This window comes from Quercus robur, chromosome 11 (assembly GCF_932294415.1).
Source record: "Quercus robur chromosome 11, dhQueRobu3.1, whole genome shotgun sequence".
Taxonomy (NCBI): Eukaryota; Viridiplantae; Streptophyta; class Magnoliopsida; order Fagales; family Fagaceae; genus Quercus; species Quercus robur.
The window spans coordinates 46,690,029-46,790,968 of NC_065544.1; the positions used below are offsets into that span (position 1 = coordinate 46,690,029).

At 34.4% G+C, this 100,940-nt stretch overlaps 8 protein-coding genes, 1 long non-coding RNA gene, 1 other non-coding gene and 1 pseudogene across 10 annotated transcripts; 4 read left to right on the top strand and 7 right to left on the bottom strand.

Annotated features, from left to right (window-relative positions):
* Positions 1 to 5,753: 5,753 nt before the first annotated feature.
* Positions 5,754 to 5,825, bottom strand: TRNAP-CGG (transfer RNA proline (anticodon CGG)). Its single transcript has one exon. It is a non-coding gene; the product is annotated as a tRNA-Pro (tRNA).
* Positions 5,826 to 5,904: 79 nt separating this feature from the next.
* Positions 5,905 to 8,945, top strand: LOC126706110 (uncharacterized). The gene is made up of 3 exons (XM_050405383.1): positions 5,905 to 6,607; positions 8,082 to 8,288; positions 8,421 to 8,945. Exons 1-3 carry the CDS (start codon positions 5,942 to 5,944, stop codon positions 8,493 to 8,495), a joined length of 948 nt encoding a protein of 315 aa, XP_050261340.1. The 5' UTR covers positions 5,905 to 5,941; the 3' UTR covers positions 8,496 to 8,945.
* A 738-nt stretch (positions 8,946 to 9,683) lies between these two features.
* LOC126706092 (protein DETOXIFICATION 46, chloroplastic) lies at positions 9,684 to 16,600 on the bottom strand. Its single transcript, XM_050405360.1, has 14 exons — positions 15,928 to 16,600; positions 15,047 to 15,141; positions 14,735 to 14,843; positions 14,181 to 14,236; positions 13,592 to 13,647; positions 13,088 to 13,226; positions 12,807 to 12,944; positions 12,654 to 12,722; positions 12,443 to 12,553; positions 12,094 to 12,222; positions 11,508 to 11,585; positions 10,314 to 10,385; positions 10,169 to 10,231; positions 9,684 to 10,091 (listed from the first exon to the last, which is right to left on the bottom strand). Exons 1-14 carry the CDS (start codon positions 16,382 to 16,384, stop codon positions 9,990 to 9,992), a joined length of 1,674 nt encoding a protein of 557 aa, XP_050261317.1. The 5' UTR covers positions 16,385 to 16,600; the 3' UTR covers positions 9,684 to 9,989.
* A 6,544-nt stretch (positions 16,601 to 23,144) lies between these two features.
* Positions 23,145 to 29,727, bottom strand: LOC126706093 (protein DETOXIFICATION 46, chloroplastic-like). Its single transcript, XM_050405361.1, has 14 exons — positions 29,201 to 29,727; positions 28,212 to 28,306; positions 27,915 to 28,023; positions 27,605 to 27,660; positions 26,999 to 27,054; positions 26,464 to 26,602; positions 26,183 to 26,320; positions 26,026 to 26,094; positions 25,808 to 25,918; positions 25,432 to 25,560; positions 24,894 to 24,971; positions 23,722 to 23,793; positions 23,565 to 23,627; positions 23,145 to 23,482 (listed from the first exon to the last, which is right to left on the bottom strand). Exons 1-14 carry the CDS (start codon positions 29,634 to 29,636, stop codon positions 23,381 to 23,383), a joined length of 1,653 nt encoding a protein of 550 aa, XP_050261318.1. The 5' UTR covers positions 29,637 to 29,727; the 3' UTR covers positions 23,145 to 23,380.
* A 7,980-nt stretch (positions 29,728 to 37,707) lies between these two features.
* Positions 37,708 to 40,637, bottom strand: LOC126705117 (tyrosine--tRNA ligase 1, cytoplasmic-like; annotated as a pseudogene).
* A 1,406-nt stretch (positions 40,638 to 42,043) lies between these two features.
* LOC126706095 (uncharacterized) lies at positions 42,044 to 45,022 on the bottom strand. Its single transcript, XR_007648512.1, has 3 exons — positions 44,491 to 45,022; positions 42,471 to 42,582; positions 42,044 to 42,347 (listed from the first exon to the last, which is right to left on the bottom strand). It is a non-coding gene; the product is annotated as an uncharacterized LOC126706095 (long non-coding RNA).
* A 449-nt stretch (positions 45,023 to 45,471) lies between these two features.
* LOC126706094 (F-box/kelch-repeat protein At3g23880-like) lies at positions 45,472 to 47,733 on the top strand. The gene is made up of 2 exons (XM_050405362.1): positions 45,472 to 46,754; positions 47,040 to 47,733. The coding sequence occupies exons 1-2, from the start codon at positions 45,605 to 45,607 to the stop codon at positions 47,081 to 47,083; spliced, it is 1,194 nt and encodes a 397-aa protein (XP_050261319.1). The 5' UTR covers positions 45,472 to 45,604; the 3' UTR covers positions 47,084 to 47,733.
* A 2,421-nt stretch (positions 47,734 to 50,154) lies between these two features.
* On the bottom strand, positions 50,155 to 56,653 carry LOC126706090 (protein DETOXIFICATION 46, chloroplastic-like). Its single transcript, XM_050405359.1, has 14 exons — positions 56,126 to 56,653; positions 55,204 to 55,298; positions 54,375 to 54,483; positions 54,167 to 54,222; positions 53,694 to 53,749; positions 52,901 to 53,039; positions 52,620 to 52,757; positions 52,468 to 52,536; positions 52,267 to 52,377; positions 51,906 to 52,034; positions 51,269 to 51,346; positions 50,815 to 50,886; positions 50,653 to 50,709; positions 50,155 to 50,575 (listed from the first exon to the last, which is right to left on the bottom strand). The coding sequence occupies exons 1-14, from the start codon at positions 56,589 to 56,591 to the stop codon at positions 50,474 to 50,476; spliced, it is 1,677 nt and encodes a 558-aa protein (XP_050261316.1). The 5' UTR covers positions 56,592 to 56,653; the 3' UTR covers positions 50,155 to 50,473.
* Positions 56,654 to 73,842: 17,189 nt separating this feature from the next.
* LOC126706625 (squalene synthase-like) lies at positions 73,843 to 82,194 on the top strand. The gene is made up of 14 exons (XM_050406160.1): positions 73,843 to 74,274; positions 75,610 to 75,652; positions 76,391 to 76,480; positions 77,159 to 77,234; positions 78,052 to 78,121; positions 78,220 to 78,363; positions 78,458 to 78,562; positions 78,805 to 78,951; positions 79,253 to 79,328; positions 80,773 to 80,861; positions 81,339 to 81,430; positions 81,517 to 81,562; positions 81,683 to 81,762; positions 81,858 to 82,194. The coding sequence occupies exons 1-13, from the start codon at positions 74,080 to 74,082 to the stop codon at positions 81,746 to 81,748; spliced, it is 1,239 nt and encodes a 412-aa protein (XP_050262117.1). The 5' UTR covers positions 73,843 to 74,079; the 3' UTR covers positions 81,749 to 81,762; positions 81,858 to 82,194.
* Positions 82,195 to 83,532: 1,338 nt separating this feature from the next.
* Positions 83,533 to 89,200, bottom strand: LOC126706626 (SH3 domain-containing protein 2). The gene is made up of 10 exons (XM_050406161.1): positions 88,984 to 89,200; positions 87,033 to 87,155; positions 86,839 to 86,908; positions 86,590 to 86,741; positions 85,624 to 85,725; positions 85,291 to 85,491; positions 85,112 to 85,174; positions 84,829 to 84,981; positions 84,658 to 84,732; positions 83,533 to 83,922 (listed from the first exon to the last, which is right to left on the bottom strand). Exons 1-10 carry the CDS (start codon positions 89,041 to 89,043, stop codon positions 83,806 to 83,808), a joined length of 1,116 nt encoding a protein of 371 aa, XP_050262118.1. The 5' UTR covers positions 89,044 to 89,200; the 3' UTR covers positions 83,533 to 83,805.
* Positions 89,201 to 90,482: 1,282 nt separating this feature from the next.
* Positions 90,483 to 92,951, top strand: LOC126705118 (uncharacterized). The gene is made up of 2 exons (XM_050404064.1): positions 90,483 to 92,437; positions 92,555 to 92,951. Exons 1-2 carry the CDS (start codon positions 90,483 to 90,485, stop codon positions 92,949 to 92,951), a joined length of 2,352 nt encoding a protein of 783 aa, XP_050260021.1.
* The last annotated feature ends 7,989 nt before the right edge of the window (positions 92,952 to 100,940 follow it).

Sequence of the window (100,940 nt, forward strand, 5' to 3'; positions counted from 1 at the left end):
TTTTTCTTCTTGACTGTTGTGTCGATCACTTGTTCTTTTTCTCTATTCTGTCTTTTGGTTCTGTGCTCTCACTGTAAAATGTGTCTGTTTACTACTGTTTATTCCAGTTCTGGCAAACAGTCAGTCTCTAGGTTGATAATCCCACCGTTTGTTGTGATCGTTTTGGCGGATCAGAGATTGGGATAAATCTTAACCCTTCAAAAAGTTAAGGACAATCAGCTCTGTGGCTGAAAAAACTTGTCACAAATTAAGGAGAAAAATATGCATAAGATTGCTGTATTTATAAATTCAGCAAAAAAAAAAAAAAAAAAAAAACTGTTGCATTTATAAATTATAAGCACCTTAAAGCTACTTGCTCTCCTCTTCATTTTGTTCTTCATTTATTGCTCTCCTCATTATTCTGTTTTCATTAATGATCTTACTTTTATATTGGAGCGTAGTTGTGCTTTAAATTGTTAGCATATAATGCTTATTGGTAGGTTCTCTCTAATTAATATTGGTCTCTTCTCTCTAATCACTTAAACCTGAGACTGATCCTACTTACCACATGGCTACTGAATTGGAAAGAGCGGGAGTATATTTTTCGTAAAATCACTGGATCTCTACGTGTTTTGCTTAGGTTATTTTCTGAATTGTTGTCGGTTTTGTATTATTACATTTACAATCAATGAACTTGTACAGATGAGTTAGGGTCGCATGGTATAGCTAATTTATTGAGTCTAGCAGGCAGACTTGGCTGAAAATGGGGTAATTATTGTCGCCTAAAAAGTTTCCCTAGGTGAAGTAGCAAATTAGCTTGGATGACCGACACTGGATAACTCGTTCTCTGAATGGTGGATAGAATTCATTAGGGTAATTAGCAGAAAAGGCTGTTAAATTGTTCACTAAAAGGAGAAAATTAATAAGCACATATAACCTGCTTAAGAAAATTATATACCGAAAAGTTAAACCTTTTAAAGGAACATTACTTATTGTATTGATTGCTTTATAAAAATGTATAAATTTATAAAATTATTCTTAAATAAATTTATTAACTTTTTTTAAAAGAATTATTCTTAATGAAATAACTAAAAAAGTGTTTTAATTAGATTGATTTTTTAAATATTTGTTAGTTTTCTTTTCCAATAGCAAGTTGTTCTAATTAGATTTATTTTTTAAATATTTGTTAGTTTTCTTTTCCAATAACTTTGAAAATAAGGCAGAGGTATAATAAAAATATTAATAAATTAATGATTTTAATTTTTAAAAATAAGATAATATTTTAGGATATCTCAAAATAAAATAAAAGATAAATAAATTATACTGAAGAAGTATATATATATATATATATATATATTTATATTCAGGAACTGTATAAGATATTTTCTCCCACCTAAAAAGTTGAGCCTGCTTTTACTTTCTTTATCAATGATCTTTTACTTTAGGGGCTAAGCAGTACTATTTTTAGGTCCTCTTCTTTTGCTCTCTCTTCTTCCAAGTATTTTCTTAGTGTGTGTTTGGATATGAATTATGTTGAGTTGGTATATGCATTTGTTTTTTTTTTTTTTTTTTTTTTTTTTTTTTCACGCATTTCCAGTTTTTAGAGACAATTTTCCAGCTTTTAGAGACAATTATCAGTTTATGCATTGTTCATGAGACCTACCGTCACTTTATTCAAAAAATATATATTAAAAATGAGTCTCACGGTATTATTTACACATTTAAAAATTATTTTGTTACAGTGTTTTCAGTTTTTAGTTTCAGTAAAAATAAGTCATATCCAAATGGACCCTTAGACTTGGCTCGGAAGTACTCTGATTATATAAACAATATAGAAGGGAAAAATATTAAGTGAGCATTTGGATCTGCGTTTGTGTTTCCACGTTCATGTTTTCAGCCCTTTTTTTTTTTAGCGCGTGAACAGTAACATCACATGAATTTACTATACAAAGACAAAGTGCATTGTTTACGTACTGTTCATGTATTTCACGACACTATTTACATATTTAAAAATTATTTTGTTACAATATTTTCAGTTTCAACAAAAATAAGTTGTATCCAAACAGACCTTAAGTGTGGTTCTTTACTTTAGTCAAGCAATGTTATATTTATTTGTTTTTCTTTTTTCTTTGCTAGTTTTTCTTGATCAGCTTGTCATCTTCATATGACTTTACTTTAGTTGATAAACTAGCCTTTTCTCTTGCATTATTAGAAAAGGTTGGAGGATGAATGTCATGTGTAGATATATTAGCAGCTTTATGCATGTGAAAATATTTGTAATTAAAGATCTTAAAAAAAAATCCCTTCTCACATTGAGAACTGTTTGGGTTAAGTTTTGTGAATTATGCAGTTTACATTATATGCAGTTTACATCAATGCTTGTAGGCTGAAATATTTGTGGAAACTTGCTAGGGTTACTATTAGGCTTTTGTTCTTTGAAGTGCATTGGATTTTGTTTCATTTCCTATCTTTTCCAGCAAGATCGTGTTAAATTAGTACTTGTTATATAAAGTTCTAAACATTATTGGATGCTTAATTTCATGTGACTATGTGAGATAGAGGTGGTGTTGATGTACATGCATGTTGGAACATATCTAGATTGACCTAAAGATCCTTATTAGTTGATAAAATAAAATAAAATAAAATTATTCAATCAATATTACAATACTTCTCACGCATTGTTTCACTTGTTTACAAACTTTTTGTCACCAAAGCTTAATCAACTAGTTGTTTAAAAAAAGGAAATTTAAAGATTAATCAGAATAGGGGAAAAAAAGTAACACCTCTCTATCTTATTGCTTTACAACTCTTGGGTTTTTTAACACCCTTTTTTCTTCTTTGGTGAAATTAATAATTGAATTTTATACTGTAGTCTTTCCTAGTTCCAGAAAACATTAGATTTTATACTGTAGTTTTTTTTTTTCCTGAAACTTTTGGTGGTTATTGGTCACACATTAATTAAACCTGACTGCAAGGCTATGGGAAGGGTTTTTGAGTTCTGAAAAGTTTTATCATTTGTCATCACAACCGATGCTAATTAACTCAGCTCTTTGTCATTTTCAATAATTGGAACTTTGCGGGATTGGTTTAGTTTTTGATTCAATTAAGCATTTTGAGTGATACGCTTACTTTTCCACCATGACCCATGGTTAGTAATGTTACATCATAACGGAAAATTATTAGATACTCCTAAAGTATTATATATAATTATTATTCCTTCTTATATGAATAGTAGGTTTCATCACAAATTTAATTAGTAAGATCCACCATTTATGTGAGAGGAGGAAGTACGTATTTATAGTACTCCAAGAATACACAATAATTTTTCACCATAACATGTAGGTGGCTTACTTGTTATTGATCGCATAGGTGATAGGTTCATCATTTACACTTTTTTTCTAATGAATTTTACTAACGGATATATTTAGGGACATACTTAGGGTATCAATAATAAACAATTTTAATAAACTTTTATGGAAAAATAAAAAGTAACTAATTTTTTAAAATAATTTTTTTCAATTTTCTATAAAAAGTTTATTAAAATTGATGATTAATGGATAGTGAAATATTACCATAAAAACTTTTATGTGAAATATTTTCTGTTTCTAAAATTACTGTTGTAATTATAAACGTTGGAGAAACTATATGTTAATTTTGTTGAGATTAGGGTTAGAATAAAGTTGAGTACTAAAAGTTCAAAATTGTTCATTTAATAACATAACTATAAATACGAGAAAGGCTTGAGTTTATTGTTACCAATCTATATTATATATTCAAACTTAGTTTATTTTCTTGTCATGTGTTTTCTAGAACAAGTTGATTGAATTATTATCTTCCCATATTTAGTAAACACCACAACCAAAATCTTTACCTTTTCATAAGTCTAAGTTACTAATTAATAACGAAATTATAATTGAAACTAAAGTATTTAAATTATTAGATAGAATGATTTTCGTGAACTTATAAAAATTAAATTCAACAAACTTGTATTATTAAAAATAAAATATACTTTTTATTACGAAATGGATTATTTATATTATCAACAAATTAAAAATAATAATTTAATATCTTATGAACTTATAATCAAACTTGCACAATCCAATATCAAATCTTTATAAGTGTATTTTTAATAGATGTATAATATAAATATATACGATATTATATACTTAAATTGAGTCTCATACTCTTTACACACACACACACATACAAGCCATTACATTTGTGCTTGACTTGTTTTAAAGTTGAGTAAGCTTGAGCTTGACTCATTTGTTAAATAAATAAATATAAAAAAGTTTTTTTTTGAGTCGGACTCAAGTTATTCATAAACAACTCGATTTACGAACCTAGTTAGATCTTAACTGGTTTCTCAAAAATAAAAAGATCTTAACTGATATTCAAAATTCTCAAATTAATAGTTTTTTTTAGTAGATATTTATATATATTTTTAGTAATTAATATTTAAACATTTAATTAATTCTATAATTTAAACATGTTTTTTAAAACCTTTGGAAGGCTTGATCAAACTTAACACATATGGCTCCATGTTTAAAAATTCAGGCCTTGTCAGGGGTGGAGCACTTCTAGAAACAGTGAATGAAACTGGATAAAAGGGTTTGCTATATCAACTGCGTGAACGACAAGTGCGGTTGCTAAGCTTTGGGCTCCAAAAGATGGACTTCTACTACCGATATAGCTTAGGACAACCTTTATCCATAGTGAACTAGATGCAAATATTGTTGTTCATCTTATGAAGAATAACATTTTCAATAATCAAATTGATGGAACCCTACTAATTGAAGGAGCTTCTTGACTCTTAAGGACCTTTCCTGACAAAATTAGAGAACATGTTTATCGTGAAGCAACCAATGCATTAATATTCTAGTTAAAACAAGGAGCCATTTAATATCACTTTTTTACACCAATCACAACTTCTTCTTCTTCTTCCTTTTTTTTTTTTTTTTTTTTGGGGATATGAATGCTGAAATTTTATTAATGATACGAAAAAGATATTGCACCATGTAAAAGTGTTTGCTCCAAGAAGCAAGGGTTCTTTTCAATCTACGCAGTGAAATGAACAATGCCTAAAGCATATTTAGCTAGTAAATGGGCTAGTCTCTTACCCTGTTTACGTACATGAGAGAATTCACCCCGGTGGAAGTCCCTGCAGTAAGTATGCATACCTAAAATAATTGGTTCCACAGACGGGGGGGGTGGGAAGTTTCACAAAGAGCTCGATGTACAATAATAGAATCGCCCTCCAGGATGAACTATCGAATACCGATGTCCTTTTCAAATAAGACTGGTTTCAAAAGCTTTTGCTTCTGCCTCCACAACACCCAACGGGGCATAGATCTTCTTGCTCAGAGCTGCCTCCACCCTACCTTCATCATCCCGGATAATAACACCAATGCCCACAGCTCTTGGTGCTGAACACTTCAGAAAAATATTGTGAAACTTATTATATCATCAGACTTATTGAATTAATGAGCCTATCTTCATTCTAGTTAGCCCCGATGCCTAGCAGGAATGGAACTTTGGCCATTTGTTGATTATTTTTCTTGCTTAGGCTGACCATGTTCTGGCTGAAAATGTATCGGTGTATCCACATCTAGTGGATAGCACGTAGCACTTGCATGAAAAACGAATAAAAATAATTAGTCGTTTAGTTTTAGCCTATAAAAGTATAGAACGACGATAAAGCCTTCCTGGTTCATGTCGTATAGCAAAGAAGAGGAAGAAAATTAGCAAAAATAGTGCTGTAGTTCAAAATAAAAGGGGTGTTGCGAGAATCGAACTCGCGACCTCTCGCACCCGAAGCGAGAATCATACCACTAGACCAAACACCCATCTTTGTTATTTTGTTTTCAATATCAGGTTAAAACGATAGATTATTCGAAGTTAACAAATAATAATTATCTTTATAGTTTCTTGTAGCGAGCAACCAAAAACAAAGAGAGAAAACATGGCAGTTTCATCATCGCTCTCATCCCAATTCTTCCACCACCTCCTCCGCCCACCTCAACCTCAGCCGCCACTACCACCCCCACCACCTTCCTCTTCTTTCTTTTCTTTGTTTCTCAAACCCCTTCTTATCCCAACTACCACAACAACAACAACATTAGCAAAAACAAAAACAACAAAAGCGATAACAACTCTATCCAAATTAAGCCCACTCCCTACAACCCACTTCTCCAAATCCCTCCCTCCTCTCTTCTGTCACTCTCTCTCCTCTTTCTCCTCTCTCTCTCACCCTTCTCCTACACAAGAACAACATGTAGAAGAAGAAGAAGAAGAAGAAGATGATGAAGAAGAAGAAGAAGAAGAAGAAGAAGAAAATGATGGTGAAGAAGATGTGAGTGGAATTGAAGATTTGGAAGTGGGAATGACAGAAGGGGAGGATTCTGAAAAGGGTGTGGTGGAAAAAGCTTCTTCCTTGAATGTGAAGACAAATGGGGATTTGGAATTGAAGCTGCTACCGAGTCTGACTGTGAAGGAGAAGAAGGATTTAGCTTCGTACGCGCATAGCTTGGGAAAAAAGCTCAAGTCCCAGTTGGTGGGGAAGTCTGGTGTTACTGCTAATGTTGCTACCTCTTTCATTGAGACCCTCGAGTCTAATGAGCTTCTAAAGGTAGTAATTTCAATGAATTGAACTTTTTATCTTTTAGTTTAGTTTAGTTTAGTTTTTTGTTTTTTTGTAGTGGATTGGCTTGCAGTTTGGTGATTTGGATAAAACATCAGTTGGGGTTTAAGGTTTATTCTTTTTTAACTGTTTTGTCTCCTTGTTAAGTAGATGTTAATAGCCTTGCAAATTGCAATTGTCAATGTGAGTGTAATTTACTCCTTTTGGTGAAAAACAAGATAGAGTTCTTTTGATTTCATTAAGTGTGTCTCTGTCTGTGCTTAATGTAATATATTTTGTTCACAGCTGGTCACAAAACCGGAAAAAGGGAGGTGTTATGACAGGTTAGGTTTACGGTCTGAGTAAAATTTAGTCACTTTATTATGAATAAATCTACTGCCGATAAACGTTGGGCCCATATAGGTTGAGGCATCCCTTGATTTCTATTGAGAATCCATATGTGACCCTAGTGTTTTTTGGATTATAAAAGTTTGGTTGTCGTTGCTGTAGTTCTTTTGCTTTAATTTTTTGAGTCAGATTAATACAAAAGTTTTTGGATCTTTGTGGAAGAAACTAGGACTTTTCATTAGCAATCAAATGGAGTCATCTTTTCTGTTTGGAATGCTAATTTTTCAATAGAATTTGTTGTTTAGCTTTTAAGCTTAATATGGAATTAATGTGCTGTTGGTTGATGAGAGTCCGTGGTTGATTTCTTGTGGCACTTTCTTTGCTTTGACAGCTTAACAACTGTTTCTATTTGAAGAGCATCTATTTCTCATTGTTTCTGTTGAGGGAGAGTTGGATTGATGAGACTTAATAGTTGTAGGATGGGTTTGCTCTCTAAAGGAATCATGAACATTTGAAATGATAATCATAGGCTAGGCATACAGCTTGAAACTGTACTTATTGAAATTTGGGTATATAACTCTTGAGTCTCAAATTGAATCCTTGAAGTCATCACTTTAAAATCGGTCTGTGAATCACTAACTTTTGTGTCACTATTAGTTCTAATCGTTTGAGCTATTCTTGTTGGTAAAACTGGAGGTATTACTTTAGGATCATAGTTACTCTGATTGCCAAGATATTTCTGAGTTTGCAAAACTTGCAAATGCCCAAAGCATATGCCTTGGTTGTGAGCCCTTATTAAGCTGTTGTGATGCTGATTACTAGTCCATTTTCCTTACCAAATTTAGCATGTGGTGCTGGTTGGAACATCATAAAAATTGAGCTCGCTGTTTTTTAAGTTGGATGGTATGGCATGCTAGCTTATATGGACAGACTGATATGCAAAACTCCCTAGCAGCCATCTTGTTTAAAAATTTGATGTTATAGCTTATTTGTGCTATTTGCTACATATTAAACTATGTTCTGCTTCCTTTTGCATTTTCTTTATAGAATCTTGTAGTGTGGGACTGAGGCTTGGATGTTGTATTATTTGGTCAACTGATGGAAATCATATTTTCAATTTAAACATTGTAAACAGATTAAAATACACAATACCTGTCCGGGGGAGCTAGATGATGTGGTGAAGCAATTAGAGGAAGCAACTGGTTCAGTGGTTGTTGGTCAGATTGGTAGAACTGTGATTATTTACAGACCTAGCATCACCAAGATGAAGGCAGAGGAGAAAAAGAGGCAGGCTCGGAAAGTTTTTGTGAGAAAAGATTCAAAACCGAAACATACATTGCTGGTAAGCAAAATAGTGTTTTTATTTTTATTTATTTTTTTATTTATATAAAAAATATATATATTATTTTGTAATGCATAAGACCACCATGGCCTGTTTGCTGATCTCTATAGCTGTCTCTCCCAAAAAATGCAGAACAAAGCACAACAGCGCCTATCTGGGCGTGGTCGTCGGGGAAGCAGTAGGTTTAAGCTCGAAAGTGACATTTGAGGCAATGCATGTGTGGATACTTAATGTTGGATTTTGGTGCCAATTTCAACTTCAATTCTAATTAACTGGGAATCCTGTCGACTTTGTAGCTAATAGGAGGGGCATGCAGTTAGAATGCCAGTCAAACTTTGTAGCCAAAGAGAGATCATTTCTGTGTTTCGTGATACTTAGGATGCCAGTTAAAGAAGAGCGAGTTACCTTTGGGAGTACTTGCACTTCAATGGCACTCCATTGAGTGGTAACTGTAGAACTAGAATGGGATTGTTTTGGCAGATCAAGAGTGCAGAGTTATTTCTTCTGTCAAAGACATGAATTTGAGCTGAGTCAAACGCACATCATTGGGCTAGTTCAAAGATGTATTCCTAGTTGCAATCAGAAGTAACATTTGCATGTTATGTGATATTTACCATGATAATGCTAACTGGGCAAGAAAATATTTATTGCACAAAATGATGCTAGATAATATTAAGAAGCGTGGACATATGTAATGTCACTGGGAAAAACTTTTTATTTTAGTAGACAGGGATGCAAGCAATCTCTAGCATAAAGGTTTTCTTTTCTGGGGTTTAGTTTACCTCCGGTATTTTTTTAACTGGAATCTATTTTTGTTTTAATGAAAAATTGTCACATTACTCACTAATTAAATAAAATGTAGAGATTAAAACTCCCTTCCACTTGTCATTGTATATTTAAAACAAAAGGAGATTTCCAGTTAAAAAAGTACTGGACGTAAACCAAACCCTTCTTTTCCAGCCCTTTTCTCTAGAAGTAGCTTCTTTGGTCCTCATCTTGCATCATTGGAATTTGGGGTTCTTATGGATTTCTTGTAATGTTCTAAACTGAATGCCAGGGAGAACAATTTTGGCAATTTTTTCGCCACTGGTACTACACAAATTTGGTTGCATTAATATTATTTTTATATAAATCCATTACTGACATCATTTTTATTAATACCAATCAACTTCATCAATTATGAAAAACATTATGAAAATTATTATTCTTGTATTTACTGCAATAGAAGATGTTGGCCGCCTCAATTGTGAGCCTGTAAAGGTTAAACACTGTCAAAGGACACTTGATTTTTAACCAATTTACTACTGCAATAGCTGCAACTTTTCAAGGCGAAGCTTCCAGAAAGCAAATTTTTGGTACAAAAGCTATAAATAAGGATTTTATGCTGAAAGAACGTATGCAGATAACGTAGTGATTCATTAGGTTGGCTACGAACTTCAAATCACTCTCTAGTGGGATATATAACAATACTACAACTGACAAACAATTAACCACTAGCTTTGGTGAAACACATCACTGCTTGAGGCTGTACACTGCCGTTGCTTTTAGCCTCACTGAGTACAGAACGGCAATTTAATCTTTAGCAAGAAGGGGAATCATGAAATGTTAATATTTTTGATAATTTGTAAGTTCTGTAGGCTTGAACCATGAATTTGATTCCTTCCCAATTGATTTACCAGTATATTCATGTGGATTCCTAAACTAGACAGCCCTCAGCTTTTCCGTTTGACACTGACCTAAATCTTCAGAGTAAAGTATGCCATTGGGAGAAAGAAGGCGCCGAAGAGAGAGGAAGAAGCGAGCCTGAAGAAGAAAAACTTTCTGCAGTCAGCGAAGTTCAAATAGATAGTATGACACATGCAAGTAGTGGTTAATCATACCCATTGAAAGCCTACAAGTCCAAACCAGCAGCCTGGCAGACCATATCCCCTACTGGTTACAAGCTGGGAAAAGGAAGATGGGAGGGCCTTGTTAGTGCACAGTAAACAAAGAATATGTAACACCAGAAGAGAGATAATTCTGTACCAATAGTAGAAGTGCACCCGCAGCAAAGCATCCACTCATTGACAAACTAAGAAATTTAAGATCTCGTCCTGCCTGCAGAAACAGAACAGATTATTTTTTCTATTTGTTTACATTTTGATAAGTGACTTTTGGCTGCAAGGAGAGGGGGAAGGCAAGATATAGACACTTTTTTCTTGGCCGAACACAAACACTTCCATGTTAGAACGCTAATTGGGTGCAGCCTCCAGCCCAGCTGAAGCCATTTTAATAAGCAGGTCTAGGCTCACATTTCAGGCCTGGCATTGAGTTGAGCAAATTATGCATCATATAGCCATGACAATGAGAGCTTGAGCTTTCTTGTTATAAGGAATTACAGTAAGATCCCCTAAATTCAGCTATATTAAGTAATTCATTGAGCAGGAAATGCAACCAAAGTAATGGTGGTCAGAAAAATTCCAGCGGTATAGATATTCCCAAAAACAAAAGGAGAGCATGATATACGGGTGACTACATTCGTATTGTATTTCTTGTGAAGAACATATTTATTTGTGATAGAAACACATTATGAGGACAAAATAGGGGGGAACATAATTGCATTGGCCCACCTAGTCACACATATATGCAACCTTTTGATAGTTACAAAGATTGCAAAGAGGAAATAGAGTTAAAGTAGCCATCGCTGAACGCCAAGAAGCCAAATCTTGCCAAATTACAAAGAAAACTGTGCTTGGTTGAGGGTTGGGGGGACTCTTTGATCCTATAGAGCAGGGACTTATTTTATTTGGCTTAAAAATAGGTGGGGAGAAAGGGTTTAAACCCAAGTTTTCCTCAATGGGAGAACCAAGCAATGCCATTGTATGACAAAACGTTTTTCCTTATAGTGCAAGATTTATAAAGATGACATGAATAAACCCAAGGACATACATCAGACCTTTTTGTGACCTCATATTCAGGTGGCTACTGAAATTAAGAGAAACAGATGGGGAAAAATATCCAAGTCTATCAAAAGAGCCTTCCATTCCATCCCCATATTTGAACAAACTCTACAATATTCAGCAAGGCACCACTATAAGATAAAACAGATTGGATACTTCCACTGGTGCCCTAAATAGACATGACTCCTACATCAAGTTTCAGCAAGCTATGTTCCAAATATATGCATATGACTTGTAGGAAAAACAGGACAAAGTTCACGTTAAATTAAAACAAGCATACCAGCAATGTTCCCTCAAGGCTGATAGTTGGGGGAGTGACAGCTAATGCCATGAAGAATGGAATCAGAACTTTGTGCATCTGCAAGGAAACAAGAAAAAACATTAACAAGAATCAGATGAGATATAATTTTCCATCTGCATACGATTATGAAAGGGTATACGTTGTCCAGAGAATATCTGCACCTTATATTAATTTCCTCTACCTCTAACTCAGAACTCAAATAGGATTTATAATGTTAGTCAGACTTGAGATAAATGACATGAGAAAGCAAGGAACAACACAGATATGAAAATCTGTCCAAGTGTAATAGGTACTAATAAAGCAATTGTAATTTTAACTCTCATATTTATCAGTTATAATACTTTTTGAAATGATAGAAAGAAGCTCCTTAGTTGGCCTCTGAATCTATTCATGGGGGTCATTGGAAGCTAAAGAAAGAAATATCACTAAAAATATGAACATTCAGTATAAAAGCAGTTGTCACAAGACTCACAACCCATTTAATCAACATAATTAGGCAGAAGAAAAAAAGTTCCAAAGATTATAAAAGGATGGATAGTACACATAACAAACGGCAGGAACTAACCTCCTGTATGACATTCTGATCATGTGTAAAGATTTTGGGGAACAACCAAGGAACAGATGTTCCTACAATTCCTAATAGCAATCCAAGTATGACTCCAATTATGACAAGTGATTTTAGCAACATTCGAGCCTGTATGATTTAAATAACCACTCAGAATACTTTCAACAAGCAAAAATAACTATACTATGAGAGAGAGAGTTGGATCAATACTATCAAAAGAGAGAGAATCAGGGATGGGGACTTCAAATGAATCATTCATCGACACGATGTAAGTTAAAACATGATTGTACAGAAACTGATACGACCAAGTTCGAAGACTGTAGCATCATTAGAAAAAACCATCACTAACCTTTTCCAAGCTTCGTTTGGCTCCATATATTAACTCAGGCATAAATGACTGAGCGGTTTGAGATAAAGGTTCACCCCAAACTGTACACATGACAAATGTTTGAATCATGACCTAGAGTAAGGAGAAAGTTGTCAATGCAAATGACCATCAGGTTTCTACATAAAGGAAGCCAAAGCAGGGAAGATAGTATACAAGTGTGAGCAAAACTAACCTGATGAGCGGCCATGGTGTATGTGCCCATAGATGTAGCAAAATATATAAGGAGGGAGTAGAAAGCCACCTAAAAAATCAAAATATCTCAGACACAGAGAGATGAATGAGACCAGATACAGCTGCAGAATTGAGTAATACTATATAATGTAACCTTGGACATCATTGTTAAAAACACTGGAGCAGCAAGCCCAAGTACTGTCAGAAGTTCATCAGGTGATGGAACAGATATGGAATATGCATTGTATCCTTTCTTGTTCAGAGCTTCAATCATCATAAATCCTGCAATAACCTAGAATAAATGCTGGTGAGTAGCAATGAAAAACAAAAGCAAGTGCATATCTTCTTGGCTTTGCTGAGAAGGCATCAATAAGAGCAAAAGATGAAGAATATTTAACCCAAACAAAATAATATATAAATTTTCATCCAGCACACCTGGGAAACCATGGCAGCCCATGCTGCACCAGCAATACCATAGCCCAAGAAACTGCACAGGACAATAACACCAACGACATTTACAGCACTAGCCACCGCCAAAGCCTTCAAAGGTCCCCAGGAATCTTTCATGCCAAGACTGGAAAACAGAAAGAGAATATCAGACACAAACTTAATGAGGAAACAAACATTCCAATTTCATTTAACAGGCCAATATCTGATGTAAGATGAGCAAATCAAATTGTATCATCATTAAACACTTACTTGCCCAACATCGTACAAAAATAAATGAAATATATTCATCATTCAGAAGAATTTGTGGGGAAAGAGGATGCATATAGCACCAAAGAAGGAATTTCAGATCTAATAAAGTTCGCCTAGTAATTCTATCATGGTAACAAGTATGTGTATCACCCAGTCAAGAACAAGTATAAAAAACCAGACTAAGGCACTATGCCCTCATTCAGTAGATAATGTATGGGAAGAGATACAGTACATCATCACCTTGCACTCTGAGCAACCCATCCAACAAGAAGTGCAGGCCATGCTAAGCCTCGAATCTACCATCACAAAAGATCATATAAACAAATCAAGTGGAATAGAGCGTTAAATTTTGCGGCAATGCAGCCAGAATATTCTCCAACAGATTTGTTCTCACGAAAAAAATATTCAAGTGCAAAATTCAGTGGCAGATAATATGAACTGCCAAAAGCAGTCAGCAAAGACAAAAGATACCGCATGCCAATCCATAGGTGTTGATTTCTTATATTTCCTTCATATAATAAATATGAATAACAAAAAAAATATTATATTATCTACTTCAGTTTACACCATCTTGACAAGTATACTCGAGGTTTACTGTAGATAATCATTCTCAAGTAAATCTGCCATCTGACTTCCAAAGGAGATGGTATCAGGAAAACATGAGGATTTTTTATGTTATATAATTTTAACTTATATAGTTCTCCTTTCCCTACTATAACTTGGTTTTATGGTTTAGCAGGTACTAAAGCAAGAAAAATTCACAAAAGGAATAGCTGAAACTTCTAAAATTATTTATAGAACACATGCAGGATTTAAAAAGAAATTGAACCTGAACATATTTGTTTGCGGCAGGAATGAGATGTGCATTCTTTGGCCCAGTAAAAGCTGAAAAAGCAAAAATAGGCAAATCATCAGTCATTGGATTTTGTCTGCCATTTATTTGTGATAAATTACCATTTGTTCCAAAAACTTAAGCTAATAGGAAATTATGAATTTAAACACATGTAGGCTCAGACTCTCCCTTAATAAATAGGGCCCAACATGTGGACAGGTAGAGCAAAGACGGGCGTTCGAAATCAAGACCACCTACTCAGATGCCATAAAAAATTTTAGATTGTTTAAAAAACTTAAGCTAATAGGAAATAGTTAATTTAATCACAAAACCATTATTCCAACATGTGTGTATATATATATATATATATATATATACTCGTTGTTATTTATTAAGTGGTGAACGCTGAACAGTATCAATCAACTGAACAGTGAACACCCAGAGACAATGAAGCACTTAACTTATCAATAGTAACATAAGTAAAAACCAAAAGCTGCTCCAAACTTAAATAATAATTAAAAAAAGGTCAATAAATGCTCCATCTTTATTACCAGTCAATACCCATGAACCAAAGAATTTTGTAAACAAAAGCATCAAGCAGCCACAAGTCAACCCAACGAAGAGCAAGATAGATATGTGATGCTGCACTTCATTTTTATCCTGCACCAATGGCATTTTGTCAAAAAATGTAATTTGGGAAATTCAAAATTAAAGAGAAACTGATTGTTACAAATTATCTAACACCACAAAGTCCATAATTAAAAGTTAAATAAAAAAAATTAAAAACAACAACAACGACAACACACATGTGAGTTCTCCTACCATAAATGTGACAAGGCCCTTCAACTGTTAAAGAAACTAACCTGTCTGGCAAGAGCAGTAGCAACCATATTCGAAGTAGCAATCGAGAGGAACATGAATGTATAACTCATATAATCACATACAACTGTTCCTGGCCCTGCCATTCCAAATTCAAAATTAAATTACACCATCACTCAACTCGGAAATATCACCCTTCATAAGATAGGCCCAATAAATGCATGTAACAGGACGCACACAAACACACGCACGCACGCACAAAATTTAACCAACTTAGTTATATCATGAATGCTAGAGCTGAAGTTCCTTTTTAATTTTTCAAATGATCTTTTTAAATATATATATATATAGGTCAAACTGTACTTTTGGACTCAAGTAAAAATGTAACTATTCGCTCAAACTGTATTTTTGGTCTCTCAAATATAGGGTACATTCCAATGTAACCCTAAACTTCAAGAAGCTTCAAATTGTCTGTAAACTTTTTAGTTTGAACCAATTTATTCCTTTATTTCATCAATTTAGACAGAAAAATACAGTGCTCCATATTTTTCAAAACAAAATTAGAACTTTTTAAAATCATAATCATCCATTTTTAAACAATCATTTATATTATGATATGTCATTAATATCTTTAATAAAAAAAACTAAAATTTAGCTTATTTGCTTAGTTTAACCAACTTTTGGCAAAAAGCTTCATCCATAGGCACTTTCAAATATTAAAAAAAAAAAAAAAAAAAATACATGATGTAACAAAATCTAAAGCACTCACTTAAAATCGAAATGGCTATGGATTTGAACTCTAGAGAAGGATTACATTTGCATTAATCTCACAATATTTTCAAAACAACAAGCTCAAATTGAAATTTTTGGAAATCCTATATAGTAATTATTTGGAAGAGAATAATGGAATTGGAATTTACAATACCTAAAGCAGCGAGCTCAATGGAGCTACCCTGACCGATAACCGCGGTGTCAATGAGACTCATCAACGGTCCACAAATCCAGAGCGCAGTGGCGGGCCCAGTAAACATCACAATCTCCTTCATTTGCTTCCATATATTTTCGCTTCCCAATTCCGAAACCTTTTCTTCTTCTTCTTCTTCTTCTTCTTCTCCCGAGACCGAAACGATATCAATTTCGGGGCCGCTGTTATCATTGCCGATGAGGAGTTCTTTGTTATTGCTGCTAATGCAAGAAGCAGTTACTATCCGATTCCGAAAGCGCTTTTTCGGCGTCGAAATGAGCGATAAATTAGAAGAGAAAAAAGAGATTGGAAAGTGAGATGGTGGTGGCTGTGGTGGTTTTGATAGTTTGTTGAAGAAGAAGAAGGTTGGGTTTTGGAAGAGAGGAGTGTTGTGAGATGTTAGGGTTTTGAATTGCATTTTTTAATTGGAAATAGGAATAAGCGGAGAAAACTCAGACTCTCAATTATGAAGACAAGACTGAACACTGAACAACGAACAAGACAAGAGGGGAAGAAAGAAAGATTTAACACTTTAAACAGCACTGGTGACTGGTGAGGAGAGAGTGAGGAGGAGAGTGACTCAGAAAGCGAGTTCGTTGTTTTTTTTAACTCAGTAACTTCAAAACCAAACACGTGGGGCCGGAAAATGTCATGGACATATCTTTTTTTTTTTTCCTTAAATAGACAGTTTCTCCTTCTTCTTCTTTTTTTTTTTTTTTTGTTTTTTTTTTAATTATTATTTTTTATTTATAATGTGGGAGAGAGGGACCCAAAACATAAAGCCCGTGAGCTCAGTTGAGCAAAGGTCCATCCATGCATTAATTCAGATCTGAAAGTCCGAGGAGGGAAGACATAGGCTGTGTTTGTTTTGGCTTCAAATCACTTTCGTAAATGCTTTTCCGTAAATACGGGTGTTTGGTTGCGCATGGAAAATAAAATTTTCGGAAATTATTTTCAGTTGACCGGGTGTTTTGAAGGCTTTGACCCGAAAATGGTTTGAAGTGAAAATTTTCACTTCAAACCATTTCCGGACGAGAGAGAGAGAGAGAGAGAGAGAGAGAGAGAGAGAGAGAGAGAGAGAGAGAGAGAGAGAGAGAGAGAGAGAGAGAGAGCCTTCGACTTCGAGTTCGCCGACTTCACCGATCACAGCCTTCGACTTCGACTTCGCCGGCGACCCAGAGCCTTCGCGCCATGAACTGATCTTCGAACCAGAGCCTTTGACCCAAAGCCACGAACCCACAAACCGATCTCTCTCTCTGTGTGATTTTGATTTTCTGTGTGATTTTCTATTTGATTTTGATCGACCCACGAACCCACGAGCCTTTGATCTCTGATTTTTTTGTTGTTGTTGTGGTGGTGTGGATGGTGGTGTTTTGGTGGTTTTCCTGTTGTGTGGTGGTGGAAAATAGCATTTTCAGAATGTTACCAAACACATGAAAATATTTTCTAGAACAATTTTCATAATGCAACCAAATGCTTGAAAATATGTTCCTTTCCCGAAAATTGCATTTCCGGAAAATATTTTACATGAACCAAACACAGCCATAAAGACCACACTGATTTAGACTAAACATATGAACAGAGGTTCAAGGAGGGGAAATTGACAACCCATTGTTCGAAGAGCGAATGCACCTCGAGGATGCCTCAGTTGGCCACTTGTACAAAAAAATAGGACACCATGGAAGATTTCAGAGACGTGCAAGTAAAGAAGAGAAGAAATATTTAGGGAATGAAGTCATCATTTCCACATTTAATACACTACACCAACTGAGCTGGCCTCATTTATGAGGGAAATACACCTGAACAGTAATTTCACAGCTCACAACACTCTCTACTACCTCCAAAAGGGGAGTCCAAATCTTTTATCTCATTTTTTCTACTCCACTCTATACTCCACCAATAAAAACTAGCAACATGTTAACCTAATTAATTAAATATTGCCATTATGACTTATTATTTTTATTTTAACTACTAAATAAAATAAGATAAACAAAACCCAAACACCTCCGCTGCCACTACTACCAAACAGGCTGGCACCATCAGCCGCCGCCCTCGGCTTCTCCGATCACGGAAAAAACCATCACCCGATCTACACCATGCCGGACATCTCACTGCCCCACACCAACCAACATCACTCCACCAAAAACACCAACAGATCTAGAATCACCATCATTCAAAGCAAGACTTTGTTTTTCTCAAATCCAAATCTTTTAGATCTCTTTAACTTTCTTGTTAAATTTTCAAATAATATGGAAATGTTGGTACTGAATGTGTTGGATTGTTCATGGATTCCAGATCTGTTGGGTTTATCTAGTGGTGGAGTGATGGTGGTTGAAGGGCGGTGGTTGGATATAACCCACGTATCAATTTCTTCAGCCAGAAACAAAACTTGAACAAAGGCCATAACTTTATTGTGTAACTAGGAAAAGGGGAAAACTAAGCTCAAGGGGAAAAAGTATTTAAAAAGAAAGCTATTGTACATCCGTAGCTTTATTGAGGAGAAAAGGGAATTTTATGGGTGATGCGCAAATTGGAGTCTTCACTTCTTCTTCTTGTTTCTGTTTTGTGGGTTTGGTTTTCTTTGATTTGGACAGTTTTTTTATTGCACTTGCACTTTTGTTGTGTTCTTGGATTTATTTTTGGCTGGTAGCATGACATTGGTTTGGATTTGAAAATAGAGAGACGGTGGTTCAGACTAGGCAACAGTAGTTAGCCATGACCAGTGATGTTGATGGGGTCGACGCCGGTGGTTGTAGTGGTGGCCTGGTGGGGATGGGCGGGGGTTTTTATTTATTATTTCTTTTTAAGTAATTGAAATTAGGAAAGGTTTAATGGTATGAGACAATTAAATACGTTGTCATGTGGCATATTTTTATTAGTGGAGTAGGAAAAATGAGACAAAAGATTTGGACTCCCTAAAGGTCCAGATGGGACAAACATCCCAATTACTACTCTGAGACATACTGGTGTGATAGGCCAAAAACGTATTGACCCCTTGTGATAAATTAATTGATTAATTAGCCAAGTTTATTAATTAATCAAATTAACATGCAAACGCGTGGTAACACAAACAAATCACCAATTAAACTAAGTATGCAGCAGAAAATAAATTTGACACGAATGATTTGTTTACGAATGGGGAAAACCAACACGGCAAAAATCCGACCGAGTGATTTTAAGGTCACCACTCCCGAAATTTCACTATTATCACAACAAACGGTTACAAGTAAAGGAATCTCAGTACCTTATACCAACCTACAATTGAACCCTTACCCCAATACACAATTGGACTTGTTCTGTAATGACAATTTCTCATTGTAATGCACGGCTCCCAGTACGTGACTAACCAATCTGATGTGCGGATCCCAGTGCGCGGCTTATTCATTTGCACGAATTCAAGTACGTGACTAACTCCATAGCAACCCTTTGATTGTTGTAGTTGATTTGCAGCAATTTCACATAAAAACACCAATAAGATCTTCAATGTTGGTGCAAGAGACTTTGCTTGATTACAGAACCCAAAGGCGTACAAGAAGCGCAGCAAGAACTCTTTCTTCTGTAGGAGGAGGCTAGGATTTCAAAAAGAAAACCTTATGAAGCTCTCTAGGGTTAGGTTTTTCTTTTTTCACCTCCTTTAAATAGGAGCTTAATGAGCTCTCCTATTCCAAATAGGTTTACACAAACCTTGGGCTTTCTTAGTCCAATAAGAATTATACAAACCTACAAACCTTGGGTTTTCCTAGTCCTATAAGGATTATACAAAACCCATACCTTTTAGAATAAAAACGTTGTTGGCTATAATCTAAATCTCGTAAGCTCGATAGATCAAGACATCTGTTGAGCTTTAATGAATCTTGACAGATCGAGCTTCTGTCAAGAAGGTATCGAGACCTTCAGATTGCACTTTGTGAGAGTGTTTTTTTTTTTAAGCACACAGGCCCAAGGATCTTGGGCCAAATGATTATAGTTTGGTGGGCTGGGCTTTGGTTCACCGCAGCTAAAGGGCTGTTTAAGAACCAAGTGGTGCACAGGGCATGCTTCCTACAATACACATAAACTAGCAAATGAGGATATTTGTATTGAACAACAATCAAAATAGCAAAAGGAATACAAAGCAATAAGAAAATACACAAAGCAATGGTTAGGGATCCTCAAATTAATAAGAAATACTTCATTAAATTTTCTTTATTATGATTACAGTGAGCTCACTAAAACATGATACAAGGTTCAAGTAAGCTAAAAAATTACAGACTTAGATGGCTATTCAAGCTTCTAAGACTTGTAAAGTTTGAATCTTTTTGAATCCAAGTATGTGCTATAGGGGCTGTTTCTGGGATACCGGGAGATAGTTTACTAATTTCTTTGAGTTTCTCTCGACAGAACTTTTTCAATGATTCTGTGATAATTTTCTATTGCCTTCTTCACGATCATTCCCCCCTTTTTATAGTGTTATTTTAGGGTTTCGGGGAACTATTGATTCCCCTGTTTTGCCCCCTGGGTACCAGAGCTCGTTTTGTGCCCATCGCCCAGAAGGTTGAGTTTTCCCTGTCTCTCATTTTTTCTTCCTTTTGGTGCTGTTTTCTCGAAAGCCCATGGCTGACTATCTATTTCAAAGTGCATTTGTTTTTGATGTCACGTTCCTTATGGTTTAGCTTTTAGTCGTCCTTCCTCTTTATCTTTGTTCTCAAATGGGCGGAATCCCACTCTGCTGGTTCGAAAGTTCTTTACTGCTACTCCCCCTTTTTATAGCCCTTTATTTTGGTTCCTCGAGGTACCGTCCACTTGCGCTGTGAGAGGTCACTCCATGCTTTCTTCTTTTTCTTGCTGGATCTCTGGTACCTGAGAATGACATATTTACCTTCTGTTTCTTGTGTTCTTTTGGCTTTTCCTTTGAGCTGTCTTAATCCTCTCTTGGTTGTGCTATACGCCTCAGGGATCCCGACTCAGCTTTCTTTTTACGCTGGTTCTTCTCCAATCTTCTGATCTGGGCTTCTTTTCTTTTTCTTCTTTCTCTTCTCATAGGCTTTCGGGCTTGTCTTTTTTTATGGTCTTTTGGGCTTCAAGCCTTTTGGGCTTACCACCTCTTTTCATTTTCTATGGCCCCTTGTGTTTATTTCTTTGGACCTGGGTGTTGTGATTTTTTGGACCTCAACACACTTTTCTTGAGCAATTGTTGAGTAATCTTCATGTCTTCAATTTAACCACTTGTAATGATCAACTTGAACCTAGTTAGATTTACCCAAATACAAGTAAAGTGCGTTTTGTCAAAAAATTAGCCAATTACATAAAATAGTGACATATGTTCCTAACAAGTGAATTACATATGTCCTAATAAGGTGGAAGGCTGAGATTCATTAAGGGAGACTATATAAAGAAAATGAACCCCTCTAGAAAAGGGGTTAAAAAGATAGAAACAAAAAGAACAGAATAAGGAGAATCAATTTGTATGAAGTTTGTAACAAGTAATATACACAAATTGTGTTTCATTTCATCATACTAAGAATCACATCTTCATTGATTTCACGCTTGGACCATACAGAGCATCACAGTTGACTTAGAAAGCCCACTCTCTTAAAAATTAATTGTGTTGGGCCGAAAATATTGAGTACCACTATTCTAAGTGGGCTTGGACCATTTTTTTGAGCTCTTACATACAATTTGGGTAGCATCTAGTTACAACTTACAATGTGAGGGGAGAATTATTAGGTATTTTGGGAATATGATAATGTAATGTGTTATTCTCTAGTGTACTAATTAAATTTGTGATGAAATTTAATCATGGATATGAGAAGAAGAAACATCATATTAATGTATTTTAGAAGTATCTAATAATTGTCAAAAGATGTTGAAATCAAGAAGTATTTTAAAATTATCTAATAATTGTCAAAAGAAGTTGAAATCAAACTTCTTGCTTTATAACATTAAGATTCACAAGGTACTAATTTTTATTTATTTTTTAGTTAACGTAGTAGTTGAACTATAAAGTGAGAAGATAACTCAAATCATCATATAGTTGAATTGATCAACCTCATGTGTTTAATAGTGACTTCCAAAATATAATATAGAAAAACGCAGAAACACCTCTAATTTTGGGAACAAAATAGAATGAATTATGAGATTTTCTAATTTGAATTTAGAAATCCATAAATTTTGAAAAATATCTAGATCGATCATTCTCTTAATATTTTGTTTTCATTAAAAATTAAAATAAAATATAAATTATTTCTTCTTCTTTTCTTATGCTCTTTTCGCATAAGAGGAAGACAAATTTAGACAAAATGATCAATTTTAGTATTTTATTTTTTATTTTCATTGCTTCTATTTCAAATTAGAAGATCAAGAGATTACTTTGATTATTTTCATTTTTTATTTTATTTTGCTAATTAGAGGTTTGTTTGATTTTGATCCAAAGTTCAGTGAGTGCTTTTATATTTTACTATTTTACCATTGTGTTTATATTTAAAATTAACTACATTATCATTTAAAGAAAATATGATGTGATAAAATTATAATTGAAAGTGTGTATATAGAAAATTTAATAAGAAATCCTTACAAAATTTAAACTCGAATAAAATGTATATTAAAATAATGATATGCATAAATATGGCCTTCCAAAAGCTTAGTATCAACATTGAAAGAAATCAATTTAAAGTCAAAACTTTAAATTATATGTACATAACTTAATAAGATATCTAAAAAATACATGTGACTACAACCCACCCGTGTAACTGTGATGATACCTCCCCAAGCACTAAGTGGATAGGTGTTTATTGGGGGAGGGGTCGAGTTGTAAGGTCAACAACATATTAACGTATGTATTTTTTAGAAGCACATACATTGGTACGGATATAACATGTGATACAAGCAATTTCTGAAAAAATTATAGCACGATACAATGAGTATGACACCGGTACGACACGGATACGACACTCCAAATGAAGTATCCGTGCTTCCTAGTGTATTTCTAACAACCTCAGGAGAGGGGGAAAAAAGATGACTGGTTATTTCCGTCAGTGCTGTTAGGGCACTAACGGAAATGATTAAAATGAATGACGTTTTTCTAAATAGGGACTAAAAATAGTGAAAATAAAAGGTAGGGACCAAAGTGGAAATCGCCTGAAAATGTAGGAACGAAAATATGGTTTTCGCCCAAAAATATATACAGAACAATACAACAATTGACAAACAATTAACTGCTTGCTTTGGTTGAAAAAAATACAACTGTCACAGTTTGAGGCCGTACATTTCTTCTGATTTTAGCCTCATTGAGCACAGAATCACAATTTATCTTTGCCTAGAAAAGATATAATGTAATGTCAATGTTTTTTTTATAATTTGTAAATTCTGTAGGCTTGAACCATGAATTTGATTCCTGCCAAATTTATTTACCATTTTGTTCATGTGGATTCCTAAACTAAGCAGCCCTCAGCTTCTCCAATTTGCCCTGATCCAAATCTTCAGAGTAAAGCATGCCATTGGGAGACAGAAGGCGCTGAAGTGAGAGGAAAAACCGAGCCTGGAAAACAAAAATTGTATGTAGTCAAAGAAGTTCAATTAGATAGTATAACACATATGCAAGCAGGGGATGTAACTCTTACCCATTGAAATCCAATAAGAACGAACCAATAGCCTGTCAGACCATATCCCCTACTGGTCACAAGCTGGGGAAAAGAAATATAGGAGGGACTTGTTAATGCATTGTGAGCTAAAGAACATGTAAAAAGGACACCAGAAGAGCAAGAAACAGATCTGTACCAATAGTACAAGTGAAGCTACAGAAAAGCATCCGCTCATTGACAAACTAAGAAATTTAAGATCCCGTCCAGCCTGCAGAAAGAGCACACTTTATTTATAATTTGACAAGTGACTTTTAGCCCCAAGGCGAGGAGAGGGGGAAGGAATACAGACACTTCAATGTTAGAGTTTGTGCATATCTTATGCAAGTAACTTCACCATAGTAAAATGCATTTGATCATGAATTGAATGGGGCCTCCATCTCAGCAGAGCCATTTTCATTAGCAGGTCTAGGTTCACATTTCAGGCCTGGCATGGTGTTGGGGAAATTATGCATCACAAAACCATCATAATGTGGGCTAGGGCTTTCTTGCTATAATCGGGAATTACAACAGGATTCCCTAAATTCAGCTATATTATGTAATTCATTGAGCAGGAAACGCAACCAAATTAATGGTGGTTAAACATATTCCGGTGGTATAGATGTTTCCAAAAACAAAAGGAGACCATGATATAAGGGTAACGACATTCATGACTTATTTCTTGTGAAGAACTAATTTATTTGTGATAGAAACACTTTATAAGATAGGGGAAAAGCATAATTGTGTATGCCCACCTTGTCCCACATATGCAACCATTTAATAGTTGGAAAGAGGAAATATAGTAAATAAGTAGCCAACAGTGAACACCAAGTGGCTAAATCATGGGCAAACTGCAAAGAACCCTGTGCTTTGTTTGGGGCTGTGGGGAATTCCTTGATCCTATAGTGCAGGCCCTTTTTTTTGGCTTAAAAACAAGTGAGGGAAAGGGATTGAACCCAAGTTCTCCTCTATGGGAGGACCAGGCAATACCATTGATCCACAAAGCTTTAAGATGTCATGAATATACACAAGGGGGGGTATACATTAGACCTTTTTGTGACTGTATAATTCAGGCAACTACTGTAATTATGAGAAAGCAGGAGAAAAAACCAAGTCTTTAAAGAGAGCCTTCTATTTCATCCCCATGTTCTGAACAAACTCCACAAAACTCGGAATAGCACCACTAAAAGATAAACAGAGTGGATACCTCAACTGGCACCTTAAATAGACATGACTCTTATTTCTAGTTTCAGCAAGCTATGGTCCAAAAATAAGCAAATGACTCATAAGAAAAACACAACGAAGTTCACATTAAAGTAAAACCAAGCATACCAGCAATGTTCCCTCAAGGCTGAGAGTTGGGGGTGTGACAGCTAATGCCATGAAGAATGGAATAAGAACTTGGTGCATCTGCAAGGATACAAGATTAAACGTTAACAAGAATCAGATGAAACATACTTGACCATCTGCAAAAAATTTTGAAAGAGTATATGTTGTCCTCAGAATATCTGCACCTTAAATTAATTTCCTCTACCTTTAACTCAGAACTTAAATAAGATTATATATAATGTTAGTCAAAATTAAGGTAAAATACATGAAATACCAAGGAAACAACACAGACCTGATAACTGTCCAGGTGTGAGAGCAATGGTAATTTTAGCTTTCTCAGAATTATTTCTGTTATAATACTTTTTGAAATGATAGAAATCCATGTATGAAATATCACTAAAAAATATGAATAGTCAGCATAAAAGCACTTGTCACAACCCATTTAGTACAACAGAATTAGGCCAAAAGCAAAAAAGTTCAAAAGACCCATAAAAATATTGATACAACTCATAACAGACAAACTCAAAAGGCAAGAACTAACCTCATGTATGACATTCTGATCCTGTGTAAATATTCTGGGGAACAACCAAGGAACAGATGTTCCTACAACCCCTAATAGCAATCCAAGTATTGCTCCAATGATGACTAGTGATTTTAGCAACATTCGAGCCTGTTTGATTTAACTAACCACTCAGAATACTTTCAACAAACAAAAATAACTATAAATTATTATGTATATATATATATATATATAGAGAGAGAGAGAGAGAGAGAGAGAGAGAGAGAATCAAGAGATGGGGACCTTAAATGAATCATTCATCAACAAGATGTGAGATAAAACATGATTGTGCAGTAACACTACAACCAAGAACTTAGAACTGTAGCATCATTAAAAACAGAAAAAAAAAATTGCTAACCTTTTCCAAACTTCGATGAACTCCATATATTAACTCAGGCATAAATGACTGAGCGGTTTGAGCTAAAGGTTCACCCCATACTGTACATGTGAGGAATGTTTGAAACATGACCTAGAGTAAAGGGTTATTTGTGAATGCAAATGACCATCAGTTTTCTACATAAAGGAAGTCAAAGAAGGGAAGATAGTATTTAGAACTCAAGTGTGGGCAAAACTAACTTGATGAGCAGCCATGGAGTAGGTGCCCAGAGACGCGGCAAAATATGTGAGGAGGGAGAAGAAAGCCACCTAAAAAATTAAAATATCTCAGATACAAAGAGATGATCACATGAGACCAGATACAGCTACAGAATTGAGTAATACAATAAAATGTAACCTTAGACATCATTGTTAAAAACACCGGAGCAGCAAGCCCAAGTACTGTCAGAAGTTCATCAGGTGATGGAACAGAGATGGAAAATGCATTGTACCCTTTCTTGTTCAGAGCTTCAATCATCATATATCCTGCAATAACCTAGAATAAATGCAGGTGAGTAGCAATATAAAAAGAAAGCAAGTGCATATCTGCTTGGCTGCAATGAGAATTCATCAATAACAGCATAGGATAAATAATATTTAACCCAAACAAAATAATATATAATTTTTCATTCAGCACACCTGGGAGGCCATTGTAGCCCATGCTGCACCAGCAATACCATATCCCAAGAAACTGCACAGGACTATATCACCAATGCCATTTACAACACTAGCCACTGCCAAAGCCTTCAAAGGTCCCCAGGAATCTTTCATGCCAAGACTGGGAAACGAAAAGAGAATATCAGACACAAACTTAATGAGGCAGCAAACATTCCCAATTTCATCAAGCAGGCTAATATCTGATTTGAGATGAGCAAATTGAACTGTATCACCATCAAACACCAAGTTTCCCAACATCTTACAAACACAAATGAAACATAATTAATCATTGTTAAAAGACTTTGTTGGAAAAAGGATGCCTATAGCACTGAATAAGGCGTTCAAAAGGATGCAAATAGAACCAAATAAGGCATTTCAGAACTAAAAAAACTTGTATAGTAGTTCTAATATAGTTAACAAATAAATGTACCACCAGGTCAAGAACAAGTATAAAAAACCAGGTAAGGCATATGACCTCATTCGGTAGAAAACAAAAAGAGATAAAGCACATTATCACCTTGCACTCTGAGCAACCCATCCAACAAGAAGTGCAGGCCATGCTAAGCCTCGAATCTACTATCACAAAAGATCATATAAACAAATTAAGGGGAGTAGAACATTAAATTTTGCAGAAATGCAGCTAGAATCTTCCAACACGTATTTGTTCTCGTGGAAAAAAAAAAATAAATAAATAAATTCACACGCAAAATTCAGCAGCAGATCATATGAACAGCCGAGGGCAGTCAGCAAAGACAAAAAAATACTACGTACCAATGCATAGATATTGATCCATCATATTCATTCACATGATAAATATGAATAACAACAAAAGATAATTATATTACATACTTCAGATAACACCATCTTGACAACTGACAGGTATACTAAAGGTTTACAATACAAGATCATTCTCAAGTATATCTACTTTCAAAGGAGATGGTTTTCGGAGCGAAAAAAAAGGGTTTTATATGTTATTTATATTTACCTATCATTGCTCTTTTTTCTTATATAACTCTGTTTTATGGTTTAGCAGTACTGAAGCGAGAAAATCTGCACAAAAGGAGTAGCTGAAAATCCTGAAATTATTTTAAGAACGCATGAAGGACTTAAAAAGAAATTGAACCTGAACATATGTGTTTGCTGCAGGTATGAGATGTGCATTCTTTGACCCAGTAAAAGCTGAAAAGGCAAAAATAGGCAATTCATCAGTCATTGGATTTTGTCCATTTAGATGGTATATATGTTGGTGAAAAGTATCAATCAACTGAACACCCAAAGACAATAGAACAATGAACTTTTCAATAATATAAATAATAACCAAAAGATGCCCCAATATTATTCTTCTGGTTTTTTTTTTTTTTTTTTTGTTTTTTTAATTTATTCAATTTATTTTCCCTTTTTTATAAGTCAAAAGTTGCTCCAATTTTTATTACCAGTTAATACCCATGAACCGAAGAATCTTGTAAACAAAAGCATCAAGCAGCCACAAGTCAATCCAACAAAGAGCAAGATAGATATGTGATGCTGCACTTCTTTTTTATCCTACACCAATGACATCTTGTCAAAAAATGCAATGTGCAAAATTGAAAATCCAAGAGAAACTGATTAATACAAAATAATATCCAACACCATAAAATTCACAGTAAAAAAAAAGAAAAAAGAAAAGTAACACGCCTATAATTCTCCCACCATAAATGCAAAAAACCCTTTCACCTGTTTAAGAAACTAACCTGTCTGGCAAGTGCAGTAGCAACCATATTCGAAGTAGCAATTGAGAGGAACATGAATGAATAACTCAAATAATCACATACAACTGTTGCCGGCCCTGTCATTCCAAATTCACAATCAAATAAAACCATCATTCAACTCAGAAATTTCACACCCCCCCCCCCCCCCTCTCCCATAAAAGCATAAAAAAATGTGAGCGTGAAGCTGCAAGCACTCACACACACGGAAAATTAGACCAACCTAATTACAGTATGCATGCTAGAGTTGAATTTCTTTTTTTCAAGTGAAATTTTTTTATAATTTGAACTTCATAACTTCTAAAAAGCTCAAAAAAAATTAATAAATATTTCCTTTAAATATAAATGACATGACACAATCTAAACCACGCTCACAAGCGAGTTTGCTTATATGTTGAAAGTGGGTAGAACTTAAAAGCACAGTTGTAGTATAAAAAGTGAGACTTTAAAAACAAAAGTAAAGCCAAATGAAATAGAAACAGGATCCACTCAATTTCAAATATTGTCCATTTGGCCTATTTTATTGTTCATGTTAGATTTTACCAATCTAAAAGTGTGTAGTCCGTCACTTTATTTAAAATTTTAAATGACGTGACAAAATACTGTTAGATTCAGACAAATAAAATCTAAACCATGAAATTGACGAAATTGACAGTTTCGGAAATGAAGAGGATCCTTAACTTACAGGAAGTTTATATGTACCCATTTTACTGAAAGCTTCATTTGGTCAAAGCATGTAGTTTTAAATGAAGCTCTACAAATAAACTAAAAAAACCAAAAGCAAAAGCTGTTACCAAACACTTAGGCCCGGTTTGGTTACGGTGTTGTTTAAACACTACTACACATATTTTCACACACTTTTTCATAGCGTTTTTTCACAAAAACAATATTACTAAAAATCTTTTACCAAACGGGTCCTTATTATTTGCTTATTTGTTAAGTGAAACTTAGAAAATTAAGAGAGAGAATAATACCTAAAGCAGCGAGCTCAATGGAGCTACCCTGACCAATAACAGCGGTGTCAATGAGACTCATCAACGGTCCGCAAATCCAAAGCGCAGTGGCGGGCCCAGTAAACGTCGCAATCTCCTTCATTTGCTGCCATATACTCTGACTCCCCATTTCCGATACCTTAATCTCCGAAACAGAGGCAATATCAGTGCCGTTTTCAATTTCGCGGGGGCCCCCATTGTTATCATTGTCGATTGGTTCTCTGTTATTGCTAATGCAAGAAACAGTTACAATCCGATTCCGAAAGCTTTTTTTCTGCGTCGAAATGAGTGACAAATTAGAAGGGAAAAGAGGGATGGGGAAGCGAGGTGGTGGTGGTGGTGGTAGTTTGTTGAAGAAGAAGGTTGGGTTTTGGAAGAGAGGACTAGTGCTGTGAGATGTTAGGGTTTTGAATTGCATTTTTTGGAGGCAGAGAAAACAGAGGAAACTCTGAGTCAGGTGAAGAGAATTATAAAAATAAGGAAGAGTGAACAAAGTACAACGACCGAGACAAGAGAATAACAGGTGATGAGAGAGGGAGTGGTTGTTTTTTTACTGTTGGTCAGTTTCCAAAAGGAACTACGTGGACGAGTAACAGACGTTGGCGGCTTTTTTTTTTTTTTTTTTAAATGGTCACATAACAGAACTTTTTTTTTTTTTTTTTTTTGAGAAAATGGTAAGAAAATTTCATTAATTTAAATCAAATTAGAATACAATATCCAAATCACTAGATAGTTCTTCTACCCATACATCAACATCTATAGATAAAACTACTTTTCTAGCTAGTGCGCGAGCTAACTTATTTTCCTCCCTTCGAACATGCTGGAACTGACAAGACTGTAAACCTAACTTATTTAGTTTAGGTAGTTCTTTTACCCATACATCAGTATCTACAGATAAAATTGTTTTTTTAACTAGTGCGTGAGCTAACTTATTCCCTTCTCTTCGAACATGCTAGAACTGACAAGACTGTAAACCTAACTTATTTAGTTACTCCATTTTTTATATTTAATAAAAAAATGGCTTATTTAAATATATGTCTTTTTTTTTGGTCTAAGGGAAGTTACCTAAGTAATTTCAAATAATATTCAATTAGTATTAGCAAACTATGAACAAACAAAATACACAAAATAATTGTTTTTTAATAGATTGTAATATATTTATTGTTGCTTAGATTAATTATAGTTGCTAGGTAAAAAATAATACAAGGAAAAAAAAATCAGCTTTTAAAAAAAATTTATAATATAACCTAGAACTTTATTATTTCCTTAATCAAACAAAAGAGAACAATAATACAATCAGCTTTACAAGTATTGAGGATAACTTTTAGAGGTTCATGCTTATTAAAACATAAATGGCTTTTGAACTTAACAATAAGTTTGGCAGCAATGTAAGTTGCAGAATTAAGACTTCTCCTAACCCAATTAAGCTTACACTTGAAAAAAAGATTTGTTAATTTAAGGGAATTACAAATAATATTTACTAATAGACCAATCGACTAGATCACCCTTTGCATCGAGGCCGTCAACACAAATTTGGCTAAACCAATGTAAATGATCTAAGATGGCTGTTGGGCCTTATAAAAAAATGGCTGTTGGGCTTACCTTAGTGAGACAATTATCAATGGGCTTAGTGACATGCACATTTAGGAATACGTAAACTGCTCCAATTTTGTATGCCGTAGAAATTTAAGTAAAATTTCGACTAAATATATGATTTTATCTGTGTTCTAGAAGAAGAAACAAAATAGTTAAACAAGAGGAGTCTTTGCTCATTACTCAATCAATCAATATTCCATTAATCAAGTATAAATTTATATGGCAAATGTTAACAAGCACAGCATAGGTGCTTGTTAAGGTTGTATTAAAATGGGTCTTATTTTTTTAAAAAAAATTAAATAAATAAAAGAAAAAGGACATAAAAGTTAAAATTAGTTCTTTTGGTTATTTTGATTTTTTTTTCTCTCTACAAAGTTGGTTCCACACTGAAAAAAATGACATAAAGTTGAAGAAAAAACAAAAAGCTATACCAAGAAAAAGTCAAAAGTTGCTACTGTTAACGGGCACCTTACAGTGTTTGTTAACACAACCCTTTATTTATTTATTAGTAAGTTATACAAATAATAAGAGCCATTTCACTTTTTGACTTTTGTCTCCAAAAGAAGTCCTCTCTTCTCTGCAGTAATTTTTTGATGGAAAATACTTGACTTTAATAACCAATAGAAAGATGACATGTGTCCTGTCATGTACAATATACATGACTCACTTGTTTGGTTGGTTAAGTAATTCATGTACATTACATATAATAAAGACAAGTCATATTCTCTTTGGAGTACTTTGTCTTTGTCTTGGTATTGGAATCATCTTTCTTGTATTTCATCAATTAGTTTCCTAACCTTAAAGCCTTTTTTGGATTGATCCAATTTGTGTCGTAATCATCAAAAATTGATTTTCTAAGTTCACCTCCTCTATTTCCTTAATAATTAGACTAGATGATATGGTGTAAGTTTGGTACCACAACTATTTTCACAATTTTGTCACAACTTATCCACGTGACAATTTATGAGTTGTGAAATTATGGGCTCATCAATTTTTTTTCCACCACTTAATGTTTGAAAACTTTGAAAACGTTTGTTGAAAATGTTTGTCACAACTTAATGTTCATTTTTTTTTTCTTCTTCTCAAAAAAAAAAAAAAATGAAAATGTTTATGGTAATAGGCTTATTCATATGTCATAATTTCAGGTTATGCTTGGGCTTAGGCCCAAGAGGTCCACTTGTTGTTTTGCCGTTGAACGTCAAACTACCCTGCCCTGGGTTGGACACGTTGCTGGCTTCCACAGTGATCGTTGAAATCTCTTTCTCTTCTGTATTTTTAGCCGTTGAGATAGAGGTATTGTGCATATCAGATTTCTTCAACCATTCAAAATAGTTAGTTAGGCACGTTTTCAAACAATTTAGAAAACTAACATCTCGAGTTTTTGAAACTCGAGATTCAACTTAAAAACCGAGTCTCATAAAATCACTTTCCATTAGTTCTGCACTGCTGAGGTGGCAAAAATTGCCACGCGGATCTCGAGTCTTTAAGACTCGAGTTTCGCTTGGCACAAACCGAGTCTATAAGACTCGAGATTTAATTATAGGAATAATAATAATTTCAACGGATCTCGAGTCTTATAGACTCGAGTTTTTCCTGGCGCAAATCGAGTCTATAAGACTCGAGATTTACTTATCCAAACGATGTACTTAACTTTGAACAGAACTCGAGTCTATAAGACTCGAGTTCTGGTGGAACTATTTTACTACTCCATTCCGTCCACAGTCAAAAACAGATAGCAGTAGTTTTCAGAACGTGTTCCTGGGAATAGATTATTCAGTCCACACTCAGTATCTTCAAACTCTCACCCAAAAACAGAGCATCCTCAACTCTCACCCATACACTCAGCCTCACTAACTCTCACACCTCTCACTCTCACTCACCACATTGCCTCTCTCACTGCTCTTCCCTCTCAAGAATTTCATATTTCAGGTATGGGTTTTTTGATTTGATTGTTATTGTAGTTGGGTATTAGTTGTGTATGGGTTTTGCCACTAAGAGAACTTCCCAATGACTTTATGGGTTTTCCAATGACTCCATGTTTTTTCCTAATATAAGATGTTCTTCTTGTAGTATCTTTTTGTTGTTGATTTCAATTCCATGTTTTTATTGGCTTGCATGTCATTTGAGCTATATATTATTTGTTATATTTTCTTTGATTTATTACTAATTCATGTGATTAATCTTAACCATCTTGATAAAAATATGTTTTTGCATTAGCCATTTTGGTGAAATAAAAAAAATTATGTTCTCATTGACTTTATTCTTTTTGAGGTGTTTCCCTGCATTAATTCTTCTTGATCAAATCTGCCAACTAGAATAGAAGTAAACTGTGATTGTTTAATACCATCTATAACCTGATGCACGTACTCTGTCTTGTTGTATTTCACCCAACAATAACGTTTAGTACAATTCATACCACCAAATGATCACTTGTTGTCACCACATCCACCATTACAACCATTACCACTAGAAGCTATTACAACCTCCAATGCTAGAAACTAAAGCAAAAGACTATGGTTGTCTCAATAGAACCTTGGCCTAAGCATGAGCACAATAATGAGAATTAACATTGGCAGCTGAAGTGAGGATTTCACTAGAAAGAATCTGCTCTTTAAAACCATGTAGATCAGAATCTAAGCCAGACAGTAATGTAGTAATCATATATTCCTCTCAATATCGCTTATGTTGCTTCAAATCATAGCGTGTGTCCAAACTAAATAATTTAAACCATTTAATTTATTTAAGGTAATTGATTTAGGCATGTCATCATCATTAAGCAAGGATTTTCTTTCATCAAACATCAATAGACTCCTTTTAAACCATATCAAATACAACTAAAGAAGAAGGCATCCCGACAAACCAAAAACATAATAAACCAGCCAGACTCAACCCCAAGCAAGAGAAAAGGTTCGTGCACTTTTTGTTTCAATTATGTGCTTCATTAAGTAATAAAACTTCAATTAATAAAAAAAATAACTTGTATACGCATACATAATGCTACCAATCAAAAGTATATTTACTATACATTTGATTATTCATCATTGAGAGGGCATGTATTATTATTTGTAGTTGACTGCTATACCTACAAAGATAGTATTGGAAACGAGCCTAGTAGGTGGGTTAAATTGGTTTTGTTTGAAGAACGTTATTGAACAATTTCTTTTTTTATAAGGAACGTAAGAATATTATTAATAATAGAAAAAGTGCCAAACCGAGTACATTAGGGATGTACTATGGGGGCACAAATCAGGAAACAAAAGTACAACGATCAAGAAAAATAGGAAAAGAAGAACAAGAAAAATGAGTTATTGAACAATTTCTTATTGAGAGCTCAACTAGCTTGAACTTTGAAGACATAAAACATCTAGGCAAGTAGAAATTTTTTCAGGATTGGATTGTTTAGCTTTTGAGCCAAAGCAACAGGTTATTTGAATGGTTCCTTTTTCCAAGCCAATGTCAAGTAGCTTGATTTACCTTTTGAGCCAAGCAGTAGATGTGTATAGGTTAGTACAGGTTAATATAAGTTAGATGTGTATAGATGTGTATAGGTTAGTATAGATTAGTACAGGTTAGTATAGATTAGTACAGGTTAATATAGATGTGTATGTGTGAACAAAATATTATGGAGCAGAGGTTCTCTTATTCATTTTTGAAGGGGCTTTTGTTGAGAACAGTGACAATGTTGAAGCAGATTTAATTTGTAATGAGTGTGTATCGTGTGTAACTTCAGACTAAAAGGTCCACTCTGATGTGGTTATTAAAGGTAGTCTTGGAATCTAATAAAATAGTTGATTGGGATTTCAGTTGATACTAATGTCTTAAGCATGAAATATGTTGCAAATACTGAAAAGGTCTTGATTCTTTTTTGTTTTTGGGGGGGGGGGGGGGGTTTGTATGTGTTACCAAAAAATGTGGCTGTGTTTGTGTTACAAAATTATATGATATATCTTTTGCAATTATTTAGTCCCCCATTATCTTTTGCAATTTTGTATGTGTTAAAAAAAATTGCGTTTGCAATTATCTTTTACTTTACATGTGTTTACCTCTCATACCATGTTGCTGTAATTAGCCTCTTGTATATAGGAAGGATAGATGGATTTGTATATGTTCAATTGTTAAATATAGTTGTACTACACTAAGAAATGGCACGAAAAAATGTTCAGTTTGTATGTATGATGAAAAGCAACTTATAAAAGTTTCTCGGCCGCATCTTTTTATTAGAAAGTTAAAGATCTACTAAAAAGTTTCTTTTAGATCAGGGAACTTGAAAATGTTTGTTAACTAACATAGTAACTTGACTGTAACAGGTTCACAATGCCTGAAATTGATATAATCATATACCACGGTGGTCCGTTGAAGAATGCCAATGCGAACAAGGGATTGCCATTTGAAGGGCCGGGTATAAAGACCTATTATACCCAAATTGATCGTAGGTTGAAGACCCTTGATGCATTGAAGATGATGGTTATGGAAGAGTTGTGTGAGAACCCTGTTGTGCACAACATACACATTACTTATCGCATGCCAAATGAAATCCTGAAGCACCGGATTAATTACAAGTACATGGCGATAGAAGCAGACAAACATGTGAAGATCATGTTTGACAAGTTGGAGAGAATACCTGAAGTAACTAACATTGAGTTGTACATACAGTTGGAGCCACGTGCAGAAGTTGGTATTGAGGAAATCCAACAAACACAAACAAGTTTACAAGTTACAGTTCCAGATGCTCAATACCAGTATTTTACACATGTAGAGCATGCTGATGTTCATGCCGATGAAGATGTTTATGCCGATGAAGATTTTCATGCCGATGATGATGATGATGAGGATGAGGATGAGAATGATGATGATTATGATGATGAAGACGAGGATGAGGATGATGATGATGACTATGTTGATGAAAATATTGCCATTAATGGTGAAGATTTTGGCGATAGAGATGAGATTGAAGACATGATTGAACAAGGGGACTTTAGGGACTTTGAGAGGGATATTGATGACGATGAGACATTGGACGGTAGTCAACCTGATGCATACAATGTTCTTAGTGTCCAAAACATTACAGACACAATCCCTGTGTACTCACCACCTGCCTTGTCATTTTCTGAAAATACTTGGGAAAATTTGGTTGATCCTTCACATATTGAGACACCATTTGTGTCTAGTTGGAGAGAGGGGATGAATTTGTGCAAAGGCTTGACTTTTGCCAATAAAATGGAGGTGCAACGCGTATTAACAAAGTGTGCCCTCAAGGAAAACAAACATTTTATGATCAGTAGGTCAAGCACGACAAAACTTTGTGCGAAATGCGTTGATGAGTCATGCATGTGGTATGTCTGCGTAGTCATAAAGCCCAAGTTCCACAATCTATGGATGGTCACCGTGTACAAAGGTCCTCACACGTGTATACGAACTGGAGTGCGAAATGATGGTAGAATGATGAGTTGTAAATTTATTGCAGATGACATCCTTAAGAAGTTATGTGAGGATCACACTACCCCAATTAAGCATCTCAGATCTATGATAGAGTCGAAATATGAGGGACAAAAGCCTTCTTACTACAAGGTGTGGGATGCGAAACAAAAGGCGATTGGGAAGAGTCTTATCAAAGGTTGCAAAAGTTGCTAATGGCATATATTGATCAGGATCCAACTACCCAGGTGTTCTATCGTACCACATCCACCGGTGAAGATGACACAGTATTTTTGAATTATGTGTTTTGGTCTTTCGGTCCAAGCATTGATGGATTCAAATATTGCAAGCCGGTTATCAGTATTGATGGGACCCATCTGTATGGTAAATATCAGGGAAAGTTGTTGGTTGCAATGGCAACCGACACTAACAACAAGGTATTCCCTCTTGCCTTTGCTATTGTGGATTCTGAGTCAGGGTCTAGTTGGAGGTGGTTTTTACAATGTCTCAGAGATGCGATTGGCCGCGTGATACCTAACGAAGGCATTTGCATAATTTCTGACCGACATCTCGGTATCAAAAACGCCATTGCAAACTGGCCTAGAAGGGATGATGGAAGAGCACTGGTATTTCATAGATATTGCCTTCGACATGTTGCTAGCAACTTTAACACACATTTTCAGAACTCGACTCTGAAGTCAGCGGCGTTGAAAGCCAGATATGCTAGTCAGGCAGTGAAATTTACCTCCATAATGGAGACCATTAAGCAGGCGGAAATTGAGGCCATTAGAAATAAGAAGAAGTTGACGGGGAAGGATGGCAAGGAAAAGAATCAAGATTATCTTCCATACACATACCTAATGGGCGAGTCTGTGGTATTTCATAGATTAAGCGACATGTCGAATGTTGATATTGAGAATGTTGGGCACGTTTAGAATGTTGATATTGAGAATGCCTTCTCTTGCGATGTAACTGCATTTTGCATTGTAAAACCATGTTTATACAGAGAGCGTAGAAGTTTCAGTAGTTTTGTTTGATGTAATGTACGTGTATTTACATTCTCAGCTTCTTTGCCTCTAAATGAGTGCTTATGGATTATATTCGTAATTTGTTTATCTCTGCTTCTCACCAGGTGCATGCACACGTTTCAGTTTCTGGCTTGTCTGCATATAGATGCATTGCATTGAATAAACTATTCCACTCCATAACACCAAATGAGTGCTTTTATAGTGAAATGATCTTAACTCCAAATAATATGAGACACAAGGTTTTGATCCAAAAAATGTGTCAACTACATAGTTCTCTCTATACAAAACATAAAATTCCTGCCAATGAAGGCTTAAATATCCACATCTCAATACATTGTTCTCTCTATACAAAATTTGCAATCACACTAAGAAATGGCACGGAAAAGAAAGTTATCCACCCTTTTAAGACGGTAACCAAACCAAGATAAGGTGGCAATGACAATGTTGGTCTCAAATCCCCCCATTCAACTTCCAACTGTCAGGCATTGGAGATGGCTTTACTCGGTCCTTTGAAATCGTCATGATGGTACCTAATACAAATCACAAACAGAATTTTATCACATTTCCCATATAATGCAAAAACAAAAATCTATCATTCATATATTTATCAATTTAATTAATTGTATATTTTTTGCAAACTATTTACTTTCTTTACAAAGAAAACGAGGCCAAGAATACCAGCTAAGTAATAGAAAAAAGAAATAAATATTTGCAAAAGGCTCTTTGAAATAATACCATCATTCAGTATCTCGGGTAAAAGAAGCATGAAAGGTGGGAACTTATCTTCCCATATCAAAGCTAGAAGCACGAAACCAAGCTACAAAAAGGTTGCGTTAACGAATTATAAGAAAGTTGAAACCAAAAAGCAAGAATTAAACCTTTAGCCAGACCAGCTAGTGAAAATGAACTAAACAAAAAGTACTTAAATGCAAAATACTCCTAGCTTACCAATGTCCTTATGGTTATGGAGACAGCATATATCTGTATATTCATGCAAGCTAATTAGTTTTACCATTAAACAAAAAATATATAGAAACAAAACTATGGAAAAAACACATGACAACTTATGTGTAACAATCATGTTTGGTACTACAAAAGTTTCTGATATATTTTGCATGCTTATTGCTTAGACATAAAAATGACAAGTAACAACTTCAAGTCTAGGAATCAACCTTCCAGGGTGATATTGAGAAGCAAGTTCTTGTTTGAGATTATGAAATGGGAAAAACACTTGCTTTTCAGCGAAGGATCCTGAATTTTAAGGAGGTTCACACTTTAGATGGATATCAAATGTAAATCCAACTTACATTATTTATGTCTTTATCAATTTTTCCCTGGTCGATGCATCTTCTGGCGCTCATGCATACGGTGCTGAAGCAAATGCATCTTCTGCATCGAATGTTGACGAGCTTCATCAAGAAATCTCAGTTCGTTCAGCAGTAGTCATAATTCCATTGATTATTGTGTGGACACACACACATATTCCTTGGAGTATTTTCTAGAAAATCCATAGAGGAGGTACAAGAGAAGAAGATGTTGCTGGAAAAGCTACAAGTTAGAATGAATAAAGCAGAAGCAAAGGCCAACAAGCTTAAAGTGTCATTGGAGAATCTATGTGGTATACTAACAAGGTTTTTACGAATCATATTTTGTTTTTATTATAAATAATTCCAATCATTGAAGACATTTTTCTTCCATAAGGGTATGTTAGAGCTCAATCAGACGATGAGAAATATCTATCGTAGGAAAAAGTAGAACATGATCTGATAAAGCTTGAACAAGCCCTGCATGATGAAGAAGCGGTCTGCCTTCTTTTCCTGGACTCTTCACCTTCCAATGCTGACATCGATTTGATATAACAGTGATATCTGTGCCTACAAATAAAGCAATAATTCTAATCAAAACCCAATGCAATTGAAATTTTGAATATGTATGTCATAATAGTTTTTTTTTTCAAAACATTGAATGTAATACTTGCCTACAACGAGTATGTTTCTCAATGAAGGAATACAACTGGCTGCAACGTCGTAGTACTAAGTGCACAAAACTTAGTTATATTTGCGGGGTTTTTCAGTGGTTAAGGTTGAACCCACAACTACTTTTGGTGAAAGGCACTTGTCATTGCAACAAGGCTTGACCACTAGTGCAACTGCTAATTCAGACCACTAGAGCAAGGCTTGATTGAAGGCACGATTTATATGTGCAACTGCTAATTCTCACTCTTAACATTTTCAAAACGCATTATTAAAAGAAATTAATTTTAAAAGCCAATCAACCATACCTTAACCCTTTTCAAAAGATCTTTTGCATTATTGTCATGCTTGAAGTGTTCTCTTACACGCTACAAATAGACAGAACAAAGATGGTAGAGCACAGAGTTAAGGAATTTGATGATTTATAGGGTCCCTTGAGCATACTTTGCAATAGCTTTATAGTGTCCAAAAATTCACCCTATGTTTGGATGGGGCAGTTCCAAACATACCCTCAAGGATGTGGGCCAATCAAATTAAGGTCCTACCAACTTACCTAAGAGGCATTAATTAGTGCTAAATGGCATCCAGGAAACAACATACCTCTAGTATTTTATTGAAAGCCTTTGCCAAGGCTGGTTTAATATCAGCTCGATGTAGCTTTCCACTTTCATAGTAAGCAACCAATTCTTCAAAGCTTTCGAAGCTCTTGGATTGTAGAGAAAACTTACATTGCAAGAAAACAATCTGAGTTACTATTCCCAATGGAAAATGATTTTGAAAAAATAGCGCAAGCAACTATAGGTCTATTCTTAAGGAGCACGGACTTTGAACAAGATGCAAGGGTTGACATGCATGTGAAAAGGCAGATGTCGTACCATTAACTAAATAAAATAAGTAAAGCTTTCATAATAAAATCCTTATGACTTACTTGTCACCACCATTCTTTGCACTGCGCTCTAGTACAAACTTTTTAAACCAAGGTAAAATGAGGTACTTCACATACTCCAAGCATGGATTCCCTTCCACAATATGGACTGAACAATATGCTCTCTTTATCTTCAAATTTACTTTCGCCTACAACATGGAGACAGACTAAATCTAAGGTTAACCTAGTTTATAATTCAGTATCATTATGCTATGCGCAACTAATAAACAAAACACTATGTAGCCCCCTATATGGCAATTTGATACCCCTATACATGCACCCTACCTTGTCATCTTCCATAAAAGTTGAAGATAGTGGATCACTTTTCGACATCTTCTCCTGACCTTGTTGTAAACTGGGTAACATGTTTGTAAATTACCAGTAAGCAAAACAAATAAAGACCACACATAAGCACATTGCATGCGTGGGTAGAAAATTTGTGCTGCAGTGAACTCGTCCTCATCACTTCGACCCATAATGTGACCACACCTGTAGCAAAATAAAATAGAAGTAAAAATAACGACTACATCACCAGCATATTAAAGTAATAATAATAATCATCATACCATAATTCACGTTTTTATCCTTGAAACCGTATTCCTTTGTGCTATATCCATCACAAGAGGCTAGTACTCACATAGAAAGATTCGGTTTATCTCGTTCGACGACCGCAGAAACTCGACCTTCCCTCCATCAGTATCCATCCCAACGGCCTTCCAAATCTGAATGAGGTAGCGCCCAACAACATCAATTTTCCTCAACTGACCTCCCATCTTATTGGTTAGCTGGGCAAACCAATCTACAATCCATATTTTCACTCTACACCCAGCAGATGTCAACTTGTTCACATTTATTTATAATAAAAACAAAATATAGTTCGTAAAAACCTTGTTAGTATACCACATAGATTCTCCAATGACACTTTAAGCTTGTTGGCCTTTGCTTCTGCTTCATTCATTCTGACTTGTAGCTTTTCCAGCAACATCTTCTTCTCTTGTACCTCCTCTATGGATTTTCTAGAAAATACTCCAAGGAATATGTGTGTGTGTCCACACAATAATCAATGGAATTATGACTACTGCTGAACGAACTGAGATTTCTTGATGAAGCTCGTCAACATTCGATGCAGAAGATGCATTTGCTTCAGCACCGTATGCATGAGCGCCAGAAGATGCATCGACCAGGGAAAAATTGATAAAGACATAAATAATGTAAGTTGGATTTACATTTGATATCCATCTAAAGTGTGAACCTCCTTAAAATTCAGGATCCTTCGCTGAAAAGCAAGTGCTTTTCCCATTTCATAATCTCAAACAAGAACTTGCTTCTCAATATCACCCTGGAAGGTTGATTCCTAGACTTGAAGTTGTTACTTGTCATTTTTATGTCTAAGCAATAAGCATGCAAAATATATCAGAAACTTTTGTAGTACCAAACATGATTGTTACACATAAGTTGTCATGTGTTTTTTCCATAGTTTTGTTTCTATATATTTTTTGTTTAATGGTAAAACTAATTAGCTTGCATGAATATACAGATATATGTTGTCTCCATAACCATAAGGACATTGGTAAGCTAGGAGTATTTTGCATTTAAGTACTTTTTGTTTAGTTCATTTTCACTAGCTGGTCTGGCTAAAGGTTTAATTCTTGCTTTTTGGTTTCAACTTTCTTATAATTCGTTAACGCAACCTTTTTGCAGCTTGGTTTCGTGCTTCTAGCTTTGATATGGGAAGATAAGTTCCCACCTTTCATGCTTCTTTTACCCGAGATACTGAATGATGGTATTATTTCAAAGAGCCTCTTGCAAATATTTATTTCTTTTTTCTATTACTTAGCTGGTATTCTTGGCCTCGTTTTCTTTGTAAAGAAAGTACACAATTGCCTCCAACCCCCATCATCCACCACAGCAGTCGGCCCAACCAAGACGTCACCGTCTGTAGGAAGTCCGAAAATTACCTCCACATCTTGTAGGGTGATTGTCATCTCACCATGTGGAAGATGGAAAGTATGAGTCTCCGGCCGCCATCGCTCAACTAGGGCCGATATTAGGCAATTATCTATCTCTCTTGAAGGGGCTCTAAACAATCCTTCTAGCCTTAGCAATTTGATAATATCAATGACTCGATTATCTTGCATCTGAACGTTTGCCATCTCCTTAGTGCGACCACGGCACGTAAGTGGGCCCGAGTCCTACAAAATCGATCAAAATTATAGCGGTTGTTAGAACTAGAAATACAACATTGAAAGAACTTGCTAACTAACAATCAAAGACAACGTAAATATTAAAGCAGTTGTTAGAACTAGAAATTTCACCTCGCCATTCCAAATGGCCTCTGATCGATGATATGGCTGTCGTGTCAACAATGACCTCTGACGTGGACCGGGGTCCAAGACCTCTAACTCCTCATCAATCCGAGGCTCCATACTGCAAACAGTGCAACTGTGAGATCATTAATAGTGTAGGGGCAAAGGAGTGCTACTGTAAAATAGAATTTTCTTAAAAAAAGGTAAGTTATCAATCATACCAAAAAACATGCAAATCGATGATGTTTACGCAATCAAAGAAATTAGAATTGGTAAGTTAGAAAAAAACATAATGAATTTTTTGGAGTTGGAATAATTTTGTAAACTTTTACAATTAAAAGAAATTGAATTCTGTACCAAATAAAATGACTACTTTCATTAATTCTGCTTTGTGTTGGTTATGAACTTTTAGCATGCTTATTTATCAATTGGTTGAAGATATATGGACTGTGTGAGTATCATGTTTCCTGCCACTTATAACATTATAAAGATAGATGTACTCAACTTATTCTTTCTTGATAATGTTACGGTGGCCTCTTTTAACTTCATGTTTTCACACTCATACTAAATGTTCTTTGTGTTCTCCTAGGATTATTAAAAAATTTCTTAATTTATCAATTATGATCTGTATATGCTAAAGATAATGCTTGTACATTTTAAATCTTCTACTACCTTAGATGCCTATCTTCTCATGGAGAAGGCAGCTCACCAGTTGTCATTGCTAGCTTTGGTGTTAGGATCTTGGATATTGGGTAGTTAAAGAGTATGAAAATTAAGGCGATGGCTAGATTCAAGGGTAGCGTTGCTTCCTAAGATGTGAGAGAGAGAATGAAAGACTAAAAGGTAAAACTGGTTTATTCATCAATTGATCATAATACAGCAATACAATTGAGCAGATCAATTGTTAACTACTTAATCAGCTGTAACAACTAACTGACTACCTCAAACACCTCTAACAACAACCAGCTGACATCACTGTTTCTACTAGTAACAGCCTATCACTTGACTTCTTTAACACTTGTACATTTGCACATATACCTGTAAGACATGCATCCCAACATAGCACAGGAAGTACATATCATAATACTACCAACTTCTAACTTCTAATTTCAGCTTAGTGTTACCTCTGCACAATCACCCCAATGCATCAACTTCTTAATGTTTAGTTACACATGAGGTTCCTAACCTTTGGGTGGTTAAGAATTGAAAATGACTTTTTTATAATCCTCCTCCTCTTCTTCTTTTTTTCCCTCCCTTCCCCCAGATAAGTAAATATAAATTAAAAATAAAAATGTAATTGCAGAAAACAGATTTGTGGACCAATGTTATATAAGATCCATAGGTTCCGGTTCTTCCTGAGATGCAAAACACAGAATTGCTCTTGGTCCAAACACTCCAAACACACGTATAATCCTCTTCTTGAACTAATATTTTTTTATCTTTCGTTCCTTGGCTTGATTTCAGTATTTTTAACCCAATAAAAAAAAATTCTTAGATGTATTGTTTTGTTGACTCCATTTCCTTCCATTGTTTTTTTGGTGTAAGTTCTCATTTTTTTCAAATGAATATTCTCACTTATTACTTCACAACTCATACACCGTTCATAGAACCATTTCATCAAACCCATAATTTGCTTTACAAACCCACAAACGAAAATACAATCAGAAAATTAAAACAAACCCAAAACAAATCAGTGAAAATACCATGAAACAAGATACACAAAAAAATCAAACAAAACCCACAAACAAATCAAACAAAACCCACAAACAAATCAAATGAAACCCCAACAAACTAGATTAAATATCAATGTAATCCAGATATTAACACTTTTTACAGTAATGAAACCCAATCAAATGCTCAATCAGTTAAAAATATTTAATTTCCCAAACAACCAAACAGAATAATATACATGCATTCACTGAAATGACATGAACCACCAAAACCCAGAAAGATCCGAAATTGAAAAACGAAATAGGAAACATCATGAAATTCCAAAACCTAAGATTGAAGTTGGAGAAAGAGAGAGTACCTTAGGCGCACGGTGGTTCAATGGGAGCAGTACTGACTTTGAGTGCCTGACTGTTGGTGGAAGCAGAACTGAGTTTCGGTGGCTGAGTGTCAATGGGAGCAGCACCTTCGGCACGGCGAGTTTGAGAGAGCGGAGTGTCTGAGAGTGAGTTGATTTTGAAATTTTTACAGTGAGGGGAAGAGTTTGAGAGAGTTTGAGAGAGTTTGAGAGAGCTTGAGAGAGTTTGAGAGAGCGGTGTCTGAGATTGAGAGATTTTGAACGGGTCTCTGTAGATTGTTTTAAGTGGGAAGGGAAAAAAGCGTTAAAGCGAAAGCGAGTTTATAAAACTCGATTTTGGAAATCGAGTTTTATAAACTCGCTATCCAAGTGGAAACTTTCGCCATGTCAGCAACTGAAAAACAACAAAAACGAGTCTTAAAAGCTCGATTTTTAAATTGAATCTCGAGTTTAAGAAACTCGAGATGCTATTATTACAAATTGTTTCGTAACAGGACAACTAACGAAATACTTAGTATATTACAGTTATTTAGCAACGAAAATCCGTTGAGATACATACCCGTACCTTGACGTGGCAATCTATTTCAAAATTCAAAAAATTGTACCTCTTGATCTGCGTCGCCACGTGTATTACTTTTTTTTAGTAAACAGTTTTTTAGATGGAAAATTATTAATAAGACTATCATTCTTGTAAAAGAAGGGAGTATACAGACACTAGACACACAATCAATATTTTTTTTAAAGAAATAATTATAACATGTTACTAACTCTACAATTCGAACCATTTATCTCCTAGACTTCCAAGCACTTTATATATAAGAAAAATGTCAATTTAACTACAATACTCTTAGCACAATCAATATTTTCTTTAATAAATAATAAGACTTGTTATAATAATAATAATAATAATAATAATAATAATAATAGTAGTAGTAGTAGTGTTTTAAATTGGGTTAAATATCACTTTCTAGATATTATAGAGTAACCCCTAGTTGCACTTGCACCAAATGTCCATGCCTTTTTTCCTCATGTTCTTTTCCCTTCATATATGACACAAAAACAAAAACCTAAACCTTAAACCAGACAGTCTAAAACTTAGTCCCTCACTGCCTCCGTGATGTCTCAAGCTATTCGCGAGCGTGTTCCAAACGACGTCGTGGCAGACATCCTGGGTGGTCTACCAGTGAAATCCTTAATCCGATTCAACTGCGTTTCGAAATCTTTGAACTCCATTATCACTGACCCAACCTTCATTTCCACACACTTCAAGCTCAACCTAAACCAACCCAAATCATCAATATCCCCAAACACTCACTCTGGTTATTATCTGCTATATAAGACTTCATCTTCCAAAGAATTGTGTACGGTTTTTTGCAATAACGACGACTACACATTGACCCAGATTTCCAGGTTTGAAATCCCCAATGTTTTTGACAAGTTCAGCGAAGTTGTTGGTTTCTGTAATGGAATTTTCTGCCTAGCTAGTTCTGACAAAGATCTTCATCATATATCATATTTGTGGAACCCAAGCATTGGAATGTTTAAGAAGCTTCTAGCTACTCGCTTGACCGGCGAGGATTTTAGGATTGTTGTTTTTGGACTTGCATATGATTGTCAAAACAATGATTTCAAGGTTTTGAGGCTTGTGGGCTTTTTTGGAAGAGAAGCTGAGGCTGAGATTTACAGATTGAGGATGGGTTCCTGGACAAAGGTTGTAATATCGATGGAGTCGTTAAGAGGCTATGAACCCAACATTGGAACCATTGTTGATGTTATGCCACCCTGTGTATTTTGTAATGGAGCTTTGCACTGTACGGCATTTACTCGACAAGGTCGTTTCATTTTGTCCTTCGACGTTAGTGATGAGAGGTTCCGTGAGATAATGATGCCTCGTAATTTTCGTGATGGAATCATTGTAATGTTTGAACAAGTTGCGGTGTTCAAGGGATCGCTGGCTATTATTGTTTTCTCTCATAATTTTCTCAATCTGGGTATTCCGGGGGGTTGCTTATGCCACATTTGGGTTATGGAGGAATATGGTGTGGCCGATTCTTGGACTAGAAAATTTCTGGTGCCATTAAGTGATTGGGTTTGGGAACCTCTTTTTTATGGTTGCACTGACAATGGTGAACTTTTGATTAAGAATGACAGTGGGCTGGTTTCAATTGACCCCGAGAGTCGAAATCAGAACATTCTTGCAATTGAAGATTCCAGTTGGGTGGGGTTCTCGGCTAATTCAATGGAGAGCTTGGTTTTACTTGATGAGGGTAAGTAAGTGTGAAAATTAACTTTGGCTATTATATCACTTTCAGTTTTTTCATCATCATTGTGAAAATTAACTTTAGCTATTACATCTTAATTTGTTTGTAAGTTTATTTCGTTTGGAAATTATGTGCTTTTGATGCTGAAACTAAGGTTGTAATTGTTTCCACCCTTGAGTTCAAGAAATTTCTCAGTACGAATGGGTGAAGTTAGCTGAATTACATTTGAGAATTGATAGTTGGAAGCATTTAATTGAAGTGAATCTTATTGATTTTGTTTTCTCTTTTCAGTGTTCATTTCTTATAAGCAAATTTACTGCTTGAGCAGAGAATGATAGGCTTAGGGTTGCCTTCTGCTAAGAACATGTGTCCTTGACCCTGTTCTAATTAATTCAACCTTGGAGTTAAAGAATCACCTATGCTTAGTTTTTCTTTGTTTCTTTTCTTTTCCTAGGTTTTCTCAGCAACCAAACAGTGGATGTGATTAATTAGGATTGTGGGGAAAAAGCTGAATAACAATTAGTCTTTTTTTGTCTGCTTGATTTCATTCTGTATTGGCTTTATTTCAAGCCTTTCCTGTTTTCCCCCCTGTAAGCGTCTCTCTGGTTGTTGAACAAATGTAAGGGAAATGATTGTTAAGTCAGTGTTAATCTTAGGTTCTGCACAACCAGTTAATCAAATTAACATCAGTAGGGATTAGAGAGAATGTGGAGGTTTCAAATATTAATAGTTTTGCTGTGTTTTTGTGTTGTATATAGGCAGAAGGATTGTTTAGCTGTTTGTGCCGGTGTTTGGTGAAAGTGTAATTGTGGGTGGCAATGTGTACTGAGGTTTGGGAAAAATTTCGTTGAGTGTCTACATTTTAGGTGTTATCTTACAAGTAGTAACGAGACTCTTTAAGAGTATTCCATAGTACTTAGCAACTCCGAAATGTGCTGAAATGGGGATTTCAGATGGCTAAGCAATTCTGTTCTATTGTGCTTTCACTATTTGACCATGCCAAAACCCTTTAGTTCCATAGCTATTTGTGATAGAATATAGTGGTCACTTGTTCTCAAGCCCAACAACTAGCAGTAGCTGAAATTTTGCTTCCTTTTTAGAAGTTTAAAACAATGGAATCCTGATTGATCATATTTAACAGTGGCAAAAACAAAATATTGCTTTAATATCACCAGTAGTTGTTGATGTAACAATGACATAGGACAGATTTGAAGTACCTGGCATATGCATGTGTTGGACTTTAGGATTGGGAAAGTTGCGTTATTAGTATTATAATTATTTGATAGGTAAAGAATTTTTTTTTTTGTTTTTTTTTTTTTTGAGAAACGGTAAAGAAATATTATATTGCAAAAAGACTACTTTATGTACACACAAGACACATAAGTATAAAGAATTTCAGAATGTTATTATGTATTGAAAAGTAACGGCTATATGATCTCTAGAATGAAACCCCATGCACTAGACCAATCAAATAAAGAACTAGTGAACATAGCTAACATATGGTTATGGTGAGGGAAAGGCTTTGGGATTTATGCAATGCTTATGTTTGAAAAGGTATGATTTAATTGCAAAGAAGGCTAGAAAAGTGAACAAAGTGGCTGCAGGCATTGCAATGTAGTAGTGCAATTTACTATTATTGATCCAAAAGGGGGAAAATGTTGTAGGAGTTTAGTCAGAAGCTGCTTGAAATAATGTACACAATTCTATACATTCTTTGAATGTACGTTGTAGGGGCACGATTTTGGGGCTCAAGCCCAACAGGCAGGGGATTCTGACCCAAAAGTCCCTCAACAATGAATTTGTAGAGAGTAGGTTACAGAACTAGTTCTTGACAGAGGAAAAGCAGTTACGACCATGCCATGCAACCAGTTGGACGTAAGGATATCCCTTCGAACTTTTTGAGTCGTGGTCCCTAGGGCTGTTTCTTATATTTCTATCTCTTTTCTCGTTCTCTGTCTTTCTCTTCCTTCTCTATCTTTTTCTTCCTTCAGCTTCCGATCCCCTTTCCATGGGGATCTTCTTCTCTTATATAGCATCCTTCCTAAGATCATGACCCTACACTTGTCAACCATCTGACCTTCCACTTGAGTGCCTGTCCCATAGGTCATCATTTTTCTTCTCTGTGAGTTGCACTGGCCAAGATGATTCTGCCTTTCTGTCCCTTCCACATTAATGCGGCTGGAAAAGTAGTTCCTTGGCATTTAATGCGGCAGTTGTGGTTGTCCCCCCCCCTTCCTGGACGCCATGCACCATTCCTTCGTATTGAGTGACCTTTCGCCAGGTAGGAGGTGCGAATTAGACACTCACTTGGCGAGTCCGAGGAGGTACTCCTCCTCGGACGCCCCTAAACAGGCCCGGCCCATCATAGTTAAGATGGGATATCCTGCGCCCCCTGCCTTTTCTTCTTATCGTGGTTGGGCTTGGTACATGAACTACGGCCCAACATTCACTGACAGATCTTATCCCCCACATACGTAATTTTGTATATTTAAATACACAATTTTTCAGTTAAATTACACAATTTTGTATATTCAATATACTCAAATTTTCAATTTTGTACATTCAATATATACAAATTTTCGAGGAATGTACACACTTTTGTATATTTAGAGTACATAATTTTAATTTTTTCAAATAATGTACACAAATTTGGTACATTCAAGGTATACTATGTCAAAGACCGTATACAAATTTTCAAATAACATACACAATTCTCTATATTCAAATGTATAATTTTTTTCAATTTTGTACATTCAACGTACACAAACTTTCAGTTTTATATATTCAATATACACAATTTTTCAAAGAATATACATAATTCTGTATAATATACACAAATTTTCAAAATATGTACACAATTCTTTATATTCAAATTACTCAAAATTTCAATGAATGTACGTAATTTAGTACATTCAAGGTACACTATTTTTTGAAAAAAAAAAATGTTCACAATTATGTAGATTCAATGGGCACAAACTTTTTTTTTTTTTTTTTTTTAAGAATATGCATTCAACATGCACAAATTTTCAAAGGATAATTTTCAAAAAATGTACGTAATTCTGTATGAACATAAATCCAACCTAATATCATGAATATCCTTCAACTTTTATCTCATCTTCTTATTTATATGTCACGGCTCACTTCAAATTCTCCTACTTTCCATAGAATTTCTGCGACTTTCTTAGCCACTAGTACATTCTTTAAAAAATTGTGCACGTAGAATGAAGGCTTCACCATAATGTTCTCAGTGCGGAAAAGGTAGATATTTGAAAATCTTCTAAATTCAGTTTTCATAGTGATACAAATCTAGGACTTTAGTAAGTGAGCTCTGTATAAAGCACTATTTGTGTTACCAAATAACTTTCTCAAGCAACAATTAAAATTTTTTTTTCCCGTAATTAACAAATTGCAATGAAATTATTTATCATCAAATATATATTCACGGTTGGGGAAAGTTTCTTATGAATAGAGTAACAAACAATTACAAGAATAACAATTACTAGAGATTATCTAGCACCTTTTGCTTTGGAGATTATCCTTTCCCTTATGCTTTTAACCTCATAGAGGCATAAAAAGAATGAATACAACGTGATGTTTAGCAGCTAGGTCAAAAAGATGCCAATATGTGATAATAGGCTGCCGTCTGAAGGCAAGAATATTGGAATTCACTTCCTTTGCAACTTCATAAATTTCCCTGTATCATATACCAAAATATGGATTGGAATCTAAGCAGCTTTGAGTTTCTCCGGTCTATAGTTGATCATATTTTTGGACTGCAGTACACCACTAGGAGAAAGAAGGCGCTGGAGAGCAAGGAAAAATCGACCCTGAAAGAAAATTTGATGATGCAGATAAGTACAAATCAAAGATTTTTGCATGTAGGTGTTTGGAATGATAGTCTTACCCATTGAAATCCCACAAGTGCAAACCAGCAACCTGGCAAACCGTATCCTTTTACAAGCTGAAAACAAGACGAATAGGAGAGAATTGTTAATGCATAAAAAGAAAACCAAAGAGATTTTATTTTTCTAAAAGGTCTTCAGTAAACCAAGAAATAGATCTCTACCAGCAGTAGAAGAGCACCCAAAGAAAAGCATCCGCTCATTGATAAGCTAATAAATGTTAGATCTCGTCCAGCCTGCACCATAAAACAGATAAATTGATGCTATATACATTATCTTATACAACTGAGTGCTCCACCGGAGTATTTTGAGTCAAAACATTTGGCATTTTAGGATCGAACCTGTGGCCTCACACCACCACTAAGGTGGAATTCCATTTTGGCTATAATCCATTAGCAGGCAAAGCAAGTTTAGAACCAAGCAGCATAAGTTCATGGAGTTGTGTTTCTTTCTTTCTTTCTTTTTTCTTTATTTATTTATTTTTTATCTGTGAGGGTAGCTAATGTTAAAGTTTTGCTAGTTCTTGGTCCAACTACAGCATCAGACATGCAAGTAGAAAAAAAAAATCAAAAGGTAAAAAGTTCAAGAAAATGTCTGAATTTAAGTTGTCAAACATACCAGCAATGTTCCCTCAAGGCTATGAGTACAAGGCGTCACAGCTAATGAAAGAAAGAACAGAATCAACACCTTGTGCATCTGCATAGACACAAGAATCAGACAATATTCATGTTTCGTTAATTATGTAAAAAATTAGAATATAATTTTACTTACTAGAGTTATTTTCTCCAAATTTAATTCTATCCTTAATGTAAGTTACTTGTCATAATTAAATAAAATAGATCCATCTACCAGTGGGTAAAAAGCTCAAAGACAATCATCCATCCAGAGCCAAAGACATACAAAGGTTATTTAATTTGCATTTCTTGCCGTTATTATATCTTTTGATGCATGGAAACTGGAAATGACCTCAGATCTAACTGAATGGAACACAAGTACCACAGGCTTAAGACATAAGTAGCACAAATTTGGTTATCTGATGAAATTATTTAGTGCCAATTTAGTGTATATAGCAGTTATCATGTCCCGCTTTTGCAGTATCTAATTTGGTGCAAAGCTTAAAATGACAATCTCAGAACCAAGCAATATAATCCTCTGTCAATTGTAGAACAGTTCAGAAGATCATTAAGTATGAGAGCGAACCGTTGAAAATTTTAATAAATATACTTATAATTAAGTTCTAAACTTGGGAACTAACCTCTTGTATGACATTAAGATCAGGTGTAAAAAGTTTGGGAAGCAACCAAGGAACAGACATTCCTATCGTTGCTATTGCTAATCCAAGTATAGCTCCAATAACCATCAGTGACTTTAGCAGCATTCGAGCCTGTATGACATCATAAACCCATAAGAACACTTGCAACAAACAGAATTCAATATAGATACAGAATTGCAACTAGAACTTTTTATTCACTAGTAATAATATATTCAAAATATCCATTAGACCAAAGAAAAAAGTCAACACTTCAGAACTGATATCCTGACAAAACTCTTCGATCTTCATTTAAGTGACACAACCAAGTTTTAAGGTATGATCAGAAAAGATGAATATCACTAACCTTCTCCAAACTTTGGTTGACTCCATATAATAACTCTGGCATGAACGATTGCGCAGTTTGAGAGAGAGGTTCACCCCATACCACACACATGCCGTACATTTGGATCATGACCTAGAGTGATTTGCACATTGTAAAAACCATCAGTTCATTACAGATAGGGAGCACAACAAGGATGAAAGTAACTGTTTGAGTAGAACCAACCTGATGAGCCGCAACTGTATTTGTGCCCATAGCTGTAGCAAAATATGTTATGAGAGAATAGAAGGCCACCTGAACATCAGAAACACACAGATGCATAAATATATTCCCATGTGAGCAGATAAAGCAATTGAGCCGAGTAAAATCTAACAAACCTTTGAGAACATTGTTACAAAGACTGGAGCAGCAATTGCAAATATCTGCAAAAATTCTTTGGGCGATGGAATGGAGATGGAAAAAGCGCTATATCCTTTTTTGTTAAGAGCGTCAATCATCATATAAGCTGCAATAAGCTGGAATATATCATATTGATTAGTGGCAAGTCTAGCAGTAAATTGTATTCTGTATATTGGGTAAATTAGGAATTTGCAACTAATAAAAAGTGATTGATGCATGAAACCATATATATTAATTGTTTAGTCTTCATTGAACATACTTGTGATGTCATTGTTGCCCATGCTGCACCGGTTATACCAAAGTGTAACATATTGCACAGGACTACATGACCAATGGCATTCACAGAACTAGCTACCACCAAAGCCTTCAGAGGTCCCAATGAATCTTTCATGCCAAGACTGGGAATCAGAAGAAAATCCATCAGAATACATTATATATAAGCAAGCACTGGATGTTGATTACATGATCTATTAAATGTGGGGTATATCTTGGCACCAACTTGGGGGGAAGGGGGAATTTGAGAGGAACAGTTTTTTCCTTTAGGCTTTCTATGTTTCTTCTTATTACTCTTGTTAATTCTTTTGACCACAGGAGCTTCTTAGTTGTTGTGAGAATAAGATACTAACAACTAATTTTACAGTTTTTTATTATTATTTATAATTTAACAACTAATTTTACAGTTAGAGAGAAGATATCAACTCTTCATACTATTTTCCAATATCTCTCTCTTATTTCCCTATTTTCATAATCCTGCAAACCATGATCACTCACTTGGCTGTTCAAATTATTCAATGACAACTTAACGGAAAGGAGTATTTAATTAAATAGCTTCAACAACATATAACCATAGATGAGATCTTGTCAGGAGAATTGTGTAATAAAAACATGCAGCACCACATAGCTATTTCATATTTAACAAGATTAATATGGCAGTGCTTACAAGCTAACAAGTATGTACAATAATAAGTCAGAAATTATTACAAAACAATCACACTAATACACTGCCAACATATAAGTACATGATGCATGGGAGAAAAATATAATATTTGCACCTTGCACTTTGAGCAACCAACCCAAAAAGAATTGCAGGCCATGCCAAGCCTCGAATCTACCAACAAAAAAGATAACATTCAGTCAAAAAAGTCCTTAAGAAGAAGTAAGCAGGGAGTGTTTTAATAATCCATAGTAGTAGTCATGGAAAAATGTCAGGCAGAAGAATAAGTCAAATCATTCAGGTATGCAAGCAGATGATCGACTTGCTCAGAACAATAAGACTTGCAAGGATAGAATTTTCTCCATTTGTGCTTATTTTTTTGTTTTAAAAAAAAGAAATGGAAATTAATTTTGGTGTCAAATTCTTTTAAACATTGATGGTGGAAAAATATAAGCAGCAACTTAGAGCCAATATGTAAATGTCAGCCTTCCATATGATGAAGATCGACAGTGGAAAGGAAGATATCAATCTTACAAGGCAAAGGAATTACTAGATTTTATATTTAAAAAAATTATGGAAAAGGAAATGAACCTGGACATATTTGCTTGCTGCAGGTACAATATGCACGTTCTTTGGCCCAGCAAAAGCTGAAAAAAAAAATTACAAATTCATGAATCATTTGAGGGCCTCCACTATATAATTGCTCATTGCCAGTTCTTACTGACTAAAAGGTGGCGAAAAATTATGAACGATATACATCTATCCAAAAGTAACTAAAAGTTGGAGCAAGCTTTATTACCAGTCAGTGCCCATGGACCCAGGAACTGGGTAAACAAAAGCATCAAAGTCCCACAAGTTATCCCAACAAAGAGCAAGATAGATATTTGATGCTGAACTTCATTTTTATCCTGCATCAATACCATCTAGTCAAAATATGCAGCACAGAACTGAAAATGGCAAAAAAGGAATTGATTTCATTGTCAGTATCCTACTTGATTTGGAGACTAGAGAATAACTAAAAGAGAGGGGTAACAAAGATTAAGCGATTTGACAAAATAAAGATACATTTAACTCCCCCACCCCAATAGAGAAAATCAACAGTAGTTAAACGCAAAATTGTACTAATACAACAATGCAATATATATTAGGGTGTAAAATCTCTCACTATACATATGGAAAAAATGAATTATTAATCAATGTCCATACTTATTTGGTAGTCATCTGCTGCCTGTTATTCAAGCTATAACAAGAAACTGATTATGATTTTGTCAAGAATGTTGTGCATTCATGATATATAATGCACCTCTTATTCTCTAACTTGGCATGTGTTATCGTTTTTCCTAGAATATCTAGTTTTGAAGCTTTGAAAAACATAGTGGAGCTATTCAAATTCCAGAAAGAAAACATCGATAGACAACCTATTTTGACTTAATAGCCTAATGCCTATAAAGGATCAGATTAGCACAGAACATATATATTATTAAATTCCTGACATGATAAGGGCAATTAAGAATCCATGTATTTCTTTTACAAAGGTACTATTAATTTGTTAAAAACATTGCCTAGATCAATGCCTAGATCAATTATGAACAAAAACAGTAATACTTTTTACAGCTCAGAGAACTAACCCGTTTGGCAAGCGAAGTGGCAACCATATTTGAAGTAGCAATTGAAAGGAACATGAACAAAAGATTCATATTATCGCAAAAGACCGTTCCAGGGCCTGCACATTCAAAACCACCATCAAAATTGATCTACTTCCCCCACTCAAAAACAAATAAATAAACATCCCCCATTTGGCTATTAAGAAAACCAATTCTCATGTTATATGCTGAATTAGGTTCCATAATATCAAAAAACAAATAATCCTACATAAATCTCAACTAAACTAATGAGAAATCATAAACTATCAATTGTCACAAAAGCTTCAACAGTTTGGAAATGGTGAATTCAATCATTTAATCATTCATTCTAACGTTCCCCTCACTTGTGGACACAAACTCCCTCTTAATAAGATAGGTCTAACACGTGATTTTTAATTTTTAAAATGAGAGAAAGTTCGACCTCACGCTACTTTGATACCATTACCACTTAGAAAAAGATTAATTGAATTATTTAACCATTCATTCTAAGAATAAAAGAATAAATTTGAACTCAAACTATGTATTTTGATACTAAGATAAATTACTACCACTTGTCACAATTTATACCCTATAAGTTTGGTGAATTATCGTTTTAGTCCACTAAATTCAAAATTTATCATTTTAGTTTGTTAACTTTGATAACTAACATGTTGTTTTAGTCCTTTGGTCCATTGCCATTTGAAAAGTGCCATTAACTCTCTTAAAACGGCGCCATTTTAAATCATAATTTAATGCTATAAACATGAAATGACGTCGTTTTAAAAGAGAACGTTATTTTTAAAATAGCAATAGACAAAAGGACTAAATTGATAGTGTTGTCTAAGTTAAAGGACTAGAATAAATTCACAATTATGGAATATTGTATTTTTCGAAACTTCGAATTGAAGAAAAAGACTAGCTAAGGTACCTAAAGCAGCGAGCTCCGTTGAGCTTCCCCGACCGATCACAGCCGTTGAGATGAGACTCATCAACGGTCCACAGATCCAAAGCCCCGTGGCGGGACCAGAAAACATCACGATCTCCTTCATTTGCTTCCATATGCTCTGGTTCGCCAAATCCTCTCTCTTCGATTCCACAACTTCCACCACTACTTCTTCTTCTTCGGAAGAGAGTGAAACTGAAGCGACATTGTTATCATTTTCGAGCTTGTCTTCTTCGATGAGTTCATGGCTAGCGCTAGTGCAAGCTGTTAGGAACCGATTGCGAAGACTGTTCTTATGAGAGATGCGAATACTCTGCGGCGGCGGAGTGGTGGAGTTGCGGAGGCGAGGGGTGAATTGGTTGCTGAGGAAGATTGAAGGGCGAGAGAGTCGTCGGAGATTTGGGGCTCCGATTGGAGTGTGGGAAGGACGAGCTAGGGTTTTGAGCTGCATCGTTGAAGCTGAGAATTGCGGTTGAGACTGGAGAGAGAGAGAGAGAGAGAGAGAGAGAGAGAGAGACTGTGTACGAGAGCGGTTTATATAGTTCAGGAATAAAAAATTTGAAAAAGATGAAGCGGTGTGAAAGTTTGGCGCGCGGCTTGGGTTTGGCTCTGACCAAGGCTTGAGTCTAATAATTTATGATTTTTTAATAATAATTATTGAGGTAGTATATATATTATAATTAATTTATAACGAATTTATGTGAAAGTAATTTTAAACTAAGTTGTTGAAAATTATGTATCATTAACATTGCTTATATTGTTTTGATGTTATTTAGGCCTTTAGTCATTTATATTTGTTAACTTTATTAGTTTATAAGTTTGTAATTGTATAAAAAAATTTAATCAATTTGAGTTTTATTTTTCTTCCTTATTTTTTTGATAATTTTGTAATTAGAGGAAGGTGATTTGAATTGTTGGTCTTTTTGTCAAACTTAATAAAACATTCATTTACATCATTTGTTCATATAAACTTGATAAATGGTTTTATATTTCCTTGGAGATTCCTAATATAAAATCATAATTTGAATGGAGATTACATTAGGAATCTTTATTATTGGGAATAGAAGATATTTTAATATAATAACTATTATTATTCATAAATTTGGTTTTAACATATAAAAAGCTTGTAAGAAATTATGTAAAATAAATTAAATTTAAATCTACTACATGCATTAAGAAATAACTATTACAACCATTTAAAAAATGAATAGTTATTCCTTAATTTAAAGATTGGTTATTTCTTATTTCAAAAAAAGATTGGTTATTTCCATGTAATAAATTATCCATGTAATAAATATGCAACAAAATAAGCAAATTTCTATTACACATAAATAATTATTCTATTATAAGAGCTATTACGGCATACCGAACATACCCTTATGATTTGACTCATAAGATGAAATTAATTAACAAAAACAAACTAAAGATGACACCCCTTGGTTTTTTTTAAATTATTATCATTGATAAGTTTTTTTTGTAGATATGATTTTATTGATAAGTTACACACACTTTATAAGTATTAAAATCATAATTTCACATTTCATCTTAAGAAGCGAAGAGGAGAACCCGTTTGAAAATTACTTATTTTCGGAGAGAAAAAGCTAATGAACAAACAAAATAAAATGAAAAATAAGCCAATAATGAACCGAATTTGACTTCACCGGATCGAAGCTCACAGTCACAGCTTGCGGCTTGGCTTACTGGCCGTTTGTACTTTGTAGCACACTTAATCCAACTACCTTCTTCTCGCGCCATCTAACTGCCTCAGAAGTGGGGCTCCGATCCAATATCCACGTGCCCAACTGTAATTCCAAGTAGTATAAGCGTAGACAGTAAGATCCACAGCAAGTCAAACATAGGTGATACGACATATGATATGCTGACAAGTGACATGGTAAACCCACCAAAAAATTCGTACGCTAAAACAGCCACGGTGTCACTTTCCATTGGTTCATTGCTTTAATCTAACGGCAACCTTAACTAATTTTCAAACATACTTCTCAATTTTGCCTTTGTTTTCAGCCACTTTTCCCTTCTTTAACCGCCCCAAACATAAAGAAAGCCACCAAAGAAAACGAGAACACTAGTATAGTATCAAATTTATTGTCTGCAAGTCATTCGTTGCCTTTGTTGCTGACCCCTTTTGAGCTACCTATGATTGATTGACTCTGAATTGTTTACAAAATTAGGATCGTTCCCAAGCTACGTAGTAACTACCTTTCTTCGAAATTGTAAGATATTCATAAAGTAAAAGGTAATAATAGGAATTATTGAGATTAATGTGATAGAATTGCGTAAAATCTTGTGAATCGATAAGCTAATTGGACCCACAAAACATCACCGAAAATCATATTGGACCACGAACCATGGTGAGAGAGTGAAAGAGTTAGAGAAAGAGAGCGGGACAAGCAAGAAAGGAGAATTAGAGAGGAGAAAGAGCGAGAGTGATAGAGAATTGAGTTTTATTTTTAAGTATTAGTTACAGTAGTTGCTATTCATAACAATTTACTTAGAACATTTAAAAAAATATATATAGATATAACTTGATTTTTGAGGTTTGGAAAGTTAAAATAACTTTTTTTTTTTGGTGTTGATAAACTGCATATTCATTCAAACAAACTAAACAAAAGAACAACGCATCTCCCTTACAAACCGACTCTAAGCTTGGAGGGAGATTGCCATTAGAAAAACAAAAATGGTTCCTAGAGTTCAAAGCAAATTTTGCAGATACATGGGCGGCATAATTGCTATCCCTCCGAACCCAACAAAAAGAACAAGACAAGAAAAAGGAAGATAAACTACGGATATTGTAGATAAGTGTGTTTAGAGACCAATTTGGGGTGTGATCTGGATGATTCAAGGCGTCAAAGCAGATTTTTGCATCTCCCTCGAAAATGACTGATCTCCATCGCTGTTGGGAGGCAAGCTAGACTGCCCATAGTAGTGCTGAGGCTTCTGCTATCATGGGAGAACAAAGATGATGGACTTTTCCCCATAAGAAGAGCACCTCTCCCAAGTGGTTTCGGGCAACAACAGCTAAGGCTGATTTAGTGGAGTCTAAGGCAGCATCCACATTAATTTTAGTGTGGTTTGAAGGGGGAGGAGACCAGATAGAGGGGCCAGCAGTCGAGGCGGGGAGGGAGGTCAAGGAAACCACCTTGTAAAGTTCCTGAAACCTTGCTTGCACATTCAAACAGGCCTTATTTAGATTAGCTTGCTCCTGATGAAAGAGCTGAAGATAACTTTTTTGTAATAATACAACCTCCAATGTGAATGCTCTTATGCCTCCATTTATTTGAATGTCTATGATAAATTTTATTTTTGTTAATGATGACATGATAATTCAATCCATTTACTTTGAAATAAGATTTTAATTACTTTAAGTCGAAATTACCCTAAAAATTTATATAAAGGATCTTTATTATGTGCAAATCATGGAAATAACCATAAAAAAAAAAAAATAGCAATTAATTTTTATGAACTCTTGGGCTCCTTTTTGCTGACTTAGGGTGTGTTTGGATATCGCTTATTATTGAAAACTGAAAACACTGTAGCAAAATAATTTTTAAATATGTGAATAGTGCCATGAGACCCATTTTTAATGAAAGTTTTGTTGAAAAAATAGGTTTGTAAGTTCTGCAAACCGTGCATAGGACCCATTGAAAAAGCATAAATGCTCTTCTCAAAAAAAAAAAAAAAATGTGAAACACAAAAACGTGGAACAGGCACTTAGGTACAGTTTGGATTCAGCTTATTCCAAGTCCACATTTTACTGTAGCGCGTTTTGCTTTTTTTTTTTTTTGGTTCAGCCCACAATTGTTGACAATTCAACTGTGAACAGTGCTCTGTGCACTGTTCACGGGCCCCACAAATTACACTTTTCATGGGAGAACAAAGATGATGGACTTTTCCCCATAAGAAGAGCACCTCTCCCAAGTGGTTTCGGGCAACAACAGCTAAGGCTGATTTAGTGGAGTCTAAGGCAGCATCCACATTAATTTTAGTGTGGTTTGAAGGGGGAGGAGACCAGATAGAGGGGCCAGCAGTCGAGGCGGGGAGGGAGGTCAAGGAAACCACCTTGTAAAGTTCCTGAAACCTTGCTTGCACATTCAAACAGGCTTTATTTAGATTAGCTTGCTCCTGATGAAAGAGCTGAAGATAACTTTTTTGTAATAATACAACCTCCAATGTGAATGCTCTTATGCCTCCATTTATTTGAATGTCTATGATAAATTTTATTTTTGTTAATGATGACATGATAATTCAATCCATTTACTTTGAAATAAGATTTTAATTACTTTAAGTCGAAATTACCCTAAAAATTTATTTAAAGGATCTTTATTATGTGCAAATCATGGAAATAACCATAAAAAAAAAATAGCAATTAATTTTTATGAACTCTTGGGCTCCTTTTTGCTGACTTAGGGTGTGTTTGGATATCGCTTATTATTGAAAACTGAAAACACTGTAGTAAAATAATTTTTAAATATGTGAATAGTGTCATGAGACCAATTTTTAATGAAAGTTTTGTTGAAAAAATAGGTTTGTAAGTTCTGCAAACTGTGCATAGGACCCACTGAAAAAGCATAAATGCTCTTCTCAAAAAAGAAAAAAAAAATGTGAAACACAAAAACGTGGAACAGGCACTTAGGTGCAGTTTGGATTCAGCTTATTCCAAGTCCACATTTTACTGTAGCGCGTTTTGCTTTTTTTTTTTGGTTCAGCCCACAATTGTTGACAATTCAACTGTGAACAATACTCCGTGCACTGTTCACGGGCCCCACAAATTACACTTTTCAACAATTTTTTCATTAAAAATGGGTCCCACATCACTATTCACACATTTAAAAAATATTTTGCTACAATGTTTTCAGTTTTCAGTTTTCAGTTTCAACAAAATAAGTTCTATCTAAACAGACCCTTAAACTCTTCCTTCTAGGCATAACCCAAAAGAAAGGAGAAGATTTTTGGGCTTCTACCTTCCTAGTCCTAGACTCCTAGGTAGTCCATAACTCCATGTAAGTCCATATGCATGGTTTGAAAGCGATAGCAGGGGATCATTGGATTAAGGCCCATCACTTCTTTTTCTTTTTTTGAGAATCGGCCCATCACTTCTTGATGTTTTTTTTCATGCATGGAGCCCAAAAGGCACTAGGCACAGCCGCACAGGCACATGATGCAGCAGGCTACCCTAGGAAGGTAGTCGGCATAAATCTTCGCATGTGAGACAATGTGAATATATCTTGGAATTTTTTAGCCAACAATAAGTTTCTTCACATGTGATTGATATCTTGGAATTTCTTATTGAATGGACCTGTCCCAATGAGATGGGCACAGATTCTACAAAATTAAAGCGTTCAGTATATCACAAGAGTTGTCGCTATTGTAGAGTTGTAAATCTTGAGGAATCAATATGTACATACATACAATTCACATGGCCTAAAGTGGTGAACTTTATTTATTTTTATTTTTTCCATCGAAGGGAGTTATTTATTATATATGTTATTAAGTAGAAGGACAAAAGAAAACAAAAATAAAAGTTCAGTAGATTAAGTTACACGTGAAGTAGTAGCCCTAGTCCATCTCCCTATATCCACACACACACACAAATCATCCAATAAAGAAATCTATGGTTAAAATCATGTCTACACAAAAAAAAAAAAAAAGATTAATTGTTGTTTTGAGTTAACGATAAAGAGCAATTAGTATGGAACAAACGTTATAGGTTGAATACTATTGTAAAAAGAAGAAGAAGATGATGATAAGTAAGGGTGTTCACCAAACCGCTCAAACTGTAAGACAATACCCACACCAACCAAAACCGCTCGTAAAATGAAATAACTGCACTGCACCTTAAGTGGCAATGAATCACACCGTTTTGCACTGTACTGTGTGGTGCGGTGTGTAATTTTATGATAAGAAAACCACACAAAACTGCATATATTATTATTATTATTATTATTATTTTGTTTTGTATATATTTGCGGTACTTTTAGTTTACTTTCAATCTGTCATGAATTTTTTTTGTCTTGTATATATATTTGTGTTACTTTTCTTGTTACATAAGTTTTTTTTTTAAAAAAAAAAAAAAAAAAAAAACCTTATTGTCAATATTATCGTAGTTTGTGTGTGTATATATATATATAAAGTAAAACTTAGAGAAAGTTCAATTAAAATTTGAAATTAGAATCCAATTTTGTGCTATGTGTCTAAATTTATGTAGGAACCACCATAATTATCCACTTAAGTTTTTTAATCTTTGTGCCAAGTGAGTTAATATGTGCAAAAGACTAAAAATCTAATATTAATGAACTATAAAATAAATTAAAAAAAAAAAACCAATCACATATACTCAATAAAAATTACCACACAACAAAGATCACCACAAGTTCTATCTTATTAAAAATTAAAAAAAAATGATTATAAGTAGTATTAAATTTATTTAAGAATTTTAATATGTGACTAATTACATGTATTTTTTTTTTTTAAAAAAATATGACTAATTATTTATATTTTTATGATAAAAATTGAGTTTAATTTTAAATGTATCTATACATATGCATGTAATGATATTTAAAAAAAAAAAAAATTTGACTAATTATTTATATTTTTATAATAAAAATTGTGTTTAATTTTAAATGCATTCACTTGTTTGCATGGGTTACATGCTATTTATTAATAGTAAACTAGTAATTAGTAATGTCATCTTGAAAATATATTAATATACTAGTTCAAAATTGACCAAACCACACTTTATACACTACACCAAACTACACATGTTATTGTAAAATTGAGGTGCGATGCAGTGATAGTTCGGCCAAATTACACCGCAAAATGCGGTGTTAAAAATAACCAAAAAATGCACCAAATCGCACTGGCAAACACCCTTAAATTGATAAGACATAATATAGTAAGAATTTTCCGCTCCTGCTGTTTTTTTTTTTTTTTTTTTTGAGAGGAAAATAATTTCATTAAACAAGAAAAGGGCTACAACAGAGAGCCATCAGCATGAGGCTCTAAATCAGATACAATCAAATGAGAAACAAAAGGTGGGGTAACACCTTTCCATACATGAGAACAAAGATTAGACTTGGCAAATTGAGCAAGCTTGTGAGCAACCATGTTGTAGTCCCTATTCAAGTAAGAGAAAGAGCAGCAAGAGAACAACATTTTGACCTCTTAATTAGCCAAAAGATCAATACACTGGACTATTTGTCTCCCTGCTAGAGCATGGAAATTGTGATGCAGTGGTTGATGCATAGTTAAAAAGTGATGTAATGTATGTCTTTTTTTCTTTTTCTTTTTAATATGGTGATCAATGATTATTAGTTGTGCACATAAATTTAAGGTGATTATTTTGTGTTAACTTTCTGTAATATTTGTGTACATTTTGAAAAAGGTACTCAAAAACCAAATAATAGAAACCTTATACACACTTTACTCTTTACCCCCCAAAAAAAAAAATCATTAAAATAGAACTTCCTACTAAACTTGAGAAAGCTTATGGTGCAATATTTAGAGTTGGCATCAATAAAATAGAACCTTTATATACCACTCTCTGCATTTCGCGTATGAATCACTGGGCTTGGTTTTCATTGAGATTGGTTGACACTGGCCTAACTAAAATTCTACTTAGCCAAAACCAAAGGACTGTAATGTAATTACCAAAAAAAAAAAAAAAAAAAACACAAATGACTGTAGTGTTGGTCCACTTCCATCTGCATTGCAGAGCTGCCGTGAAGCCACAGACCACAGTGAATGATTATTTTGAACGTGCTCAACGGTGTGGTTTGTTTACCAAAAAAGCACGTGGGCTGTGATTTGTTTACCAAAAAAGCATGGTGTGTTTTGGTGGGGGATTTTTCATTTATTTTTTACAATTTAATATTAAGAAAGTGTTTTTTCCTTCTAAAAAAAGAAAAAGAAAAAAAAGAAAGTGTTTTAATCATACTTGAATTTGAAATGGGACACGGCACTTGGGTAGTCTCATGCATGCATGCAGTGTATTGGACTCGTTAAGATAATGACATATAATTAAAAATGGACATATATTACCATTCTAATAAGTCCAATACAACTAAACACTAGATCTAAATTTTACCCATTAAGATGATGCGTGTTATTTTTTTTAGGAGAGTTACATCTATAACATTTTCTCAACAAATTATAGGTGACAGATTATTACTTGTTTTAATTTGAACCTCATCACTGAAATTATTATTTTGCCCACCAATAATAACAAGTTTAACAAACCTGTCATTTAGGATATGTTTTGAAAGTGTTGTGAAAATATTGTGACATAGCATTTCTCTATATACATTTTTTTTTTAAGTGCACTTTTGGTCTTTAAAGTTTGAGGTTGTTTTCATTTTAACTATTTATGTTTGAAAAATTTTCATTTTGACCATTCATATTTAATTGTGTTTTTGTTTCTCAAAAATAAAATATTTAATTATGTTTTTGTATTGGTTATGTCATCTATTTTCATTAATAATCTCACAATTAAGTGCCTATTCATGTTTAACTATTTTATAAAATACTAGTTACAAAATGATAAACTCCTACATCTACTTTTATAGTTAAATCCCACTTATATAATTTACAATTCTAAGGTGGCTTGGAATTTCCAGTGTGTGGTTGACCTCACTAAATTATTAGCGAGTAGCCACCATGATAATCCATAGCGGATCACCGGTGGTTTCCCACTTTCCATGGGAAACTCGCCATTATTAGACTATTAAGCGTTACGTGCTTTAAAGGCTTAACCCTTTAGGAAATTTTAAGAGCTTAAATCAATTTAAGGAAATTTGTCATTAAATAATAATGACATATCACAATATCTAGTATCTACTAAATAATAATGAAAAAAAAGCTTAATCTTTTTGTTAAAAAAATAAAATATAAAACTGTGTATATATAAAAGTATAAATTAAAGTTTACAAGCTTTTCTCAAAGGTGTGCCTTTTGTTGGTCGTTGTTGCCCAAAAGTGTTAAAGGTGCAAGTGTAAAACACACGATTCTTAAAGCATCATGTTCTTAAAGGGAGTTCAATCGTTCAACTACAAACTTTTTGCCAAAAGAGATGTGTTACGTCGTGTAACTTCCTTGGCCAAAGGCTCAAAGCAATGGTGTTGTTTTAATTTGAGGACAAAATGGGACCTCCCAAAAGATTAATGTTTATTATAATTTTCTCATTGATCTTATTGTGCAAAACGTTCGAGTCTATTATCAGAATTTTCTCATTGATTCTATTGTGCAAAACGTTTGAGTCTATTATTAGGATCGAGGCAAGCCATCCTGCTTTTGTAGGTCTTCTGTTTTGTCTTAATAAAATCTTCTTTTCCATTAAAAAAATAATAAAGGACTTTGTTAACAGGTACTGACCGGCACCTGTGGTTCATTTATGATGTATCACAAATCCCACTATATAGGAAATTGGTAAAATTTTACTTTTCAACCATGGTTTATCACAAAATGATTTGACTTTCTCTATCTAAACTGACACACATTTAATACATATTCAATTTTTTCTACATTCCTAAATAAACATGAATAATTTATTTTAAATTTTATCACATTAACGGTGCTGTACCCGTTAACAGCACCCATAAATAAAAACAAAGAAACAACTAATTAATGTAAGCAACACAAATAAGAGTAAGCACAATGCAATGAATGCATATCAACTTCTGTTCAAAGACTTCCTAAATAATAAGGAGAATTTCTTTCATTATTAAAAAATTCAAAACAAATAAAATAAAATAAAATATAATGATAAAATAACATCTGGTAGCAATATTGTGGAGGAAATGGAGTAGGTCATGCATGATGCATGCATACAGTTGAAGAGAAATTCTATCAGTAGTGTCTGATGAATAATTCATCTAGCGACCTGTGGACCCAATTTGACATTCATACTTAGAAACTTCTTAGATATTTTGCATCGTAGATATTTTGAACACATAACCAAAACAAGTGATAAACGATAAACCTAGCTACTAAAATGCTAATTGAGATTTTTCATTACACGAGTTTGGTTTTATCTAAGAGCAGTGTTACAAACACACAAAATTTCACAGTATTTTTTATGATAGTTAAGTTGGTAAGTTTTTACCGGTTCTTATCTTGATTACCACTAACGTCGTTTTTTTACTTACTACTAATAATCTATCACATCAACAAATGTGAAATTTTTTGTCAATTTATTTACATGTCTATTCTCTAAAGTCTCTCTTTATCTAAATGCAGGTGAGAGAGACTTCTGCGAGGTGGATGGTTTGGGGTTGTTGGGCATTTAATAATTGAGAATATTATGTTCACATCATTTTTATAATAAATCATACACGGTAAGGTGTTTTGGTATTAATTCGAAAAGAATCAGCCCTCTCAAAAGACTAACGATCTGTTATAATTTTCTCATTGATCCTATTGTGCAATAAATTACAAACTCCAAATTAAAAGAAACAACTAATTAATCTAAGCAACAAATAAAAATAAGCACAATGCTTATCAACTCCTATTCAAAGACTTCCTAACTGATTAAGGATAATTTCCCCCAATATTCAAGGAGTCAAAACAAATAAATAAAATAAAATATAATCATAATCCACGATTGAATGCTCCAGTAGTAAATTTCAATAACAACCTCTTGTAGTAATATTGTGGATGTAACAAACTTTCCTGCTATCAGTAGGGTCTGATTTCATTCATCTAGTGACCTGTGGTCCCAATTTCACATTCATACTTCAAAAGTCTTGGGACTTTGCATCGTAGATATTTTGAAATTATTACCAAAACAAGTGATAAACGATAAACCTACTAAAAACAAGTTGGGATCTTTCATTACACGAGTTTGGTTTTATCTAAGAGCAATGTTATAGATACACAAAATTTCATATTGACAAATTTTTACCGGTTCTCATCTTGATCACCACTAACATGATTTTTTTTACTTACCATTGATAATCGGTGTGGAATTTTTTGTCAATTTTTTTTATGTCTATACTTTAAAGTCTCTTTTTTTAATCCACCACCGAAATTACTTTTTAGCCCTCCATTATTAGTGAGAAAAACTATTTAAGATTTGTTGTCAAATTGTTATGAAAGTATTGTGAATATAGCATTTATCTTAGGCTCATTTGAATTGAGGAGGGAGAGGAGTAGAGTAGAGTTTGCTGGAAATAGATTAATTTCCGGTCAACTTTACTTTATTCTCCCTCAATCCAAACAGATCATTAATGATTAGCATGGCTAAGACACACCAAAAATTTGAGAAATTAATACATATTTTACATGAATGTCACGTGACCATTTTGGCTGTTGGAAGGATATATCAAGGACGGAGTTATCTAGACTTTCAAGCATTCGAGAAAGTTCCCATATGCATTATTGTTATATTTGGCCCATTTGTGGCACAGTATTAAGATGAAATTCTCAAAAGTTTGGTGCCTCGTGCTACAAGCCTAGCACGTTCTGCTACAAGCCTAGCATGTTCTACCTTTCAAATTGCATATCCAAAAGGGTTTTTGCTAGGGTGTATTGATAAATTTATTAAATGAGCAATCAAATTTTAATACTTGTTTTAGTTTCGCTTGTTTACACTTTACAATCATAGTCTGAAGTGTGTATTTGTTTTGTTTTTTTCTTTAAATTATGAGACTCATTGGGATCCAAGAATTTGTTCATGAAAAACTAGTGATAAGCTTGGATCCAGTGTCCTATCAATTAGATAATGACATTTGTTTACTCTTGAATATGTGTCACTATTGTAATGGGTCCAGTATAACTAGATATTGAACCCAAACCAAGTTCGTATAACACAATACATGTTAGCATCGTGACAAAAAAAGAACATAAGATATTTTCCTCCTATTCACACAAAGACATAAATCATAATTCGACACATATGCAAAGCAGCAAAACACACAGTAGGTACCAATGAAGGGAGGAATCAAAAGTTTTATCTTAGAGAGACCATAGTATAAATATTTCTATTAGGGTTCATAGATCTCTTATAAATTCAAAAATTGAATCCAAAACAAGAGTAGAATGAAAATATCAGTTAGCCAAACAAAAAAAAGAAAAAAAAGAGGAAGATCATTTATGGGTCATATTGTAATATTTTATGATTTTGGAAGGGGCATAGCCATTTTATGTTCTTTGTTGAAAAATATTTTTATAGATTATGGGCTTTAAAATACATTTTCAAATTTTTTGAGTCAATCCCCAAAAAATTACAATCTGGACCGCCATCCAAACAAGGTACCGTACAATATCAGTATTACTCCATTATACACAATTTCAAAGAATTGGCAACTTGTTGATTGAATTATTGTCCCCCATCGGCCAAAACCAGATGACTTAAATATCAATAATCATACTATTACTTTGTCAATATTCAAGAGTCAAAACTAATGATTTGTCATATTAACCAATGTGGCATTTTTTATCAATTTTTTTGTATGTCTATTCTCTATCATCTCTCTTTTATCTAGTATAGTATGTTTGAATTGAGAGGAGAGAGGGGCTTTTGTTGGGTGGGGTGACTTGGGGTTGTTGGGCATTTAATAATTAAAAAACACTAAGTCCACAATATTTTCATAGTAAATCGTAGGTGGTGAGTTGTTATTAGTTATAATTTTAATCCACCACTGAAATTACTTTTTTTTTTTTTTTTTAGAAACAAACACACACACATAGAAGAAAGTGAAATGGGTACTAACACAAATGTATACCATTTAGGATTTGTTGTTAAAGTGTTGTGAAAATACTGTGTACATAGCATTTATCTTAGGACCCATTTGGATTGAGGAGCTAGTGAGAGGAGTAAAGTAGAGTTTGCTGAAAATAAATTATCTTTTGACCAACTCTATTTTACTTCTCTTTTCTCTCCCTTAATCCAAATGAATCATTAATGATTAGCACAGCTAAGAGTGAGGTGCACCGAAAAATTGGGAAATTAATGCATGTTTTGCATTAGTGTGACGTGACCATTTTCAAAATCACATCCCCGCTTTTACCTGATTTCCAAACCTGTGTGATAGAGGTCACTGACTGGGTTCTCAATTGTTGTTAGAAGGATATATCAAGAACGAAGTTAGCTAGACCTTTTTTTTTTTTTGGTTGCTGAAGTGAGCTAGACTTTCAAGCATTATTTGAGATCGATCCCCATGCATTATTGTGATATTTGGCCCATTTGTGGTACAGTATTAAGATGAATTTTTCCAAAAGTTAGGTGCCTCGTGCTACAACTACAAACCTAGCATGTTCTACTTTTCAAATTGCATATCCAAAAGGGTTTTTAATTTGCTAGTGTCTTGATGAATTTAAACGAACAATCAAATTAACTTTTAATATTTGACTTAGTTTCGCTGTTTTAGATTTTCAAGTCATAGACTGAAAAGTGTGTATTACTGTATTTGTTTTGTTTTTTTTCTTTAAATTATGGGAGTCATTGATATTCTAGAATTTGTTGGTGGAAAAGTGTGGGAAGCTTGGGTTTAGTGTCCCACCAAGAGAACAAAATTGGCCTTTGCCTTTTTCGGACAAATTATATAGCATTTTGTCTCATTTCTCATATTAATTAGAGAAATACCCCTTATTTGAAACTCAATTTTTTCAAAATCAAGTTTTAAAAAAAAAAAAATTTCTAGAGCCCTATAATGGTGTTTTAAAAGGTCTATAGTGACGTTTTAAGAATCTAGAGTAACGTTTTGGAATTCGAGCTCCATGAACTTGAGTTATAGGTAAAAAAACAAAAAACTTGCATGGAACTCGAGGTCACGGAGCTCGAGTTCCAAAATGCCACTATAGGGCTTCTTAAAATGCTATTATAGGGCTTAACTTGATTTTGAAAAAATCGAGTTTCAAAAGAGGAGCATTTTTTTAATTAGTTTGAGAAAGGAGGTAAAATGTTATATAATTTGTGCGAAAAAGGCAAAGGCCAATTTTGTCCTCCACCAAGATAATGATATGTGTTAACTTTTAAACATGTGTCACAGTCGTAATAAGTTTAGTATAACTAGACATTAGACCCAAACCAAGTTCATATAATACAATGCATGCTAATATTGTGACAAAAAAAGAGCATAAGACATTTTTTTCCTATTCACACACAAGGTCATTCATCTAGATTCGAGACATAAGCGAGAGCAGCAAAACACACAGTAGGTACCAATGAAGGGATGAATCAAAAGTTTTATCTTAGAGAGACCATAGTATAAATATTTCTATTAGGGTTCATAGATCTCTTATATATTCAAAAATTGAATCTAAAACAAGAGTAGAATGAAAATATCAGTTAGCCAAACAAAAAAAAAAAAAAAAAAAAAAAAAAAGAAGGAAAAAAGAAGAAGCAGATCATTTATGGGTCATTTTGTAATATTTTGTGCTTTTGGAAGGGGCATAGCCATTTTATATACTTTGTTGAAAAATATTTTTATAGATTATGGGCTTTAAAATAAATTTTCAAATTTTTTGAGTCAACCCCCAAAAAATTACAATCTGAACCGCCATCCAAACAAGGTGCAATATCGGTATTAATTACTCCAGCCATTATACACAATTTCAAAGAATTGGCAACTTGTTGATTGAATTATCGTCCCCCAGTGGCCAAAACCAGATGACTTAAATATCAATAATCATACTATAGCTTTGTCAACTGCATTCAGTCCACGCCAAGTATATCACCAACTCTTGGAATATACTGACTCCACCTGTACTTAGATCTGTTTATATCCTCTTATTTTTGCATTTTTTTCCTTTCCTCATTGAGGCCTTTCACATATAACTTGAAGCACAAGTTAAATCATCATTTTAATTATTTGTTTTTATTTTTATTTTTTTTATTGGTCATTTTAATCATCTGCGGTATACTATAAGCTAATTAGTTACATTGTGCTATCAATTAGTACGAAATTGCCCCGGATCTCTTTTGAGCTGTGGTACTATATATGTTAAAAAAATAGTTGCCAGAGATCTAATTTAAAGGTATATGTGTGTGAAGTGACCATCACGCCAGAGATGTATGTGGTGCAAATTACTTCAACCTTTTATCCCCTATCTCATAAGAACTTATACTTGTAGAGTGATCATTACGCTAGGAATGCAGGTGGTGCAAATTATAAAGTATTACTAACATTTGTTATAATTAACTTGCAACTTGCGTCTCTCTCTCATTAAACTTTTTTTTATTGTAAGATTCTTGGCACTTGCGACTAGCCAACCTACATTGACTAATTGAATTAGATAATGATTTTAATATATTACTTCTAACTTGGTCAATAATAGGATTCATTGCATTAAGGCAAAACTGCAGTATTTTCAACAATGAACAGAAATCCAAAAATTATTTTTTTATTATTTTTAGTAGTAAGTTTTCAGTTTTTAACAAAATAAGCGGTATCCAAACACACACTTTATAGTTCATAATGTGTTCACATTGATGCTAAAAAAGAGAGTTGTTTTGTGTTATTAAGTGGGAATTATTTCCATCTTTTCCATTCTTGCCAAGTATTTTTTGTTTCCAAGGATGAAATGGTGTTGATCAACTTTTATTTTGGTTTGATTTAATATTTTTACTTAGGCTTCGTTTGGGAGTTTATAAGGGAATGAAATGGAATGATCATAAGAGAATGAAATGGAATGTATTTAAGTAAGAGAAAAGAATGGAAGGAAATTGAATTAAGTAACCTTGATTGGATGTTTTAAAATAAAAGAATGGAAATGAATGAAAATAAATAAAATGTAAGTAATCTTGTTTGGGAGCAACATGGAGGGAATGAAATGTAATCATTTTATGATAATATTACTATTAGACCCTTATTTTAAAATAAAGAGTTGAATATACAGGAGTATTTTGGAAGTTTTAGTAAAAAAATCATTAAATCTAATTTTATTTCCTCCCATTTCTCCCAATTTTGGGGGGAATGAAAATTTGAGGTTTTAAGAGAATAGAGAGGAATGAGTATTCCTTCCTACTCATTTCATTCCCTTCCACTTAAACTCTCAAACAAGAGAATAAACTTTCCATTCTCTCCATTAAAACTTCTAAGCAAGGAAAATGAAGAATATTCTAAAATGATTTTTTTTTTTTTTCATTCCATTCCCTCCTCCTAAATGAAGCCTAAAGTCTTAAACAAGGGAATGAACTTTTGATTCCCTCCATTAAACTCTCAAATAAGGGAATAGAAGAATATTCTAAGATGATTCTTTTTATTTCTTTTAATTCTATTCCATTCCCTCCTCCCAAACGAGGCTTAAGGGATGGGGAGAGGGGGATAAAGATTCTTTGCGCTATCGTTATGCTTATATACTTCATGTCTCCCTAGGTGCTGGTTGATGAGGAATATTCATAGGATAGATGCCTTTGTTTGTTCTTATGTTTAATTTGTTTTAGCGAAATTTGCTTAGAAAAAGTAAATCATTGTACCCCTTTTTGGGTTGGTGGAAGTCTGAAACTTTTGTAAAAGGAAAAGTAATTCTTAAAAATTCCACAAAAGTATATAAATTGTAATACAAAGGAAAAAAAAGTTTAAAGCAACAAAAACATTTGGACAATTGGACCAATTTCTTTCTTAAAATTTTGAAATTATACAAATGTCGGTTGTACAAAATCAAAAGCAAAGAAAACTTTACAATCTCCGTTTGGTATGGCTTCTTGAAACGATTATTTATTTATTTTTAAAAGTCTAAATATGACAACTGAGGTATTTGGTAAAAAAAAAAAATATATAAATTCATACCCCTCCCCCTAAAAGTGTAAAATGAAAACACAATTAACAAAAAGTTTAGGATCACACACTTTACCATAACTTAGACAAGTGACAATAAGTGATTAGATTACTATTTAATTTTTACTAAGTACTAGTAGTGAACCTATGTATAAGTGGGGTAATCAGATCACAAATCGACATTTATGCAAGTTGTTACAAAGTGTGCAATCAAGTGTGTGGTCTTAGAATAATTCAGCAACTAAATGTTGCTAATTGCCAATCTCAAAACTTAAGGGTTTGCATAGTTCAATGTAATCAATCTTGGGAAGGGTTTTTAGGTTGCATTGCTAGGATCGGTTTCCATAAAATTCGAACCACCATCATATCAAAGGATCGAAATCCCAACTTCATCGATGGTGTTTACCCTATAGTTTGGTAGTCGAATGTCGACATAAAATATTCCAAAGAGTCGAAACACAATATTGAAAGATATTTTGGACATTATAAAATAGATAGTAATATAGATAAGAATTAATAAGTCAACCCACGGCGATTGGGGAAAAGAAAATTACATTTGAAACCGACATTCCAAACGCCCCCTTACATCAACATCTTTTCAAAGAATACACGTTCAGACTAAAGAAAGTCCACACCTTCCAGCTAGTACCTCTTCATTTCACAATTCACACTCTTTCAAACTAATCATACATTAAATTCTTGCCCTTAAAATATAATATAAAAACAATTAATTAAAGAAATTCCCAACTACTACCAAAACTTATAAAACAAAACAAAGGAAAAATAAAAATAGTAAAAAATTTGAAACGCCAATCCAACCTAACCCCACCATCGTATCTTAGGAAATCTACAAAATCGTTCTTCTTTTTTTTTTTCATATATTTTTCTTCGAACAATTATTTTTAGTTTATTAGTCCCATCTTCGATAATTTTTTTGCGCTCTAAACTCTCTCTCTCTCTCTAGACGCCATTAAAGTCTCTCTCTCTCTCTCTCTCTCTCTCTCTCTCTCTAGACGCCATTAAAGACCAAACGGCGTTACCACTATCGGTGCCTACATTAGTCGATGGTACTATAAATAAACACACGCACACTCACAACAACTTGGGTGTGTTTCGTTTTTTGAGTTTTTGTTCTCTCTTGGATTTGGGAGATCCAAAAACACGAACCCAAATTTGAGAACAGAAACAGGAAAGTAAAAACAAGAAGAAATGGGAAGCTTAGGTGCGGTTCTGAAAAACCCAGATGATTTGTTCCCATTGTTGAAGCTGAAGAGGGCAATGAAGCACGCGGAGAAGCAGATCCCTCCAGAACCACACTGGGGTTTCTGCTATTCCATGCTTCACAAAGTGTCTCGAAGCTTTGCGCTCGTTATTCAACAGCTTGATACCAATCTTCGTAACGCTGTAAGACCCGGAAATTTTTTATCTTTTCTATGTTTGCTTTGGTGGGTCTATTTTGTTTTTTTATTTTTTTATTTTTTTTGAGAATTTTGATGGAGTCACTTAGTTTTGACTTTTTTGTTGTTATTGTTATTGTTGTTGTTGATGATGATGTTATTGTTTGAATTACGTGTTTTGATGAGAAATTTGGATGGTTCTGATGTGATTTTGTGAATGATATTTTGATTTTTGTTTTTGTTTTTGTTTTTCGGGGTGTGGGAAATGCGTAGTTTCATTAATGTGTGTTTTTAAGGTCTTCTCTGCATGTTGTGGATGGTGGATGCTGTTAGTCTTATGGATTAGAAGGGTTGAGAATCCAAGAGGTTTTGCTTACATGGCTGATTGTACTTTTTATGTTTTATGGCTGATTGCTTACATGACTGGTGGGTTGGTACTTGGTTGATTTGTTAAGCCAAAGTCTTCATTCCTTTGAAAGGACTGTGTGTAATCATTTAAACTTTGAATGGAGAAAGTAAAATTTACTCTCTCTATCTTTCACATATACACGCACAAAATATGTAATATACAAGGAGTCTAATTTTGACCATCAGAGGTTGAATTCTATGGCTGCCACTCTTAGAATAACAAATTAGTGATGTAACAGTGAAAAGGCACTGAGAAACTTTTTCCATGAACTGCTTCAATTTGGGTTCTAAAAGTGGAATTGCAACTACCAAGAAGAAGGGTTAAGTGCTCTTGTGACCTTTGATTTACATCCACTAATTTTTATAGACTCAACAAAACTGTGCTAGAGTATATGGTATGGTATTAAAAATTAGGTCTTAGAAATCACGTAATAGTAGGTAGAATGAAATTTACCATGAGTTTTTCCCTGTATTTGGATGACAAAGTGCAGTGTCTGCCTATCCTATACGTGGCTTTAGAAACAAGAGAACAACTGGTGTGAAGGAAGATATAGTGTATTAGCTGCAGGAAAGGCTCCCAAATTCATTCTTTTTCTCCATTTGCTCTATAAGTTGACCAGAAAGTTATGTAAACAACTAATATTATTCAATCAATCAGATATAAAACATCAGATTAAGGACCATGAACTGTTGAACAATTCCATGCTTGATATATTTTTGGTCATTTTTATGATATCAGAATGCTGAGAGCGAGTCTTAAGTTCATACTTTCCTTTAATCATTGTTGTTGTTGCTGCTGCTGCTACTTCTGTTATTTTCTCACTTAAATGAAAGACTACGGTGTTTCATATTCTAGTTAGATTTTTCTTCTTGTATTACTTTCTAGCAATATATCATATTTAATTTCTCAGAAATAACCTTCGTGGTTTTGCAGGTATGCATATTTTATTTGGTACTTCGAGCCCTTGATACTGTTGGTATGTTCCTGTCAACGGCCTTAAATTTTCTCTGTTATTTTTCTTGAACTATTTTATTTTTGTCTGGGTGATTGAATACGAGGTCTCTATATCAATTGGTAGCATTGTATTTATTGTAAAATGAAAGACCATTTATGAAACTGGATTCTCCAAGAGGGACAAGTTGTATTCACATGTTAGTAGCTCTATTTATATCTATATTACTAATAATGAATGGGGAAATAAGATTTTCAGCTTATGTCTGGGTTGACAGTGGAGCACATGAGGCTACCCTTCAGGCCCTTCCATTTTTTGGTGTTATACATAAGAGACTCTGTCAAGGATTTATCGAAGAATATGAGTTCCTCTTAACAAGTTGAACCCCCTTGGGTTGCATTTCTTGATGTCAATACTTTAGTCTTTGTTGGAACTTATTCTAAATGATGATCAACTTCTAAATCAAATTTATGCATCATTTACTTGATCAAGTTCTAACTTTATAATTCCAAGGCAGCATAATGTTATGTAGCTGCTTGCTTTGACAAGCTGAATAAGATTCCTAGAAATGATGAAATATTTTTGTCGTATTCTTTAGGTTTCTGCAATCAAGAAAATGCTGGTTACATACAAGATTCCTAGATCTTGATTGCCTTGTAACAGGGCAATCAAGAAAATGCGGGTTTCGATTTGGCAATAGTTTTAGTTATGTTATGTTAATTCTCCCAACTGACCAACTTTGCTTTGATTGTTTCTTTACAGAGGATGATACAAGCATAGCAACAGATGTTAAAGTGCCTATCCTGATAGCTTTTCATCGTCACATATATGATCAGGAGTGGCATTTTGCATGTGAGTGTTTTGAAGTCTTGTTACCTATTTTTCTCACCTTTAACTTCCCTAGATTCTATAGACCAAAGAAACTTTCTTCTATTTCATAGATTTGATAGATTTTTTTTTAAGCTCAGATTTATCATATATTTCATTTAGTGATTGTGTTTAGTGCTTGTAGGCAGGCACCCATATTGGGTGGGTGATTCAAGTTGTAGTCCTTTTAAAAAAAGAAAAGAAAAGAAAAACTACACATTTGTGAGAGAATGACATGTCATTTGAACCAGGTTTCATTGGCAATTCAAGTTGTAGTCTTGTGGACCACCCCATTTCAGATGTTCAATTCTATTGCTGTTAGCCCCCATTGAGTTTGTCATGTAAATATATGCATGTATAGGCCACCATTTATCCAATTTCTTCTTTTGCTTTTATTGTTATGGTTCTAATTGTTTACCATGTCCTATTTTATACGAATTTTAATTATGCCTGTGTAAAATTATCATTTTTGACTTAATGCCTTAGGTTTCTAAACCAAGGACTTAAGCTTTCTTAGATCAATCATTTTTTCTCTTATAAGAAAAGTTTCATAGAACTTTTTATGTATGCTTACATGTTACCTATCTGGCTATCTGTTACCTTGTCAAAGATGATTGAATCTTAGTCCATTTGCTGATTTTTTTTCCTTGCTTCTGTGTAAAGGTGGTGAAAAGGACTACAAAGTTCTCATGGACCAATTTCATCATGTATCAACTGCTTTTCTAGAGCTTGGAGAGAGGTTATTTCTTCCTCTATAAATATCTGAAATGATTTTCTGTGGATATGAGAATATTGGTTTCATTTTTAATGATTCCTATTACAGCTTTAGTGCTTTACTAACCATGACCTGGTCAGAGTCTGTATCCTTCGTTCTCTCTTACGAAATTTCTACCTATACTTATTTGTTACTGAAAAATGATGATAGGATTCATCCGAAGGCTCATCTCTTGTTAGCAAGTAACATCTTGTCTATTGTCAGCTCAGTAACATGTATTACGTGATCTCTACATTAGCCCTGTGTTTCCACTGTACAACTGGAATGTCACTGTGGTAGTTAATGTGTTTTGCTGTAACTGTAGAGGTCAAGTAGGTTATTTTCTGGAGTGAATCTTCTTTCCCCCCAATCCCTTCAAGTTTACTGATCATGGGATATATTAATGAATGGTTGGTCTCACTGGTTCAATGTGCTGATTATCAAGCACTTCTCCAAAAATGTTAATATTGTTAAAATCGGAACGCTTAGGATTCTTAAATAGTGTGATTGTTTGAGACACTAGAATTTAAAGTAGCCAGTTGGGTCTGGGAAAAAATGGACCATACTGTACGGGTCCCTTTTTGTGAGTTTATGCCTTTTTTTTATTTTTAATAATCTGTTTATAATGAATAAATAGTCCTCGGGACTTATACATTATTCATAATTTAGTCGAGATTCATAGGATGCTATATGGTTCAAAAAAAATTGGCATACATGAATATCTTGCCTGTGAATATGTTATATAAGTTCTTGCTTTACATTCTTTTAGTAAATAACAAGCAATTCTCTGTCAATTCTGCAGTTTTCAGGTGGCAATTGAGGATATTACCAAAAGAATGGGTGCGGGAATGGCAAAATTTATATTGAAGGAGGTTTGTGAGCTTGGGAGCTAAATCTATATCATAGGTCATGCAAAAAGTATATAATAAATATTTTATGTGACACCTATGTTTTTATCCTCCTCCTGCAGGTAGAGACAGTTGATGACTATGATGAATATTGCCACTATGTAGCAGGACTTGTTGGACTAGGTTTGTCCAAGCTTTTTTATGCCTCTGGGACAGAGGATTTGCTTTCAGACGATCTATCAAATTCAATGGGTTTATTTCTTCAGGTAATGCTTTGCTGTATTAAGCAACCAATTCATTTTCATTCTAGTTTCTTTTGCTTGGAAGTTTGATTCAGTACTAAACATTCTACAACCACAGAAAACAAACATAATACGAGATTATCTGGAGGATATTAATGAGATACCAAAGTCTCGCATGTTCTGGCCTCGTCAGATCTGGAGTAAATATGTTATCAAACTTGAGGTGCATTTCTTTTCTAAGTCTCATCTCAATTCTATCATTTTCAGTCTTTATTTTATCTGTCATTTTGGCCTTTTATAATGATGTAAACCCAGTTTTATCACTGACCTTCAATAGAGGGGTAGGTCTCTAAAACATTGTAAAACTGTGTGTTCGTTAACAATTTATTGTTCCAGTAAAAAAAAAAAAACATCTTAGTGAAATTTTCTTTTCTCATTCACAATTTTAAAATCTTTGTAATCCAGGACTTGAAATATGAAGAAAACTCTGAAAAGGCAGTGCAATGTTTGAATGACATGGTCACTAATGCTTTGATACACGTGGAAGATTGCTTGATATACATGGCTGCTTTACGAGATCCTGCAATATTTCGATTTTGTGCTATCCCCCAGGTATCTAATATTGTCAACAAACTCTGAGAGCCTCTTTTCTCCCCACCCCCACCAAAAAAACTATTAATATGTGAACTCTGAGCTGTTACCATTATGCCTGATAATTTAGCATATTGGTGTGGATATATGTAATTTATACACAAATCACTTGCAAACCATATGAATATTGTCTGACCTTCATGGAAGTACCAAATCAAAATTAGGTCCGGTTTAATGGTGTGTAGTTTTAGATATGTAACACAGTGATAATTATATGATGTTTCTGTGTAGCATCTCATTTGACATATGCTACATTTTCTAGGTCATGGCAATTGGAACACTGGCATTATGCTTCAACAACATTGAAGTATTCAGAGGTGTAGTGAAAATGAGGCGTGGTAAGTCATCTATAGACATTGCTGTTACTGCTGAAACTGAAAGCATATTAGACAATGAAAATTAGTTAACATGTTTGTGGAATGAGGCTGTTCCATAGAAAATAAATGTATTGATTTTCAACTATTTGCTTCTGGCAAAGCTGCAAGCCTACCCTTCTCAAGTTGAGAAAGGAGAATTTCTCATGAAAAATTATCTTTGTTCTCATTTGAGTCTATCTAAAAGTTTCCACAGTTCATTATCGTTTACGAATATTAGTTCCAATTATAAATTTTTATGTGGAGTCATAGTAGAACAAACAAAAAAATTTAATTTAATGAGACATTCAAATGCGCCTTAACTGGGCCTTTAACTTTGGTTAACAGCTCTTAATACCTTTTCTACTATTATACTCTTAGGGCTAGATAGTGGGTCTTTTTAAAGTGATGCCTGGGGGGAAAAATGATTTAGATGCACATTCATGTGGATACTAAATTGAGAGCTAGTGGCCTTCAAAGAACAGTTTTATAGTCACTGTAATCTATCTGGCTTAGAGCACAGCAGGGGTTTCTTTAGGGGCATTGAGGCTTTTAGGAAGATCAGAACAATCAGAGACCCCCATTGATGAATGATTGTGCTTACTGCTGTTGGGTTTGTATTTAATTGTCTTTCAATTTTTTGATCAACTGGTTATTGAATTCAGAAACTGAGAGATGTTATGTATGCTTATGAGTTAATTTGTAATTTGGTCCCTTTTTTTATTTATTTGGAGTGCACTTTGCATAATTCCCTCTATGCTTAGATTGTGCCCCCTTCTGTGCCTTCTAGAAATTTCTTAAAAAGATATGTTATGCTTTTGGGCCATGATAGCGAAACTATCTGATGCAAAGCCAAGAAAAGGGAAAAACAGGAGTAACTTTCAGATCGTATGTGTATTTCATGGAAAGACCAATATACGGTTGGCTTTGATCCATTTCTTCAGAGAAGATCCACTAATGGGTTTTCTAGCTGTCTGGATTAGCTTGATATGACTTTTGTAGACATATGAGCAAGTTTCTTGCAATAAAAAGTTGAACACATGAACACTCTTGTACACCTGTGGGGGAAAGCGAGAGAAAATTTCCTGGGAGAATGTCTAAACACTTGGGTTCACCCTAAAATTGCTTTCTTTATTTTCTCTCTACTTTCTTTCTAACCAAGCAAGTGAAAATAATATAATTCTTTAATCTTCCTTTTATTTGCCTTATTTTCTCTTGTAAATTGTGAACCAAGTAGTGTAAGAAGATTTTAATTTCTTCTTCACTGACATGAATAGGCATTTGATGTCCTTTTTCATTTTTGAAAAACAAAATGATGGTTTGGGTAAATACAAAGGATTTAATATATTAATGCTGTTCTTCATAGCTCTTGTATTTATTTTGTGACAATTTCTTACTGAATTTTATTCATTCTGGTTATGTTTTCTAGGTCTTACTGCCAAAATCATTGACCAAACAAAGACGATTGCTGATGTCTATGGGGCATTCTTTGATTTCTCTTGTATTCTGAAGTCAAAGGTACAATGCTTTTATCAACGCTAAAAAAGATATATTTGCTTGCAACAAGATATTTATTTGTTCAGTTTATATATTGGAATTATCTTTCCATATCCTATACTTCTAGAATTTTTCATTAACCCCTTTAGATGTGTTTTTTTGTCTACTAGAATCCTAGATATGGCCCACACTTTTATGCAAATAGATTTTTGGGACATGAATCTTATGTGCGGGAATAAAATAGTCAATGCTTCCAATGTGTTTTTTCCACTAGAACCCTAGATTTGACCCCCACTTTTATGCCAATAGATTTTGGGACATGAATCTTGTGTGTGGGAATAAAAGAGTCGATGCTTCCAAGCTTTGAGGAAATGTTTGTAACCTTGGAATGACCACATGTTTGTAATTGATGGCTGCTAGACATCTTTAATTTGCACTACTTTTATTGTGCACTGCACTTTCCTGAGTGTTACTAATAATGCACTGTTGGGTATATAGGTCAACATGAATGACCCTAATGCAGAAAAAACACGGAGCAGGCTGAATGCGATACAGAAAACCTGCAGGGATTCTGGACTCCTTAACAAAAGGTTGTCATCTATGAACTCTGCACATGTTTCTCTATGGTTGTCAATGTCAATTATTTAATCTGACCACTTTTTGTGAATTTCACCAGGAAATCTTATGTAGTCAAGAGCAACCCTAGATACAATACAGCTTTTGTAAGTATCTGCCGATTTTTCATCCTTGAGGAATATATAAGCTCTTAATCACCCCCCTCATCCTCCAAAAAAGAAGTTATTTTAAGAATATCTAATGCTTATACTTTGATTTTAATGCAGATTGTGATGCTGATCATTATATTGTCTGTCATTTTTGCTTATCTCTCTTCCAAGCGACCAAATTAGTGTTCTCATTTATGGTAAGATTGATGGTTTCGTGGAACAAGTAAAAAAGAAAAGGTATTATTTTCTTCAGCTGACCGGAGCTGATTTGTCATGTTTTGTTCTTATGCAGAACTTGAGGCTTTCTTAAATGTCCTGCGAGAATGGCTGGCTAGTTACCGAGAGCCTGCATTGTTCTATGGAACTTGATTTGTGTTTGTTTTTAATATTTTAATTATTATGCTTGAAGCTTGTATATCTACTATAAACATGTCAAATACAATTCCTGTAGTTTCTATCTCCTCTAGGATGCACTTACTGTTGGCAATTCTGGGCTCCTTGACGCAACAAGTGAGCTCCTGTGTATTAGTTTTTCTAGTCATATTGGATTGAGCTATAACATTAAAGCTTTGTAAAACAAAATAAGAAATGTTTTTCATTCAAAAAAAGAATCCCAAATTTCCTTTCTAGTGATGGCTCCACTTTTCAGTTTTCACACATGGTAAATCCACCCAAAATTGAGAAGAGAGTCATTTCAAATATAACCATAATGGTGGCAACGCCTCCAGTTTGTGTATAGAGTATATGGATGTAATATGTTGATTTTTTTTTTCCTAGAAATTTTGTTATGGTTATAATTAAAGCTTGTATATTCATATAAGTTGCCAAATACGGTTCCTGTGACTTCCTAGTTCCAATACCGTTTAGGAAACTCCACCTTTTCTAATTACCAACTTACCAAATTGTAACAAGTCGTTTAGGCATCCTTTGTGGTATCCATGCATGTTTGTGGTTCGGACTCCGATTCCTTCCTAATGAAAAATTACCAATAGCAATACCTCTAGTTTTTTTTAATGCGAAAATAAATTTTCTCCTCTAACTATAATGTTATAATGTTGTTATCGTTTTAGTTCTTTTCAAAACTTGTCATTAATCCCTCAAAATTTTCAAATTGTTGTCAAATTTACCCCCTTGTCAGGTCTGTAAACTAGCCCAAACGTCATTTTGTTTTAAAACTTACAACAGCAAAAAAATTATAGCTATTCAAAAATTATATAGGTTTAATTATAAAAATTTTGATACTTGAAGGACCAAAATGACAACAACTCAAAAGTTTAGAGAATTGATTGCAAGTTTTGAAATTGGAGGGTTGATAAATACGGTAACACCAAACCTACAAAATTTAAAACTTTTTTTTCAAAAGTTAAATGAGGTAAATTGAAAATTTTTTTAACTTGAATGTCCAAAATAAAAACAATTCAAAAGTTCAAATTATTAGATTTGAAACTAGAGGGTTCATAATGACAATGACACCGAGATTAGAGAGACTAAAATATAATTAATCCTTAGTTATTTCAAATGTTTACAAGTCAAGTTCAATCTCCACGACACTTGTGATTAAGAGAGGAAACAAAACTGGAACTTTTCCTATGGAAAGAACAAGGAAAGTTTATCAAATCCACCAACTTTAGCGTGACGAAATATATAAGTTGAATAATACAACCTTCAAGGTGGCAGGTACTACAATTTTTAAATCATATAATATTTTCAACCAATTCTGTTGCCGTGTAAGGAAAACCATAGGTTGTAGGAAATAAAAGTCATGTTAAGCCAAAAACATTTGGAGCAGCCCGCTTGTTTGTAAGAGATTATTTTCAGCTTATTTTGACTTATGTACAACTTTTAAAAATTTTACCTAGAAAGAACAGCTACATTTTTGGCCGAATGATTTTTTTTTTTTCAAGCTCAATAAACCACTTAACATAACCTTCCAAAATGAGCATTAAGGTGGCTTGGAAAACAAAATATAGAATGAAAATAGAACTTCACTCATCATCAATAAGTATGAACAAACAGAGACATCTTTGCACTAAAAGAAAGAAAGAGAGAAAAAAAAAAGGGGGTAGAAATAAATGTTTATATCAATAAATAAAACAAAGGGGGAAAGTCGTCATCTATTTCACATCAAAGTAGGTGATGATAGACCTTCTTCTATTTTCAACAACACAAGATCCAACTTGGATGCTGGAGCAAAACATACACACGTACAAAATCCTCTGGCAAAGAAGCCAACGGAAAAATCAGAACACTTCGGCCACCTTGCTTGCGAGAACACGATCCCTTCTTTCGACGTATCCAAATGGAAACCAACCTGCTTTACCTTTGCATTCACCCTCCGCCCACCCATTGTTTGAAACCTGTTGAACAAAGAATATGATAGTTATGCTTGGACTGGATCTGACACATATAGAACACTAGCAATCAGACAAGAAAGGGGCTTTATGCCAACCTACTTATCTTTCTGTTTGGTTTACGTGTTTTGTACGAATTGAGAATGCATCTCCAAGCATGATTTTGGTGGATGTAAACCAAACAGAAAGATAAGTAGGTTGGATGAAGGTAATGTTTCATCAAACCACCAACCAAAATATAACCCAAATTCAGTAATTAATCAACTATGTTATAATTTATAATTGTTCAAAACAAAACTAGCATTACTAAGAGTCTGTTTGGATACCGTTTATTGCTGAAAACTGAAAACTAAAAACTGAAAACATTGTAGCAAAATATTTTTAAATGTGTGAATAGTGCCGTGGGACCCAGTTGAAAAGAAAAATTTGCTGAAATCCGTACTTGCGGGTCCCGTGAACAGTGCACGGGACCCACAAAAAAAATGCAAACGCACGTCTGCTTTCCTTTTCAGTGCAATCCAAACCCAGCTTAGATTTTAATCATTTCAATGAATATATTCATTCATCAGCAGGTTAGTGGGATTGGTCCAAATCCAAATGGGTTGCAGTCAGGCTTGCATTCACCAACCAACCCAATACTAGTCAGACTCAAGGTAGGAGACATTCATTGGCAGGCATATATTAGAAGGAAAAAAAAAGGAGCTAAATTATAAAAATGTTTAAGCCAAGCAAGTTATAAACCTTTCGGACAACAACATAGTCACCAATTGACAAATTTAGCTCCACATCAGATTCAGCTTGATATGGATGCATGACCTGCAACAGAATGGAAAATTAACAGTGACTATAAATATTGCAGAAAATTCATCAGTCAAAGCCAAAGGTAGGAATAAGATATGCTTAATTACTAACCTCCCCTAAAAAGTAACCCATGGAGTCTGTTGTTCCATTATGTGTTTGAGAAGCATATACGCCATTAACTTCTTCATATGATGGAGGTGGAGGCATGGTGTTATCCATGCTTGGACTAGGAGATGCTTCAATCCGCTGTCGTTCCGAAATCATCTATCAACAACAATAGTAGATTGTGAAAAATCACAAAATGATGGAAAACAAAATTTATCTTTTTACTGTAAATTCAGCTGCAATTGTAATTATAATAATGGTTTAACGGTATGGCAACATGGTTGCATACCTCGCCTCCAAGCTGATCAAGTATCTGAAGGACCCTTTGGTGATAAGTGCGTTCTGCTTCGATCTTCACAATCCAGAAAGAAAAAAGATGGATAAACTATTAAATCTGATTTCCTAAAATATATAGTGAAAATTATAATAAATGAGCCTATAACAAAATTGGATAGCAATTTGCACTACCATTGCTATAAGTCGCTGGAGAGTTAACCTCTGTTGTTGAGCTTCGACAGCAGCCATTGCTGCAGCAGCCTCCTTTCCTAATATTGCCATGTTTGCCTTTAGATCTTGTAGCTTTGTTTCAGCAGCTTCCAGTTTCATAATACTCTCAGAATTGCCTGGTGTTTCCCTCACTTTTGCTTGGCGTTTGGCAACTTCAATAGCCTGTCTAGGTTCAACAGAAAGTGTAATTACAAGCTTGTAAGAGGAGAATTAGCTCTTCAAGTAAAATTGACAATGCAATATATCAAATTTCTAATAACCAAAAACCCAACAAAATAACCCTGTTAAGAATACCTGAGCTTCAGCTTCTTGTCGCATTCTATCATAACGCTGAGCAAGATGTCGAGCATCTTCCAAAGGAGCTCCCATTACCATTGCTCTTAATGGCTCCGCGACCTAATAATCAAAGCATTTAACACAATACCCAGTATTAAGATACCAATAATTTTTGGGGGGGGCGAGGGGATGAGGAATCTATTGAATCTGAAACCAAAAGAATACAAAAAGTATTTTAAAAAAACCCTAAGATAAGCCTTTTAACAATTTTCAAAAATATCAAAAAAGGTAAATACAAACTCAAATGAGGTATGAGAAAATTTTTTATTTTAAAGGACAACTAATTAATAGAGGACCATGGAGTGGAAAATTTACTTGATTCTCTGTTGTCAACTGAACAGCATGAACTTAACTAAATGCTGGAGCTGTTGGGATTCTGTAGGTAATAATTGGAGCCACTACTAGCTAATCCCAAAACATGCATAATTACACCAGTTCATCCAAATAATGAATCCCAAGCCCACATATACAGATTGAGGGTTTATATTCACAAATATCCTTGCAATAGCAGCTGTGTAAACCACTATGTAAAAAACCACTACGTAAAAGAAAGGAAAACTGTAGCAATTATTAGAAGAAAGGGGATCCCAGAAGACGAGGAAAAATGGAGAATCAAACAATTGCTGCAATGGCTGTTAGTATTTCAATCTGAGTCTAATGACTCCCTGGTCTCTATTAAGTTAGCAGGGGAACCATCTTCATGGGTGTGGCAGGGAAGTGCGAGGCTCACTTTAAGTATTCAAAGATGCAGCAAATCCAATCAAGAGAGGTGGCATATCATCCATGCTATGCAATCTTATAAAATGTAATAGTTCATGCAAAGAACATCTGCCATGGATTTGTGAGGTGTTGAACAAATATCATGTACATGCAACCTAAACTCATGGAATTTCAAATTTTGGTGTATTAAATTCTAGGCCAAACCTGTGTACCAAGAGCTTTCAACAGATTCCCACGTTCCTTCTCCATTTGAGCACGAGCACGCCCATGATTTAGCGCAGCTCTTGATAATGTGCTACCACTGGTACATGTATTTTCTGAACCATATTTCCTGCTGTCTTCTGACAACTTTGTTCCTATTTGAACAAGATATATTAGACAGGATAACCATATTAAGTCCCCCTAAGTCAAATCCTGGTATAAGAAAATGGTATCAAAGCTCCACCAGCTCACCTATTTCAAGTTGTTTGGAACCAGTGACAATATATCCTTCTACACCACGAACAATATCCCTTTGATAATGCTGAAAAGATGAATGATGAATCTTTGTAACTTATGGAAGAAAACAAATGAAATATTTTTATAATAAATTTTATTTAAAAAAAAAAAAATGTGATTAGAGATGGGCTAGGGTGGACAAGACAAACCTTTCCAGCACGTGTTGATATGTAAAGCTTTTCAAGTTTCTGATGCTGATGGAGTTCTGCCTCATCAGTGACTAAGTTATCTGAACCTCCATATCCCCCAGCCCCAAACTGTTTTAGGACAGCCTAAAAAGACACTTAATTTAATTAACGAACTTGCTATTGTCAAACTGAAAAATAATTAAAATAAGGTAAGGTTGCGAATGGATACTTGAATTTGGATTTGGATTTGAATTTGAATTTGGATTTGAAATGCCTTAATTCCAAATCTATAAATATTGAAGTATGTCTTATGGATTTCTAGAATTCTATGAGTATAGAAGTTATTTAAAATTCAAGGATTTTAAGGTTTAAAATCCTTGGTGGATTTTTCAAATCCAAATCCTTAACCCTTTGTAAACTATCCAAACAAAGTATTTGGATTTTAATCACTCAAATCCAAATCCATGTACCCAAATCCTGCCATCCAAACACATTATAAATGTTTCTTAAATCAACAGCACAATATAACAATATAAGTAGTGCTTTTTTAGTAAAGATTAAATGCAACTGTAAGCATTAAGCGAAGGACAATGAATTGGAGCACCAAATCAATGACCAATGTCAAAGTAAGCATGTGAGCCTAGTTTGTTTTCCCCGTAATTCGTAAGCTCTGCATCTGCATGGACCAATGTGTTTCAAACCCACAACCTCATCCCCATTCCTATGAGGGTAGGAGATGCAAGCCTACTCAATGGATAAAAAAGAAAAGAAGGCTACAAGCACTGAATTCACACATGAGAAGCAGGCCTTGGTTATCTGAAATGACTAAAATACAAATAGTGTTAAACTATAAAAGGGCTCTGCTTGGACAGCTCATGGAAATCTGATTTCCCCATCATGTTCTCTATTTGATGTTATAGCGCAAGCCCCATTATTGTAAATAAGGCTGACTATAAATAATGAAAACCATCAACAAAAATGGTGGGGAAATTAATGGAAAATAAGCCTATATCATAATTTCAGTGATAGCACCAGTTTTCCCATATGGCCTAATTCCAGATAAAGTTCTGTTGTTTCAATATACAAGAATAGTACCAAAATTTCGGGGTCAGCTATGAATCCTCAACAGACTAATCAGGATTGGCCATTTGTATTTTATTCCGCCAATGGCCTCCAAAAAAAGATAAAATAAAAAGACCAAACATGCATTAAGTTTATCATCCATGACACACCATTAACTCTTATCACCAATGGGTCTTGAACGCACATCCTCACCCTCAACATAATCTTACAATCGAAGAAGATCCCATTTGAGCTAAAGCTCATTAGAAACTCAACGCCCCAACTTAAACTCACAAAATCCAAACCTAACTTGCTAACTTAAAAAAAGAAAAAAAAAAAAAAAAGTTTCCTCCCTAAAACAACATTGCCCATAAAACCATTCTTCAATTCTATCAAATCAAACTCCTAATCTAAGTCCGCAACAGTTTCAATTTCCGGTCCCCGAAACAGTCAGTGCTAATTAAAGCTGAAAGAATCAAAATTTTTTTCAAACCAGCTCATCATCCTTTAAAGCTAACTTGGCTATGCATCAGTCAGCAGCAATACTAGCTTATTCAATAACATATAAAAATCACAGATTTTGTGGGATTCTCTTTTCACTTTCAAAATTAAAAAATGCACAATCTGATAGATCCCAATACTCAATGTTACGGTACTAATATTTGAGCCAATAAAATTTTTAGCTATTTCCATTTTCTTAACGAATGCCAAACATGAAAACTAGAAACATGAATACACATAAATCGATCAAAAAATTTTGAATTTTGGAGGAAAATCTAATATGGGTTTGAGAAAAAGATTGAATTTTTAGCATTGAAACGGATCTAATTGTAAAGAACTGAGAGATGGGAATAGTAGAGGATCTGAAATAAGCAAAGTTCAATCAAATAGGGTTTGTGAGAGAGAGGACCTGTTGTTGCCTAGCGACCTGTTCTCGAAGCTTGGTGGCTTGCTTTCGAATAGCTTCCATTCAAGAGCGAATCGGGCAATCAGATTTTCGGTTTCTCAGACACACAGAAGACCGGTAACGGAGTTTCAGAGAGAGAGAGAGAGAGAGAGATTTTCAAAATGTGTGTTGTTTGAACTTGCAAACTTTTTGGTCCCTTCGTGGAGACACTTGTCTATTTTTTTTTTTTTTTTTTTTTTCAGAGTAAAGTTTTAATTTACGTAGTCAGATCTCTTATAATAAATTATAAATTTTACTGGTTGAACTCACAAAATTGATGGGAAAAGAAATAAAAATTGAATACTTTATTGGAAATCAATATAAATAATGACCATGATCTCAAATTCTTATTACTATGTAATTTAAGTTTTTTTTTATAAAAATAATTTAATGATTGTAAATTTGCATTAAGAGTTTATATTTTTGCTTTAAATAAAGGTTTATATTTTCTATACATGACGGTTATTTTTTTTTTATAAGTATACATCAAGGTTATGGTTGGCACCTCCACTGCTAGTGCTTATAATGGAAACATTCAGAGTAAAAATTCTCTATCCTATATATATATTTATGCAATATCATATTTGAAGATGTTAATGTGATTGAGACTATCCATAACTTCTCAACCACTAGGCCATTTCAAGTGTATTTGGATACTGTCGATTTTGCTGAAACTAAAAAATTATTGCTAAAAGTACTGTAGATAAAGGTAAAAATTAGTTAAAATAGTATCGTGGGGTCTATGAATAGTGCCAAAAAGTACAGTGGGGCTTATGAATAATAACAAAAATAAGCTGGATAGTGAAATTATTTTTAATTTTTAATCCTAACTCAAACACATACTTCCTCCATCATAGCTAACATCAACCATTTAACTCATTTTTTAGTTTTTATTCTGTCTAGTTGTAAAGCACATCAATTGCGTTGACCAAGATTCCTTTCCCTGATGATGTCTCTCACTTTAGGTCCATTAGTCTTTGTAATGTTATTTACAAAGTCATATCCAAAATTCTAGTGAACAGACTCAAACCTCACATGGACAACCTGATTATTGTTTTAGTAATAATAATCAGTCCAACTTTCTTGTTATTGTTCATGATCTTTAATCCTTGCCCATTCCTTCTCTCTCTGATCAGCATAGATGCCTTCTAAATGCTCCCATTACACCTACTGAGATTGAACACACAGTCTTCCAACTTGGCTCTCACAAAGCACCTGGACCTGATGGTCTTCCAGCCTTCTTCTTTCAAGAGTTTTGGGGCATTGTTAAGTGGGATGTTATAAACACTGTTCAAGCTTTTTTCCACTCAGGGTCACTTTTTAAACCTCTTAACCATACCTTCATCACCCTTATCCCCAAGATTCCTTTCCCTGATGATGTCTCTCACTTTAGGCCTATTAGTCTTTGTAATGTTATTTACAAAGTCATATCCAAAATTCTAGTGAACAAACTCAAACCTCTCATGGACAGCCTTATAACACCCTATCAGAATGATTTCATTAAAGGCAGGAACATTACTGATAACATTCTTATTGCTCATGAGATTCTGGATGTGCTTAGAAAGAAAAAAGGCAGACAAGCTTGTTTTGGAGTTCTTAAAATTGACATGAGTAAGGCCTATGATAGGGTTAACTGGACTTTTCTTAAGGCTGTCCTTACTGTTATGAAGTTTGAGGAAAGGTGGATTCAATGGATAATGGAATGTATGACTTCTGTTAGTTATACTTTGCTTGTAAATGGGAATCTAACATCTTCTTTTAAGCCTTCCCAAGGACTAAGACAGGGAGATCCTCTTTCTCCCTATGTATTCCTGTTTTGTGCCAATATCCTTTCTATTGCCTTACTACAAGCTGAAAATCATAAACAATTAAAAGGTATGAAGATTGGTAGGAATGGTCTCTCATTCACTCATCTCCTTTTTGCGGATAACTCTCTTTTCTTTTTCAAAAAGGATGATATGTCAGTTATAAAATTGCTTGCCATTTTGGACTGGTATTGTACTATCTCTGGACAGAAAATTAATTTGGCAAAATTGGATCTCTATTGCTCTCCTAACATGGCTGTTGTGGAAAAAGAATCTCTTGCTTCTACCCTTCATGTCAATCTGGTTCAGAATCCAACTAAATACCTTGGAATGACTTTTAAGATGAGGGGTAATAGATGCGCAGACTTTCATTTTCTGGTAGATAAGCTTCATTCTAGACTTCAAGGTTGGAAGGCTAGACTTTTATCACAAGCTGGTAGAACAACACTCATCTCTTCTGTTCTCCAATCTCTTCCCTTCTATGCTTTTTCTTATTTCAGGGTACCTGATACCATTTGCAACAAAATGGATGCCGTTGTAAGAGCATTTTGGTGGGGGCATGAGACTGGGGAAAGGAAATTACATCTAATCAAATGGAATAGAGTTTGTCAACCTTGGAGGCTAGGGGGACTTGGTCTGAAAAAATTCAAAACAATGAATCAAGCCATGATCACTAAACAGTTCTGGCGAATTCATCATAATCCCCATTCTCTTCTAGCTAAGACCTTCAAAGCAAAGTATTTCCCTAGAGGACCAATTCAGGACTGTTGCCCCAAATCACACCATTCATGGTTTTGGAAAAACATCATTAAACAGGAATGTCCAAGTTTGAGGGAAGGAAGATGGTGGATTGGTGATGGATACAATATCCCTCTCAAGCATAAAGACTGGGTTCAATGGTCTCCTCTTAATCTTCAAGACCATAGACTTCCTACTGGAACTGTGGGAGACTTAATTAACCACACTTCTGCCCCTTGGAACTGTGATCTAGTTAGAGCTCTCTACCCCCCTTCTTTGGCTAGAAAAATCTTTCAATTTCCCATCTCTAAAACAAACTCTGTTCAGGACAAATTGGTTTGGAAACACTCTTCTGATGGGGTGTACAATGTTAAGAAGGCCTATGAGATCCTTAACTTCGAGCAATTGCAACCTACTAATCACAATCCTTTTGATCAGGTGGTGTGGACCAAACTCTGGAAAGTGAAAACCCCTCAGAAGTTAGACACTTTTGTGTGGAAGTTGCTTCTTGACAGCTTACCTACTTTTTCCAATCTTAGGAGTAGAGGAATCTCAATTGACTCTACTTGTCCTTTCTGCAATGAGCATAAGGAGACCAGCACTCATTTATTTCTTTTATGTTCCTTTTCGAGAGCTTGCTGGCATGGCACCACTTTGGCCATTCACTCTTCTGGCTTCAATAACATGTCTATGCAGCAGTGGCTAACTAGGGTCATCACCATGTACAATAGCAAGGACCCTAATGTTATGAACTATCTACAAGCATTATTCACAACCTTGTGGTCTATTTGGAATCATAGGAACAAAGTTGTTCATGAGGGTATTTCTCCTAATCCTATGAATGTAATTCTCATGGTGCAATCTCTATCTTGCAGGTATAAGGATGCATTCTCATAACAGCTCACCTCAAACCTGTCCCCCAGAAAATCAACAAATCCAGTCCAATCTGTAGCTGGATCCTGGCAATTAATTATCAAAGTCACTGGGTTCAGAGACAAGAAGAGGAATAGAAGTGCTTTTGGTTTTGAAGCTGTCAACATACAGGGAGATAGTGTGTTCCTTGCTGTGAATAGTAGCCTAGTTGGAGCAGCAGAGGGTTTTTTGCTTGAAGCTGTGGTGGATGCCTGCCTTACAGCAAAATATCATGGGTTTCATAGTATTTTGTTCCTAAGTGATAGCAGAGGATTGGTCAAGCTCTTTAATACTAGGAAGGCTTTGGATTGGCAAACTCACTATAGGTTTGCTGATTTAAATTTTCTTGTACAAAATGGTCTCCTCTGCCACATGATCCTTGTTCCTCATTTGCTGCTTAAATCTTTATGTAATGTAGCTAAAAAGGCAGTACAGGTGCCTATTAAACACTGCTGGTTGAACCCAGCTCTTTTATAATCTCCCTTTTTCGGTATCAAAAAAAAAAAAAATTGCGTTGACCAAGGTTATGGTTGCCACATCCACAGCTAGTGCTTTATGGAAATATTCAACGGAAAAATTCTTTATCTTATTATAATTATTGAATTATCAACATAAAATATATATATATATATATATATTATGTAATATGATCTTGGAAGACATTTCATTTAGTAAACGATTGGATAGCGCAAACGTCCAGCGTTTTACACGTGGGTCTCGTGCACTATTCACGAGACCCATAAACCTCTTTTTTCAGCCAAACTTTCATTAAAAATAGGTCACACAGCACTATTCACACATTTAAAAATTATTTTACTACAATGTTTTCAGTTTTCAATAATAAGCAGTATCCAAACAGATCCTTAATGTGATTAAGACAAATCTTTTCTCCAATTATAATTATCGAATTATCAAAATAAATAAATATTATATTTTCTATGCAATTTCATCTTTGAAGACATTCCACTTAGTGCGATTGGTACAAATCTTATGCTTTTTTTTAAAAAATTTTTTTTTATTATAATTATCGAATTATCAAAATAAATTAATATTATTTTTTTAATGCAATATCATATTTGAAGACGTTAATGCGATTGAGACTATCCATAACTTCTCAATCACTCCTCACTAGGCTATTTCCTCCATCATAGCTAACATCAACCATTTAACTCATTTCCTTTAGTTTTTTATTCTCTCTAGTTGTAAAGCACATCAATTGTGTTGCCCATGGCCTTGCAATCTGTGATCCCTTTTGCAATAGTCTTAGGATCTTCCCCATCTCCAATCTCTTTGCCCACATCTTGGAGGCTAAGATGGAAGATGGTCCAAGTTCTAAACCTTTTTTTTTTTTTTTAATATATAATAAAATTCATCATCCGGCAAAAAAAAATAAAAAGTGAAGTATTATAAATATATAAAAATTACAAACATAATTTACTTGAAGTAAAACTTGTAAAGACTAGACTTGAGTTCCTAGCCCAGCAAGTGGACGGACTTAGGCCCAAGAAGCCCAAAACAATGAATTTGTAGAGGAATGGGTTGGAAAATTAGGCTTTAGTTGATCAAACAACAAACTAGATAAGCTTGATGATAAAAAGATAAAAATGGACAATTATGAAATGAAGAAAGAACATCCTCGGTGAAATCCGAGGACAATAGTTTTGATATAATGTCTTTAGATAACGTTACAAATTTGATTGTGGATTGCTATAATATTTCTTCTCTCCCTCTCTCCATCCCCTTTTTTATTTCCTTTTTCTTCTTTTATACTCTCCCCCCTTTTCACCTCCACCATCCACCTGTAAACTAGATGGTTAGGGCTGATACTTGTCCCATCAGCCCTTCTCATAAGTCTTTAAGTAGTAGCTGTGAGGCAGAAATACACTATTCAGGTATCACTTCTACATTAATGCGGCCAGGAGATTAGCTGCAGTGCATTTAATGCAGAGGTAGCAGTTTTCTCCTCAGATATTTTGGGGCTCATCCTTATCTCATATCTCTGCAGTGCTTGTCTGCCCCAAATGAATTTCAGGGGTTGTCATCCTTGCTGTCAATCCATTTTCTAGGACCTTGGCCAAGTTCGGCCGAGGAAGTTTTCATCCTCGGCACACTCTCCGAAGCCTTTAGGACCAAACCCCACCTTTTATTCATCAGCGCAATCTCCTCTGGCGAAGACATCTCCTACTTGGGCAAATCTTCGTTCTCGGCTTGGGCCACAGGCCCAATATATGAATAAATAATGAACTTCTAGGCCCAAGGACCCTACAAAACTTTATAACAAATTTCAAGAAATTTAGAATTCTATTTTAGTTAAAATTAAACATCAAAATTTTCTTTTAAAAAATAGTTTAATTATTTATTTTAATTATAATATATTATAATTTTAGTTTTAATAAAAAAATTGGTCTTATAAGATATGCTTTCAATTTAGTAACTTGAAGTAATTTTGTTATTATGTACTTTGTTATTTAATTTTAATTATATTATTAAAATTTTTCCTTGTTTATATATGATTTTTAGATTGATCCAAACATTTCATGGGCATAATACTAATATAATAAGAAGGTATTGTTTACGGATATAAAATTATCTTTCTTTTTTTTGTTTAATTAAATATACTTATGATCCTCAATTTTTAATTTTTTCTTTTTTTGGAGAAACAAACACACACATAAGGGAGCGAGAAAGGTCCTCAGCTTTTAGTTAGTTTCATGTTTTAATAAAATAAAAAAAATAAAAAAACACACACAAGCATGTTTATGGTCACTTCACAAGTGTCGGGGGTGAAAAAGTTTTCCTTCCGACAAATGAGATTTATGTTAGGTTGGGGCCTAAACCGAAACTCATTGATGGGCTTGAAGCATGGCCCAAACGCTACCGGTGAAGTTTTTCGGAGAGTTTGCCTTCTTTTTATACCTTGGGCCTAGGATAGGACTGACAAGGGTTATGAGATGGCCCAAAAACAATTCCTACAGCAGACACGTCAGCACAATAAAAAGCATACTGCGATAAAGAAATAACCCAGCGGTAAAATACTCCAGCAGTAAAATATTCCAACGGTAAAATAAGACAAAACAGCATAAACCTCTAGCTATTAACTATTTCACAGATTAAGGAAAACATCTACATCTTCAAACTCATCATTCATTGGCTCTGGAGAAGAGTCTTCTAATATGACAATATGAGGAAAAAACTCTATGGTAACAGTTACATCATAACCTTCAATAGTAAATGAATAAACAAATATCATAGGTTCCATTATAGCAAGTAATGAGGAAACTTAGTGTGAGATGAAGGGATAGAGAGAGATTCCAACTAGCACAGCAAGATCATTATAATGTCAGGGCATGCTCATGGATATAATATATGTGGTGAGTAGAGAGGGTCATTTTGAGTGGCATGAGTAGTGAGTGGTAGTGTTTAGTAAAGTTGTTGGAGCTTTTCTGCTAGGGATAGGTAAAAGCTTACAAGTAGAGGTGTGAGAGGTATTTGTGAGCTATGGGCTGAAGAGCTTAGTTTCTAAGCTTGAAACTAAGGACTTAGAGACTCAGAACCTCACTAAGAGCTTTTAGAAAATTAGAGTGAGGAGAAGTTTTTGAGAGAGTTCTTCCCTCTTGGTCTCCCTTGGAGTGTTGGTGGAGAGCATCTATTTATAATTGAGTTTTAGGGGGTGATTAGTGTCGGGGGCGAAAAAGTTTCCTTCCCGACAAGTAAGATTTATGTTGGGTTGGGGGTCTAAACCGAAACTCGACGATGGGCTTGATGCACGGCCCAAAGGCTATCGGTGAAGATCCAAGAGATCCACTATATTTTACGCCTTAGGCTTAGATTGAAACTGACAAGAGTGGCCCATGAACAATCCCTACCGTGGACACATCAATAGAGTTAAAAAACATATCGTAAGAAATAACCCAGCAATAAAGTATTTCTGCAGAAAACAGCCCAACGGTAAGGTGTTTCTACAGAAAATAGCCTAGTAGTGAAATGTCCCAGCGGTAAAATAAGACAGAACAGGATAAAAGTTCAGCTGTTAGCTATTTCACAGATCAAGGAAAATATCTACACTTTCAGACTCATCATCCGTTAGCTTTGAAGAAGAGTCTTCTAATACAATAATATGAGAGAAAAATTCTATAGTAACAGTTACATCATAACCATTAATAGTAAATGAATAAGTATATATCATAGGTTCCATAATAACAAATAATGGAGAAAACTTAGTGTAAGACAAAGGGAGTAGAGAGAGTCATTTGTGAGTAGTATGAGTAATGAGTGAAAGTGTGTAGTAGTATGAGTAATGAGTGAGAGTGTGTAGTAAGGCTGCTGGAGCTTTTTGCTGGGAGTAGATAAGTGTTTATGAGTAGAGTTATGAGAAGTGTTTTTGAACTAGGAGCTAGGGAACTTAGTTTCTAGGCTTGAAACTAAGAACTCAGAGACTTTTTTCAGGGTTGAGAGAAAGCTTAAGCAGAGAGGTTAAGGAAGAATCTTAGTGTGTAGCTTAGTCAATTGGTTGTTGAAGCATTAATGGAGAGTTCCATTTATATCAGAGTTGTTAGGGGGTGATTAGCAAATAATCTTTGCTAAATCTTTCTCAATCTCCAGAAAATTCTTAGAGAATCGTTCTTGAGATTTTAGCTAAGAGTAGTAAGCTCCACTTTAGAAGGTTCTTGTTGTTTTGGGTAATAACAGCTGGGTTTCTGGCTTTAGCATTGAATGTTGATTAGCCTTGGCTGATGGGATTAGAGCATGCTTTTAGGCTAATGATCTTGGTTATGCTGTTGCTAGAATCAGAGTTCCCTAGGGTAATTGGACCACCCCAAGCCAGGTGTCAACCTTGGAGCCCTTGTTGGGATCCCCTTGGTGCCCTCCAAACCACATTTCCCTAAGTTTCCCCATTTGGGGTTCATGTGCTTAGTTCATGAACCAGATAATACAGATAATACATATTTTTAGTATGAAAATGAACTGATTCCATGTTGTTTTAGGAGTTTTAATGGCCTGATAATGGCTGCTCTTGATTTTGACCGGTTGGCTAGAGAGGAAGGAAGGGACAGTTGGCTGAAGCTTTTCAGCTTTCTGTCACATCCATCTCAGCTTTATGTCACATGGTGAATGATGGGATTTCAGCTTGTGAAGGAAGGATTCAATGCTGGAGGGACACGTGTCCTCTTCTGACTTGATTTAGACAAGTTGGGACTTGATAGGAAAGGCTCCAGCTGTTTGTGCTGAGATTTTGGCTGGTTACTTTACGTAAGCTTTCAGCTGCTGGATTCTGTGTGTGGGCTGGGTTGGTCTAGCTGGGCTTTGTAGTCAAGCTTCCTTTGCGCTTGGTCATCCCTACAAAAATGAATGGTTTTGCCATGGGTAACATACATGGGCTTTTGTAGTTAGTTTGATTATGGAAAAATAGGCATACTTCCCATAAAATTTTGTGAAATAAATATTCTTTTGAGAGATGAGTAATTTGTATTTCCCATGAGTTAGAGACTTAACAAATGTCAAAATAATATTTGAATTTAGTAAATATTTGCCAAAGTAGCATTTGGGCTTTATGAAATAGTTGTCAAAAGATTATTCGGGCTTTGCAAAATAAGTGTCAAGTTAGTATTTGGGCTTTGCATAAAGTAATTGTTTTTGCCAAAATGTTATTTTGGGTTTTGTAAAATAGTTGCCAAAATGGATTTGAGCTTTATGAAAATAGTGTCAAATTATCATTTGGGTTTTGTAAAATAGTTGCCAAAATAGATTTGGACTTTGTAAAATAAGTGTCAAATTAGTATTTGGGTTTTGAGCATAAAGTTATTGTTTTTGCCAAAATATTATTTTGGGCTTTGTAAGATAATTGCCAAAATGGATTTGAGTTTTATGAAAATAGTGCCAAATTATCATCTGGGCTTTGTAAAATAGCTGCCAAATTAGTATTTGGGCTTTGCAAAAATGATTTTGAGATTTTGTAAAATATTGTCGTGTAGCAACGAGCTTTAAGGTGTCGTGTAGCAACGGGCTTTAGAGATGTCGTGTAGCAACGGGCTTAGTAAATGATATTGTTGGGCCTTTTTGGGCTTTGCCCACAAGGTAAATGAGCTTGGGATTTTTTTTTTTTTTTTTTTTTTTTTTTTTTTTTTTTTTTTTGTGGGGATAGCATAATTTTGTGGCCCGATTTTGGTAGTAACATGATGAGTATTTTTGTGAAAAAATTCTAGTTGGGTAATATTTGTGAGAAGACCCAAGACAATTTATGGGCTTGTGTACGGAGTATTTGTGAAGGCCCAATAGCATAGAGAATATTTGGGTAATATATATATGGGAATATTTATGTGGGTTTAGAATAATGTGTGGGCTCATGTGAGTATTTTGTGAGGGGGCTAATAAAATCAAGGCCCGAAAATTTGTACCTTAACAATTAGCAAATAATCTTTGCTAAATCAACCCCAATCTTCGGAAAATTGTTAGAGAATCGTTCTTAGTATTTTGGCTAAGAGTGGTAAGCTCAACTTTTAGAATGTTCTTGCTGTTTTAGGTAATAGCAGCTGGAGTTCTGACTTGATATTAAATGTTGATTGTCCTCAGCTAATGGGATTAGAGCAGGTATTAGGCTAATGATCTTGGTTTTGCTGCTGCTAGAATCAAAGCTTCCTAAGGTAGATTGTATCATCCCAAGCCATGTGTCAATCTTAGAGCCCTTTGTTGGAGATCCCTTTAGTACCCTCCAAACCACATTTCCCTAAATTTCCCCATTTGGGGTTCATGTGCTTGGTCCATGAACCAGAGAGTACACGTTTTTGCATGAAAATAAACTGATTTCCAGTTGTTTCAGAAGCTCTCACGGCCTGGTTATGGCTGCCCTTAGTCCTTAACCGAATGGGTTGGAGAAGAAAGGAAAGACAGCTGGCTGAAGCTTCCCAGCCTTATGTCATGTCATCCCAACTTTGTGTCACATGAGAAATGATGGAATTCAACTTGGCAAGGAAGGGTTTAACCCCTGCTGGACACATGTCCTCTTCTGATCTGTTTAGACAAGTTAGAACTGATAGTAATGGGCCTCAGCTGTTAGGTTATGCTGAAGCTTGACTGGACAGCTCATGTGAGCTTCAGCGGTTGGGATTTGTATGTGAGCTGAGCTAGCTCAACTGGGCTTTGTAGTTGAGCTTCTTTGGGCTTGGTCATCTCTACAAAAAATGAATAGTTTTGCATAGGTGATATACATGGGCTTTTATAAATTTTGTAAAAGAAATATTTTTTGAGGGATGAGTAATTATATTTCCCATGAGTTAGGGATTTTAGTTTATGTAAAATAGGTGCCAAAATAGTATTTGGGCTATGTAAGATAGATGCCAAAATATTATTTGGGCTTTGTAAAATAGGTGCTAAAATAATATTTGGACTTTGTAAAATAGGTGCCAAAATAATATTTGGGCTTTGTGGGATTTTGCAAAAATATTGCAATGTAACAACAGGTTTTAGGGTGCCGTGTAGCAACGGACTTTAGAAGTGCCGTGTAGCAACAGGCTTTATAGGTGCCGTGTAGCAACAAGCTTTTAAGAAGTGTCGTGTAGCAACGAGCTTTAGGGTGCCGTGTAGCAACAAGTTTTATAAGAGAGTTTTGTTGGGTTTTGCTCACAAGTTAAATGATTTTGGGCTTTTTTGTGGAGATAGTGTAATTTTGTGGCTCAATTTGGTAGTAATGTGATAAGTATTTTTCTGAAAAACCCAAGTTGGATAATATGTAGGATATAATGGGCAGTATTTGTGAGAGGGACCAAGGTAATTTATGGGGTTTATATAGGAAATATTTGTGGAAGCCCGATAACATGGAGAATATTTGGGTAATATGTGGGAAATGTTTATATGGGCTTGTGTGGGTATATTTTAGTGAGTGGGCTAATAAGATTAGGGCCCACAAATTTGTACTTTAACAATAAGTATAAATGCTTATGGGTATGGGGGGTAATGGTTAGGGTTTAAGCCTCTAGAGTATAAATTATATCTTGTATAAAGAAAAGTAATTTTTTCAATATTTAAAGAATTGAAAGATATCGTTAAAATATTTTGTCTTATTATTATTATATATTTTTTCAAATTATATTTCTATCTTTTACATGAAAGTAAAAATCTATAATATATGGAATTTATAACTTTCTTGATTTGCAATTAAAGATAAAATGATATATATATATATATATATATATATATTTAAAGGTCCATCCTAATTACAAAAGGATGCCCAAAAAAAGAAGTAATATTTATAAGTTCTAATTAGTAGTGTTTAATGCTTGTAGTTTGAACCCACATATTTTAAATATTTATAGATATTTGAATTTTGTGGTTGTAAAATGTAAAGTGTAAGCAACTAATTTTTTTGCTTTAATATGTGAGAATATTGTTTCATTAGAGCATTCACTTCAGTTTCCTCAAATTTTTAGCTAATTTAACCCAAAAAATTATATTTTTTCTAGTTTAGCTATC

What these genes read in the sequence shown, in the direction of transcription:
- LOC126706110 (XM_050405383.1), top strand. Translation starts at nt 5,942, where the DNA reads ATGGCAGTTTCATCATCGCTCTCATCCCAATTCTTCCACCACCTCCTC. An exon ending in AGTCTAATGAGCTTCTAAAG is followed by an intron (nt 6,608 to 8,081) that starts GTAGTAATTTCA and finishes CATTGTAAACAG; the next exon opens with ATTAAAATACACAATACCTG. An exon ending in AACCGAAACATACATTGCTG is followed by an intron (nt 8,289 to 8,420) that starts GTAAGCAAAATA and finishes CAAAAAATGCAG; the next exon opens with AACAAAGCACAACAGCGCCT.
- LOC126706092 (XM_050405360.1), bottom strand. Translation starts at nt 16,384, where the DNA reads ATGCAATTCAAAACCCTAACATCTCACAACACTCCTCTCTTCCAAAAC. An exon ending in GGGCTGCCATGGTTTCCCAG is followed by an intron (nt 12,945 to 13,087) that starts GTGTGCTGGATG and finishes CATTTATTCTAG; the next exon opens with GTTATTGCAGGATTTATGAT. An exon ending in GCCTTGAGGGAACATTGCTG is followed by an intron (nt 10,386 to 11,507) that starts GTATGCTTGTTT and finishes CTGTTTCTGCAG; the next exon opens with GCAGGACGAGATCTTAAATT.
- LOC126706625 (XM_050406160.1), top strand. Translation starts at nt 74,080, where the DNA reads ATGGGAAGCTTAGGTGCGGTTCTGAAAAACCCAGATGATTTGTTCCCA. An exon ending in CAATGGGTTTATTTCTTCAG is followed by an intron (nt 78,364 to 78,457) that starts GTAATGCTTTGC and finishes CTACAACCACAG; the next exon opens with AAAACAAACATAATACGAGA. An exon ending in TCTGGACTCCTTAACAAAAG is followed by an intron (nt 81,431 to 81,516) that starts GTTGTCATCTAT and finishes GAATTTCACCAG; the next exon opens with GAAATCTTATGTAGTCAAGA.
- LOC126706090 (XM_050405359.1), bottom strand. Translation starts at nt 56,591, where the DNA reads ATGCAGCTCAAAACCCTAGCTCGTCCTTCCCACACTCCAATCGGAGCC. An exon ending in GGGTCCATGGGCACTGACTG is followed by an intron (nt 54,223 to 54,374) that starts GTAATAAAGCTT and finishes TTTTTTTTTCAG; the next exon opens with CTTTTGCTGGGCCAAAGAAC. An exon ending in ATACAGTTGCGGCTCATCAG is followed by an intron (nt 52,378 to 52,467) that starts GTTGGTTCTACT and finishes AAATCACTCTAG; the next exon opens with GTCATGATCCAAATGTACGG.
- LOC126706094 (XM_050405362.1), top strand. Translation starts at nt 45,605, where the DNA reads ATGTCTCAAGCTATTCGCGAGCGTGTTCCAAACGACGTCGTGGCAGAC. An exon ending in CTTGGTTTTACTTGATGAGG is followed by an intron (nt 46,755 to 47,039) that starts GTAAGTAAGTGT and finishes TTCTCTTTTCAG; the next exon opens with TGTTCATTTCTTATAAGCAA.
- LOC126705118 (XM_050404064.1), top strand. Translation starts at nt 90,483, where the DNA reads ATGGACAGCCTTATAACACCCTATCAGAATGATTTCATTAAAGGCAGG. An exon ending in GTGCAATCTCTATCTTGCAG is followed by an intron (nt 92,438 to 92,554) that starts GTATAAGGATGC and finishes CACTGGGTTCAG; the next exon opens with AGACAAGAAGAGGAATAGAA.
- LOC126706093 (XM_050405361.1), bottom strand. Translation starts at nt 29,636, where the DNA reads ATGCAATTCAAAACCCTAACATCTCACAGCACTAGTCCTCTCTTCCAA. An exon ending in CAGCAAACACATATGTTCAG is followed by an intron (nt 27,055 to 27,604) that starts GTTCAATTTCTT and finishes TTGTGATAGTAG; the next exon opens with ATTCGAGGCTTAGCATGGCC. An exon ending in GGGCTACAATGGCCTCCCAG is followed by an intron (nt 26,321 to 26,463) that starts GTGTGCTGAATG and finishes CATTTATTCTAG; the next exon opens with GTTATTGCAGGATATATGAT.
- LOC126706626 (XM_050406161.1), bottom strand. Translation starts at nt 89,043, where the DNA reads ATGGAAGCTATTCGAAAGCAAGCCACCAAGCTTCGAGAACAGGTCGCT. An exon ending in TTCCAAACAACTTGAAATAG is followed by an intron (nt 86,742 to 86,838) that starts GTGAGCTGGTGG and finishes TTGTTCAAATAG; the next exon opens with GAACAAAGTTGTCAGAAGAC. An exon ending in TTGATCAGCTTGGAGGCGAG is followed by an intron (nt 84,982 to 85,111) that starts GTATGCAACCAT and finishes TGTTGTTGATAG; the next exon opens with ATGATTTCGGAACGACAGCG.